The following is a 119171-nucleotide window of genomic DNA, read 5'->3' on the forward strand; positions in this document are numbered from 1 at the left end:
TACCATCCCAAAGATGTGCTTCTTCAAAGTCTCCAGCTTTGGCCCTGAAGCGGAATTCTGGGAGATGGAAATAAACTTTTTGCAAACTTTGAGGTCCTATATTTCCTGACCAGAATTTGATAGCTCTTCAAAACTTATACCCTGGAGCTTTTTTGTGAGCAGTATCAGAAAATAATTACCAAAAAAATATTCTTCAATAGTTGGCCCATAATGGCAGCCTAAAATTGACAAAAATTTTCTTCCGGAAGTAAAAAATTCAAATTTTGAAGGGCCAGGGCTTAAATTCAGACTATCTAGATATAGCAAAGCTCATTTTATGTACATCTTTGTAAAATAAACTACAATTTATGAGGAAATCAGTAAGTAGAAATTATTATTTGAAAGATTACGTGGATTTTTAATTGGTTCCGGACCAAAATTTGAAAAAATTTGGTCCTGTTTGAGCCCCCAGAAAACTATGATGGAATTTTTTGTGATGGTTGAAATTCTCAAGGCTTTTCCAATACAACACGGAGAGAAATTTGGTGCACAAGCCATCTTCTATCGTTTGTTAAGACTTATCTACTACACAGCTACTTATATTTTTCAAAAGAATGCTAATAGCATATCATATTTAGACAAATATTCTTGAAATAACTTTAATAGCACTGCAATTTACATTTAAACTTAAATCAGTTTTTCTAAACAATAGTTTGGAAAACATCACAATCGTTTTAATGAACACTAACATAAACATTATGAGTGTGATGCTGAACCAAAAAACCACTGTAACTTTAAATAGAAACTAATAATAATAGTAGCTTCATTTAAACCGTTTTTTTCAAGTGTTCATGCTTTTTCACTACCTGGATCATCTGAGCTTAGATCTTTATGTGAGTGCAAATCTATTACTGCTAAAAATGCTGCCAAAGTAAAGAGGATTTGGATTTGCACATGGGAAAGGCAAAATTTCGATTCGATCTTTCTTCAGTCTCAGTGTGTCATTAGACCAGGCGAGGAAGGGGGGGTATCGTCACCCATCAAGGGAACTTGCAAGACCAACTCTATTTGGTCAATTTTGATACGCTGATTACGAAAATAGATGTTATACGGAGAAATTCGGTACCAGGAAGCCTCTACTTCACGTTCAAACCTCGTTTTCGTCCAAATTTGAACCTTGAACGAAAGTTTGTAAATGAATCGATTTTTATCAATTTCGATGTGCTGATTTCAAAAAGTTATTTCATAAATATAAATTCAGTACCAGGAAGCCTCTGGCCCTTCAAAATTTGAATTTTTTACTTCTGGAAGAAAATTTTTGGCAATTTTAGGCTGCCATTATGGGCCAACTATTGAAGAATATTTTTTTGGTAATTATTTTCTGATACTGCTCACAAAAAAGCTCCAGGGTATTAATTTTGAAGAGGCTATCAAAATCTTGTCAGGAAATATAGGACCTCAAAGTTTGCAAAAAGTTTGTTTCCATCTACCAGAATTCCGCTTCAGGGCCAAAGCTGGAGACTTTGAAGAAGCACATCTTTGGGATGGTATGAGATGTCAAGCTGAAATTCAGGATGCTCCTATCTGACATATATAAACATTGACACGAATTTTCATGCAAGTGGTGCATGTGGGACGCCTAGTCCACTTGGCATGGAATGACCCAAGCTATTGTTTGGGTTTTGACGAAGAAACACGTTGTGGGGGTTTATTCTGTTTTAGCTAAAAAAGCGACCAAGGGAATTGCCAAGAAAGTTGAGGTGCAGGAAAAAAAGAAGAGTCGAAGGTCTACTTACTTTTTCTTTAACATTCCGCTCGTTTTTAAAATCTTGTTTCCAAGCTTTTATGAACTAAAGAAAACAGCGAATATTCAGATAAAGTACGCGGAATGTCGTCAGCACATTAATTTCGCGCACTTTCTGAAAATAAACAGACTCACCTGTCTATAAAAAAAGATTCTTTCAATAAGGAAAATTATAGAAGAACAAGTTACTAATGACACTTTCAAGGGTATTTGAAAAAGCAATAGAGCTTCAACTTTCCCCACTTCTTGATGAAAAATTTTCAATATTCCTATGCGCATATAGAAAACAGTTTGCTTCCCAGCACGCTCTCTTTAGACTTATTGAAGACTGGTAAACGGAACTAGAATGGAACAAAAATATCGGCGCTGTGCCAACCAAAGAATTTGCTTCCAGAAAAGTAAATGACAAGTTTTTAGATAAGAATGCTAAAAGCAAGATCAAGAAACTTAAAACCACCAATCTTGGTTTTGTGCATCAAAGCAACGCAGACCAACGGCTTTTCATAAATGAAAGCCTCAACCAGAGAAACAAGAACCTCCTTTGGCTTGCAAAAATTAAGAAACGAGAACTCGACTACAAATTTGTTTGGGCACACAAAGGAAATGTTTAAATGAGAAGGAGTGAATCTGCACCCATAAAAAAGATTAACTATATCAGCGATCTGAATTTTTCATTGTTTTTGCTGTATTTAGTTAGCTTACTTTACCTTTGCTAAACCACTTACAACCCCCTCCTTCCTCCTCAATGAATAAAGAAACCACTTGTCCCAAATGTAAAAATACCGTTTTTGAAAGCCTAAATTCAATATTTTGCAATGTACCTATGTTATGTTTTGGATACATTTACAATATTCAGAGCTAACTAAGAAATTAGTCCACGAACCCTCTGAAAAATATGTCTAGCCAATATAAAGTTAACTAAAGAAATTAATATTGAAAGTGTTAATTTCATTTCTAATTTCATGAATATTACAACCAGATTTAAAAAGTCGTGTTCGATTTGCAACAAAGTGACTCCAACGTCAATCTCTTCTGTTCCTTGTGCTCAATGTTGACACTTAATCCATAAAAAATGCGCAGAGCCAGGAATTTGCAACATCAACAATCGATAAACATTTATCAAACTGGCAGTGTTTCTCTTGTTGCTTAAACTCATTATCATTGCTTCCCTTTTTCAGCATTGACGATAATAACCTACATAATCTTTCTTTTAATTCTAGCTTCCCCTGTAAATGCAACTCAGCAGCTATTTCTTTGTCTGACTACAATCACCTTGAACAGCTTGAAAATTGTAAATTAACTTTCAAAAAACATGAAGTACTTTTTAAAAATGACTAAGAAACTAGTTTCGAGAATTTCTTTAACTTTCATTATTATGATCATCACCAATTTCATAAATTAATAAACTACTTTTTTCGTGAATGTAAGTAAGATGTCAAGCATTCTACATTCAAATATGTCATCTGTTTCTTAAAACTTAGAAAACCTCGAAATCTTACTTGATAATCTTGATTTAAAATTAGCATTAATTGCATTAAGTGCAACATGGCGCTCTAAAGGTAACGATAAACATATAAATCAAATCAAACTGGCGGGATTTCGTAATCTTTCTAGGCAAATAGGCAGTAATAAGAAAGGTGATTGTGGTGTTTTCATCGCTGACCTTTTTTTGTATTCTGCAAGAGTTGATATTAACAAATCTCGTAAAAATTCTGATTATGAGTTTGAAACCCATTGGATTGTTGAGATCCAAGCAAAATATAATAATAGGAGTGATATACAATCATCGTAGCAAAATCCGTCATCATTTTTTGATTATTTGCAGAAAACTTCATCTAAACTGAGTAGGGGGAAATGGGTTGATAATTATTTGTGGTGATTTTAATATAAACCTCCTTATAAATTGTCTGTTGCCGATTCTTTCCTTAACTTTCAAACCTTTAGTTTTGAAGCCCACTAGAATTGTTGACAACTTATCTCCTAGTCTTATCTCTAAACTCTTTGGACCCAACAACAATTAGTGGAAATTTGATAGATAAAGTATATGATCATTTACCTAATTTCGCATTTTTTGAAATTAATAATAAAACTAAATTAAACAAAAATTCAATGTTCAGAGACAACAGCAATTCTGATAAAGAAATTTTTATTAACAGCGCTAAATAAATAAATTTTTTTTCTAGTGAAATAACATCTTCTCTTGACCATAAATACAAAATTTTCCACAATAACTTTCTCAATTTATGAAATAATCATGCTCCGCTAAAAAGAACGTCTAAACGACTTGTAAGAAGTAACTGCGCAAACCGTGGATTAGGAATGGTATCTTCAAATCAATATCTTCTAAAAATTCTATCTTGGACAAAATTCATTAATATGAAAGACCCCTTTTGGTTTCAATGCTACAAAAAGTACAGAAATTTGCTTAATCGCATTATCAAGTTAAGTAAACAAAACCACTATACTTCATACTTTGATAGCTTTAAAGATACCTCTAATTAATAAATTAAATCCTGAGCAAAAGTAAAAGTAATTCTCAACAAAAGATCAATCTGGATGACATAAGGTAAACTTATATCTGGTGACAAACAAATAGCAAATGCTGTTAATACATTTTTCACAAATAAAGCCCTTCCCTGGCTAATAAACTAGGCACTCCTAAGGCTGACTATAGAGTTTTCTTAAATAAAGAAATTGTCCCCAAACAATATCCCCACTTTTCTTGCAAAACAATAGAGCTTTTTCTCAATATCTTTTGTTATATGGGTCAAATGTTCTCTTGCCCCTTTCCCTCCATTTTCCAACATGTGTCCGAGCCCATGTTCTCATAAATTTTAAAAAGAAGTCAAATTCATTCAAATCATTCATAAAAATATACGATGCCCCCAATGAAGAGAAAGATTACATAAAATATTTAGGTGTACTGATTGACAACAATGTTAATTGGAAACAACAGAAATTAAAGAAATAGAATATTAAAATCTCAAAAGGCATTGGCATTCTTGCAAAAATAAGACACTTTGTTCCATTAGCTGTCTTAAGAAACCTTTATAATGCTTTCATCATCATCATCAGTAACGGAAGGGTCAAGGCTGACCCGCCGTGGCACACGCAATGGTTGTCCGCCAAGTGTCCCTGTCTTGCGCCTTCCGAAGCAGCTCGGCCATGGTCATTCCCAGTAAATCTTCCACGTCGTTCTCCAGTTTCCTTCGTGGTCTTCCTCGTTTCCTCTTTCCGTCCACCATTCCCGAAAGAATGTCATTTCCCAAGCCTTTACTTCTCGCAACATGGCCAATAAAAGATAACTTCCTTTTGTTGATGCTGTTTATGAGGGTTGCTTGGCCGATCCTTTCCAGGACCCATTCGTTCGTTTTCCTTTCTCTCCAACTTATACGCATAATTCTTCTGTAACACCATATCTCGAAGGACGTCAGTCTGTTCCTGTCACATTTCTTGAGGACCCAACATTCACATCCATAAGTTGCTACAGGGAATACTAGCGTATGGAGGATTCGGATTTTTGATTGGAGTGTGATCGAGCGGTCTTTCCAAATGTTGCTGAGGCTTACTACTGCACTTCTTGCTATGGCCAACCTTCTTCTGATTTCTTTGCTGTCATTGCAATCGTTAGTAAAGTTTGCACCGAGATAAATAAAATTATCCACTGTTTCAATGACTTCGCCGTTAACAGCAAGATCTCGCATTTCCATGTTGTCTGGATCACCAGCCATCTTCATGACTTTCGTCTTCTGCGTGTTTAGCATCAGTCCTGCCTGCTCGCTTGCTACTTTGACTCTTGTGACGAGGTCTTCCAGCTCTTGCATGGATCCAGCAATAAGGACAATGTCATCAGCGTACCTAAGGTTACTGACGGTTCTTCCTCCCACTTTTATGGATCCCTTGAATCCGTCTAGAGCTTCTCGCATAATTTTCTCAGAGTAGACATTAAAAAGATGCGGCGACAGTATACAACCTTGGCGGACTCCTTGACCGATGTTGAAGAAATCTGTCATGCCATAAGTGGTTCTTACAACTGCTTTCTGGTTGTCATAAAGATCTTTTATGAGATGGATGATGTGCGTTGGAAAGCCCATCTCAAACAGTGCTTTCCAATGCTTTCATAGCCCCTCATATTAATTATGCAACTACGCGTTGGGGTAATGCTTCTAGATATCTGTCTAATACAATTAATAGTATTTGTAGGTGTCCGTAACTGTTTCATTTAGCTGTTACTTGTAATTTGTTTTTTTTTTTTTTTTTTTTTATGTTAATGGCCACAGGGTAGTCAATGTTATTTGCTACCTGTGGTCCCGTCCCTGAAGTGTTGTACACTTTGCAAATTAATTAGGAAATATAGTAGGATGTAGACGTAAGCATGTATTGTGAAAAAATGTTTATAATATAAACAACAATACAATCAACTCTAACTTAAGCAAGGCCGTTAAAATAATGTGCTTTGAAGATTTGAAATCTAAAACTACTCCTATATTTTCCCAACTTGAACTTTTAAAATTTGAAAATTGCTATAAACTGGAAACTGCTACATTTATGTACAATATACACCATGATCAAGATTCATCAATTCTAAATAAACTTTTTGAAAAAGCCAACAAAAGGCATAACTACAAAACCTGTCTTGCTATAAGAGCTAATTTTTCCTTCCAGCTGTTAGAGCAGACCTGCAAAAAAAATTTCTGGCCTTTAGTGGCGGGGTGGCTATGTTTTACCTGGGGTGGCCAAGTCGATTTTTGCGCCCTATCTATATACCGTGGTAATATAAAGCACGTGTTTCTAGAAAAGAAAACGATTTTTGCAACCTGAATTCAAAATTTCATGAATAAGTTGTGACTGAAAATCCTAAAATTTGACCTTCTCGATCGTGGTTTGGTAAATTATCCAGCAATTTCGAATTGGCTTATTTTCGAGGGTCGGCCTATATACTAATCAAAAGACATTCTATTCATTTACACTGATGTTTCTCAGAGTAAAATAACATAAAGAAAATTTTTGTTTGGGGTAAGGTAACCTTAGTCCATTATGCCGCTGCTTATGAGCGATTTAATCAGCCGGCTTCGAAGCTGTAGCTAGGAAATCTACACATAGTCTGTGTTGACCACAACAGCAAGCAAATGTCGATTCGGTCATAGCGACGCAACGTGCTTCGATTGTAGAATCGCTCGTTTTATTAAGATTGCGATGAAATACGCCGAAATACGTTATTGATACGTTATGAACAATTTTAATGTTCATAGCCAAATTACAAGCAAACAATTTTGGCGCCCCCTTATCTCCAATTGCACCCATCCCTGGCCCCCTGGCCCCCCTGGCCCCCCTGGCCTCCCTGGCCTCCCTGGCCTCCCTGGCCTCCCTGGCCTCCCTGGCCTCCCTGCCACCACGCCACTGCTGACCTTCAATGGTGTAAAGGTTTAGAATCAAGTTCCACTAGAATTCAATGCAGCAACATGCAGCAAAATTACTTTTAGCATACTTTTCCGTAATTACCTCTTGCAAAGCTATTCTGCTGAAGCAAAATATTTAGCTTTTAAAATTTGTTACAATCGACATACAATCAACCCTATCCTATTCTATTTTGTTAATTGCTGCCCACCCACTCCTCCTGTTCCCTTCCTTGCTCTTTTCTTCTCAACAGTATTGATTACAGAAGATTTTTACAATTAAATTCATATATACTATATCTGTTTTGCTATGGTTAATTAAAAAAGATTAATAAAACTGATCAAATTTACTTGAACTCTATATTGTATCAAATTTTGATCAAATCTATATTGTAAGTAGTAGTTCTTTTTAAATGAAATTGGATTGATTGATTAGTGGGGTTTCCGCACATTTCTCCACATTATTTATTACGAACGGCCGGTTTCAGAAAAGGAACTTTATTGAGTAGGGCCCTCCTTGTCCCTCCTTTCAAAGGCAACAGGGGTGGTTCACTCCCTGCGTCCCTCTTCTACGGTGTCCTGGCAACAGATCTGGGGAGTTTGCCACCCTTGCTCAATAGGCCTAGCTACGGACTTGATCTCGATTCTATCACGAGCTTCAGAGGAGAAGTTGTACCAACATTTATTTTATAAACTGGCTGTAGCATGGTTTGTATGAAGCATTATTTCCTGCTGTTTGTCATCAAATACCAACCCTAGAGCTCAATATTTCCAATATTTTAAAATACAAACTTAATCTTAAAAATACCCTTAGTAGCAAATAGTACCTTTGTGGGTGTCATGGTTGGGCTAGGATGTGGCAAACTAGCCTGTGTTGTTTTATATTTACATTGAGGAAATTCACATTGCATGGTCCGTTCAGCTCCCACCCTTCTCCGCTTGCAGGCCAGGCGAGGAAGGGGTAGTATAGTCACACATTAAGGGAGTTGGCAAGACCGAATCTATCTGGTCAACTTCGATACGCTGATTACGAAAATCGATGTTATACGGGGAAATTCAGTGCTAGGAAACCTCTATTTCATGTTATAACCTTTTTCTGTCAAAATTTCGATGTGGAACAAAAGTTTGCAAATTAATTGACTCTCATCAATTTCGATATGCTGATTTCGAAACTTGATCTAATTCGTCGGAATTCTAAATGCATTGGTTTTTTCATGTTTAAATATCGTTTTGTGAGCCCCCCCCCCCCCCCCCCGGGAATTGAAATCCGCCACTGGGCTGAAAATTCAGCGCAGAACAGCTGAAGGAAGGTATATGTATATTCTAAGTCTCAAAAATGTGAAATTTATCTATTGTTAAAGAATTATTTTGAATCAAATAAATCCCTTGTAAAAAATTTGGTCTAAACAGTAGACCATTATATTATATCTGCTTTATTTAAATGTTTTATTTTGTTATTATACATACTACATATGTTGTATTACGTTATCAAAGTGACAGGGAATTTATCTACCTTTTAACTTTTTTTGATTTTTTGATTTTAAAATTTGAGCCCCCCCCCTGGGAAAAATAAAAGTCGGCGCCTATGGTGAATTCCAGTAAAAAATCTAAAGTTTAACTTATACCTTCTGCGTGCTGATACCAGAAATTCATGTCATCAGTTGATGATCCGTTTTTCTCAAGATGTTTATCTGCTGGTCAAAATTGCTTTTCGCAAGACCTTTCACACTTAATCAATATTCTTTGAGTGCTGTCGAGAGAACAGGTTTTCCCGTTGGAAAATTGTGGGCACATTTTGTGCCTGACTCCGGGAAGAGAAGTACAAGAAATGACGACATTTGGCGAGCGGCTGATCATATTCTTTCAGTTATCATCCATGCAGTCTTTTCAGGCTAAACTTTACTTTTAGGCTAATTTGGAATACACATCCTCGGTTCTCCGCGAACCCTAATTTAACAGTAACTTAACTTAACAATCTGTAATCGCGTAACTTAACAAAGACGCGATTACATGTGTGGAGCAATATTACAAGGAAATACTGATAAACAACTATGACAAACATGAGAAAATAAAATGAATGAAATAGATGAAAGTCTTATCACGAAATTTGCGGGGCGAGACAAATAGCAGCATTATAAGAAGTCTATCCCCAGCAACTACAAATGTCTCTACCCCACAACACCCTACTGGCTATTGACTAATCTTGCTATGTGAACAAGAAGATTTGCAAAACACGGTTGTATTAGACTAAAGTCAACAACTTTTCCTTTACTTTAAAACATTTTCCAGAAACTTTTCAAGTGGCATTATTGGCCTTTGTGACAGTGGAGAAACCGTAAAGAAACATCTCGAAGACCTTGATATCGTCAGGGGGCAGTTGAGCTTCCGTTTCAAGCATTCCAAAGTTGCTCATAAATTTGTTGCGCTTTAATACAACTTTCCAGAATAACTTTTTACCTTTTTTGACGAGTGCGGACACAATCGTTCCTGGATAATTGATGAAGCCCAACAACTGCTTGTGCTTTAATTAAAGACAATGGTGAGGATGTCACATTTACTATTTTTTGCTCTTTCCGTCACTTTCAAGCAAACTCTTACCCCCACAAAGTCATGCAAAAAATTGTCTCGTTTGATAGTGTTACGTGGATCAAATCTTCATGCCTTAAAAGCTCTATTAAGCCCCGCTCCGCCCCAACTCTATTAAACCCGTTCCAATATCCAATAAGGAACTCTTTTTAGGGGATCACGTAATCCATTTGCCTCGTTTTCACGAGACCGCGTGTTTTTGTAAAATTGATGGCCTAAGCCTAAAAGATATTTTGGCACCCCGTGCGTAAGATTTAGTACAAGGATGACAGAAATGGAGGAATTATCGTTGCATGCTGAGGGAATATTGTATTTGCTGGAGTTGGAAAAATTGAAAGTACTTGCAGACAAATTAAAAGTGCCGAACAAAGATGTTGTTGGTAAGAGTCGGTTAAAGCTTGTTAAATTATTGTCTCTAGTTTATATGAGGCAGGAAAACTGTGAAAAATCAACCAAACAAGAATTTGAAGCCCTTTTCAATGAATTAAAAGAATTTGGTCAGTTGTCATCCCCTCCCTTGGAAGGGAATGAGAAAGTAGAAGAAACATATCCACAGCCCCGGGCAGGCTTTCGTCGGAAAGGCGTGCCATCGCACGCGCACGCCCTGGCGCTTTTTTTCATTTTTTCATTTCAAAAATATTTACACACGAATTCCCTATCAGCTACAATACAAATAAAATAAACTACTTCAATTACAATTACTTCTTTAATATATATAAAATAAAGATATTGCTGTTCTACCTAGGGATCGTGTTTTGTTTAGGGAATTTATTAACTTTGCAGGAATCCATTCAAGTTTCTTTTAAACATGAAAATTGTGGGGCTCATTCTGATGTTTCTTGGAATCTCATTCCATGTTTTGGCCCCAGAGTGAAAGAAACTTCCCTTTGAAAATTCCAAATTTTCTTTGGGATTTCAATATCAAGCTGATTCCTTTTCGAATTCTTGGATATCTCTGATCTACACTGAGAGGACAAAAGTATGGAAACGATAGTCAATAATGGCGGCTCACTGTGGCCAAGGGCCTAAGGCAATAAATCTTCGAAACAAAATTACTAGGTGAAGGGGCTTGGGGACGATAGTTAATGGCGCGAAAATGCATTCGTCATCTTACAGAGTTTCAGTCGAAAACAAAATTGAACGATTAGTTTGCTGTTTAAAGGAGGAAATTCAGTAAAGCATTGAAGCACTGCTTCAAATTTGTTCTCTACAAAATTTCTGAAGCATTTGTAAATAGTGACAATGAAATGAAGCTTTTTTGAAAAAGGATATAACGCTTAAGTGAAAAATATCGGTAAAGAAACTTCAAGCTTAGCTCTGATGACAAAATTATTACTTAGAAGACTGTTTTAGCAGAAATCTAGGGTTTGAAAGTTTCACTATTGACACCAGGTGAGTCGCTGTTCATTTGACTAAAAAGACTGTGGTTTTTGAATCTTTAATGTTCATCATCTACACAAGTAACAATTCAAAAACATTTAGTAAAACGTTTTTTCTTCATTGTGCTTTTGTAAATCGTGAATAGAATAATTTAAATCAAAGCTGTTTATGTTTTTAGACAATAAATTATTTTGATCGCTAAACGTCACCTTTGAACCGTGCTCGTCTTGTTTCATTATCAATAATCTGCAGGCTAACATCTCACCAAAAAGAATCTTCCAAGTAGTAATTTTATTGTCAGTTTAAACATAAACGTATCCAGATTTCAGTATGAACAAAGTATGTTGCGCTTCCTCAAAATTGGCAACATTTTATCTTAATTGTTTATCAATGCTTCGATAATTTTTTTCAGAATTTTTCTGAATGTTGGTTCAACGTTTCCCCGTATTTTGTTCTCAAAACAGTTGAATAATCCTTCAAATTTGTTTTTATTCCAAAGCCATTGAAATGACGCATTGTTTTCCAGCCGAAGTCACTATCAACGAAGACCCCTTCACCTAGTAATTTTGTTTCGAAGATTTATCGCCTTTGGCCCTTGGCCACTGTGAGCCGCCAATATTGACTATCGTTTCCATACTTTTGTCCTCTCAGTGTAGTAAAAAATTTACCTTTAAGGCTATCAGCGCAAAGACCATTTATCATTTTGTACGTCATTATTGTCATATTTAATTAGATTCGAAACTTAAAGCCATTTACAAATCCACTCGTCCTCAAATTTAGCACTTTCAATTAATGTTTGAGCCTTGTCTTGAAGACGCTGAAGATGTTCAAGCTTTGTGTTGGACAGACTCTCCCATAATTCATCACCGTATCTTAGATGGCTCTCGAAAAGTGCCCCTGGATATCTCCATTGTTTTTCTCCCCCTGGATATGGTTAATTCATCTTTCATGACTAATGACCATATATTCAGTTTTATTGGTGTTCAGACTAAGCTTATTTTGCCGCATCCACTCTGCAATGTTCTTACCCTCAGTTTTTAAGTCATTGCACAGTTCCTCAATGTCTTTTGCAGAGCATGTTATGCTAGTGTCGTCTGCATACATATTTGCTGAGCTTTTCTCTAAGCATCGCTCAAAATCATTTACGTATAGGATGAAAAGGAGAGGCCCAAGGCACGAACCCTGGGGAATACCGCACTGAACCTTCTTTTGTTGCGAACTGGAACCATTGATTTGGCAGTATTGTATCCTATCAGTAAGGTATGATGTAAACCACTGATGAGGGGCTCCTCCTATTCCATACTTTGATAACTTAGAGAGCAGAAGTTTGTGATCCACAGTGTCAAATGCCTTCTTTAGATAAAGGAAGATGCTAATATTTATTTTTCTTTTATCGGCATTACCGCGCACGCCTTCTGCTTTCGAGGAGTGCAAAATATCACACGCCTTCTTTTACTCTGAGAGCGAAATTCTATATCAATGATTGGTTTTGTTGGTTTCGAGATGGATTTAAATGTAAATCTTTCCTTGGTACTATTACTTCATGCCATTTCAAAAAGGCTTAACACCTTGTCAGGCACTCGCGATCGCGTCAGTACTCGCGCAAACCCAACCACGCGAGTGTTTGATCGCTCGTGCAAAATGGTAAATTGTATCTTTTGTGAACCAAGCAAGTGACATAGACAATACTAAGCCGGTATATCAAAACACAGGAAATAGAAGTAAGCTGACTTAACCACATCTCAACGAAAAAATGCATTTGAAAATCAATTCCACAGCGAATGTTTAGGAATACTTTGACATTTAACTGAAAATGACAGAAAATGACACTTAGGACATTTTCTGGCCAGTAAAGGCTTTTTAAAAAAGTATGGAACAACATTTTGCGATCATCCGTCAAGAACGTCGTTATGACATAAAGTTTATAAAAAAAGCACACTTGTAATGAGGATTTAGTCTTGAAGTGCATTACAGACCATCGTTACAGTTCTTTTCATTTGATGTTATCTTAAACAAAAGGGTACCTTATAACAGGAACATTTTTTTCACAATCATAGCGATCGCTCGCGCAAGAGAAATCACGCGAGCGAAGGGCCACTCGCGTGGGCTATTTTTCACGAAAATGCCTGATTGCGAATTAAAAAGAAAATTTTGAAATAGTTATAGGACTAATCTACAGTAGAATCCCGATAATATAAAACCCGGCTATAACTAATTTTCCGGTTTAATAAAATATGTCTGGCTTCTTTGATCCTGCCGAAATCCTTACACATTCCCTCGGTAAAACAAATCCCGTATATAACGAACTCTCATTATTACGAACCGAATTTTATGCCCCTTCATCATGATTTTCCTCGATAAAGTAAGGGAAAATTTCTTGGGATCCGTGGCCAAACTGCCGGGACTTTGTTTTGACACTTGTTTCGACATCAGAACATATAAAGCATCCAAATAAAATTGGGGGTCTTTCTTGCAAATGCCAGGAACACCTCCGCAGAGACACAAATAGATGGCTGCGGCTCAAAACGCGTCAAATGCTCGTTTTGAAGCTATTTTAATAAATAGAAGGGCAAGTCATATCAATTATGCTGTAAATGATAACACGGACTCAATTTTGTTAATAAAGAATAAAAAATTCGGCGAAAAATGGCATTAGAATAGCATGAAACTTTGTTGTAAGAGGCAGTTTCATTTTTGATTTGATTTGATTTAATTCAAATTCTACTACATTTCGAAAAGCTAGTTTGTTATAAACAAATCAACTAAAGAACGCAACAACAACAAAAACGTTCTTTAAAAGACAATATTTAAAAGACAAAATGAAGCAGAATTCTTAAGGAGGAGCCTTCAAAATAGGTTAACTAACGAGTTGAAGGCCCCCCTTTTGTTTCAGCGATCTATATGTTCATCTTTATGTTCATCAGAATTAAATTAAATTACTTTATGGACTAAACAAGAAATTTTTCAAAACTCACTGACTTTCAAATAGTTTCTAGAAGATAATTTTTCAAATATTTTTTGAATAAGAATTTAGAAGAGGTAGTTCTTATTTCTACAGGTAGATTGTTCCATAATTTTGCCCCCATATATCGAGTTGATTTCAAGCCGTACTGTAAAGTTTTTGCCATAGTGAGGAAGAGATCACCACGTGTTGATTGCCTTGTGCCATGACAGTGAATAGATGTATTAGGGAAAAAGAAGTTATGGAAATATATTGGGGTTAGCTTATTGATTGATTCATAAACAAAAGATAATAGTTTCAGTTTATGACATATGAGATTCTAAGTAATTTTAAGTTTTTAAGAATAAGAAGAGAATGAGCAAGGAATTCTTGATATGATATAGCTCTAACAGCTCTTTTTTGTAATTTGAATAGTGGCTCAATATGTGAATCAAACGTTTAAAAACGTTCATATGCTTAAAAAGACAGTATATGGACCCCGACTCAAAATTTCCCCAGAACTGTATTGACAGTATTATTGTATCTCAGACTCACTTTGGTAGAATAGCATGAAGCTTTGTAATAAGGGGCAGTTTGATACGCTTAAAAAAATTGGATAAGGATCCCGACTGAAAATTGCCCCCTTTTTTATTTTTAGAGTGCAAGATATGAATAGGAACTATATCGTAAATTCTCTAATTAGCCTCCTGGGGGCTTATTTATTTACTTATTCGAGGGGGGACCAATTCGAGGATTTACGGTATCACATCTTTGTCAGCGCATCAAACTGCCTTTGTATTGAGAATTTTCTTTCTCCGTTTATGGCCAATGGTAGAATTAAGGGTCTGTATCAGAGAACCCCAGTATAAAAATAGAACTTGGGGGCAAGATATGATTTGGTTCTATATCCAATTTTTTTCTGCATCTCAAAATGCCTTTGTATTGAGGATTCCAAGTTTCCATGACCTGGCGCTCTCCGTTTATGACCAGGGGTCTGGACCAAAGTACTCCAGTCTAAAAATAGAATTTAGGGGCATCATATGATTTGGGTTTATTTTACATCTTTTTTGGCTTGTTAAACTGCCTTAAAATTGTAAATTTCAACTTTCTATGAACTGTCATTCTCTGCTTATGGCCAATTGTACAATTAGGGGTCTTGACCAGAGTACCCCAGTCTAAAAATAGAATTTAAGGGCAAATTATGAATTCGGTCTATATCACATCTTTTTTGTCTTGTTAAGCTGTCTTTTTATTGTGAATGTCAACTTTCTATGACCTAGCGTTCTCCGTTTATGACCAAAGGTACAAGGGGTCTTGTCCGGAGTACCCTAGTCTAAAAATAGATCTTATGGGCAAGATATGATTTGGGTCTATGTCACAACTTTTTCAGCGTATCAAACTTGGAGTTTTCTGAAATTTTGGTGCTTGCATCACAATTTGCACAATTCTTCTGCCTTTCTCCCTCACTAAAACCTATTCTGTACAACCGCAGTTTCCTGATTGCTGTCGACCCGACTCGTCACTGTGACGTCACAAATTGGCCTTGGTTTTCGCAAGTACTACCTAATTTCAAACTCTGTTTCAACTCACTTTTGCTGGTCATATTATGACAATTTTGGTGCCGAACGCATCGGAAAAGATGAGAAAATACAACTCTTAAAAAAAAGCAGGACATAAAGTTTCGCTGCATAGACACTTTAAGGAGTTGGCTGAGAACTCGGCAACATCTGATAGGGGGCTTCGTGATGGACAAGACCCAACAGTTTTTCATTGCCATATTACTCCAAAGGTAGAATTTTAAAGTTAGTTGTTAGCAGGTGTCATGTGCAGTGATTATTAAATGGGATTCAGATTTAGGTTCTTTGGGACACAGGCTCGCAGGTTTCTTCAATGTCCTCTGAACTGATTAACAATTGTTTTTCAGACAGATCTATCAGGGACATATCAGAATTTTTAGGAGATGGTGAATGTTTGAAACTTGTAACAGCAAGTGGGGATATCGTTCCGTATAAAGGCTGTATAGAACTCAATTTTCAGCTAACCAACAACAGGGGAACAATCAGACAATTCAAGTACCTTTTCTTGTAACAGCAGAAACAAAAGAGAGGCCAATAATTGGATATAATGTGATTGAGGAGATTATTTGTGGTAGCAGTGAAGACTCTGATAAAAAGAAGGCAGTTTTTAGTAGTATTCAGAGACATGTCTAAAAACAAAGAAACTGTGTTAATTCACCTTGTGTATAACATTCAAACACAAAATGAGGTTTGTGATGTCAAAACAACTAAGAAAGACTTTGTTATTCAGAAGAATACAATAGTTGATGTTCCTTGCAGAGCAAATACAAGCTACCTTGAGAAACACCCTAATGATTTTTTGCCAAGTTTACCTTTTACGTTACCATCAGGACTGTGTGTGACAAAGTCAGTTTTGACACTGAAGAAAGGAACTGCACATATATTGAAGCCCCGAGTGGTAAAGCTCCGAGAAGCTCCAAGACAAATCGTGACATTGTGCTGCCAGGGAGAACACCAATGGAAAAGTTAGAGATGATCAGATCATTTACACCTACATTGATTCGTCATATAACTGATAGTGAAACCATGGAAAAGCAAAAAGAAAAATTAAAAAACTGCGTAATGGAGACAGTCCTAGAGAAAGATGCAGAGAGTATCTTGTCAAAGATTTATTTTAGTGGTCTGACATATGATGAAACAGAAATTGTAAAGAAAATGCTTTGTGAAGAAATTCAATCATTCTCAGCAGGTGATGACAATATTGGATGTGCTCCAGGCTTACAACTTGACATCGCACTGAAAGACACACAGCCAGTTCAGAAGAGCTATGCTTCCATACCACGTCCACTGTATGGAGAAGTAAAACAGTACATTGAAGACATGCTGAACAGAAATTTTATCAAGCCCTCAAAATCACCATATTCTTCACCTTGTGTTTATGTTCCCAAGAAAGATGGGACACTGCGTTTATGCATCGATTACAGAGCGTTGAACCAAAACAATTAAAATAGAATATCGAACAGCATTGCAAGAGTTGATCAAACACTTGATTGGTCCACCAATTATGGCCTACCCTGACCCAAGCTTGCCATATATCTTACATATTGATGCATGTCAGAAAGGACTTGGGGCAATCTATATCAACGCCAAGAAGGGAAACCCAGAGTTATTGCATACGGATCCATGAGAGAAACTACCACATGCATTCAAGGAAGCTTGAGTTTCTCGCCATGAAATGGGCCATTGTTGATCATTTTAGGGACTACTTATATTATTCTCCACCATTCCAAGTTTTAATTGCCTACGCCGTAGACTCTCTCTTCCTTCAAAACGAAGATAGGGTCTACGAATTAATGAGGCAAAGCTTGCTACAGGCCGTTATTGGTTTATGCGCAAATATTTTTAATAATTGATCATTTCCAGACCCCATTGGGGCTTTCTTTGTCAAGCTCAATGAGGTGTTAAATGAACCATAGTCAATTAAAAGGTCTCCTTTCTATTGATTATGAAAGAACTAATGGCGGAAAATGCAGATGTTGATCGATGTATCTTGCGTTTTCAAACGCAACTTGCAAAGATAGCCAATGCCAAAGATACCTCTGCGAATATCGTTTCATCAAACTCTGCCACACCTGAACGTATCGTCATATTGATTTATTTTGCATGTCCTTGATTATGCAAGTATTAATGCTCTCGCATAAATTAAGTTCCAGAATTTGAGGACCCCCTGTAGCAAGCTTTGCCTCATTGATTCGTAGAACCTATCTTCGTTTGGAAGGGGGGTCTACGACCTAGGCTAAGTTTTAACTGATATCAACCTACTCATATACGTGCTGACCACAGCAAAGTTCAATGCAACTGCTCTTCAATGGGTTGGAGAATTAGCAGATTTCAAGTTCTCAATTCAGTACAGGTCAGAAAACCTAATGATGATGCCGATGCTCTCTCGAGACTTTCTTATGATTATGATATGGAGAAGTATATGTCAACATGCACAAACAAAAGTACACTTGATATGGTCGATGCTGCAATTGATGTTGTGCAACAGAGATCTAATGAGGACATTGCTTGGGTATATGAGCTTATATATTTTGCTATCGCTATAAGTGCCTACAATAAAGAAATTAATAAAAATAATAATAATGGAAACGTTTCATTTTCAATTCAACTTAAACTACAACTACAAATCTCACTATTACAAGGTAATTTGCAATTGGCTAGCCTGGTTTTACAAGAAAAAACTATAACAATCGTAAGGTAAAAGGAAAAACTGAGAAAAATAAAATAAAATAAAACAACTAAAGTTAAAAAGGATGTAATTCCGGATTTGTCCATGGCTTATTTTCGCAACAAAATATGTAGTACGTAGTACGGATGGCAATGTTGGAAAGTTTAGAAATGAGATACTGTTTTTGTTTCTGATCGATGGAGAGAGAGTCACACATTTTGAAGAATGAATGTGATTATGATAATAATAATAATAATAATAATAATAATAATAATAATAATAATAATAATAATAATAATAATAATAATAATAATAATAATAATAATTCGTCCTGGGTATGACGTAAAACTGCACCCGGTTGTGGAGTTTCAACGTGGGAGAATGAGGTTACCCTTTGCCGCAACTACCTCCAGGTCACCCTTGGGCAAGGTGTACTACCTGTTAGCTCTCCCCGAGACCATGAAATGCCGGGTTGACATCCGGCGGGGGCTAGTCTGTCTCATGGGTAGGAGGGACTCTTTAGCCTTGGTCGGCAACCCCCCTAGTGATGGTGTCACAAAAAAAATACCAGTTGGGAACTTGCTACAAAGAACGACCTCTTTTATGAGTGAGATGAATCAAAACAGTGATTTAGATAACAGCGTAAAGGAGACTGGAACTGATGGTGAAGGTCTCTCGCTCGGCAGGTGTCCCATGGAGGAGCAGCGTGGGCCCGGTCGTCATCCTACTACTGCCAGAACTGGATGGTCGAAAAGTATGAATGTAGCAGTAATGGAGTGCTATTTTTTGAGTAAGCCTGTAAACGATGACGGAAAACCAGTGAGAGGCTATAGACGCAGAATGCATAACATTTGGAGAGAGAGACATAGCTTCAATCTGACTGAACAGAGATTATGTGACCAAGCTCGCATGATTAGAAAGAACGGTTGGCTGACTCATGTGGAATTGGAAGAAATAAAAAGAAGAGTTACAACAGAAGAGGAAGGGGTGATAGATGATAGTAGCGTTGGAGAGGAGACTGTAATTAATGAGATACCAGTGACTGAGCCTGAAATAGAACCTGTGGTAACTTTCCTGGAGAGAAGTGAGAGAAGCGAAGCGAATACAAAAATGATAGAAGAAATTATTGAAATCATGAAAGAAGGGAACATAAGTCAATCACGAAGTCTGAAAAAGGCAGACAGAAAATCTGTGAATGAGGCTGTTAAGGAGGTAAACGACGCCTTGATAAGCATCAGAACGGAAAACATAACTGACACAAACAAACTGATCAGTGCTGTTGCATTGTATGTTGCGAGGAAACTAGGCATAGGGAAACCAAAGATAGAAAATAAAACAAGAGAACCATGGTGGAAAAGAAGAATAAGCGAATCTATTAATGAACTTAGAAAGCACATTAACATACTTGAGCGCGAAAAGAGAGGTGAAGTATCGAAGAAAGGGAAATACCATGAACTGTCAAAAAAGTATAACATCACGAGAAAAGGAATCTCTACTGTAATTGAAGAGTTGAAACAGAGAATGCAAGCCAAGGCTTTCAAACTAAGAAGGTACGAGCAAAGGACGCGACAATACCAAATTAATCGAATGTTTCAATATGACCAAAAGAAGGTATATCAACAACTACAGGGTAAAGACAAAAAAGAGAATACAACACCAGATGCAGATGAAAGTAGAAAATTTTGGTCGAACATATGGGACAACGAAACACAGCACAATAAAAAGGCTAAGTGGTTAGAGGAGTTGAAAAACAACAAACCTAATCTATCACAAAATGACATTGAAATAACAACTAGAATGGTAAATCAGCAAGCCAAGAAGATACCTAACTGGAAAGCTCCTGGCCCTGATTGAGTCCAGGGGTTTTGGATAAAGAAACTTACATCTCTACACGAAAGAATTGCTGCCCAACTCAATGATTTGATAAATGATGAAATAGAAATACCCTCGTGGATGACCACCGGCAGAACTGTGCTATGTCAAAAGGATCCAAAAAATGGCAATGCAGTGGATAACTATAGACCCATATCCTGCTTGCCATTAATGTGGAAGCTGTTGACAGGAATCATCTCTGGAAATGTCTACACGTTCTTGGATGAGAATGAGATGTTACCTGAAGAACAAAAAGGCTGTAAAAGAAATAGCAGGGGTACAAAGGATCAGCTTCTGGTGGATAAGACGATTCTTGCTGATTGTAAAAGGAGGCATAAAAACTTAGCCATGGCGTGGGTTGACTATAAGAAAGCCTACGACATGGTTCCCCACAGCTGGATAATAGAATGTCTAAGGCTCTATAGAGTATCAGACAATGTTGTTAACTTTATAGAAAGATCGATGACCAACTGGAAAGTACAACTGACATCGTGTGGGGAAACTCTAGGGCTTGTAAATATTCGCAGAGGAATATTCCAAGGAGACAGCCTATCACCACTTTTGTTCGTCATTTGCATGATACCCCTTACCGAAGTCCTCAGAAAAGTCAAAATGGGATATACATTGGATGGTGTTAAGATCAATCACCTGTTGTTCATGGACGACTTGAAGTTGTTCGCGAAAAACGAGAATGAAATTGACAGTCTAACATCTACTGTCAACCTTATTAGTCAAGATATAGGAATGGAATTTGGGATAAAAAAGTGTGGTGTTGTGACCTTAAGAAGGGGAAAATTAACAGGAAGTGCAGGGATTGAACTTGTCAATGGGGAAAAGATCAAGGAGGTTGGTGAAGAAGGATACAAGTACCTGGGAATAACAGAGTTGGATAGAATAAAAGAAGAGGAGATGAAGAAAATATTTCAAAGAGAATATTTCAGAAGGGTTAGACTTGTCATGCAGTCAAAACTCAATGGAAGGAATAAGATTAAAGCAACAAATACCTGGGCAATCTCCCTGATGCGCTATGGAGCAGGAATAATTAAATGGAGAAAAGACGAGCTAGAAAGTATGGACAGAAGAACCAGGAAATTAATGACAATGAGTAAAGAACTTCATCCTAGAAGCGATGTAGCAAGAATTTATGTTAGCAGGAAAAGGGTGGTAGGGGGCTGATAAGTTGTGAGTATTGTATTGAAAATGAGACAAACAACCTAGCTTGGTATGTGAAGCATGCTAGAGGCAATATTATGTCAAAAGTGAGAGACCTTGGGGCAATGAATACTGAGGAGGCAGTAGCACCGAATGAACATAAGAATGAGACAAAAAGGCGCTTGGAGAAACGATGGAAAGATAAGCCGATGTATGGGCAATTTACTAAGAATACTGACGGAATTGATTGGGAAAAAAGCTGGACATGGTTAAGGAACGGAGATCTGAAAGGGTGCACTGAAGCATTAGTGTGTAGTGCACAGGAGCAGGCGCTGCGCACTAATTATACCAAGCACTACATTGATAAAACAAGTGATACGCCTTTATGTAGAATGTGCGGTGACAAGGGAGAAACAGTAAGTCATCTGGTGAGCGAATGTGCTAAACTGGCACAGACAGAATATAAAAGACGACACGACAATGTGGCAAGGTATATTCATTGGTTGTTAGCGGAAAAGTGCGGATTTGAAAGAGCCACAAAATGGTATGAACAGAAACCTGAAGGAGTTTTAGAGAATCACAAGTTTAAGCTACTGTGGGATTTTATGATTCAATGTGATAGGGTTGTTGAAGCTAGAAGGCCAGACATTGTTGTCGTTGACAAGGAAAAAAAGGATGTGAAGATAATCGATATTGCCATTCCTGGTGATAATAGGGTAAAAGGTAAAGAACAAGAAAAAATTGAGAAATATCAACCATTAAAGGAGCAAATCGGAAATCTGTGGAATATGAAGAAGGTGACAGTCATCCCTGTTGTGATTGGGGCATTAGGGTGCATATCATATTGTTTTGAAGAGCACATGGAAAAGATCGGAATTGATGTAAAGTTACAGGTGATACAAAAGACAGCACTGCTAGGAACAGCCAGGATTTTGAGACAGACATTGTCTATGTAAACTTGAGATGACAGAATGGGACCTTTGTCAGCTTGTTGCTGATTGCTCCCTCCTATATTATCCGGACCAATTAACACCTAGGTGTCTGTGAATAACTTAATTAGCCATAATAATAATAATAATAATAATAATAATAATAAATCCATCAGCCGCTCTCCTTCCTGATGTGAGTTCCGCTGCAAAGAAATTGGACAAAGTCAGTGTGCAGAAAGAACAAGACAAGAATGCAAGTATCCAGAAGATTGTAAACACGATGAAAATGGGAAAGAGACCAACATCAAATCCACTGAAGGAGCTTGGCTGTAACACCAGATTGCTTGATTATGAATGGAACAGATTAAATCTTGTTAATGATGGCATCTTAACAAGAATTTCAGGACAGAACACACAGATCGTTCTACCAAGAGCACTGCAAACTTTAGTGTATGATAGGTGCGGAAAGGGTGGCACAGTTGATAAGAGAACGCTTTTATTGGCCACAGATGCAACGTGATAAAACTGATTTCATAACGAGGAACTGTCACTGTTTGAAGCAAAAACCACCAACGTTGTTTGAGGCAAAGAGAGCCCCTACAGCCTATTATGACATCAGCCCCATTAGAGATTGTCTCAGTTGATTACATGCACTTGGAAAAGAGAAGTGGTGGTTATGAATTCATCCTGGTAGTGGTGGACCATTTCACCCAATATGCCCAGGCATATGCTACAATGGACAATTCAGCGAAAACTACAGCACGGTATCTCTACAATGACTTCATCTTACGGTTTGGGTTACCAGAAAAAATCCACCATGACCAGGGTGGGGAGTTTGAAAATGAATTATTTCACCACCTAGAAAGAGCAGCTGATAGTACCTATTCAAGAACCACTCCATATCACCCGGAAGGAAACGGTAGGGCAGAACAATTTAATAGGAGACTGCTATCGATGCTAAGAACACTACCAGAAACATACAAGACCCACTGGCGTAATCACCTCCCGAAAGTTGTACACGAATGTAACAGCTGTAAACATGATGCTACTGGATATTCTCAATTTTTCTCTCTATTCGGCAGACCACCACGTTTCCCTATCGACCTTGCATTCATAAACAAGCATAGTTCACAGAAAGATTATCCATCTTATGTCAAACAATGGAGATCTGCAATGCAAGAGGCGTACAGAACCGCCCTTCACACATGCTGAGAAAACTGCAAGTCAAAGTAAAGAACAGTACGATAAGAAAGCCAGAGGAATTGCTCTCTATCCAGGAGAAATTCTTAATTTGTTTTACGTGTACCCTGTTTCATTTGACATTTGAAAATTCTGATTTTCAGTTCTGAATACAAAACACAGAAAGACAACATACGTCATAACTATTAATGGCTTTGAAAAAAGCAAACATTTAGTAAACTAAAGCTTTTCGTCTGACACTCTTCAGAGTTTAAAACGTCAGAACATAGATCTATGTTCTGACGTTTTAAACTCTGAAGAGTGTCAGACGAAAAGCTTTAGTTTACTAAATGTTTGCTTTTTTCAAAGCCATTTACAAGTTTTGTACCACCAAAAGATTGTCATAACTATTGTAAAATCATGCTAATTTGAGATAAAATACTATAGGCAAGAAACTTCTACCAGCTTTTGTTTTAAAGACCGAATCTTTCAAAACCTCTTCACATTTATTTTTTTCAAAAAATGCAAAATCTTAAAACCTTCTAACGTCTGTCATTATCACTGAAGAAATGCCACACTAGATGCAAAAAGGCATTTTTTAACCTTCTAACTGATGAGGAATGTGTCCCACTAACTTGATATGCCGCTGCTGAAGATAATAACGTTTGTATTATTGCGTTTTTTAACACATTTTTATTCGAAAGTTTTGCCTCACCAGTCAAAAATCCTTATCTAGGCTACTACAAATCTTTGGGAAGAGAACGAAGGTAAAGAGAGGAATCTTCCGTGATATCTTTTAATCGTGATAGAATGGGAGATAACACACCCTTTATGAATTTTCTTTCAAAAAGTTGTTTAAAAACGTGAACGGGTGCTTCTGGAAAACTATAATCAAAATATAATGAATCAACCCTCTAGAATGAAGGTTATTTTGTACAAATAGTCGTCAATCAGAAAGAACTACATAGCCAAACGTTTATTTGGTGGTAATACTCTTACTTCTAAACAAATAAAACTTTTAAGGATGATATTATTTAGTTTCAGAAATGTGTTGACAATGGAAAAAGTTTGTTCCATCACACTCTTGTTCTTACAAGGAAACGAGTTGACAGGTGAGATTTCAAATTATTCACATTGTTTTTGTAATGTAAGCTTGACATATTAATAAATAATACTAGAAAATAAGCACATGAAGAATAATAAATAGAAATTGTTGTTCAAAACAAAGATTTAGGTAAATGTCATAATTTCTTAATTATTTTCTTCTTCAGGACATTTATGTTGGTGCATTTAAAGAGTCGATCACACTCATAACAAAATTGTGATACCGTTAAACAGCAGTATATAAATCACCTCTGAAAAAGGTTCTGAGGCACTGGCCTCCGAAACAATTTCGGAGGTGCTGCCATCCATTTTACGCAACAAACACCGAAGAAGTCAAAATTTGAAGAGATATTAAAACGTATGTTGAAGCAATAATTTTGTATTACATAGGCCGAGGTATACTACCCCCGACTCAGCCTGCACGGGCAATAACATTCATATATCAAATCTAGGATAATATATTTGCATTTAATAACCATTTGATAACCTATACCGCCGCATTTGATAACCTATACCGCTGCTTTCAAATGTGAATTCCGAAAATCAAACACTGAGATTTTGACTATAGCTCGAGCTACAGTTGCTATAGTCTGGATCCGCTCCTGTTCATATATCAAATCTAGGGCACCAAGGCTGGGCTTTTAGGTTTTCCTATTCTGCTCTTAACCTTTCGCACCATTAATTCAAAGCTTTGTGTCCATAGCACACTTCCTATGTTCTTTCAAAGCACTTTACAGAAATTGCAGCAATAAATTTATCTTAAAACAACAGCGGATTCCTCAAAGAATTAGGAAGCTGATGAAATTCAAATTTTTTTTGATAAACCTTCAGTTTCAAGGTAGTGATTAACGTCCATGTTTACCTGATGATGCTATTATATCTGCGCGAATTAAATCGTACACTTTTTCTTTTGAGTAGAAGATTTATTGAACGTCTAACACTTTCAACAGTGTATACCTTAAATTGATAATAACATTCATTCTCAATATTACAAGCTTTCACAATTTCATTGTAAGCAAATCCACCAAATTTTTGTCAGCCATAAAAACCATGAATATAAAAAGCAACAATGTCAAAACTACTGTAAGAAAAATAGCAATCTGTAATAGTAAAAAGTGTGTACAGTGCTATAAATGTGACATGCACGAACTATTCTAATGATTCTGCTTGCTTGTTTCTGTGAAAGTGTTTCTGCACTAAGCATGGAGGAACTCCGGTACTTCATTACAAATATGGAAAATGGAGGGAGCCACCAAAGATATTTCTGGCAAGACATGTCAAATAGGCCTAAGTGGTGGCCAAAAATTATTGCTTTCATCTCACCCAATAAACGGCCTATACACGGTGAATCTACACAATGTATGTTTCCAAACGCACGTTCTTCAGAGTAATATACCTAGGCAGCTTAGTTTCTTGTTTTCTCGCTACAATGCTTACCCGATGCATTTGATGGAAAATATAAAAAAAACAAGTAGCACTAAATATTTTTGATCGACCTGAAAATAGATGGTGAAAAACATTAAATTGCAGCAGTGGCTTTTGTTTCGTAACTTTTTGTCTATATATTCCAAACTAAATCTTTCCTCGTGGGAAATTCCCTGTAGTTACAACCGGCAATGGAGACTGTCCTTTAAAGCCTGGTTCACACCAGTGAGAATATCGTTTTCTCACTGGGTGAGATAAAATGTTCCAGTGAAACTATTTCAAACCGGAAATCGTTCTAGTTAGAACACAGAGTTCACATTGGGCTATCTCATTCAGTGAGAAAAATGACTGGACAAATTAATCAAGAGGACAAACGGATTAATGTCGCATTTATTTGCTTTTCCCATCGCTGCTATCTCACTGATGCAGGATTGAATCCTCTTGGAAATTTAAAGGAAGGGTAGTGACGTAACATTGTTTGAAAACATTTGATATTGCTACTGTGCTACGCTTGGAAAACATTCAAGCAGCTATTCAATATGTCAAGCACTTTTTGAAGACGTATGTAGAAGTTAGTGTTAGATGCTATGATACTTGATCTATGTAAAACGTTTTTGACTTATTTCGTAGAATGACAAAATAAGTTTTATTAAAATTGTTGCACTTTAGAAACATTGACACAAGTTTGACTGTATTAAGAAACTCATTCCAAGAAAAGTATACGACAAACCAATTGTTTTATACTTGAGTCAATGAATGAACAGTATAAAAAGTAATGCCTCTTTCCAGCAGATCTCGCTAAACGTTGCTTTGTACTTGAGCTTAAACATGATTTACAAGGAGCCCAAGTAATCATTTTTATGCTCAATTTTCAGGATTACGAGATGCAGGGAAACAGACTGGCTAGTAAGAGTGATGTGACCATAGCAGATGTAAAACGCCTTAAATTGATCAACATAATTTTTGATCTGCAACGAGTAGCAGGTACGTAATTCTGATTTATCATCTAACAAATTTATCGCAAGGCTCTTGAAAGGTAATTTGCAACAGAACTACAGAGCGTTAAAAAAATTAATCCAGTCAAATATATATTTTCTAAAAATTAAGGAAAAATTCAGCTTTCAACTGTTAAATAATTGACTGGCTTATTCTTTCCTGGCCCTGTTTTTCCTGTTTTTTAACCCTAAGTAGAGAGCGCAGTGATTCATATGGTTTTATGCGCTTCAGACAAGAATTTTCTTCCTCGCTTATCTGGCCTTTTTTTTTAAGTTCAGGGTACATTGCCATTTCATAGCTGATACTGCGTCATGTAATGGAAAGAGACGATTAGGGAATTTTACTTAGGATTCACTTTTCTGTCAAGTTCAGCTTGCAAGCCTTAATGTGATGATTCAATTTTCATTTATACCATTTCTAGTGCATTCATAACGAATAAAAGTTGTACTGGTTATTGTTCGGTAGTGCTGCTCATCTGAAGATCGGGAATTCAAAATCTAGCGGTTGTCTTGCCAATCGAACGGATATAGCAATATAATTTCAATACTGATACAATAATATTTTCCATTAACAAACTCAAAACCATTTTTTTTTTAATTTTCCCACTAAATTTGCAAGCCCTCTAGACAGGGAATTTTGCATAACCATCTAGCAACATGCCTATTCGAAGTTTAAAACAAAGAATCAAGACCACTAATCGAGTCTTAGAATTATTCTGGCAAATGACCGGAAGTCGCGTTTTCGGAAGCATAAAAAATGCACGGTCAGCTAAATTTCAACTTTGGAAATCTGACGACACCATCAGAACTATTTGCAAGGCCGAGCAAAAGATATGAAAAGAGCAATGTGATCTGACCTTTAAGCAAAATGCTATGGCTGTTGAAGCTTTCCGTCAAACATCTTGCTTTTTCAAGTTTTGTTATAGTACAGACGCAAAGCAAAAAATTTGTGCATTTTACGATAACAAAATGAAGTTCAATAAAAGTACACAATCAAATATGCTGAATAACATGATATCCATATCAAGCTTAAAAAATGCCCCAAAAAACTTTGAACTGGGATACTGGTATCAAGCACTATTTTATGTGTAGTACTGCAACGTTTTAACTTACTTTCTGGTGGTATTTGATGTGCTGAATAAAACGAGACACAAAAACTGCTTTAAAAATTCCACAGAATTCCGCAATTTTTAGACTTCAAACCTAATCCTTTATTGGGTGTTGCGCTATAAAATAATGTATACACATGCTTAGCGTCAGACTAGAACGAATATTATTCAAATGTTATTAAGATTGGGTGAAGTCCAGCTTTTCTGCACTTACATCATTAGAATCGGCTGGCTCTCGTTTTCCGTCCTTTTTCCGAAGGTATAGACGAAGTGCCTTACCAATTTTTAAAATGTTATTTGTTGTGAGGTGGCCTCCTGCTAAAGGTATAAAGTTTGTCATTTTGCCGAAGTAAAGGAAACTCTAGATATATACAGAACTATATCTAGGTATATTACTCTGAAGAACGTGCGTTTGGAAACATACATTGTTTAGATTTACCGTGTATGGGCTGGTTATTTCCCGAGATGAAGGGAACATCTTCTGGCCCCCAATTAGGCCTATTTGACGTGTCATCTTCAATCAAATCTTACTTATCTATAAGATAAACCTATCAGAAAAACAACCGTAAGAAGATACAATTTACCAGCGAGATATTTCTAAACCAACATGGAGAATTTCAAACCTGCTGTCAATTCTTCTCATTATTTGCGGAAGGTCTTCAATTTTGAATTCTTGTATAAATTCCCGAATGCAGGCAAGAATTTCTTTTTGCTTGCCTTGCAAGGCTACTTCCTCGTAAAACGACGCCCACCAACGACACTGGCTTAACGACGACAGTATGCTCTTGCGTTCAGCTGCCTTACGTATCCATGATGTATTTATATATATAAATCTAAGATAAACGTATCGGAAAAGCAACCATAGGAAGATGTAGTCTACAAGCCAGATCTTTTGGAATCAGCATGCAAAAACTCAGACCTGGTGTCCATTTTTCTCATTATAATTTGATTTATTCTTGATCTTGCATGTGGGTCTGGAAGAATTTTATAGAAGATCGAAAATATTTAATTTTTAACGGTGTACCTCATCTTCAACATCAATTCGCTCTGCATTATCCCATGTCTTAGGTGAATTGAAATTTGAATAAAATAAAGATTTATTAATGAAGAAAATCCATAATATATACACATGCTTAGCATCAAACTAGAAGGAATATTATTGAAATGTTATTAAGATTGTGTGAAGTCCAGCTTTTCTGCACTTACATCATTAGAATCGGCTGGCTCTCGTTTTCCGTCCTTTTTCCGAAGGTAAAGACGAAGCGCCTTACCAATTTTTAAAATGTTATTTGTTGTGAGGTGGGCTCCGTTAAGGGTATAAAGCTCCTCATTTTGCCGAAGTAAAGAAACTCTAGATATAAACAGAACTATGCCTAGGTATATTACTCTGAAGAACGTGCGTCTTGAAACATACATTGTGTAGATTCACTGTGTATAGGCCGTTTATTGGGTGAGATGAAAGCACCATTTTCTGGCCACCAATTAGGTCTATTTGACATGTCTTCCCAGAAATGTCTTTGGTGGCTCCCTCCATTTACCATATTTGTAATCACATATTTAGGTCCTCTATGCTTAGTGCAGAAACACCGTCACCTGAAACAAGCAAACAGAATCATTAGAATAGTTCGTGCATGTTACAATTATAGCACTGTACACAATTTTTACTATTACAGATTGCTATTTTTCTTACAGTAGTTTTGACATTGTTGCTTTTTATATTCATGGTTTTTATGGCTGACAAAAATTTGGTGGATTTGCTTTCAATGAAATTGTGAAAGCTTGTAATATTGAGAATTGACAATTTAAGAAGGCTACGATATATAAACATGCTTAGCATCAGGCTAGAATGAATATCATTTACTTTTCAGTTACATGCAATATAGTTTCAATATTTTTTGTTTATGCATATTGTTTCTATAAGGCTAGTAAGACAGAAAGAAAGTATTTCCTTTTTTAACGGGGTACCTCATCTTTAAAATTATTTCGATCCGCATTATCCCATGTCTTAGGTGAAGTAAGATTCTAAATAAAAAAAAGATTTATTTCAGAAGAACATCCATAATATATACACATGCTTAGCATCAGACTAGAAAGAATATCGTTTCCTTTTTGTGTTACATATATTTTAATTTGAATATATTTTGTTTATGCATATTGTTTCTATAAGGATTGTAAGACAGAAGGAAAATATATACTTTCTTTTACGGTTTACCTCATCCTCAACATAAATCTCCTCCTCGTTACCTGAGGTCTTAGGCGAATTAATATCCTGAAAGGAATAAAAAATTTGATAAAAAGAAAGTCCATAATATAAAAACATGCTCAGCATAACGCTACAAAGAACATTGAAATACTATCAAGATTGTGTAAAGTTAAGCTGTTCTGTACGATTGGCTGATTAGAATCGTTAATGATCATTAGATCATTAGAATCGATTGGCTCTCGTTTTCCAATCAACACGTCATTTTTCTGAACGTATAGGCGAAGTTCCTTGCCAATTTTTAAAATTTCATTAGTTGTGAGATGATCTCCTGTTAGAGGTATAAAGTTCGCCATTTTGCCGAAGTAAAGAAACTCTAGATATATACAGAACTATGTCTAGGTATATTACTCTGAAGGACGTGCGTCTGGAAACATACATTGTGTAGATTCACTGTGTATAGGCCGTTTATTGGGTGAGATGAAAGCACCATTTTCTGGCCACCACTTAGGCCTATTTGACATGTCTTGCCAGAAATATCTTTGGTGGCTCCCTCCATTTTCCATATTTGTAATGAAGTACCGGAGTTCCTCCATGCTTAGTGCAGAAACACTTTCACAGAAACAAGCAAGCAGAATCATTAGAATAGTTCGTGCATGTCACATTTATAGCACTGTACACACTTTTTACTATTACAGATTGCTATTTTTCTTACAGTAGTTTTGACATTGTTGCTTTTTATATTCATGGTTTTTATGGCTGACAAAAATTTGGTGGATTTGCTTACAATGAAATTGTGAAAGCTTGTAATATTGAGAATGAATGTTATTATCAATTTAAGGTATACACTGTTGAAAGTGTTAGACGTTCAATAAATCTTCTACTCAAAAGAAAAAGTGTACGATTTAATTCGCGCAGATATAATAGCATCATCAGGTAAACATGGACGTTAATCACTACCTTGAAACTGAAGGTTTATCAAAAAAAATTTGAATTTCATCAGCTTCCTAATTCTTTGAGGAATCCGCTGTTGTTTTAAGATAAATTTATTGCTGCAATTTCTGTAAAGTGCTTTGAAAGAACATAGGAAGTGTGCTATGGACACAAAGCTTTGAATTAATGGTGCGAAAGGTTAAGAGCAGAATAGGAAAACCTAAAAGCCCAGCCTTGGTGCCCTAGATTTGATATATGAACAGGAGCGGATCCAGACTATAGCAACTGTAGCTCGAGCTATAGTCAAAATCTCAGTGTTTGATTTTCGGAATTCACATTTGAAAGCAGCGGTATAGGTTATCAAATGCGGCGGTATAGGTTATCAAATGGTTATTAAATGCAAATATATTATCCTAGATTTGATATATGAATGTTATTGCCCGTGCAGGCTGAGTCGGGGGTAGTATACCTCGGCCTATGTAATACAAAATTACTGCTTCAACATACGTCTTAATATCTCTTCAAATTTTGACTTCTTGCGGTGTTTCTTGCGCTACATTGATGGCAGCATCTCCGAAATTGTTTCGGAGGCCAGTGCCTCACAAATAATTTTTTTGATCAGAGTGATCGACTCTCTAAATGCACCAACTGGAATTGGAAAACCTAAAACCCCAGCCTTGGTGCCCTAGATTTGATATATGAATGTCATTGCCCGTGCAGGCTGAGTCGGGGGTATTATACCTCGGCCTATGTAATACAAAATTACTGCTTCAACATACGTCTTAATATCTCTTCAAATTTTGACTTCTTGCGGTGTTTCTTGCGCTACATTGATGGCAGCATCTCCGAAATTGTTTCGGAGGCCAGTGCCTCACACACAATTTTTTGATCAGAGTGATCGACTCTCTAAATGCACCAACTGGAATTGGAAAACCTAAAAGCCCAGCCTTGGTGCCCTAGATTTGATATATGAATGTCATTGCCCGTGCAGGCTGAGTCGGGGGTAGTATACCTCGGCCTATGTAATACAAAATTACTGCTTCAACATACGTCTTAATATCTCTTCAAATTTTGACTTCTTGCGGTGTTTCTTGCGCTGCATTGATGGCAGCATCTCCGATATTGTTTCGGAGGCCAGTGCCTCACACACAATTTGTTTGATCAGAGTGATCGACTCTCTAAATGCACCAACTGGAATTGGAAAACCTAAAAGCCCAGCCTTGGTGCCCTAGATTTGATATATGAATGTTATTGCCCGTGCAGGCTGAGTCGGGGGTAGTATACCTCGGCCTATGTAATACAAAATTACTGCTTCAACATACGTCTTAATATCTCTTCAAATTTTGACTTCTTGCGGTGTTTCTTGCGCTGCATCGATGGCAGCATCTCCGAAATTGTTTCGGAGGCCAGTGCCTCACACACAATTTTTTTGATCAGAGTGATCGACTCTCTAAATGCACCAACTGGAATTGGAAAACCTAAAAGCCCAGCCTTGGTGCCCTAGATTTGATATATGAATGTCATTGCTCGTGCAGGCTGAGTCGGGGGTAGTATACCTCGGCCTATGTAATACAAAATTACTGCTTCAACATACGTCTTAATATCTCTTCAAATTTTGACTTCTTGCGGTGTTTCTTGCGTTGCATTGATGGCAGCATCTCCGAAATTGTTTCGGAGGCCAGTGCCTCACAAATAATTTTTTTGATCAGAGTGATCGACTCTCTAAATGCACCAACTGGAATTGGAAAACCTAAAAGCCCAGCCTTGGTGCCCTAGATTTGATATATGAATGTCATTGCCCGTGCAGGCTGAGTCGGGGGTAGTATACCTCGGCCTATGTAATACAAAATTACTGCTTCAACATACGTCTTAATATCTCTTCAAATTTTGACTTCTTGCGGTGTTTCTTGCGCTGCATTGATGGCAGCATCTCCGATATTGTTTCGGAGGCCATTGCCTCACACACAATTTTTTTGATTAGAGTGATCGACTCTCTAAATGCACCAACTAGCATCGGATGTCCTGAAGAATAACACAGTTTAGAAATTTTTATTTTAAAAGATGACAGGTAACTAAATCTTTGTTATCAAAGACTATTTCAATTTCTTTTCCTTCAACTGCTTCTTCTCTGCTAAATATGTGAAGCTTACAAAAATAATGCGATGCGGATAGTTTGAAATCTCACCTGAAAATTTTAACTTGTTTCCTTGTAAGTACATAAACAGTACTGGTGGAACAAATTTTTTTCCATTGTTAACCCATTTCTGAAACAAGATATTCATTAATTCTAACATCATCCTTAAAATAGTCTTATTTGTTGAAAATATGAGTATTACCACCAAATAAACATTTGGCTATGTAATTCTTTCTGATTGACGGCTATTTGTACAAATAATCTTCATTCTAGAAGGCTGGTTCATTATATTTTGATTATAGTTTTCCAGAAGTATCCGTTCACGTTTTTAAACATTTTTAAAAGCAAATTCATACAGGGCGTGTTATCTACGATATCATAGCTATAAAACGATACAGAAAGATTCCCTTTTTCACCTTCGTTCACTTGATAAAAGATATGTTGCAGCCCGGAACATCCGTAAATGATGTCAGTCTGGTATGGCAAACTTTCAATGAGCCCACATCCGAATATTTTAATAAAGCAACAACTACAAGGATTGAGGGGCCCACCAGTGTGCGGACAAAAACAATAGTTTTAATTTTCAGGGGCGGCACATCAAGTAAGTGGGACACATTCCCCATCAGTTTGAAAGTTAAAAGAAGTAACAGATAGCGTCTCACCCCTAAATGAGCATGGTCAAATGATTTTTTGCTCCATAGCAAAACCTCAAATGAATCCTCGATACCATCTATTTGGGCTTCATCTTCTTCAAAAACCACCAAATTGCACGGTTGAAGGACAATTTGTAACTTTGAGATTTGTCCTCGTACGTCTTGCCATCGTTTTTTACTGCTTCTATACCAGGATGCAATATACCAGGGATCATAGCAACGAAACATACAGTATGTTGTCGAAGATGCGTGAAAAGACGAGGCTCCCATTTTCTGCTCTTAAATTTGTTTGATTAATGTCTTTGACTTGGAGAACTAAATGCAAAACGATCGTGATCCAAATTAGATTACTTTTTTCTCGCATAAGCGGAGTATTATTTATTTCTTGAAACTTCTAATTGATATGTTGATGCTCAGCAATAGGCTTATATGTCCTTCTCGTTGAAGCTCACCTTGGTTTCATCTAGCTTTTTAAATTACGCCAGGAAACGAAGTTTCAGTCATATACCTTGCATAGGTTTGGGTACAAGTACTGTAGTCTGAAAATTGCTTTTGTGGAATTTCTAAAGTTGTTTTTTCATCTCATTTTATTCAGCACGTCAAATAACGCCAGGAAAAAGTTTCAGTTTTATAACTTGCAAAGTCAAAATGTTTTAGTGCTATACCTAGAAGAGGACTGGGTACCAGTACCTGAGTCTAAAATTAGCGTTGGGGGAGGGGGGCGTTGGGGGAGGGGGGGATTTTGAAGCTTGATATTGTAATCATCTTATTCAGCATATCGGATTGTGTATTATGCGTCTGCAACTGCATTATCATGAAACTTCAGAAAGCAAGTTGTTTGACAAAACGCAGAGCTTGAACAGCCATAACTTTTTGCTTAAAGGTCAGATCACATTGCTCTTCGTATATATTTTGCTCAGTTTTATAAGCTTTTCCTGATGGTATCGTCAGATTCGAAAAAAAAGAAAATTTGGTGAAACGCGACTAACACTTATTTGCAAGAATTTTCGCAAAGCTTAAAATAATCAGTGGCCTTCAATTTTATGATTTAAACTTAACAACTTCGGTTAGCAGGTTGCTAGATGGTCATGCAAAATTCCCTTTCTGTGTCTAAAAAAGACGTAGTCTCAGGGTCTTAATATTAGCCAAGAAATTTTTGTAATTCTGTAATAGGTTACTGGTAATATAATATCCATAATGAGCATTTTTTGCTAGCAATTTTTGTTCCCCATTTTTCGATATTTTTTAGAAATATCACAACTCCACACAGATTTGCAATTATCACAGAAGCAGATTTCCAATAGTTTACTCCCTCGTTTATGAGAATACTATAACTTCCCCGCAGCTAGAAGCAACGTTGTTTTGCGGGGACGGATTTAAGTGGAAAGGATTGGGGGGGGGGGTGGTATTGGATAATGATTGGATACATACCCTTCAGGAGGCTGGAAACTCATGGAAACGCCCATGTTTACAGTTAGTCTTTATAAATGAAAGTTATATTTACAGACTTGATCTCTCAAGCGCTGAGTTCGTTCCTTTTGTTTTCTGTACGATATAGAGATGTGTTAACGAAAATGGTTGCCATTGACTACTCATAAACACCCCACACGCTAATGGTTACTGCTGACTACCCAAAAAATCCCACACTCCCCCGGTAAATCCGTCCCTGTTGCACTGTGTTGCGATTTACTCTTCTTCAATTAGTTTTGTTATTGTTTTTAATGTTCCTCTTGATGTTTTTGTTTTAAACTGTTATTAGCATTTAGCTTACTACTTGTATGATTTTAAAACAACGAAATTCGTATTAGCAAAGAAACTTGGCTGTTGATTTAGATTACAAAATTACAAGCATTGTTGTATATTTAAATAGTCGTGCAGATTACAAGCATTCTCATCAATGAAATATTCTTGGGGCTGAAACACAAAAGAGTGAGCTTTACAAACTTTTAGTGAAACATCACTGCCATGTGTTTGTATGTAAACCAGTTAAACATAGTTTGTTGGTAAACGCCCAATGGCATAAAAATGTCTACTTAACTGATCCAGAAGAATAGTGGGTAATTCTATCAATAATTTCTAGATCAGTTTGAAGTTGCTAAAATCAATTTTCAAAATTAAAAGCAAAGAAAGTTCTTTCGAAGCTTCTTCAACGAAGTGAAATACCTTGTTGAAAGCGTGTGAACATGATTGTGAAAGGAACGGCCGGAAAATTCCCTTTTTAAATATACTTGCTTCTCTGCACTTTTTATAAGCAGCTTGATTCAGAAAATATATCAATAAAGATATATTTAACAAGATAAGACACTAAGAAAATGAACAAGAAGGATTTTTAGTCAAGATAAACTGCTAGGATCTGTTTGAGTAAACTTTCCAAAGTTGCGTTAGAGTAAGCTTTCCAAAACATTTACTAACCTATCTTTGCAAAAAAGTGGGGGAGGGCTATAGGTCTTGCTAGCTCCATGGCCGCGCGGTGTCTGCCTTCCTTCCAATGTTAGCAATCCTTCCATCGATTTCTGTTATAGTTTACTACAGAATCTTCAGGGGTGTAGAGCTAGGGGGCTCAGAGGGGCTGAGCCCCCCTTGTTAATGCCTAAAATTGGCAAATTCCTACTTTTGCTGTTTTTTTTGCAACATTTTGTGCAAGAGCGTCGCGTGACTTTCTGCATTAAAACTGTCTGCTACCTCGGATGTCGCTTATAATTACAGTTGTTTTATTGCGATTGCGGTCCATCCAATGACCAAATTAACTGATCAACACTAATTGATATTTTTTTAAACAGTCATACCACTATTGTTCATATATTACTTCCTCCATGAGAAAGGAATCAGCTATTCTTCTAATGCATGAAACCTATAGAAGAATATTATTTTTTTCATTGGCTATTATTAGGCCCGCTCTTCCAAGGGTCTGCTTATATGGAGAAAATCATCCCATATTCTAGCCTGTGACCCGAGAGGTGAGATCCCGCCCTCCTATAGGTGAGATCCCATTTATCAGGCCCGCTCTTCTAAGATATCTCAGGGTGAGCCTCTGGGGGAAGGCCATACCCCTTTCTTAAAGTAATGAAAGATTGTGATTTTTATATGCCCTCGTCAATGGAGGACAACGGTACACAAACATAAGTGAGCGAGTAGAAAACAATATTGTTTCATGTGGCTAGAGCACGCGGTGGGCCTGTGTATTTGTGGTTAAGCTGAAATTCTTGGATTGATCCAATGATTCCAAATTAAATCAAATGCTGTATTGACTTTCAGAATGATACTTAATTTGGTTTGATAGCAAGGTGCTCGAGCCTTACCAAAATACATGAAATGACACCGCATTGTATACTCAAAGGACTTTTGTGTACGGCAATCTGGGACTAACAAGCAAAACACTTCCGTAAACATCACTACTCAATGAAACCGCATCACAAAATACAAATTATTTACCTAAATTTCTTTCTTTTTTAAACGTATCTCACGCCCACGTTACCATCTGAGTCACATTTTGGTAACTTTCAAACTTCTCATGATTAGGAGATTGCAGGCCTTTTCCAACTGCAAAAACACCCATTATTCTCTAGACGAAAAACTAATATATCTGTTAAAGGCAGATGACCCAGCCACATTTTCTAAGAATATTGCATATATTTTGCTGTAGATCTTTCTTTCATAATGCTTTGAGAAAAACGTACCTTCTGACCTCACCATGTTCTCTACTAAGAGGCGAAAAGAAGAGACGAAAATTTTGAAGAGGCACAATATCACCAATTTCTTTGGCTCTGGTTCTGTGGGAAAGAGGGGCCAAAATAGACACTTGAGATACATCAAAGCAATAAACCCGAGGGGCAATTCACTATTGCAAATAGCGTACGAGATTTTCCCTGAAACAAAAGGATTTTGGGAATTTCCAGATAAAACAATAGGATTTCCACCAAAGGTGTACGAGATTTTTTGGAGTGATTTGCCCCTCGAATAAACCATCCAAATTCTACTTTCATGTAAGTTGTTAATGACGAATTATTTTTTTTCAATATAATCAAAAGCAGAGATTCCTAAGTGCAATGCAGAAGGTATTTTGTTCTGATGTTTTGGTAGAGAAGCTTGTTGTTTGTCATCTGCGTGCCATGATCATCACGTTGTTTTTGATTGCTCCAACCAAAACGACAATGATTGTAAAAGAGCGGCTAAACCTCAGATGGGAAATGAATGTCCAATTTGTGTTGGTGTTTTCGACCACTGCACTTGTGTCTTGTGTCACTGCTAATTGTTATTCCGCTTTAACGCTATTTCCGATTGCAAATCAGATAACATTTATAAAGGCGGAATAAACAATGTCCGGTTCAATCACTTATCATAGCTATTTGCTCTTCAGCCAGTCAAGCATTGAAATCTCCTAACTGAGAATACCGGACCAGTTTTTATGTCATTGAGATAAGAGTATGCACATATAACAGTTACACCCGTAGAAAGATTTGTTCTGTACGCAAACAAAACGAAATGGATGAAATGTTTCCATTAGCTCAGTTACGCGATTCATGCATTGATTACACATTTGTCACACAAAAAATTCGCTTCTTCAAATATCATTTGTTTAAAAGTTATGTGTAATAAAAGCTTTCTTAACCTCAAAATTTGGCTACATTTCCAACGCAGAAGTTGACCCTCCTATAGAGTGGGAAAGGCAAATAGCCGGATGATCTAAAGTAAACGTATTCTCAGACTTTTTGAATTTTTAACATATAACCTGAAAGACACTTCGAAATATATCTAAATATACAAATTAAGTTCTGCTACATATTTCCTGAGATGTGACGAGTAAAAGATCCAAGTTTTGCTAATGGTTTACTGGTCTGGTGCACAGGTTTTAGAACGAGAGCAAAAAATAACGTCTCATGGGCATTGCAGCATTGTATCTCAGGTGATTCACTATTTCAGTGTGTTTCACTGCCAAATTTCAAAAATATTTAAAACTGATTTTTTGACGTTCCACTCTATTCAGAATAGAAGGACCATATTTTAATTTAACTTTCTTCAACATTAGGAAAAATATTGACTGAGAAGAATGGCAGGAATATGCGTTCCCTTAGTTACAAGCATTGCTTCTCTAATCTATTTCGAGTATACGAATAATTTACCTACACATTAACCTTTGCAATGATTCCTAGCTGCAAGGTCGTTAGTCGTTTCTACCATTGGTCATTCAAATAATTATTTCAACGAGGCTTTTTATTTCAACAAAGAACCATTCGTCTACACCTCTCTGTCCTAGTATAATTAAAAAAATTTATACATTCCTCTGAAGACCTTCGTAGAATTCTGCGAAGGACCAGCTATAGAAAAGTCTTGGACCACTGCGTCATGTGCCCCATGGTCCGTCTTTTAGTGCAGGCTGCTCTATGCAAACGCACCTTACCCTTTTCCATTATGTCTTCATTATTCATACCCAACAATACTTCCAAGCTTTGTTCAACAAAAAACTGCATGACGGCTCGGACACTTTATTTTTTCTTTCTTCAGAACACAGTTGCGGCTCTTTCAATTCGATATAGGCCGTCTTGCCGACCTTTCTTTATAACTGCATGACACATCGTTGCATTTCAATTAAACGTTTCGCTTCTTTAATCCCATTGCACATTAGCGTTTAATCGCCAATTAGGTTTATGGCAAATTTATGAAGCAGTCAGCTAATCGATATCAGAGAGAAGAAAGTTGCAAGCATTAAGGATGTATCAAATCAAAGTGATGTTGCTGACCGCCTTTTTCCTAAGATGCTCCTTTGGTTTCAAAGAAGGTATGAAGAAATATGTTATATCTAAAGGCTTTTTCGATTGGTTTTAGTATGTCTAAAGTTGTGAACTAAAACATTCAATCAAATGATGGGCGTTTGTTTGATGGTGTTGGATACACAAAGAATCTCGGGTCGTTGTAGTACTTTTGTTACTGAGATCATAACATAACTTTAATGTTTATGGTTAACAGACACTCACAAAATATATTTGCCAGAAATATAATGTTTTGATCGCGTTTTTGGCTGATTTGCTTCAATATTGGTATCCTGAGTACCAATTTGTTAGTTTCTTGTACGCGTGGTAGCAAAATTGCCAGTATGAATTTGATGAATAATCAGATGAATTTGCCTTCGAATTTGTCTGTCATTCCTTGGTATGTTATGTAATTTTTTTGGAGAAAAACCTTTAAATATAAGGTGCTGTTTTGTTTTGCAAATAGGCTGCAAATAGGTGCTGTCTCGTAGGGTCTTCTCTCGAATTTCAACATATTTGGGTAGTTTTTACTACTCGTTTTTTCTTGCAAATTCATTATTATCGCTTCTTTGTGGCAGAGCCAAGATATTTTTGAAGGGGTGCGACTGTTCTTGAAGAGTTGTGATCGCACCTCCCTCTCTTCCAATTTTCAGCCTTGGTTGGTCCACATAGGGTAGAACGGTGGTAAATGGCCCCTTTTCACAAAATAAGGGGAACTATATCCCCAAACGTAAACTATACTTATGTTATTGATGCCAAAACTCTGAATAGGATTTGATTGATAATGATGAGTTTCATTTGCAGGATTCATCATTAGGCACTACAGTGGTCTCTGTCTTGCTATCAACAACAAAACACATAGCTTGCATCTGGACCGCGCCTGCAACGACAGATTCCGGTGGAGTACATTCAAGACCATTTTACACATTGCTAGTTCGCGTTGTTTGATGCCTGAGAATGATAAGGACGATGCCAAAATCATTGCCACGAAAGACTGCAATAATCCATCGACAGCATTCATGTTATCCGGGAACCATTCCCTTCAGCACATCGGAACCAAGAAATGTCTGCACCCTTATTGGGGCTGCCCCGTCCCATCTCAAGGGGAAACTGTTGTACTACATGCTGCATGCAATCAAGAACGGTTGATGTTCGAATTCATCGAAGGTCAGTCAAAAACATTTCAGTTTTTATTTGAAGCCAATCCTGCTGTACTTTAGATAAACTTGTAAAAAAACGAAATTCATGAAAAATTTTAAAATTTTATCTGCAGAGCTGAAGCTATCAAAAGAATTAAAAAGGCAATGAAAAGATTTCGACTTTGGCCACCTTTCGGTATTAAAAAGGGAAATCTTCACCAATCTCTCTCTATAACAGGAGACCCTTGTAATAAGCAAATGTAGTTGCATCTGTAATTAGCAGAGCAATTTTGAGATTCGCCAGCTGCAAAAAGCAGACGACCAATTGTCTAGATTATTTGAGACAAGATAAAGTTGCTTTCCTTGCTGTTTGCAGTTTTTTAAGCTGTTTTTCGTAGTAGAGAATCGTTGTGTTGGGAATAGAAGCAGCATTCTCTAATTATTAGAGAACTAGAGGAAGCGTAATCTTTTGAATGTTTTGATAAGAACGTTACTGTTGGAAAACGTATACTGCAATCAGCGCTCTTTGAGCCTATAGATGCTCAATTAGGAATAAATGTCATCGAGAAATATTAGCAGCAAAAGAGCTTATAATGCAAACATTGATTTTTATTTGAAGTCTTAAAACCCTGGGTACCAGAACCTAGGAAATTGGAAATAAAAATGCACATAAATAAAACGGCCTTCATCTCAATTTCAGAGCATTTGCGTGTTCTTTTAAAGCAGTAACACAAAAATTAAAGCAGTAACACATGATTCCAAATGATTTTTTGCTAATCAATTTACCCAGAAAATATGTCCTCAGAGGTTTTTTAGCGTCATTTTTCGATGAATTATCTATTTTAGGAAATGACGAGGAGCAATAATTTCTCTCTCTTTTCTCGTTAAAATTTTCCTTCCCAGCCAGTAGGTTCTGGTACCCAAGTTATTGTCTTTACTGTGGCACGATACATCTAATAGACCATGCAAATGATCTCAAGCTCCTATCATCTTCAAATCTTCCTTGCAGAGGTGTCAGTTTGTAGGCCCCTGTACCCCTACTGTACCAGCAGTCCAGTATCGTTGAGCAAAGCCTCAAATTGTTTGACAAAGCAGATTACGAAAGGCCTAGGTAAGTTTTTACAGTTGGTCTCAAGCTTTCAGCCATGCGTTCTCTTTTCATAATAGTTCATATTACTTCATTGTTGTTCAGGAATAGGTTAGGAAAGCTCCCACCAGTTCTTTTATCTTGACCATTTGACTTCATTTGTGACTGTTATAACAGGGACCGTGAAAGCTGGGTGACTGGGAGCTTTAATTATTCCTAAATTGTACTTGTAATTTAAAAAAAACAAAAAGTATGTTTAAGCATTTAACAGGTTTAGCCTCCAAAATGTTCTAGCCCCATCCAAAACTTTTTAGCCCCCCCCCCCCCTATCAATATCCAATAATTTCTGCGGTCTCAGTCTTATAAGAGACATATTTTGACAAAACAGCTGCTGCTCATCTAAATAAACATCTTGGTAAATTTCTATCACAGTTCTAAAATTGACTGGTGGTTTTATATCTTTGGGGTGGTTATAGCGAAGAGCCCTTGATAATTTTCCCTGTTTCAGAAGATCCTTAGTTATGATCTTACACTAAAGTACTTGTAACTTCATTTATCTTTGCAAAGCTGATACCTTTTACTCTAGGAGATGACATTACCTTTACTTGATAAGAAGACAAACTGCACAGTTTAGGCGTTGCTTTCGTAAGCTCACTCCTTTCCACTAAGCGTGCCACAACTACAGACACTGCGTGTTAGACTGTTAGACTTTTTAAACTCTATTGCTACTGTATCGGCTATAGGAAACCTTTTTTATAGGTACTATTTTTCAACTTTTGATGATATATACAAAGATTATCATATTTCCACACCAATAAAGGATTCACATTGAAATCTTTTCATTCTCGATAGATTGGCACTGGGTGTACATAATTTCCATAACAGGAGCAACAATCCTCCTCGGCCAGTGGATTTTCATCATTTGCATGTGCTACAAAATGGAAAAGAAGGCTAAAACACCAAGGGAGAAAACCATTCACTTTGGAATAAATGCAAAAAAGAGGGAGTCTCTGCCTGGAAATGAGGCTGAAGATGTTCACATGATCAGCATAACTTCGACCGAACAGAAGCCTTCCTATGAAACCCAAGCTTCTGCACAGTCATCAACATCAAGTTTTGAAGAGGTAATACCATTTAATTTTTTTGGCCATAATGTTTAACAGTCAGACAGTTGCAATCATTGCAGAAAACTAGTTTTTCGCTGAAAGAAAAGTCGATAAAGTTGCAAGATTTCGCTCGTGACGTTAGACGTATGAATCATTTCAAAAGTATGGGCGGCACCTGTAGACATTGGGGCAATACACCATTCAACTTACGCCCTCGTTCTGGAAATTACTCTAAACTTTACTGCACGTCTTTTTTATCTCGAATTTGGTTTTATCGCCATAATTTTAAGCCGAATACAATTTTTCATGAGAATTAATCGCTTAATTTGAGTTAATACCTGCGCAGATCCCTCTTTTCCAGAATCGGGTGGTCCCGCATGTATATCCTTAGTAGGCTGTGGATATCAAGTTACCTAGCTAATTGCTAATCACCTTGTGGTGTTTTCTAGGTGGTCTTGCCCTAGCATATTAAGTACAGTGATGCAGCTCGAGTCACGCCATATTTTGCAGCACGACTCACGCGTTGTTGTATGCGTTTTCCCCTCCCATCTCTGTCCCCTGGTACTCGTTTCTCCTTCTGCCTATACCCCCTTACATACTTCCTCCTGCCTTCTCCTGTCTCACTTCTTCTCACACAGTCAATCGATTGACTGCAAAAATCACGGTCAAAATTTTTGTCTTTTGAGGCCATAAAATCTATATCGTGAGCAATAACGTAATGTAACCTTCAGGTAGACTCAGGGGCGGATGCAGAAAGAAATCTGACATTCGCAAAGTTTCGACCACGCCTATATGACCACGCCCAAAAAAAATCAGTCACATTTTACTATAGTCTCAGAATCGAAGTTTTCCACTTAAAGATGTATTTTTCCTTATATTAAGTTTTAGGATTAGGAAACAGAAAATGTTGAGGCTCAAAGGTTGAGAAATTTAAGGATAAATATTAAGAATAACAGCCAGGTCTGGATTTCATTGAAAATTTGGCATTTTACTTATTGAGTGAACAAGAAAAGAGATCTCTGGAAAAATTTTGAGAAACACTCATCAAGTTTTTGTTGTGTTGGCATGTTTTGTTTCCTACATGGCTTTTGTGATGGAAAAACAGCAGCAAAGATTTGAAATGTCCTCTTAATAATGATTTAATGGCAAGTCTAGGCACAGAACCAAAAATTGTCAAGAACAAAGAGGATGAGCTAAAATAAGGGTATATTAGATGTGTGTATCACCCCTTCTCAGGGAGAAAAACTCATGAAAAACATTTTATGTCACTCACTTAAAAACAGCCATTTAAAGAAAGGAATCTTAGTTCTATTTATACAATGATATTATTTAACAATCAAATACTGTGTTTAGTGTAGAAATTTTCAATGCAATATCCACCCAAATGTTTGACTTCAACACCAAGTACCTTAGGGGCTCAGAGCTTTTCTGTTATTTATTTTGTGCATTCACCTTTCTATCTAAACTACTGTGTGATGTGCCTTAAACATGGCCAAAAATACCAGTTAGGTCAATACACATCATACAATTTTAGTATTTTCAGGTGTTGGTAAAACAGCAAATGTAACAGAATTTAAAACAATTCATTGTCTTTCCATAACAAGAACATCATAAATATATATTATATACAAATTTTAAATGTACATCAAACAAAGTCAGTAATGGCAAAGAAATAAGGCAAACATGGTAACTTTTACTATATGGATTTATATGAGATATTTACTTGGCAGAACCAACTTGCTGTGAATTTCTTATTAATAATGTAGTAATTCCCCCATTAGGATCATTCCATTGATTGCACTTATTTACTACCCATATTTACATTTATTTACACACACAATTACATAGAAAAGAAAACTGTCAGTCACTTGCAAATTCATAAACAAAAATTAATGAATCTTAAGGGTATTTCAGAACCAAAAGTTTCAAATGGTATACTCTTATAGTGTGGAAACCACAAATAATTTTACTAGTTTTAGAGGTTAAACTCGTGAAAAGGGTTACCATATTTATGGCATGACCAGACAAATAAAATCAAAATACTATTACAATTTCTCATTTACAAATATGGCAGTCTAGATTTTTTCAAAACTGACAGCATAAAATTAACAAGAAAAGAATACGCCGTAGAAAATGCAATATCTTATTCAAAAACAAATCCCCAGCACAGTCAAACTATTTACAGGTTTGTGATAATAACAACATCTATCAATAAAAAATATCTAGAACTCTAAAATTCAGCATATTCAAATTCATCAAGATATTTATAGAACAGCATCATTCGTCAGAATGCTACTCATCATGATGAGTTGCTTTTTTATCATTTTCTGCCCACTTACAAGCTAATTGTTTAAAACATATATGGGCACACACAACCACCCCCCATCGGAGTTTGAGGCTGTGACCAGGTGGTAGTGACTACTCCTTATCTCCTTTTTTCTCATTCTTCTATTTTGGATTTTATACTTTTATTCACATATTGGTTTTTTAGTTTTTACCTTCTATACCTATAAAAACATTATCAAGATGTACCTGACTTGAACCCTAAAAGTTCTGATTGAAAGCCTGCATAAAAATGGCTATTTACCTTAAAATGCAACACGTATTTTTCAAAATATTATTTGAGTCTGAATCTCTGTCTAAATAACGTCCTCCATCATGAAAATGAAAACATAGGCAAAATTTTGGTTCAACAATTTTAGGTCCAACTGAACTGTCCTCGCATATTGCCATCTATCAAATTCCATCCATCAACCAAAATCTTCGACAAACTTTGAACATCTTCATAAGAAATTCGCTGATTCAAATTAAAAATCATCTTATATTTGACTCCTTTCACTTCCTCTGAAGTACAATTGCTCCTCTTCTGCAAGCAAATATCTCCACAGCTTTCCAACAACAATCATGGCGGTTGATGTGGAAGCGAGGTTTCAATCTGCTCTCTTTCCAAGGTTCTCTCCCTCAACTGGCTACCGAACATAGTTCGCATCTACCTTCGCCACATTCGCAAAAAAATTTCCCATATACATTTCCTATTGGTTTTCAGATGGCTAAATAACATAGCTTGACTGACATTCGCACAAATTTTTGGCATACATTTTTCAGTACTACTTCATTTGCGCACGCATGCCTAATATATTATAATTCCATTCGACATTCGCATCAAACCTTATTGGTGCTCTGTGAATTTATGCGTAAAAGGGGGAGCCCTCTTTCGAATATATCATCTCTAAATCACGAAAACGAGGGAATAAAACCTAAAAAGTAAACAACGAGGTGACATCATAGCAACTAGGGCAGGAAACAAAACTTTTATTTCTTGTATTCTGTGGACCTTTTTTTTATTATCTGGCCATTTCTAGTACAATATTCACAATGCTAAAATGTATTAACAGACAATTACAAAAAGACATGTGGAAATCTGACATTCGCCAGTGCGAATGTTGCGAATGTCTGGATCCGCCCCTGGGTAGACTGGAATTCTTCCTCTTAATTCGAAGCTGGGCTCAAAAATTTTGTACAAAATATTTGAAGAATGAAGCTGTAAGTTGAAAAGGTGTATTAATTCCCGCAAACTTTTCTTCCCATGACTTTTTCTCTCTTTTAGAGTAGATAGAATAAATGAATGTATAATGGCAGCAGTTTGCTAAAATTGTATTTTTCCATCTTAGAAGTCATTTGCATCGTGTAGTGATGACAACCCGACAAGAGATGAACGCACCTACATAAACATAGATTACAACCAAAACAGCAAAGGCGGCAATGGAATACTGGGGAGAAGAAAGAACAACAAGGAACGAAATTCGAAACGATTATCAAAGTTATCGATTGATGTTTCGAAAATGCGCCATATGTTCAAGATACGAAAAAACTACACGCTGAATGACCTCGAAATGCTTAAAAGAATTTCCATAGAAAGACACCATTATGAAGAGCCTATAAGTCCATTATCAACCAGCTCGGCTCCTGGCAGTCAAAGATCAAGGCCTAAAGGTGAAAGCTCTGATTACATTGAACCAGATGCAAAGTGCACCCGAGGGAGAAGTGCGAGTGTACCCGCAAAGTTTACAAGCCAGGATACTTCTTACTTAAAGCCAGTCGTTAGCGAAAGAGACAGAAAGAAGAGTTCTGAAAGTAGTTGTATATCATATGTCAATATCAAACCAGCATCGCCTTTAAGAAAAGAAAGAAACTTATATGACATGCCAGAAATGGCATTGATCGAGGATGATGCCGAAGACTGCCCTTTCCAGGTAGAGGCACATACTTACGTCAAAATTTTAGACTCGTAATTCAAATCAAATGCTTTAACTTTATGTCAAAGCAATATATTTGCCTTTATTGTGAATAATAGCTCGATCGTTGTATCTTCGTTAACTGTTGCTTTTTACGTTTTTATAGTTCCAATAGAGCATTCTTTTGAATTGAAAATGTATTTTAAAACTCTTTAAGAATTTTTCAAAACTGTAAAATAACTATCCTTGTGCTTAATTGCTGTTAATGCTTAAAGTAAATAATTTGAGCAAGGGGCTGTCATTTGTTCCGCACTCGGAAATTTTTGGATGCAATGCATCTTTTTAGGGGCGTGGCTCATTTCACGCGATTCTAGAGAGTGCTGTCAATTTTCGTCTTAGTTTTGTACGTCCTTTAATTTCACATTTGAGAACATATTACATTGGTCTTTAGGCATGCAGCTAAGGTAACATAAAGATATATGATGCTCCGTGTATCTGAGAACGGGAAAGTACAGGGACAGTGGGGCATAATAAGTGTTAGGAGAAGGCTGAAAGTTTTTTAGGGCTTAAAATGCACGAAAGGAACAGCAAGATGATTACTTGTACGATTTTCGGGACACTTTTGGGATTACCGGGGGCGAAGGGCTTTGGGGATTAACCTTTCCCACAGTCCCTGAGCAAGAATTTGTTTGTCTTCAAGTAGACACCTGGAAAACAGTCACAATTACCGCCTTAGCTTAATCATTTCGATTTAGTATTGCAGAACCTGAAAGTGGAGCGAAATCAAAATGGAATTCATGCTTGCAATAAGATCCCGATATTGTATGTCAATTTTTTGTAGATAAGTTCATAGATTGGTTTTTTGTTTTTATTCGATTCATTTGACACACATTTAGTAATTTGCTTATCACTTTATTAAATCAAGTAGATCAATAACCCAATGTGACAGAAAAAATAATTATTTTCTTGCTTTTACTTCTAACGAATTTATCATTTCAAATCCCATTTAGAAATATATATCTTCTGAAACAATATCAAAGCATTTAACAGTGATTGGTTTGCAGATTTTTGGGTACTTTATTCAGATGAAATTCTGAAACCTACGTTTTCTTTTGGGATTATACAACATCCAGATTACATTGAATTTGATATTATAATTGATGCTGATATTGATCTTGATATTGATCGTGATACTGATATTGATGCTGGCATTGATATTGATACTGATATTGATGCTGATTTTGATGCTGATGATGATGCTGATATTGATGGTGCTATTGATATTGATACTGATATTGATGCTGATATTGATGCTGATATTGATGCTGACATTGATATTGATACTGATATTGATGCTGATATTGATGCTGATATTGATATTGATACTGATATTGATGCTGATATTGATGCTGACATTGATATTGATACTGATATTGATGCTGATATTGATATTGATACTGATATTGATGCTGATATTGATGCTGATATTGATGGTAATATTGATATTGATACTAATATTGATGCTGACATTGATACTGGTATTGATATTGAGAATGATATTGACGCTGATCTTGATATTGATACTGAAATCGATGCTGATGTTGATATTGATACTGATACTGATATTGATGATAAATTGCTGTACTTCATTTGACACAAGGCTATGCGATGAATCTCAAAGGCAGTAAATGATGTTGCGATTTCCAACAAACATTTTGTATTACATTTTGATCTGCATCAGTGATGTCACACAATCATCCAGAATTCTATCGTTTCCAAAAAAATTTATGTACACACTGGAAAAGGGGGCTACAGTTCCCCGAAAAAAAAACAAATTTGTCTAAGAAGTTTTAAACTTGACTACTTTATCTGAATTTATAGGGAAAATTTTGTCTTTTGCAGCACCCAAAACGACTTAACTCACACTGTGCCCCTGCTTGCTTATATCACCGAGTCCACAGCATTGCTTGCTTTCTTGAGTCGGCTATTGATAACAGCTTCTTTGGTTTTCTCTGCTAAAAAAACATAAACACCAGCATTTAGACTAGAAAATTTATATAAGAATGACGATTAAACTTTTCAAGAGGCATATGCCTTGGTTTGAGGAGAGCAAATGAAAGCAATCCTATAATCTTGTCCAAGGTGATGTATTTTTGTTAACACAAATTTAGATTTCTATACATTTTTTAGATGCATTCGTTACCATTGTGTCGAGCGTCTTCCTTTAACAGTTGTGATGCAATAGCGCCAGGTAGAAAGGGGTTAAACGTTAAACGTATCGGCCAACAAAGGAAATAAAAGCTATCGATGGAAAGAGAAGAATGAACACCGGATTAAATAGAGAAAACAGGAGAAGAAGAAATAATGTTTCTTTTCTTCTTGTTGTCTATTTCATTTTCTTTCTTTTCTCGTTTGTCTCTCTCCCCTTCTTTTTTCTCTCTTTTCTCTATTTCTTATAGTGATTCCAATCAAATTGTTGAATGCTTTAACGGAGCAAAATGCTACAATTCTATGAAGTGTCGGTATGATAGGAAAGCCGACCCAGGCTGAATATATTGGGGTCTTAAGATTCCTAATTGGGGTCTTAAGATAATATATTGCTAATATATGGGGTCTTAAGATTCCCTTGTCCCCTACAGCAACATTCAAGCTTTAAGAAAAGCTGCTACATTTGCCAATTTCAATGATGGAGGTTCATATACAGAAATTGTCATAGAACATGGGGGCATTGACCGTTAACTTTTTGTAAACAGTATAAGCCAAATGGAGGTATTTTTGGGGGAATTGAAGGTAATCTCTCATTCAGTTAACGAGTGAATGACTCCTTAAGTTTGATGTTTCCAAAATCACTGCTGTGAAAAACTGGCTGCATATCAGTTCGTTAAAGTCCCCCGTGGAAGTACCCCTAATGTCGCATTTTTCGATGGACCCTTGCAATGCAATTCAATCAAGTGCAGCCTCTCACATGTGTGCGCAAATTAACTGGGGAAGTTTGGGTGACTTTCGTGCATGGTGGTGTTGGATTGCAAAACATCCAAATAGATGCATCCATTTTCTGATGTCTTCTGAATAATGTCGGCAATTTTCCTGCCTGAAGATGTTTCTCAACTTCTTAAAGGCAAAACTGTCGTGTACATTGGCGACTCAGGTAAATTTTTAGGACGTAAAAACCACGTATCTCGACTCTACTAGACACCTTGTCTTCAACTGGCCTAATTTGGGATCGTTTACACCTTGTGAAGTCTGGCAGGCGACCTGACCTTCATTCGCGCTTTTCATCATAAACGTACCAAGCATAAATATAAAGATGAAATCTTCCTTCCTTACTGTCTGAAAATCATCCCTGCTGAATTTCTTTTGAATATATCTCCCCCTCCCTCTTTGTTTTGGTTGTGGGAGGGCCTGAGCAACTTGGGCTGTTCTTACCTTTAGCCTGTAGTTTGAAGGGCATTGCAAAGTAAAAAGCAATCAATATTCTCTTGTTTGATGTTGTATACATGAAGCTTAGGCCAATTCGTTGTGCCTTAAATTTTGAAACAATTAATTTTTTTCTCATATCTGTTCTTTTTTGTAATCCATAATGTAAGTTGTTGGCAACTTTTTGGTTTAGTAAGGTTTTTTTAAATAGTTGTAAAAGTAAAAAAACTTACTTATAAGGAAACAGCATCCATGTTTTCAAGAGATTTGCAGATAACCAGTATCATAAAAACAGGTGACAAATGCCTTTGTGTTTGAAGCCCATTTATAAGCTAACAATATTTTAGCCACCACACAACTCACTGTGCAAATGTAAAAATCATTTTCCTATATTTTATAAATAAGTATTTCATCTTCCTAGATAGCACATTTTTGGGGATCAAAATTTACCTTAAAATATTTGGGATCCATTCTGGTTGATTTAATTTGAGTAGTAACGCTTTGTAATGCTTGCCTATGAATTTTTTGCCAAGCATTTTAGGATCAGAATACTTAAAAAAAAATACTGTACTGCTCAGAAAGTATCAAATAATATGGTTATTTTTATTTTCAACCCCTTCTAAATACCTGCCTCCTTCTGAATCTTTGCATTACATCTCATCCAGGCATAATCTTGTTTTCAGAATAAAATACATTTGAAGTGGTTGAGAAGAATTCATAAATTACCCAAACTAGGGCCAACCCACATGGCTAGCAAACACATACTGCTCTGTATATTCCTGCTTCCTGTTTCATAGCTTGCTGTTCAGGTTCATGACCTGTGCACCTGAGTATGATTCAGTCAATCAATAAGATTTTGTCTTGAAAATAGAAAATTTTGTAAAATATTTCCTTTGTAACTCATAAAATTGTCCAGGCCCAGTTCACAACAGTATTTCAATTTTAAAGATTGTGTTCCAAAATTTTTAGCAAGCCAGAGTCATTATACCCAAATGTTTTTCTTAATAACTCAGGGATGTTTATGTAATTATATGTGAAGGCTATTTAGTACAAAATCAAAGTGTGCTGATGTTAGTAGGAACAGACTCTCAGATACCTTGTTAGTTTAATTATATGTTGGTGATCTCATTGAGTATTTTGCTGTGTTATCGAATTTAGAGTTAAAAAAGTCACCATACTATAGCTCTTCAAATTGGACCCCCCTTCAAAAAAGTCCCCACCCTGGAAATGAAAATTAATATTTCAAGGAGAAAATTCATCCTTTAAAAATTTCTAGCATGCCAATCTCTTGTTAAAAGAATCCACCATGGGGTATTAAAAAAGATACAACAGAAATTTACACCATTTTATTACATCATAATGCATAACCAATTTCATCTTTACATTTCATTATTGGCATGTCTGTCAAAAAGATAAACTCTAAATTTGAATAAGGGGAGTGTAAGACGATGCACCAGATATTCATGCTACCTTGCCACAATTACATTTTTGGCAGCCGGCCCTGTTTGCCTTGACAAAAGGAATTGAATGAGCTATAACAGGCTCATTAAAGGCAGTCTGTCCCCTAATGTGCTTAATTTTATTTTTACAGGAGTGAAATTCACACCTCATTGATAATTAAACAATTTAACCCAATCAAAGACAACTTTGATTGTGCCCCCCTTGAAGTGAAGCTGTGGCTAGAAAAATTTGGTTCCCTGTTTGATTCCTGTGACAGATATGTCAACAGCGAAAGGAGAAGCTTCCATTATCATCATTCAATTCCAGAAAATAAATCTTCTTGCCATGCCTTCTTGCCCGATAGGTTTTTCCTTGCAGTTTCAAATGTCGTCCACTCCCACAGCTAGGCCAGCCGTAGCAAGCAGCGTAATCCATTAAGGCAGGAATACCTTTGATCATATTAGCCAAATATTTTTGCATTTTAATGCTACTTACTTAAGTTTGCTTTAACTGAAAGTCCTGAACATTCATTTCAAGGTAATTGGAGAGATGTTTAACTAGCATCCAGTCACAAAAGGCACATTGTCACAGACAATGAAGCAGTAGTAAATTGTTTTATTAACATGTAGCACATAGTACAAAAATATAAATACAAAAGAAAGATTTACCTGTATCTCTCCCTTACCTGTAACCCCAAATCTGCTTCTAGTAATTGGCTAAATTAGGAGTGGAGTGGCAAAAATAAAGGGCCCTGGAGCCTTTTATAAAAGAGGCCCATGCTAATCCACCCCCTTTCTCTGAAATCTCAACTTACAAAATTCCTGTTTCCCAAAAGTAAATAAAAGGAAATAAATTGTAAACAGCATTTTATTTGACACAACTAACTAAACTAACAGTCTTTTTACAGAGCATGTAATTCCAACATCCATTTGAATAATAAGAAGGGACCTTCCAACTCTACAGATCTGTATGTCAGGGTCACAGAATATAGTACTATATAGTTACCTAACTACACCATGGTTGCCACTGAAGGAAAGGAATATTTTCCAATTTTAGTGCTTCTAGTTTGCTGGAAACTCTTTATTTACTGAAGCAGTTCTCCAAATCGTACTGAAAATTCTTGTATTTTTGCAAACAGATTGCATAGCAGATAAAAAACTGGTACAATTTTGCCATGGTCTTGAAAATACAAAGTTTTTGTGCCACTTCTAAAACTGGCAGCGCAAAGTGTCAGTTTATTTATCTTCCTATCATGGAATTCCATTTTGCATGTGAAAGGGTCTGGAGCTCATCATGAATTTCAGTTAATGCTTCTTCAAAAAAACAATAGGGAAATTTGGCATAAGGTATAATTTTACCAACGGAGGGTCTTGTTTTTGAATTTAGCACCAACAAGAAATCTTGAAATCATTATTTTGGGGTGGGTGGCGGTTTCAACATTACGTTGTTTCCCAAAAGGATCAAATGGTGCAATGCATCTTGGTTCAATTAATTACTGCAACCGTTTGTAAAACATTACTGCAACCATGAAGGAATGAACAAATGAAGATGGTAATAAGGAGATGATGGAAATTGCTGAGGAAAACGATTAACCACATGTATAATTAATTGTTGTTTAGAAACCCGATTTTGCAGACCTCTTTGTACAAAGGTACACTGCCTGTCAGAAGACTTTGTATAGCTATTGCATCTTCCTCTTCCCCTATGAGCACCATATTTTATGAAATAATAAAGAAAGAAAGAAAGAAAGAAAGAAAGAAAGAAAGAAAGAAAGAAAGAAAGAAAGAAAGAAAGAAAGAAAGAAAGAAAGAGAGAGAGAAAGAAAGAAAGAAAGAAAGAAAGTAAGAAAGAAAGAAAGAAAGAAAGAAAGAAAGAAAGAAGAAAGGAAGAAAGAAAGAAAGAAAGAAAGAAAGAAAGAAAGAAAGAAAGAAAGAAAGAAAGAAAGAAAGAAAGAAAGAAAGAAAGAAAGAAAGAAAGAAAGAAAGAAAGAAAGAAAGAAAGAAAGAAAGAAAGAAAGAAAGAAAAAAAGAAAGAAAAGAACGAAAGAAAGAAAGAAAGAAAGCTTATTTTTTATTTAGTTGCTTACACTCTTTTATATACGTGGAGTATATGGTAGCCTAAACCTAGACATTAGAAATAGAGAGGGTTTCTAGTTTTTAAACTGATTTGGACCATGAGAAGTAGGAATCATACCAAGTAGGGGTTTTGTAGTTTTCTTTGTGAAACCCCATATGCATAAATCTTCATACACCATTTATCATAAGAATCATAACAAAACATATATTGTCACAATCAAACAATTTCATATTCATGGTTCTGATTGATCCATTTACTGTTCATTTACCATTGTCATCCAGTGCTGGGGAACCCGTGGGACTAATGGGGTCATTTGTCCACACATTTTTTTCCAGCAACAAATTTTGTGGCATCTTTTTTTAAAAAAAGTGCCCCTTTTGGTTCTAAGAAATACCTTTTGGTTCTCATTGTATAAATGCAAGCTTTCTCGTAAAAAACCCCTTTTTGCCTACAAATGTGCCTGTTTTTTGCTGTACTCCACCATTTCTCAGCACGTTTGTTATTATGACATTTGTTTCTTATTCTATAACATTTGTTTTATTCTTTTTAGTTCAACGATCTATGTACAAAGATCTTGTGTTATTGTTTCAAGATAAACGTTACCTGACAGATCAAGAACTTCGTGCAAAGGTATGCAAAACAATGTAGTTGCATTATTCGTATTCCTCTTTTAAATCAATGTCGTTATTGTATAAGTTTCTCGATAATATACAATATGGCTCGATAATATCCTTGGGTAAAAAGCTCCTCTTTTACTAATAAATTGCCAATATTAGAGGTGGAATATCAGCTTTTTGGGTAAAGGGGAAGGCACAGTGAATATTTCCAAGTTTGTTTTTTGAGCAGCCTATTATCTTCAGTTTCCTTTGTGAAAATATCCGATTTTGAGTTCAATTGCCGAATCTTTCCTCAATGCATTTGCCACAAACCTTGTCCTTGCTCCCGCATATTTTACACTGCTGGGATTTATTTATACTTCAGACCAAGGTATGAAAACCTACCCGACCATACGGCGGGGTGGTCGCAGGAAATCCTTTCTGACAAAAGTTGTGCAGGAAATTTTTTCAAAAATATATCCTTTTGCAAGAAGCACCTTTGTTTCTCTCATGTTCATCAAAAGTAGAAATATGAAGACAAAGGCAGTTTATCTAATGTGTGTGTCTTATGCAGGTTCAAACGGTTGTTCTACATGAAAACCCTTGAGAATGTTTTTAATAATTTTTGTTTGATAAAAGTCAACAGTTCTTCTCTGGCTTAAGAACCTTTGTTATAATTTACAGAATTCTTGAAGGTACTTACAAATCTTTACCATGTTGATGCAACCAAGGCCCCTACTGTATATTTCATATCATGGTTATTTAACTGTTTAAAACAAATTTGTTTCAGACGTTCATAAACATTACACACTGAATTTGTTTGTGATAGTAAAATAAATACCTAGCTAATGAAGAGAAAAATACTCACTGAGCCAGTCCAGTCCTGGATATATGATTCCATCAGGCAAGCGACAGGCTGTTTGAGAATAAAATAATATTGTTCACACATAGTTAAATTGAATTTTTTGTTTCTTTCACATAACAATGTTTGTCTGTTTGTCCCTCCTATGAACTGGTATTTGAAATGAAGCCGTACATAGATTAATGCAAAAAAATCGCATTCATTATAAGTTCATTGAAATAATCGCATTGATTCCTCTCTTTCCCGCTTATGAAGAAGGCCTAAGTCAAGCTGCCGAACAAATAACTGATGTAAGAATGCGAGGTGTTGTTTTTCAGGGAGAGCTATGTTTCCTTGGAGACGAGTTGATGGAAGGTGGGAAAAAGGGTGAGATGTCAAACTCGACCAAATACAGAGAGGTGCGCAAGTATCTGCATGACAGCCAAACGAAAGTTCTCTATTTTTTTATCACAGCTTGCTTTGGCGAGTACATTGAAATGCTCCTTAAAAAGTTGAGGAAACCAGATATTATTTTCATGAATTCATGTCTTTGGGATGTTCATAGGTACGGAACAAAAGGGTATGAAGGTTATGGGCCCAACTTGGTGAAACTTGTAAAACTTATTAAAGAGCTCCACCCTAGCATTCTCTTTGCTTGGACAACCACGCCTCCAGTTGACATTAGGTCCAAAGCCGGGTTTTTGGAGGATCGTAAAGACTTTGTAAAAATTAATGAAGTTTTGAGATGCAATGATATAGCTCGTGGTATTATGAGAAAGGAGGGCATACCAATTGCTGATTTCGCAGATGTGTTTCGTCATTTTACTCACCACAGAGCAAATGATGGTGTTCACTGGAATGAAAAGGCCCATCGTCGAATGACAAATATTCTGTTGGAGACTGTAGCTAGGCATTTAAAGAAGCCAATCCCACGCCCAATTAGTGATGATTTTGGCAGGATGGGAGACTTTGCTGACAGGCCACCTTTTCCACATAGCTTCTCACAGCCGGCATTTCATCACAACAACAGCTGGGGCTCATTTGATGAGGAACGTTGGCACTGGGACTCGTACTCATATGAATATTACCCTGATGATTTCAGCCTAGGATTAGATCGAAGTTATGGAGGAGGCAACTACAGCTATTTTGAAAGTGATGATGACATGTCACCAAGATTTATGCCGCCACCAGGAAGACGAATGCCATTGGATGGTCATGGCCCACCTCCGATGAGGCCCCCACCCCCTCCTCCAGGGTATCGATTCGGCACTAACGATCCAGTCCAAATGCGTGAGGGCCGAAGACGTAAGGTTAGAGATGAAGAAATTGAAACCATGAACAAAAGGCCAAGATTGGAAAAGACCAGAAAACTATCCACTGGCTCAGAGAGAGGGATGTCATCGCCTTTGGTCGAAAATAGACCTTTGATGAGAGACGATGAAGATGATAAAGACACAGTAGATGGGAAGAAACCTGGCATGTGTCAGTTAGACACAAATGAAAACGCTATAGCAAGTGTTAATGGTGAAAAGCTTCAGAGTAATCCATCTGAAAAAGGAGAAAATAAGGTTCTCGAAGAGCGAGCTTCTCTTAACATTGAAGACTCATCAGCAGAGAATTATGATCGGTTTGAAAGCGGGAATAGAGCTACTGCCACTAGCAGTAGTGTGGATGGTGACGTAATGGTCTCAGAGATGGAAGAAAAACCTGGTATTATGGAAGTATTGGAGGAAAGAGTATCAAATGATGGTACTCTTGAAGAGAACATGGCCTTTCGTGAAACAGAGAGCTCAAAGGAAGCATGCGACAAGGGCACAGACCTATCAAAATCTATTACTGGCGGAGACAGGACTTCAAGCGAGTCATTGCAAGGGAGTGCAAGCAGCAAACCTGAGCTTATTTCTCAAGATGATACGAACCAGATAAAGGAAGGGTCTGCTTTGTCGAAATTTTCAGCCACAACCTTAAAGGTCTTAGGATATATTGGAAAATCTACAAGACAAATTAGCAGGTCATTGTCACTACCACTGCAAAAGGCAGGAAAGAAAGAGGACAAAGGAAACATAAAAATCGAGTCAGCAACGAAGCCTGCTGAGAGTGATGGATCTCCAGCTGCTGAAAGTAGTGATCTTCAACTCAATAAATCGTCTGAAAATGTTGCTCTAGAGGAAAAACCTGCAACTGAAAGTTGCCCTGGAGTTGATGTTGAGGTTGCTTCAGATGCAAATGCTATTTCCTCACAACTCAGTCCGCAAGTTCTACACGGAGAAAAAGGTGACGGAGAAAAGAATGAAGTTGAGGAAAAAGATATCTGTTTTTATGATATAGAGGACGCTTTAGATGGTTTTGATATAGACATTTGTGATGGAAATATCAATATCTCAGACGAGGAGAAATTGTTGCTATCTGATGACGATGATATATTAATGACTGACAAAAAACCTGGAAACAATGATGTTAATGATGTTGAAGCTGCGAAGAGTAACTCATTGGCTGTTAAAACAGCCCTTGATAAGGAAGCCATGGAATTAGAAAGATATGTCGCTGAAGAAAAACCAACCAAGGTTTGCCAACAGGATTCTCACTATGTTCTGACAGTGAAAAGTGGCCTAAGCTCTCAACAAAATGATGTTCTTATGGAAGGAGAAGGCAAAAATGATGAAATGGACACTGGAAAAGTAGCTGTGGACCAAAAGAAAAAAGCTAGTAAAGCAGCAGGGTCTATTCCGAATGAAGCTTCAATCAAAAATGAGACAAGAGATACAACTTTGGTTGGTGTGTCTACAGTCTCTGTTGGAACTACAGAATCTGGATTTGCAGAATCTGTTAATAAAAGCTTATCTACAACGAGCCAGCGGCTACCTTCACTGGCAGACCCAGTGTCTACAACAAATGTTTGTGGAAAACAGAGCTTAAGTCCCACAGCTAAGTCGACAGCAACATCGACACCAATTGCCAACAAAACAACATCTAGCATACCTAAAAAATCTCCACCCTGTTCGTCTAGAAAGCCCAGTATTGTAAGTTCACCGGGGGTAAAAGCTACTACCTCTAGGGTAAATACCTCTCCGGTTGTTACACCCACTAAAACTTCTCCATCGTTAACGGAGTCTAAGTCTCCAACATTATCAGAGACTAAGGGTAAGCCAAAACTTCCCTGTTTCCCGAATCCTCCTTCACTAGACATGAAGTCGCCATTTTTCAAGCCTAAGGCGTCGTTCACAACAAAACCTACTACTGTCGTCACCGTTACGACTTCATCACCAGTAGCAAAATCCGTAGCAAACCCAACGATTGTAAGTAGCTCTAAGGTGATCTCTCCAAATGTAAAAGCACATCTAGGGCCCGACGCGGATGAAAAATCGCCTGTCAAACTTGATGGCACGGAGACTAGGAAGAAGGGTTCTGTTAAGAAAAGAAAAATCAAGAAAGATGGGAAGAAGGTTGCAAAGAAAAGTAAAACTGTGAAGCCTGGTGAATCTAAACAAAAAGGCGAGAAAGAGTCTAAAAAAGCCAAAGACAAGTCTGGAAAAAAGAAGGTTAAAAAGAAGAAAAAAGCAGAACCGACTACAGAAAAGGCTGTAATAGAAAAAACCAATGTCCCACAGACTATTGAAACTATTGCAGGAACTGATAGACCCAAAAATAAGCCACAACATACGGACCAATTGAATAGAAACAGGAAATTCCCCAATCAAACGAATACTCAAACCCGCCCTCCCATGCCCGCAGTGTATTTTAATCAAACACAGCAGTATCAACAGCCAGTCATAGGATCTCAATACTTATCAAACTATGTAATGCCTAATGCGCAAACGCAGATTGTCCCGCAGAATGTCGCTATGCAGCCCTTCCAGTATGGACAGCAGATGTACGCTCCGCAAGTGAATCAGCTCGCGTATACGCCGCAGTACACACAATCTGCTGTCAGCCCTCTTTACCCCGCTCAAAGACCCGCTACCGGGTTCCAGCCTACTTATTATGTTGATCAGACAATGGCCAGTCAAACGAACAATGTAAACAACGAGCTATCGTTAACAAACTTAGGCCAGTCGAAAGAATACGCACATCTTGCTTGGTTGTAGATGATGTAAATATTTGAAAATGAAAATATGTACATAAATTTATTGTCAGTAAAGATACTAGCTGTGTCCTTATCACGTGCGTCTATCGTTCGATATTTGTTTTATTTTCATTAGAATTGGCGGCGGAAATGTCTAAAGTACCTGGCTAAACATGATTTTCTTTGTTTACAGACTTTCATATGATTGGTCATGCTAAAAATGTTTGTTTTTGTAGGGACACAGGCTAGATCTTCGCTGTAATTCCTGTTGGTTATTAGTATTTCGAATTGTTTCATTAGAGTTTGTAGATTTTGTATAAGTAGCATTCCAATAGTGCATTTCAACTGACCTTTAAGAAATCTTATTAATTACATTATTGGAAAGTGAAACACGTTTTGCTATGACGTTTTTCCGTTGCGAATAAGAGAAGCAGAAATGGCGTTAACCTGCCTTCACGTGATATATGCATGACTGTCAGTTAGAAAATCCTGACCCTGTTTTATTGTCTACCGCCATCTTAACGATCCAAATACCAAAAAGATTTCTAGTTAGTAACGGCTTAAAGGACCAAATAGTCTTTAGAATTCAAGCGAGGTTTACACTCTGCTACTTAAAAGTACAAAAAGAGACAGGGAAAGATGTAGAAAGCTCCTCTTGTTAGGAAAATAGCAAAACCAGTATATGTGGACAGTATAGAAAACGTATAAATCAGAATTGATACACCCCAAACATATTTCTAAGCTTTTCTTCATAATTTTCCAGTTTATCACACAGTAGTCATGTGAAAACCTACTTTCTTTCAGTTCAGAAGTTATTTTTCTTCACTGAAGATAATCATCGCATCCAAGTCTATGGTTAATTATATTTGTCCCCCCCCCCCTATTTAGTATTGTGTAATAGACTCTTTCGCCAGACGTATCACCATTCATTTGCATCACCCACTACTAGATACATACTGATACAATTCGACCTCCATTTACTCATTCGAGCAAAGCTTTCAGGTCCATTGAAAACTCCTAACAGTAACCACTATAATATGAACTTCTATAATTCCAACTTCGAACATTTTGACGACCCCCCAATCAGTTCTAATTACACAGACTTGACTTTATGTTTTGTTTATGTATGTTTTTTGTTATAACGAGATTCGCTTCCTTGAATGCGTTATTTGGCCAATCAGTGTTCCATAATATTTTCGATTTAGTTACCAAAAATAGTAAATAAGTCATAGAATTTAGAGTCAAGTCCATATCTGAAAATGTGTTTTGTTACTTTGTTTAGTTGCCAATAGGCCTACCGTTTCTTGAAACTGCTGTTGAATGTTTGCTTCGCTAACCATGGAGAATTTTTCGAATAAACCTTAGATGTAGACATACTGCTACAAAAAAGCTTTGAATTTTTTTTTTGTTCTGTTGAGTTGAGATTGACTTTTATCAACTATTGGAGATATTATCGAATGATAATTCTAAAACATTATCTGAGAGTATTTTTGTGTGCTGATCTCTGGAAGAGGCGGAAAGGCGTTAGCTGCAGCCATTTTTCGACTTTGAGCTTTATCCAAACTTACCCTTCTATTTCTATTCTGAATAAACGCAGCTGTCCTAATGGAATTATTTCTAATTTTCTGAATAAAGAGCATTTTTCCTTTCCTTTTCCTTTGACTTGGGGAGGGGGGGGGGTAACAGCGGGCTTTGTTAAAGTGTACAGTGTATAGAAAAGAAAAAATTGTTTTTTATATATATACTGCAATAAAAGTTTTACAAAGACATATTACAAAAAACTTTACCTACAGGAAATTAGTCTACGACACTATTAGGACGATTTCTCTGAGAGCAACGTACTATGTCTACCCCGGAGCAATTAAACGTGAGAAAAAAGAACGGTTTCGTGAAACTTATGCATACATCTAACTACATCAGATGTACTAAAAATATATAAAATATGAGGAAGTGGCATGTGGCAAGATTAGGGGTAATCTTAAACATGTCGACCAGTTTTGCGGATTAACTGCAACTTTAATTGTAATATATTTCTATTAAGTTCATTAGGTAAGTCTTTACCACCGTACAGTAATAGCTCAATTGAAATATTGCTTGAAGGGTTGGTACATCCATATGGTCGCAGTAGTGCAAATATTCCAACGAGAAGATCACTTCGTTCCTCGTCAAAAAAGGGGAAGCGCAAGAAATGTGCTCAGTATCCTCAACGCCATCATTTGCGGGGTATATTGGGTTAATGATATCCCTAAAATTGTGTTTGAATTGGTGAAAGCTCAATCTGCTGTGGCCAACCCTAAGTTGTGGAATATAAGATATTCCTAGTGGGTCGTAGATGCCAAAAAAGGATTTTACAGAAGGACGTTTTAAGAATAGCAGCTTTAAAGCAGTATCATGTGGTGCATGTCTAATTTCTGGATCAAGCTAATTCCATTCTGATAGGCAATGTGGATAGAAAGTAGACTGAAATTGTTCAGTCCTTGCGCCCATTTACGTCCCGCCTGCAAAAAGAGTATAGCGACTGATGAACTGATGGGATTGGTTCGCTAATATAAAAGGTGCAGAAACATTTAGAAATCTATGCAATAAGGTGAGGCATTGACTCCACCTCCGAAGATCTAGCGATTCCCAGCTTACCTCCGCGTCTAACTTCCCACTCTCCATTCTCCTGACACCGCAAGTGCAGCAGAATATTGAACAGACTCATTTTGCCATTAAATTTCGTAACGAAATATTCCGACTAAATTAGCATATTTTTGCAGGTTTATTGGTAAATCACATCCCCATGTTCGCACATAAAGTGTAACGGAGTGTCCGACTTGGCGAGAATAACACAAAAAAACCTCTTGAATTCTCCTCAACATTACCTTCAATTTCTCAAACGCCTTTTCTTCTACTCAACTTTACTCTGAATCCTTTAACTATCATCCGGTACGTCTTAATCTTCTTTTTCTCTTACAACCTCGTTTACAATATTAGATCACAATACAACATCTTCACATAAAGTTTGTACAATTCGTTCAAGGTATGCCTGGGCAGGTAGCTGGAGAGATTTTTCAGCTTACCTGTGTCATTTCTTGTTTTTGAATTGGCTGCTTGGATATGAGCAAAAAAAAGGCAATTTGGTGTCGATGATAATTCCTAAATATTTATGTTCATCTACTTTCATCACCGTTGAGTTATTAAAAAATGTCTGGATGATTAATTTTAGTATTTTTCCTGGAGAAGATCAATTCAACCGCTTGCTTGTGATGATCAGGATTAAATGACATTCTCCAATCATGCCCCTTATCAATCCCAGATCATGGTTCACAACATTTGCAGATGTATTTGTGTCTTCTACCGATGAATAACGATGTATCATCAGCAAATAGCTTTAAATTGCATTTTAAACCAGTTGTTAGATCATTTGTATAGACTAGATAAAGTAAAGAACCTAAAATAGACCCCTGGGGCACGCCGGTAGAAATATATCCCCAGTTAGGACACTGTACGCTGTTTTTCATCTTTAAAAAAATTTCGAAGAAGATCGAGAAGTTTACCTGAAACCAGTGCTGAGAAGAGGTCAGATGGGTCAGATGACCCGGGTCAGATGGGTCACTGACCCGGGGGCCCATGGAAATAAGGACCCATGGAAATAAGGACCCATGGAAATAGGGGCCCATAAATAATAACTCGATTAAAAAACTTGTAAGTAATAAATCTACCTCTCCATTATCACGACCTGTCATTAATAATGATAATGATAAAGTTTATAAATGAATGAAGAAAAGGAAAAACAGTGTTATCTCGCTGAAACAGAGCCTGTAGCTTTAGATAATTTTGTAGTTCTCTAGGAAAACTTTTTCAACAAAACTGGAAAGCACCATGTGCCTATTCTTGGATTACACTTACAGACAGAGATTAATTTTGATAATTTATTTTGATCTTCGATATTTTTGGGACAGTTGTATTTCATCTACAAGGCTCTCGAGGTTTTGCTACTCAGCATTGATTTTTGTTTGTCTAAGCTGCAATACTTTTATTCTAATGCCAACCTGCTTCAAAAAATTAAATCCTTTTGTAATCAATATTATTGCTTTGAACGACTTTAAGTATTTTGAAAAGGTATCAATGTCTGTTTTTGACTCTGGAGAGATATCAAGCTTTTTGCACTCGACCTATTGCTTTTAAGAACAGAAGGTGAAGGTGAGTTAACGTCACACAAAAATAAAACTGGGGCACGCACATCTGTTTGCTTGCTTGGATCTGATTTGCTTGAATTTATTAAGTGGAATAGAATTAAAATATAAAGAATTGCCAAAAACTTTTTGGTGCCGAAAAACTTGAGTTGCTTAAATATGCCATGTTTCCGGTAGTTAGTGTAATCATAAACAATTCCATATCTTATGGTTAAGATGCTTTTTTTTAATTATGGCATCTATGTAAATTATATCAAAAAAGCCAACAGAAGTAAAAACCGCCTGCGTCATTTCGCCACGCTAACAATTTACACAAGAATTGTCTTCAAACTTTGTTGGAGGAGCATTCCCCGTACACCCAGGAAAAGTCTGCCTTCGGCTTGTCTTGTTATTAATCTTTCGTCCTGACCCGGGGCCCATATATCCTCTCCATGGCCCTGCCTGAAACACCACATCGTTTGAGATTATCAATTAGACCATAATGCCATACCCGGTCAAGTGCTTTTGAAATATAAAGATATACAAAACAAACATTGAGAGGAATTGTTTGGTACCAAGAGTGCTAGATTGTCCCCATTAGTATCTGAATACAGTTTTGTTTGCTAGGAACACTCTTTTTTTAAGAACCAATAACCTTTAGCAATGCTTGATTTCTTTATTTGGATAACCAAAGGCTCAGTCGTTCCTATCATTTTTCTAGTTTCAATTTTTTTTTCTATTCTATGAATCGTTTCTAGACCGCTAGATAACAGTTTTTTATAATGTTTTTAGTAGCACAGTTGACTGGCTCGGCTGGTAAAGTCTGTTCTGTTTTTTAAAAATGAGGGAAAATTTTCAAAAATATTATTATTTCTCCAAAAACGTCATCTGAGGCTGGGTATGTTTTTAGGTTATTTTTATATCTGGCAGATCATTCTTAAAACAGCGTTTTCTAAAAAAGAGTGTAATTTGTTGGCGTTTTTGAATTTATCATAGGTATACAAGCAAAAACTCTAAATCTCATTTTCTTCAAATGTCAAGTAACAATTTATTAAAGAAACAGAGAACTAGAAAAGCCAGGCTGCTATTTATAAAGTTGTTCTTGAATATTTCTGTGTTCTTTGGTCAATTTTGCTTCCATTTGGTAAAAATCAGTTTTTGGTAGTCAGTGGTAACAAAACAAGGCAAAGATTTTGCATTTTTTATATTAGATGCTTTACCTTAAAGTTAAAAACCGAATTTTGAAAATGGGTGTTTCCACTATTTTCCATTGACTAGAAGGGTGTGACACCAAAATTCAACTCTTTTTTGGGCTCAATGCCATTTTATCCACTCAACAAAACTACAAAAAGTAATCCTTCTGCAAAAATAATTAAGTATTAGATTTCAATGGTTTTTCTTTAAACTGCAGCTGATTTTGACCCAATGTATTAGAAGCAAGTTGTATCAGAATTTGCAAATTCCTCACATCATAATTTGATTCTTTGATTTCCTGTCCAGGGCTGCCGGCGCATACAGTATTATAATATTCTTAAAACCTACAACCACTGCCAAAAAATTCCCTGTTTGTTTTTCCGAATACTACTTTTTCTGCCTCCCCCCCCCCTCTCTTTCCCCACAGAACAATATTGACAGTTCAGACAATTTACATTTTTTATTTGTTTATCATAAGGAAAAGATGTGGAAAGTGACCTTCAACAACATTGAAGATGCAATATTTTTCTGGCAGAAAGGAGCTCCAGTTATAAATCTGCATTGTTCAAAGCTTTGTTTTTGGTCTATCCCTACATACACCAGGTTTCAACATACCTGTTTAGAAAATAATCAATCTGCCAGTGAATAAAAGTTTGTTCTTTCAAAATTATCAGATCCAACATATAAGTTAATGGTATGGCTGGACCAAGTACATTTTAGCATCCCTTACCAGATTAAGGCAGTGGCATCAGTAGCTTTTTTGCACAAGGGAGGACTGAGGTTGTGTGAAGTCTGAAATTTTGCTAAAGAAGCCCCTTCCCCTGCATGGCAAAACCCCATGTTTTGGCAGCAGAATTTTTTGTCCACTAAGATGAACCAATGATGAGACATTAAACAATATTTTCTAAAAGAAATTTCTCTTGATTACAAAAAAACTTCATGAACATCTAACTTTATCAATGGTAGGTGGTTTATTTTATTAGTAAAGCTGGCTATTCTCCAGTAACATGGTAACGGTATAGAACAGTAGCATACACAAGTACAACTAACAAAATAATTATATCGTCCACAAATCCAAGCACTCCAGTTATGGCTTCAGGGATAAGATCTAATGGTGAAATGATGTAGATTACGGTAAGAGACATGTAAAGCAGAATCCTTATTCGGAACATTGTCATCAAACCATCAACAGAAAACAATTCCCACATGAGATGCCTAAAAAGCACTGGGAAATCTTGGATGTACTGAAATAAGGTTCTAGGTTCCCCAGAGAATCGAAGATTGTAAGCACGTATCCGTGAAAGGCTTTGTTGTGCGCTCTCAGACAAGGGTTCTTCGTGTAGATTCGTTGTCAACAAGAGGGACACCTCTTGTCTGCAAATCGGACAGTTCATACCACGTAACCACGAACCAGCCTCCCAATAGGCTACAATACAGGCCGCGCAGAATAAATGACCGCAGTTAGTCTCTGTAGGTATTGCGATTTGGTCTAAGCATATTGGACATTGCTCAAATCTCACATCGTTTGGTATCTGACGTCTTTGTTGCTGGGTTTCACTATCGCCGTTGTTGACATGGTGCTGGCTCCTCTCTGAGGCAGCTCTGTGCTCCCTAGCTTCCAGTACTGTTGCTCTTTGCTCTGGATGAACCATATGGTCCGTATTACCGGCTCTTGTCCAGAAGTATGTCGCCATCGTGGGTAAAAGAATCAATGCAATTAGAAATAATAAGGCTTCATTACTAAAACCTTCCAAGAACTGCGCCTCCATCTTGGAAGAATCTTCGGCCTCGATTTGAATTCAATTTCCTCACCCCCAAAACCCCAGTGATAAACTTCTTATTACACGAGAATAACGCGGTACACCAAATAACATGGAAAATAACTTGGAGAAAATTAATGCGATCACAAATTAACGCGAACAGAGAGACTGGATTCCAAAATGTGTGGTAAATTCAAATATTCAAATGGTTTTTAAATAACGTGAACTGTTAATGTCAGCAAAAAAATTTTAAGTAAAATAACTTCAAATTCAGTAGGGGAAAAACAGGAAAATTACATAAAAACTTCAAGTCAAGGTGGATTAGAGGTATCAGTCACGTGGGATGAGCCTGAAAACTTGGTCGAGCATCCCCTGACGGGAGATTTGATGACGCGAAAAGTACTCGCGTCGTAAAATCTAGAAGGTTTAAAATGCTGACGAAGATATGAAATTCAGGCGGAAACAGTTGATTATGAGAACATTCAAATGTTATAAAAAATATTATTTATTTCTCTTGTACCTTGATTAAAACTAGGAAATGATGTTTTATATTTCATTTAACTTATGAATAGAGTTGGTAGATTCTTTTGGGACTTCAAGCCAAATCAATGTTGGAAAAAGCCAAATTCACTGATCTCTATAAAAGACTTTTATAGAGATCAGTGAATTTGGCTTTATAGAAAGTCTTTTATGGAGATCAGTGGCAAAATCACGCCAAAATGTAAACGTGGAAGCATCACAATAGACAATTTCCAGCTGTAAACGATGCTAGAGATACACGTTTTATTTTCAATCCATATGGTGCTTGACCCCCTTTAACCCTTACATATTTCTCTACCCACGACTTAAGTCTTCGACTCTGATGGAACACATTTTGATTGTGTTCATAGAATTATAAGACATGATGTTCATGTAAGGGCACACATTTTCAGTAAAATTAAAACAAAGCAACAGGGGAGCAAACAAAAAATTTTAAGCTTAGCCGTTTTTGCTATCGGAATATTTTCCCATCCCCCAACATTTTTTCATCGGATTTTGATGAAGTACAAAATCAGTCCATACGACACAATCTCCTCCAAGTTACCCCCCCCCCCCCCCTCATCGCATCGCGGCCATTAAACCCTGCTTCAACAGGCAGAAAGAATGAAGAACAAAGGGAAAACCAAGTAACAATATTGGATCAGATGGATTAATTCGCAGATGCTCAACAAAGTGTCTTGCTTTTTCTTAACTTTTCTGATAAATGCAGTCTTCCAGCAGGGGTAGAGCCCATACCACGAATTTCAAAGTGGAGGGGCCAAGTGCTTTTAATCGAACTTGAATTTAGTGCTTCAAAACAGGGCCTCATTGAAAGTATTTTTGCTTAACAAAAAGTGGGGGCATGGCCCCTCCAGCCCCCCTTTCCCCCGGTGGTGTGGGCCCTGAGGGTTGAGACTTGGACTTGAAAAGAAAGAAGAATTTGGTTTAAGTAATTTGATATTCTTCACACTTTTGGAACACGATTTTGGGGGTGTGTTTTGATATATGAATGAGTGCACATGTGATCAGTCTCGTTTTCATGCAGATAGAATTGACCTACACGTTTCATCATTTTGCGAGGAGTTATACTTCCTTTCTGTTTTGATTTGTTTGGGTCGCAAAGTCATGATGTTGTCAAGGTATGCAAAAGCAGCATTTCGTTTGCCAAAAATTTCTCGAAGTTTGAGTGCTTTAGCTGGACCTTCTGCAAAGTCGAAAGCTGTATTTGATCTAGAAGATAAATATGGTGCTCATAACTATGGGCCTATCCCAGTCGCTCTTGCCCGAGGCCAAGGAGTCTTTGTTTGGGATGTTGACGGCAAGCGATACTACGATTTTCTCAGTGCCTACTCAGCTGTTAACCAGGGGCATTGTCATCCAAAGATTGTTGGTGCTTTGAAAGAACAAGCCGACGTCCTGACACTTACTTCACGTGCATTTTACAACGACCAGTTGGGACAGTATGAAAAATACGTCACAGACATGTTCGGGTACGATAAAGTACTGCCAATGAACACTGGTGTTGAGGGTGGGGAAACAGCAGTTAAGCTTGCAAGAAAATGGGCCTATTTAGTTAAAGGTGTTCCTGACTGTCAAGCTAAAGTTGTCTTTGCGGAAAATAATTTCTGGGGAAGGACGTTAGCTGCCTGCTCAAGTTCTAGTGATCCGTCATGTTTTCAGGATTACGGCCCGTACATGCCAGGCTTTCAGTTGGTCCCCTACAACGATTTGGCTGCTGTAGAGGTATCAATCAGCTCAGTATATTTGTACCTATACACACTAACTTTGTACCTAATTGCTACTTCAAATTAATCGATATAATATAGGGTATGTTTTCATTTTGTTGTTGTTTTTAATTAGATAAGGTTTTTTATATTCTCATTATATTTATATTTATGATAAGATAAATGTAGGCTTATAAACACGTCTTGTGTTGTAGGAAGCTATCAAAGACCCAAACACTGCTGCATTCATGGTTGAACCAATTCAAGGAGAAGCTGGGGTATTTGTACCTGATGATGGTTACCTGCAAGGGGTTCGTGACCTTTGTACCAAGTATAATGTGAGTACCAAGTATATCATTTGGGAGATTGGGTTTGTTGTTTCTTTGGCAGCAAAATATACAGAGCCATGAAAGGCTCAGGGTTTAACAAAATCAAAATCAAGTTATATATCACCAAACAACTCGCTTTAGGTACCAAGTTATTTTCCTGAGCTGTTTTTTCTTGTAGTAATCCCATCTTGCATTTGTCAAACATGACAAGGACCACTTTTTGTTTGTCAACAGTGTAAGTACGGCAAGTTCCTTTCCTTGCTGTACTTTGTGGTTTCAGTTTCTGAACACAAAGTGAGCATTCAAAACTGCATCAGCTGCTCTTATGAGACCTTGTTTCGGTATGACCTCCTGCAAAAGTATTGTTAAGCTTTCTCATAGGCCAGAATACAAATTTTCTTCCAATTTGGATGAATTGATTGGTAGCTAGTATGTATAGGATGAGACACAGCATGTAGCTGTGAGAAGTAAATGTAAAAATGAAGGAAATCTTCAATAATAGAAGTCATGCAACCACAAGATAATTAAAGCCTTGAGAAGATTCTAGCTGTACAGTTAGGAAGTTGTCCTAGTTACAAATTTGATAAGGGTATTTAGTTGTTGATAATAGACATAAGCTTTTAAGTCATTACAATCTATTAATTCCCAAGAAAAGTTAGTGTGATGTTTCACATATCCTGCTGATGATATGAGATAATGAACTGTGAGTTCCCTGATGAATAGTATTGTGCTTCTAGCAGAGAGAGATAATACGACATAATTTCAGTCTTAGAGTCTCAAACAAGCTTCTAAGAGGCAAGCAGATAAATATTTTTTATTTAAGGTAACACAAGAGTTTGGCAAAATGATCTAAGGCTTTGTGCAACCACATTTCGAGTCAACTGTGATGGTGACTGCAGCATTGCTTACCTGTCAACTGTTGCCGATCATATGCTCAACGTAGAAACTAACAGTAGATTATTAAGCTAGGGGATGTTCATATTTTTATATGTTGTTTAAACTTCAGTCATCTGTAAAAGCAACAGTTATCTTTGAAAAATTTGTCTTTATAAGATGCATTCAGAGAGGCAGAAAATGCTTTTGGGGCCATAGCTGAAAACTGGAATCTGTTAGCAAATTTGGAATAAATTTTGATTCTGTTGGAATCTAGCATTGGCTGCATCATTTTCTACCTGGAATGTTTGAGGGCTTTAAGTTGGCCTTGAAGCACATAAGCTAGCAACAGCTCTGACTTTTGATTTATAAATATTTGCTCAGCAAGAGCCTCAATATAATTTTTTCTGCTTTGAAGGTACTGTTTATTGCTGATGAGGTTCAAACAGGAATTGCACGAACAGGAAAGTATGTAAAAACTTTTTAATATCCTTGTAGAATAGACACCTTACAGTTCAATGAAATTATCTTATTTTTATTTTGAATTAACAGGAGATCTACCACCTCTAGAAGGGCTTTTTACCCTTTGCCTTGTGTAACAGGCAGCTTATCTTTAAATGGACCATATAAGCATTATATAAAGTTGAAAAAGAATAAGGCAAATTTTTTATGTTTTCCATTGAATTTATAGTTTTAATCTTTATTTAATGACTTTTATTTGTTTAGGCTTCTTTGTTGTGATCATGAAAATGTTAGGCCTGACGTTGTCATTCTTGGCAAAGCCCTGTCAGGAGGTGTTTATCCAGTAAGTGCTGAAGATATTTTTCCTTTGCATAATTGGAAAACATTTTTAGTTATTAATATTCAGAGTTTTTTTTCAATATTGATAACAATGAATAGATATCAAGTCCCGTTATTAGCAATTTCTAGAATAGGTAAAAATGGATGAGATCCTACTTTCATTTGCTATGATCCAGACCTGTCAACTCTTCCGGTTTTGCTGGGAGACTCCAGGTTTTGCTTCATTTCACCCGGTCTCCCGGTTTTTTAAGATTTTTTCCCAGTTTTTCCTTGTCTTTCAGCAAAGGTTTTCTTAGAACAAAAATGACTTTCTTCGCAACAAGTTTTTTGTCAGTGTTTTCAAATTAACAAAAACGTTAAAAACCATTAGGAAGACGCTACCCATGATAATTGTTGTCATTAACTGTTATTCCAAAATGACTTCTTTTGACAGGTATGTTGTCTATAAATTCAACAAATTCCAGGCATCTTCCTGTTTTTTTGCCAAAATTCCGTTTTTCTCAACAAAAAATCTTAAATCTCCAGGTTTTGAAAATTTTAGGTTGACAGGTCTGATGATCCTACAAACTAAGCAGGAGTTTAGTTTGTAGCAAAGCAAATCGATCGCACGCGCACGCATCGGCACACGCATGGCACTGATAATGCGAGTGATTGATCGCACGCATGAGTTGTATATTTGACCGTCGTTTTTGACCTGAATAAAATTGTTTTCATCAACGAAACATTGGAAGTTTTGGTTTTTATAAGCTGAGCAACATCGGCTAATTCTTTAAATAGTGCCTATTTTTCTCTCTATTGTGGCTTATCGCTTTGCTTTGTTCAAATTCTCCCGGAAACATGGCGTTTGCCACGTAGTGTCCAAAACTTTTACCTTTCCTTTTTCGCCATTATCGGGGTAAATATCGATAAAATTGCTCAAAAAAGGGGCTTTTTTATCATAGATGCGAGAGGCAGGCGACGAATAGATCCGCAAAAAGAAGATCTTCCGACAATCAAGGTTAATATCAATCTAGTGATGTAGATAGGAAAATTCATAAAAGGGGCGAGAAATTTAGATTTTCCGACGAAAATTTTATAAGAGCTTTTATTTTTTTCAAAATTTTGTACATTACTTCACGTAAGTCACGTGTCATAAATCATACTACTCGAAGATTTTTCTTGTCTTTTTTCTGAAAAAAGGCATTTTTAAGGACGATGAATAGGTAATCTTACTAAAACTTGTTCTTGCACCAAAACCATGTTTTCTCAAAAACTATAAGTTCTATCAGCTAGAAACTTTTCACAAGTAATAGCCAACTACTCTTCAACAAAATGCCATATATTTCATGACGTCAGAATGCGCATGTATAATTTACGGACCAGAAACTCCGGACCAGTAAAAATACTTTAAGAAAGAATTTGAACTGTGGTGAGCTTTCTAAAGACAAATCACCTATGCAATAATGGAACATATAAAAAATACTCCAGGATGAGCAGAGGAAATTGTTGTTATAGCAACCGTTGCTATGGTAACCAAGAAAAAGGCTTTTTTGGCAATTCAAGTCCAAAGATTGTAACCATCAACTTTTCCTCTGCTCATCCTACAAAGCATCTTGAAAGGTACTTATAGACAAAATTTCAGCTTTCTGCCTAATAGGATAAGGAAATGAGGCTTTCTCAAAGTTCGAAAAGTAAAAAAGCGGAAAATCTAATTTAAAGTTTTACTTCATCGTTTTAAGAGCTAGAAATAGCATAACAGGTCAAATACATGATTCTAGTGAAAAGTTAGGTATTCTGACCTACTGAGTTCTTGATGCTTAGTAATCTATCCAAGATTTAGCCAGAAAATTATCCAAAAAGTAGTAACGTAAGTTTTCTTCAACGTAAACGCTTCCGTGGTGGTTCTGATGTAAACATTACATCGATGTTTTCTTCAGCAACAAATGTTATTTGAGGCTCTTTTGGTTCTTCTCTGTCTTTCTTGAGAATTACATCTGGCACTTTATGGGTACTGAACCCTCCAGACATATAATGCCTTCCAGCCTTTGTTCCCATCTTCTTAGCTTTTCTTAGAAGGCGCCGCCGGTTCAGGTATGAACTACGAGACTGATTTCCAGCATTCTTTATTCTGGTATCATTTAAGGCACGAAAGCCTCTTGCTGTATGCACACCAAAATGTTCTATCCCCATCTCCTCCAAAACACAACCAGCACCAGCAGCTCCCTGGTTCCACTGGATAACTGATGCTGCAGCTGCAGCATCAAGTTTACGCTTCCCACAGAAAACACGTTTTGGGCACTTTGACCACAAAACATTATTAAGAGACTCATTTTGATTCTGAGTTAACCCTTTTAAACAACGCTTTAGAAGGTCTTCTTTTGATAATCTTTCAAAAATTGGCTTCAGCTCTGACCGAAAAACAGCAGGAAGACATTTGTTTCGATTGTACGTTTTGGTTTTGTTTAGTTGGTCTTGTTGCCATTTGCACCATGACAGAGAGCCTTTAGGGCAAAATCTATGTTGGATTTCCAATGCTTCATTTTCCCCAACAATACTATGAAAATATATTGCCCATACTGCATCTTGTGTCATCTTCAAATTGCCTTTATTTGACCTTATTGCATACCCATAGTAGTTTTGCAATGAGTCTATTGCAACATCTGTCAATCTCCCTCGTCCACCAACACTCACACCATCTGGAAGTTTGCTTGCTTTCATTTTATTTTTGTACATTCTCAAGTTTGACCCCATTCTTTTTTGAATATGCCCAATGCAATCTTCCTTGGTGACTAAATAGTCACTGCCATATTTTTTAAAGCAAGCATCTGCTACCTCACCAAAAGACGAAGAATCACCATCTCCAACATATGTTACATATTTCAACTTATGTTTCTCTATAGACCGAAGGAACATTGTCACTGCTGCACTTTTCTCCATTGCCTCTGATGATTTGTTGTGGTTGATACAACATTTATCCTGATGCTTCGCAAACCAATCTTTATACCTTTGAGAATCTTTGTCCCAGTTTCCTTTTGATCTACATTCGAAACAAATTTTTGACTTCACTTCCAAATCTAGCACCTCCCCTGTCTCAACTGCCAAAACAAAGACAACACCAAGTAAAGATGAATGACCATATCGTTTTTGCCATGTCCCATCTACAGAGACACTGACTGGAAATACATCATCCTCAATGTCTAGGTCTTCATGTGAAGGAGACATCTTTTTCAAAGCTCTTTTCAAATTTTTGGCAGCTTTCTCTAAGGATTTTTCTACAACAGTACTGTAGCACTGCTCAATCTTGTTAATTGTGTCAGAGTAAGCATTTTTCGAAACTGGTGGTGGTAAATTCAATAAAGAGCACAGTTTTTTTAAACTTGTGTGTCCATTTCCTGTCTCTAGACCACCTTGAATAAGGCGAATATTTACCTCTGACCTTCTACCACCATCTTTAACATAATTGCTGGTATGAAAAATAGATGAATTCTGACAGTTTGTGCACAGTAACAAAAGTTCTTCATCAAGCCCTTTACGTGCCAAGTCATTTTGGAAAAGCTCCAATTTTCCTTTTGCTGACCTACATGATGCACATACTGCAGCTGTAGTTAAAATGTTCTGCAAATTTTCAATGGTTACCAGTTTGTTACCATATGCTTTAATATATTGGCTGCTGTTGTGGCCCTCCTTAGCACTACTTGTTGTTGGTGTGGATTTGTTAATTCCCAGCTGAAATCCTTTGGCTCTTGTTATTGTCTCCTCTCTTTCGACCTCCAATAAAGGGCAGTTATTATCAATCTTCTCAAAAGATCTATTTAACTTCTCTGTTGAAGAAGAACTTGCTGGGCCTAAATCTTCCGAATTTGACTCATGTTCCTGTTCTTGTTTCCGTTTACCACTGAACACTCTTTTCCGTTTTTTTCTGTAGATAGTATTCTTTTTTTTCCCAGGCATGACAAACTGAAGAATTTCAACTAGTTTCAAAAAACGCACAAATGTTATTTCAGCGAATAGTAGAAACGTAAAAAGTGAAGCGTGTCAGTGTCCTCTCGAGGCAGTCGGCAATCTTTTCGACAAGTACTTCATGTTATAGGTGCACAAACATAATTCAACTCAATTTATAAACTTATAAAACCCCAAAAACGACAAATTTAGCCCTGGAAAGTCGGTTGACACCCCAATCATTTCCTTAGCAACCACATTTCATGCGTTGCTAGGCAGGGTAGCTATAATAAAACATAGTTTTATAGGTGAAAAGATATTTTTTTTGCAAAATAGATATCGAGAACTTAAAACCTAATACTTGAACTACAATTTTATACCAGAAACCCAGATTTGAAGAAAACAAATTTCTTTAACATATTTTACCTATTCATCGTCCTTAAGTTCTATACCTTATTGAAAGAGATTGCCAATCTGATTCAGAACAACAAAAGAGATCGCCATATTCAGCTTTAAAATATTTTCTCTCAAAATGTAACATTTGGATTTAAATAGACAAACCATGTAAAATTCCGATCAGATCAGAAGTTTTCCGACAAAACAGCAGTTGAGCTGTACTGGGGGGGTTGCCCCGCCCCTTGACCCCCCTTTATCGACGCCACTGTATCAATCAATATTTCTCTATAGTTGCCCTGTAACGTAGAATGTTCTCGGAATGAACACAGCAGAAACACTCAAGCTCTATGCAAATTGCCCGTAAAGTGATGTATTCTGTTTTGAAATAAAATTGGTTAAAAGTAACAAAATTATGCTCATAAACAGTAAAACATTTTAAACGAATGAACGAATTTAAGCTAGTTTAAAGGGCGTGGTTTGAAGGTTTAAAGGAGCCTACTTCTCCGCTTTGGTCCCAGGGCCTCCGGTTCTCTAGGCAGCCCTGCGTGCAAGTCTGGAACCGTGACAAAACGGTCGTGGTTTGCCCTTTCGTTTACGCTGGCACTCTGGAACCGAGCTAATTTTTCTCTGCCATCCGGAATGGTTTTGACTTTGTTACGAAAGAGAACGAATTTTGTATCGTCGCCGTTCCATTTTTAAACAGGACTGTGTAAACGGGGTCCGAAATAGCCTGATTTTTAAGAGTGTGAATCGCGCGCATGAAAGAAATAATGCATGTGGTTTGTCACATGCCTGGTGATTTCCTTATGACGAGGACTGGGAGCCATTGATGTAGTGTTTTTTTTAATTTTGCAGTCTCAATGTTCAATCTATTCTGGCCCTATATTATTGGTTTTCATTTTCTTAAAAGGTTTCAGCCATACTTGCAGATGATGAAGTCATGTTAACAATCAAACCAGGAGAGGTTAGTAGTAGTTTGCTAAACAAAGGCATGCCAGTGACACTAAAACCTTGTAAAAATATATTTATACAACTTTTTGAATATATTTGCTTAAATTGCGCCACTTAGCTAGAACAACGTAACTTAGACACTCCGTTGGAGAAAGAGGAGAGACAAATGAAACAGGGAAGTGCCCCAATTCATCGTAACAACATGCTTTTTGTAAGCAAGTCTAACAATTCTAGACTCAAACTAGGGCCACCGAGAGGGATGCAAACTCATCTTAAAATATGATGCATAAAAACATGGTAATTACAAATAACATCTGTATTTGGGAAGTTTGACAATGGTTTACGAATGTGAATAAAAAGTTAATAAAGAAAATGTTATCCATTTTAAATCCATATTAAGCGCATTTTAGGTTTATTTCTTTGGTTAGAAAAGGTCCCAAGCATTGTACCTGCCCAGGTTCGAACAAACGAATCGTGGTTTTTTTATTCACGACGGAAATCTCATATTCCAGTTGTGGTTTTTTTTTCAAAAAGTTTAATTTCACAAGTCATTAAAACACATCTAAAATAATTTTTCTCACTTTAAAGAGTCGCAAACTTGTAACATGTCATAAAGTGTTTTGACGTATTTCTGAATATTTAATTCAAACCCCGCTGAATTGGCAAGACCTGTTACTCTTCTCGACTTTATCCTGCATAATTAAGTTATTTTCTGACTCTGATTATGTGGTTTGTTGGTTGTTAAGGTTATAATGGTTTTTTTGGACTCAAAAGTTTACTGCAGTTTCTTTACAAAAAACTAATGAATGTTAGGCAAATCTCATCACAGAACTTAAGATTTTCATTTGATTATCGAGGGGATCTATCTTAGTGCCCCTTTTCAGCTACTGTCTGTCTCCCATACATTTAAAATTTTCACTCACTTTTTAACGTGGCTTATAATGTATGCACTGAATGTTGGAATAAACAATATGTTTTAGTCTAGCCTAGCCTTTCGGTGTATTTAATCATTTATTAAACATTGCCAACCATATCATTACAGCATGGCTCAACATTTGGTGGAAATCCAATTGCTTGCAAAGTTGCAATGGCTGCACTTGACGTAAGTGACTTCAACGTACTTACAACGTTTTACAGCAATAGATTCGTATAATTCTAACTTCGAAAATGTACAATGGTTTAGCTTGATAACAAATGAAAGCCGCTCTTGAATAGAAGCTGCATGTTCAAATTAGATAAAAGACGCTGTTTTATATTTTGAAAAGAAGTTGGCACGGCTAAGCTTGTCTGACTATCTGTGTGTTGTCTATGTTCTGGTGATACACTCTATAGAAGTCTTTTTAGCTGTTGAGATTTACCCTCGTCGCATAAATATTTTCATGGCACTGTGCATCTCTCCATGGGAATTATCAGCAATTAATTGAATCGTCCTACGACACCATGCCAAAATGGAAAAAAATTGTCACATGCGTGACAATGTCATATGAAATGTTTGACAATCGTTAAAGAAATGATAAATTCTAGATCGATTCTGTCGTGTGACATGGTGACCATCCAAGGAAGCGTGCATTATTTCTGAGACACAAATATCATATGGCAGTGTTCGATATTTAGCCAACAACTTTTTGTTTCGTATGTTGTTCAACACAAACGATGAAACATTATTATATGTTACATGACATTGTTGACACACGAAAGAAAATGTTTTTACATTAGTTTTGTGAATTGAAATTGCCCTGGGCTTGCAGTAATTATTTGCGACATGCTCGAAGATCATTAAACATTTTGATAAATTTTTTCATATCACATGGTAAACAAACCTTGGAAACTCTCTGGGCTATACTCGAAAGCACGAATGTCATATGACAATATTCGATAGTCTGTTTCCGGGCTCTGTGATTTATGACTCTGGAACAAGCTTTTCTTCAGAACCGTATTACCATCTTTAGTCATGCAGTTATTTTAACACTTAAAACATATTTGCAAATTCCTTCCTCCAACGAAAAGTATCGCCGATTGTAGAACATTTTTTGCTATTTTAAACTTGGCTTTTGATGCAATACTTTGTTGATATATTGTTGCTCATTCAAGATCTGCTGCTTTTGTCTGCAGAGATTTTTCTTGCTTTCCTTAGGTGAATTATGATGAAAATAGTTGTTACTCCTTTAGTATATTTTTTGGTTGATAGAAAAAATCAATTTCCAAAATTTCCAAGAATCCCATTAGAAATTATAAAATGATTTTTCTTTTACAGGTGGTGAAAGAAGAGAAACTTGCTGAAAATGCAGAGCGCCTTGGCAACATCTTGCGTGCTGAGCTTGGCAAACTGCCGAAAGATGTTGTAACCGACGTAAGAGGGAAGGGTCTGCTAAATGCCATTGTGATCAAGGACACACCTGGTAAGCATGCAAAGAATTTTATAATAATATTAGATATTAGAGGCAGTGAATCTTGTGCTTCAGGCTGGAGCATGTTGCTATATCTAGTTTTTAGGAGAGGATGGTGGCAACCAACAATTTTTTCTTGAACTTTTTTAGATGCATTGATGCACCCATTACTTTAAAGGGAAATTTTTTATAAGAAAAGTAGTATTTGGACAGGCAAAAACATGTCGTTTCTCATACTGGATGAAAAACTACGAAGGAATGTGAAAAATTAAAGTTCTTTCATATTTATTTGATCACAAAGATCAAGTTTTGATACTCTGATCCTTTCCATGTATAAAAAGTTCAAACAACACTTTTCATCATTTGTTTCAAATTGTTCTTTGTTAATCATCTTCTGGCATCTTTATAACTCTATGCACTTGCTCCAAGTAATTCAAAGAAACGACACGAAGAAAGAATTAAGAAATTGCTAAGGAATTTTCCGTACTCAAGTTAGGCCGTCAGTTTTGGAATTTCCAGTGCTGAGCCTAAGCCGAAATTCTCTATGAAATTGACTGTATCGAAGATGTTATCCATTTAAATTTTACAGAGAGTCAAAGATTTTCAAGATTCAAGGAAATATGTAATTTCCATCGATCATCGTTTCATATAGCTCTTTTGGAATTTGTTTAAATCGCCTGTTTAGATTAGCTCAGAAGATCCCAACATGTCTACACCCAAATAGTTCGTTTACTCTCCACGATTCTTCAATTGAATGTGAGAAGTTGGTTGTGGCTGGTCGGCCAAAGAAATTGGCCAATCAAATGCTCCAATCTTCCCCTCGGGTTACTTTCAACCTGCGCCTGGATGTTTATTCCGGATTACTTTTTTCGGCGCGTTACCTTTCTGTTTTCTATCTTTTTCTGTTTCTGTAATGATGTGCCTCTGCTTTTGCCTTCGAATCCAGAGCTAGGAAATTCTAACTAAAGAAATTACTTTCGCTCAACTTTTTTTCAATATTTGGGATATTATTCAGCGAGTTTGACCGGTTTTTGTTTTTCTGTTCTGAAAGGGAGGAATATATGCGTTTCAATAATTGTAAACTGTCGTTCGGCTAATGGAGTTTTGGTTAAATAAGGTACAGATTATCAAGAAAGTGTAACAATAAGCCTTTGGTACTTAAAGTTGAAAATTGCACGGAAAAGCGGAAACGTGACACACTTAGGTACTTTTCGCCCGATATATGCTCTAAGAATTTTCGTATTAAAGGTACTTTGGTATGATATTTTTCCGATTTTTGGTGCTGTTTTTAAATTTTTCAGCTACTAAGAAAGCCTGTACATAAATCTTAATAGGCCTGTGTTTTTATGGATTGTGCTTACATCATCACCCATTTTACTTATCGCAGTTACGACGTGTAAAAGGTGTGCTAGTTCCAAACCTCCTTTCACATTGTTGATTACGCCGAAATCTTTTTCAGATTATGATGCTTGGAAAATATGCTTACAACTCCGCGATAATGGGTTGTTAGCCAAACCTACGCATGGAGATAAGATCAGATTTGCACCACCTCTTACCATCACAGAAGAGCAGCTTAGAGAGTGTATTGGCATCATATCTGAAACCATTATGTCCTTTAATTAGAGATGTCTTACAATGTTAATGACCTCTATTTATTAACGTTTTAGTGGATTTAGTTGCACTAGGCAAAAAAATTGGCCCTTTTTTGAGAATCATTAAAAGAAAATTTAAAATTTTGAGAATCCTTTAGCTGACCATACATTCAACAAGGCGTAAAATGAGGCATTGCTTAAATTCTTCATACAAATTAAACTATAAAATAAACATTGAAACGTACACTAGTAAGGAATCTATTTATTAATGCATTTGTAGCTTTAATAAATTTGTCTCTTCTAGTATCTTTTGAACGAAAGATGAAATAGGTTGTTGGCTATTGTTAGACGAAGAAATGTTAAGGATATTGTATCTGGTAAAACTTGAAAATTCATTAACATGTGTATTTATGGCAATTGCATTGTGTTTTGAAATTGGAAAATCGATATTACTGTAACCTGTACCATTGTCGCTCTTTTAAGTTAAAAGTTTTTCATGAGAAATGAGAAATGCTTTGTTGGAGGAAAATAATTTGTATTTTTTGCATCCTTTTAATAGAGTCTTTTCGACTTAAAATAAAGCTTATTGTTTTCAGATGCATCTTTGCATGCCGAATTATATTTGTAAAAACGGAATTTGGAAATTCATTTTATGCATTAGTAATTAACGATAGGTTCTTATACCTATTATCGCTTGTTTAAAATTGCAATATTTTCTAAAATATAATTGCACAAAACAATGTTTGGAAGGGGGGTCTGCGGCGTAGGCTAAAAACAATGGAGACACGGACTGTTTTCGATGGGGATACGAACAAAAGAAGAGAAAAAGACAATCTTAAATGAGAGTGAAAATGAGACTCCAAAAATAAGAATCGTCCTAACGCAATTTAATAACGTAAAATATTGTTTGCTACAATTCAAAGAGATCAGTCATAAGCTATTTTTTGTTAAATTAAATGTTTACAGGCAACAGGATTTTAAAGATAATTAATAGAGAGTGCGGGAAAATAACCGACCCGAGCGAGGCTCGAACTCACGACCCCTGACTTTGTACGTCAAGTGCTTTAAGGTAGTATGATCAGCCACATTTAACTTCAGCGCCTTCGGGTTAATCTGGTGCAAATAACGTTAATACTTTCTTTCTTGCTTTAACCTTTCTTAAAGCCTCTTACCCTATGTCGAATAAATCTGAAAACATTAGGCCATTCTTGGTATTTCACTTTGTCCCCTTTTCATTTGGTGGGTGGGCAAAGTGAAATTCCTGCTTTCACGCGTGACACTTGTCTCTTGGGACCCCAACACCTGAGTCGAAAAGCATTTTACTTTTCGCACTGATGTTGTTAAGATTCTTTCGTTCGCTTTCTGCGGATACTCAAGTTATTCTGGGATTATTTTGGAGAATTCTTGTTAAACTGTGTTGGAATATGCACAAAGATGTTTCTCTTGATAATCCTACAGAGTTCACCCGGAATTCCAAGGTAAGGCGAGTTTGTTCACAATTTCTTTTCACGATTCTGCTCTTTTGAATTTGTTTTGATTGCCAGTCACACGACTGGACGTGGGTTTAGAAAAATTTGCCAATGTTACACTATAAATACATTGTTAATAGTTCTACAGATTATTATTGGAGACAGCGTTAGGCTAGAGTTGAAAAGACGCCTCAGCCTTCTCCAAACGAAACTATGGCCTACTTGCCTTCCTCAAAATTTTATTGGAATAAAAGTTTCTTTGAAATGGAATTTAAACTATGTTTTGGCCCTTAAGCTTTGTCTTTCAAACAAAAAGAAAATTCAAAAACAACAGTAAATTTCTCCCACTTTATAATTTCTTTTCAAGTTGACCTTCCTCAAAACTAGTTGAACGTCAGCCATGGAACCGTAATATTTTCTGGACACTGCGTTTGACAGAGCATTACACCCGTCGAGACACTTAAGCTTGTATTTGCATTGTTTCTAGTATATTCTTTGAACTTAAATCGATAAATAGGGTACTGCAAAGGGTCAGTGGATAACTGGGGAATTGCTAGTTACAAGGGTTCCTAATGATGCCTTTTTCTTAAGATTTCAGTAGGACAAGACCCTATTCCCCCTGGAACCAACCACACCTTTTGTGATGCCAGAGAGCTTGCTGGAAACAATGGGATGTCAACTGTCTTTATCTCTAGGGTACTGTGCATCTTCCCCCATGAGCAAAGTATTAGTCTTGTGGGAGGAATCGTCAATTGTTCTTAAAAATCTTAGATATGAAACCTCAAAGTTTGCTCTCAAATCTTCTTTTAGTACCTTGAAATGCCGTATCTCGTGAATCCTTTTACTTTTTAAATAAGGGTCAGTTTTATAATAAGATTCACGTAGATCGCATTTCCAGTATCGAACTCAACGTCAAAAAGGTAAATTGAAATGTTGCAGATTTCACGAAGAGTTTTTCGTTGATATTTCCGTATTTTAAGACGAAAATTTTGGCTTTACCCTTACGTTACACAACATATTTCTTCCGAAAAAGCAATATTTGGTGTTCTAGTCATCTTTAAAGCTGTTCTGTAGTGCTTTTTCGGGTTGCATGGTTTAAATTTGAAAATTTAAAAAAACCTTTTGCATAACGTCATCATTAAATCATTCTGTATGTATTGGTGTGCTGATTAAGAATACCTACGTTCCATTTTTATCGGTACTTATAAGCGAATAAAACAAAACAGAATTATTTCTTTATACATATTTCTTAGCGTAGAGTTTTCGATCTATGTTCTGACGTTTTAAACTTTGAAGATTGTCAGACGAAAAGCTTTAGTTTACTAAACGTTTGCTTTTTTCAAAGCTATTTATAAATTATTGTTATCCTTAGCCTTGTGGACCATATAAGCATTATATAAAGTTGAAAAAGAAAAAGGCAAATTTTTTATGTTTTCCATTGAATTTATAGTTTTAATCTTTATTTAATGACTTTTTATTTGTTTAGGCTTCTTTGTTGTGATCATGAAAATGTTAGGCCCGACGTTGTCATTCTTGGTAAAGCCCTGTCTGGAGGTGTTTATCCAGTAAGTGCTGAAGATATTTTTCCTTTTCATGATTGGAAAACATTTTTAGTTATTAATATTCAGAGTTTATTTTCAATATTGATAACAATGCATAGATATCAAGTCCCGTTATTAGCAATTTCTAGAATAGATAAAAATGGATGAGATCCTACTTCCATTTGCTATGATTTAGACCTGTCAACTCTCCAGGTTTTGCCGGGAGACTCCAGGTTTTCCTTGCTTTCTCCCGGTTTTTTATGATTTTCTCCCTGTTTTTCCTTGTCTTTCAGCAAAGGTTTGCTTAGAACAAAAATGATTGAAATGACTTTCTTCGCAACAAAGTTTTTTGTCAGTGTTTTCAAATTAACAAAAACGTTAAAAACCATTAGGAAGACGCTACCCATGATAATTGTTGTCATTAACTGTTTGTCCAAAATGACTTCTTTTGAGAGGTATGTTGTCTATAAATTCAACAAATTCGAGGCATCTCCCTGTTTTTTGCCAAATCTCCGTTTTTCTCAACAAAAAATCTGATATCTCCAGGTTTTGAAAATTTTAGGTTGACAGGTCTGATGATCCTACAAACTAAGTAGGGGCCCAGTCTTCGACATTTAATGCGTGCGACCGCACGCGCACGCATCGGCGCACGCATGGCACCGATAATGCGAGTGATTGATCGCACGCATGAGTTGTATATTTGACCGTCGTTTTTGACCTGAATAAAATTGTTTTCATCAACGAAACATTTGAAATTCTGTTTTTCATAATCTGAGCAACATCGGCTAATTCTTTAAATAGTGCCTATTTTTCTCTCTATTGTGGCTTATCGCTTTGTTTGCTCCAATTCTCCCGGAAACATGGCGGTTGCCACGTAGTGTCCAAAACTTTTACCTTCCCTTTTTCGCCATTATCGGGGTAAATATCGATAAAATTGCTCAAAAAAGGGGCTTTTTTATCATAGACGCGAGAGGCAGGCGACGAACAGACCCGCAAAAAGAAGATCTTCCGACAATCGAGGTTAATATCAATCTAGTGATGTAGATAGGAAAATTTATAAAAGGGGCGAGAAATTTAGATTTTCCGACAAAAATTTTATAAGAGCTTTTATTTTTTCAAAATTTTGTACATTACTTCACGTAAGTCACGTGTCATTAATCATACTACTCGAAGATTTTTCTTGTCTTTTTTCTGAAAAAAGGCATTTTTAAGTTCTATACCTTATTGAAAGAGATTGCCAATCTGATTCAGAACAACAAAAGAGATCGCCATATTCAGCTTTAAAATATTTTCTCTCAAAATGTAACATTTGGATTTAAATAGACAAACCATGTAAATTTCCGATCGGATCAGAAGTTTTCCGACAAAACAGCAGTTGAGCTGTACTGTGGGGGGTTGCCTCGCCCCTTGACCCCCCTTTATCGACGCCACTGTATCAATCAATATTTCTCTATAGTTGCCCTGTAACGTAGAATGTTCTCGGAATGAACACAGCAGAAACACTCAAGCTCTATGCAAATTGCCCGTAAAGTGATGTATTCTGTTTTGAAATAAAATTGGTTAAAAGTAACAAAATTATGCTCATAAACAGTAAAACATTTTAAACGAATGAACGAATTTAAGCTAGTTTAAAGGGCGTGGTCCCAAAGATTTTCTGCTCGCTTCGCTCGCAGGGGCCTATTTCTCCGCTTTGGCCCCAGGGCCTCCAGTTCTCTAGGCAGCCCTGCGTGCAAGTCTGGAACCGTGACAAAACGGTCGTGGTTCGCCCTTTCGTTTACGCTGGCACTCTGGAACCGAGCTAATTTTTCTCTGCCATCCGGAATGGTTTTGACTTTGTTACGAAAGAGAACGAATTTTGTATCGTCGCCGTTCCGTCTTTAAACAGGACTGTGTAAACAGGGTCAGAAATAGCCTGAATTTTGAGAGTGTGAATCGCGCGCATGAAAGAAATAATGCATGTGGTTTGTCACATGCCTGGTGATTTCCTTATGACGAGGACTGGGAGCCATTGATGTAGTGTTTTTTTTAATTTTGCAGTCTCAATGTTCAATCTATTCTGGCCCTATATTATTGGTTTTCATTTTCTTAAAAGGTTTCAGCCATACTTGCAGATGATGAAGTCATGTTAACAATCAAACCAGGAGAGGTTAGTAGTAGTTTGCTTAACAAAGGCATGCCAGTGACACTAAAACCTTGTAAAAATTTTTTTTATACAACTTTTTGAATAAATTTGCTTAAAGTGCGCCACTTAGCTAGAACAACGTTACTTAGACACTCCGTTGGAGAAAGAGGAGAGACAAATGAAACAGGGAAGTGCCCTGATTTATGAAAATGTTATCCATTTTAAATCCATATTAAGCGCATTTTAGGTTTATTTCTTTGGTTAGAAAAGGTCCCAAGCATTGTACCTGCCCAGGTTCGAACAAACGAATCGTGGTTTTTTTTGTTCACGACGGAAATCTCATATTCCAGTTGTGGTTTTTTTTCAAAAAGTTTAATTTCACAAGTCATTAAAACACATCTAAAATAATTTTTCGCACTTTAAAGAGTCGCAAACTTGTAACATGTCATAAAGTGTTTTGACGTATTTCTGAACATTTAATTCAAACCCTGCTGAATTGGCAAGACCTGTTACTCTTCTCAACTTTATCCTGCATAATTAAGTTCTTCTCTGACTCTGATTATGTGGTTTGTTGGTTGTCAAGGTTATAATGGTTTCTTAGACTTAAAAGTTTACTGCAGTTTCTTTGCAAAAAACTAATGAATGTTAGGCAAATCTCATCACAGAACTTAAGATTTTCATTTGATTATCGAGGGGATCTATCTTAGTGCCCCTTTTCAGCTAGTGTCTGTCTCCCATACATTTAAAATTTTCACTCACTTTTTAACGTGGCTTTTAATGTATGCACTGAATGTTGGAATAAACAATATGTTTTAGTCTAGCCTAGCCTTTCGGTGTATTTAATCATTTATTAAACATTGCCAACCATATCATTACAGCATGGCTCAACATTTGGTGGAAATCCAATTGCTTGCAAAGTTGCAATGGCTGCACTTGACGTAAGTGACTTTAACGTACTTACAACGTTTTACAGCAATAGATTCGTATAATTCTAACTTCGAAAATGTACAATGGTTTAGCTTGATAACAAATGAAAGCCGCTCTTGAATAGAAGCTGCATGTTCAAATTAGATAAAAGACGCTGTTTTATATTTTGAAATGGCACGGCTAAGCTTGTCTGACTATCTGTGTGTTGTCTATGTTCTTGTGATACACTCTATAGAAGTCTTTTTAGCTGTTGAGATTTACCCTCGTCGCATAAATATTTTCATGGCACTGTGCATCTCTCCATGGGAATTATCAGCAATTAATTGAATCGTCCTACGACACCATGCCAAAATGGAAAAAAAATTGTCACATGCGTGACAATGTCATATGAAATGTTTGACAATCGTTAAAGAAATGATAAATTCTAGATTGATTCTGTCGTGTGACATGGTGACCATCCAAGGAAGCGTGCATTATTTCTGAGACAGAAATATCATATGGCAGTGTTCGATATTTAGCCAACAACTTTTTGTTTCGTATGTTGTTCAACACAAACGATGAAACATTATTATATGTTACATGACATTGTTGACACACGAAAGAAAATGTTTTTACATTAGTTTTGTGAATTGAAATTGCCATGGGCTTGCAGTAATTATTTGCGTCATGCTCGAAGATCATTAAACATTTTGATAAATTGTTTCATATCACATGGTAAACAAACCTTGGAAACTTTCTGGGCTATACTCGAAAGCACGAATGTCATATGACAATATTCGATAGTCTGTTTCCGGGCTCTGTGATTTATGACTCTGGAACAAGCTTTTCTTCAGAACCGTATTACCATCTTTAGTCATGCAGTTATTTCAACACTTAAAACATATTTGCAAATTCCTTCCTCCAACGAAAAGTATCGCCGATTGTAGAAAATTTTTTGCTATTTTAAACTTGGCTTTTGATGCAATACTTTGTTGATATATTGTTGCTCATTCAAGATCTGCTGCTTTTGTCTGCAGAGATTTTTCTTGCTTTCCTTAGGTGAATTATGATGAAAATAGTTGTTACTCCTTTAGTATATTTTTTGGTTGATATAAAAAATCAATTTCCAAAATTTCCAAGAATCCCATTAGAAATTATAAAATGATTTTTCTTTTACAGGTGGTGAAAGAAGAGAAACTTGCTGAAAATGCAGAGCGCCTTGGCAACATCTTGCGTGCTGAGCTTGGCAAACTGCCGAAAGATGTTGTAACCGACGTAAGAGGGAAGGGTCTGCTAAATGCCATTGTGATCAAGGACACACCTGGTAAGCATGCAAAGAATTTCATAATAATATTAGATATTAGAGGCAGTGAATCTTGTGCTTCAGGCTGGAGCATGTTGCTACATCTAGTTTTTAGGAGAGGATGGTGGCAACCAACAATTTTTTCTTGAACTTTTTTAGATGCATTGATGCACCCATTACTTTAAAGGGAAATTTTTTATAAGAAAAGTAGTATTTGGACAGGCAAAAACATTCGGAATTTCTCATACTGGATGGAAAACTACGAAGGAATGTGAAAAATTAAAGTTCTTTCATATTTATTTGATCACAAAGATCAAGTTTTGATACTCTGATCCTTTCCATGTATAAAAAGTTCAAACAACACTTTTCATCATTTGTTTCAAATTGTTCTTTGTTAATCATCTTCTGGCATCTTTATAACTCTATGCACTTGCTCCAAGTAATTCAAAGAAACGACATGAAGAAAGAATTAAGAAATTGCTAAGGAATTTTACGTACTCAAGTTAGGCCGTCAGTTTTGGAATTTCCAGTGCTGAGCCTAAGCCGAAATTCTCTATGAAACTGAGTGTATCGAAGATGTTATCCATTTAAATTTTACAGAGAGTCAAAGATTTTCAAGATTCAAGTAAATATGTAATTTCCATCGATCATCGTTTCATATAGCTCTTTTGGAATTTGTTTAAATCGCCTGTTTAGATTAGCTCAGAAGATCCCAACATGTCTACACCCAAATAGTTCGTTTACTCTCCACGATTCTTCAATTGAATGTGAGAAGTTGGTTGTGGCTGGTCGGCCAAAGAAATTGGCCAATCAAATGCTCCAATCTTCCCTTCGGGTTACTTTCAACCTGCGCCTGGATGTTTATTCCGGATTACTTTTTTCGGCGCGTTACCTTTCTGTTTTCTATCTTTTTCTGTTTCTGTAATGATGTGCCTCTGCTTTTGCCTTCGAATCCAGAGTTAGGAAATTCTAACTAAAGAAATTACTTTCGCTCATCTTTTTTTCCAATATTTGGGATATTATTCAGCGAGTTTGACCGGTTTTTGTTTTTCTGTTCTGAGAGGAAGGAATATATCCATTTCAATAATTGTAAACTGTCGTTCGGTTAATGGAATTTTGGTTAAATAAGGTACAGATTATCAAGAAAGTGTAACAATAAGCCTTTGGTACTTAAAGTTGAAAATTGCACGGAAAAGCGGAAACGTGACACACTTAGGTACTTTTCGCCCGATATATGCTCTAAGAATTTTCGTATTAAAGGTACTTTGGTATGATATTTTTCCGATTTTTGGTGCTGTTTTTAAATTTTTCAGCTACTAAGAGAGCCTGTACATAAATCTTAATAGGCCTGTGTTTTTATGGATTGTGCTTACATCATCACCTATTTTACTTATCGCAGTTACGACGTGTAAAAGGTGTGCTAGTTCCAAACCTCCTTTCACATTGTTGATTACGCCGAAATCTTTTTCAGATTATGATGCTTGGAAAATATGCTTACAACTCCGCGATAATGGGTTGTTAGCCAAACCTACGCATGGAGATAAGATCAGATTTGCACCACCTCTCACCATCACAGAAGAGCAGCTTAGAGAGTGTATTGGCATCATATCTGAAACCATTATGTCTTTTAATTAGAGATGTCTTACAATGTTAATGACCTCTATTTATTAACGTTTTAGTGGATTTAGTTGCACTAGGCAAAAAAGTTGACCCTTTTTTTGAGAATCATCAAAAGCAAATTTTTCGAAAGACTTGATTTTCTGAACCAAAAAATTAAATCTAGATGTGAAACTTAAAGTATTGTTTGGGGACTCACCAGTTTGGGGACTTTACTTTGGACTCAATGCCTTTTGTGGGACCTATCAGAAATCTTAAATTTATAGGAAGCTAATATTTTGTTCTGTATTTTGTTAGTAGATAACGTAAAGAAAGGTTTTCCCGTTAGAAGAAAATTGAAATTTTTGAGAATCCTTTAGCTGACCATACATTCAACAAGGCGTAAAATGAGGCATTGCTTAAATTCTTCATACAAATTAAACTATAAAAATGAACATTGAAACGTACACTAGTAAGGAATCTATTTATTAATGCATTTGTAGCTTTAATAAATTTGTCTCTTCTATTATCTTTTGAACGAAAGATGAAATAGGTTGTTGGCTATTGTTAGACGAAGAAATGTTAAGGATATTGTATCTGGTAAAACTTGAAAATTCATTAACATGTGTATTTATGGCAATTGCATTGTGTTTTGAAATTGGAAAATCGATATTACTGTAACCTGTACCATTGTCGCTCTTTTAAGTTAAAAGTTTTTCATGAGAAATGAGAAATGCTTTGTTGGAGGAAAATAATTTGTATTTTTTGCATCCTTTTAATAGAGTCTTTTCGACTTAAAATAAAGCTTATTGTTTTCAGATGCATCTTTGCATGCCAAATTAGATTTGTAAAAACGGAATTTGGAAATTCATTTTATGCATTAGTAATTAACGATAGGTTCTTATACCTATTATCGCTTGTTGAAAATTGCAATATTTTCTAAAATATAATTGCACAAAACAATGTTTGGAAGGGGGGTCTGCGGCGTAGGCTAAAAACAATGGAGACACGGACTGTTTTCGATAGGGATACGAACAAAAGAAGAGAAAAAGACAATCTTAAATGAGAGTGAAAATGAGACTCCCAAAATAAGAATCGTCCTAACGCAATTTAATAACGCAAAATATTGTTTGCTAAAATTCAAAGAGATCAGTCATAAACTATTTTTTCTTAAATTAAATGTGATTTAAGGTAGTATGATCAGCCACATTTAACTTCAGCGCCTTCGGGTTAATCTGGTGCAAATATCGTTAATACTTTCTTCCTTGCTTTAACCTTTCTTAAAGCCTCTTACCCTATGTCGAAAAAATCTGAAAACATTAGGCCAGTCTTGGTATTTCACTTTGTCCCCTTTTCATTTGGTGGGTGGGCAAAGTGAAATTCCTGCTTTCACGCGTGACACTTATCTCTTGGGACCCCAACACCTGAGTCGAAAAGCATTTTACTTTTCGCACTGATGTTGTTAAGATTCTTTCGTTCGCTTTCTGCGGATACTCAAGTTATTCTGGGATTATTTTGGAGAATTCTTGTTAAACTGTGTTGGAATATTCACAAAGATGTTTCTCTTGATAATCCTACAGAGTTCACCCGGAATTCCAAGGTAAGGCGAGTTTGTTCACAATTTCTTTTCACGATTCTGCTCTTTTGAATTTGCTTCAATTGCCAGCCACACGAAACTATGGCCTACTTGCCTTTCTCAAAATTATATTTGAATAAAAGTTTCTTAGAAATGGAATCTAAACCAAATGAACTATGTTTTGGCCTTTAAGCTTTGTCTGTCAAGAAAAAAGAAAATTCAAAAACAACAGTATATTTCTCCCATTTTATAATTTCTTTTCAAGTTGACCTTCCTCAAAACTAGTCGAACGTCAGCCATGGAACCGTAATATTTTCTGGACACTGCGTTTGAAAGTGAAATACACCCGTCGAGACGCTTGTATTTCCATTGTTTCTAGTATATTCTTTGAACTTAAATCGATAAATAGGGTACTGCAAAGGGTCAGTGGATAACGGGGGAACTGCTGGTTACAAGGGTTTCTAATGATGTCTTTTTCTTAAGATTTCAGTAGGACAAGACCCTATTCCCCCTGGAACCAACCACACCTTTTGTGATACCAGAGAGCTTGCTGGAAACAATGGGATGTCAACTGTCTTTATCTCTAGGGTACTGTGCATCTTCCCCCATGAGCAAAGTATTAGTCTTGTGGGAGGAATCGTCAATTGTTCTTAAAAATCTTAGATATGAAACCTCAAAGTTTGCTCTCAAATCTTCTTTTAGTACCTTCAAATGCCGTATCTCGTGAATCCTTTTACTTTTTAAATAAGGGTCAGTTTTATAATAAGATTCACGTAGATCGCATTTCCAGTATCGAACTCAACGTCAAAAAGGTAAATTGAAATGTTGCAGATTTCACGAAGAGTTTTTCGTTGATATTCCCGTAAATTTAAGGCGAAAAGTTTGGCTTTACCCTTACGTTACACAACATATTTCTTCCGAAAAAGCAATATTTGGTGTTCTAGTCATCTTTAAAGCTGTTCTATAGTGCTTTTTCGGTTGTATGGTCTAAATTTGAAAATTTAAAAAAAACATTCTGCATAACTTCATCACTAAATCATTCTGTTTGTATTGGTGGTGATTTAAGAATACCTACGTTCCATTTTTATCGGTACTTATAAGCGAATAAAACAAACAGAATTATTTCTTTCCAAGAGTTAAATTTCAATTCCAATAAAAATCAGCTTGGGTATAAACTTATCATGCCTTTACTCTGATATCTTCAAGACAACCCTCGGCATAAGGGTAAAATGAATAGACAAAGAAGATGCTATGCGACAGGGTTGAAGCAAAGGTCAATAGATATTCTAAATTTTGAAGGAACCTGCAAGCTTTTTATCCTATAACTCATTCCAAGAAATTATTTCATACCTTGAATGTTATTGAATTCTCATAAAAGTTCTCACTCAGATTTGGAGATATCGACGTTATTTTGAATTTGTAAAAACAATGACAGTCCTTTTTAGGCAGAAAACCAAACTCATCCTTCGTTTATCAACAATAATGTTAAGATCTGTTTCTAATGATTTCGTCTTGGCAACCTGTAAATGAGAAAAAGCAAATTGAAAATGAACACGAACGTAGATGTGTAAGTCAATGAAAGAATAACAGGAATAAAATTAAGCAAAAAACTGTTTTCCTTAAAATGACCAGGAACTTTTAAACTAAGGCAGGTAAAGCGTTATGCTCCCACTTTTAGTCCAGAGGGTCCTCATCTACAAAGGATTGCGTTGTTTTCAGGAGAGCCGCGGAGAGCCGCGGGGAGCCGCGTGGGGCCCGGGTGAGGCCCAGTGCTTGGACCTAAATGAAAACCTCAGATGCGTTTAAAATGGATTTAAAATGCATATGATTTTCTTTATTTGCTTTAAGTTTGTGTTCCCAAAGCATTGTTAAACTTTTCCAGTACAGATATTTTTCTTAAAATTACTATATCATTAAATTTGTTATTATGTTTGCTCACTGGCCATAAGGCATCTACTCCTTGCCCCCTCTCAGTATGCCAGGGTGTCAGGGCAGTAGTTTATATTGTTTTTCGGGGTGCCTCAAAAAATAGAAAATCCTTTATTTTCTATGAACACTCCCTTTTTGTTCCCATTTTTCTCATTAACCGTTCCCCAATAACTCTATCTTTTCAATTGCCCTGGTTGTTGTAAGCGCAAATGATCGTTACTTTCTGGAAACTAACCTTTGTATTTCACAATGACGCATCACAGCATGTTACAGCATCATGAATCGCCTCGACAATGTAATCACAATTAGCAGGGTTAATACAAGACATATTGTTCCGCCCGTTCTTCAAAAGGTATATGTGGAACTTGCGAATAAGATGGTCCACCTGTTTTGCTGTTCAAAGAAAGACATGTGGTGTCAAAGAAATTCCAAGTTAAGAAACTAGAGTACTCAACGTCGATATTTGTTTCATATGAAAAAGAGTGTATACAGCTTTAAGATACCTCCTTTTATCACATTTTATCTTACTTGAGGCATCACAGTTACTCTTCCTTTGATGAAGAATATTGAAAAGGTTAGTTTCATTCCTCCCTCTAAGATGGCCCAAAGACCAATCAATTAAGCTACTAAGCTTAAGAGTTACTTAGTCGCAAAATAGAAAATGTGTAATGTGTGAAAAAGCTAAACCAGCTAAGACAACGAGAAACATACGATTGAGCCCTGATAAAGTAAACATGCCATTCTGTGCTATGATGTGCTGCCAATCTCCAGGGGTACCAAGTGCTTTAAGCTTCTCATACAAGAGCTTGCGACTCTTCTTAATATGATCGGACATTCCTTTAAGTTGATCCTTCCTGTCAATGAAAAAAAAATAATTAAAATGAAATTGTGTATTATTTCATATTGGAAGTTTTAGCATACAGGTTAAATTTTGTATAAAGGATAGCGGATTACAAAATTCTTGGAAAATTGAATCTTTTGTTGCGATATGTTTGAGTTGGGGGTTTAGCATCACTATCAGAAATCAACACGGAAATTGGAAGAGATATTCCGAATATGGTACAAATAAACCACCATTGAAGAGCTTACTTGAAGTCTGAATGACAAAATGGCGGCTGTGTGTAACTTTGGGTATTATGTTAAACATCAGCTATTTATTCTAACAGTAAGACCAAACTTTCGTCAAACTCTAAGCCTCGTATTTCAATGGAAGGCTGTTTTCTAGTATGCAAGATTACAACGATGACTGGCTCTTTAAAAGTCTGCAGAGAGTAATGCCCGAATATTGTGCAGATTGAACAATGCTGTTACAAAACAAGATCAAAAGGTTAGACTGTATTTTGTTTTACTAAGAGTTTCAGGTTGAACTGGCCTTTTTATGACACACAATTCTTGATAATTACCTTATTGAGTTGACTTGGTCAGCTGCTTAAGGAATAAAGCCATCAGTAACTGCTCATCTATAGATTTTATGTTGATGATTATTCGTGAACCAAAGAATGTAAAACATGTTTTCTGTTAGCAAATTTAGTGAAAAGTAATTAAGGTATTCCATCAAATCTAGCACCAGTATACCTTTTTTGAGAATCAGTAACCCACTAATCACTATAGTGTCAATATGAGGAGTCACGAAGAAAAACATACCACTCAGCAGTTAGTGCAGGGTTGTTCAAAATGGTTGCAACAATTCTTGCACCGTGATTGGGCGGGTTGCCATACATTGGCTTGAGTATTGCCGTTATGTGCGCCTGAAAAGCGGCAGCCACGCAGCTCTCTTTGCACACAAGGAACAGGTTTCCAACACGCTCGTCTGCAAAACGGAAAGAACGAAAGTAGCTTGAAAACTTGAAATAGAGAAAAAGCTTACATGCTTTATTTGTCTGTCTTTTTTTTATACAGAAACGAAAATTGAGGATGGGAGAAGTTATAGGAACGCGAGTTTTTGTTGAGCGGCGTTACCTATCATAGTTGTGTTTCTGTGACGACCCTCCGTTGATGAGTAGAACTTCGATGTAGTCTTATTTAACGTGCAGAGAACACGGAGTCAGAGGAGCTTCAGTAAGACGCGTGTTGACTTTAACTGGGGTTATCGTAACTCTGACGTGAACTGAACTGAACTTACATAAAAATTAACATGCTTATATACAGAAATGAATTAACACTAATGCTGTAAGGAAAACAAAGGATAGGAAGGGCTAGACTAAGTGTGAATAGTTTATGAATTGAGATTAAGGTAGATGTGTAGGGGTAATGAGGGCCTGAACAAAAGAGAGGAAATGTTGACATAGTGATATGCTCGTAGAGTGTAGTGATGAGGTAGTGATGTGAAGAAATTACTGTAGGTAAAATAAACAAAGTAAAAATGGATAGCGATAGGTGAGGAAAAATTAGAATGAATGGAATCGCTACATAGCTCCCCCCCTAGAATGCAAGCGATAGCGAAGGATTCGATAAGTGTTAGTATGTGGTTAGCTGCGAATAATTAAGACGATAGAAATATACGTATAAAAATTACTTAAATGTTCGAATGTCCAATTTGTTCGTTGACTTGCTTTCGTGTACCATGTGAGGGTCTGCAAGCAGCGATGAAAATTGCCTTGAATTTGCGACGTAGTCCGATGTTGTGCAAGGTTTTGTGAATAGGTTTACCAGGAACCTGCGATGAGTGAATTGCCAAGGTTTTGTGAGTCGGGTGACCAAGAACCGGTAGAGTTGTTTTGCCAAGGTTTTGTGAGTCGGATGACCAGGAACCGGGATGCGAGGGCATTGCAGTGGGTCGAGTGCGTGGATGCCAAGGTTTTATGAGTAGGGTAACCAAGAACCTGCGAAGAGCATGAGACACTGCCGAGCACCGGAGAGTGCCGTGGAGCTGCCGAGGATGTGAGGCGAATAGAGACACTTGTGTCCGAGTGCTGTGTTGTCTAGCTGAGCTCGAGTGTGTGACAATCCAGTTGAGTGAGTGAATGTAGCTGACAAATTCGGTTGAGTTGAGTTGGGTTGAAAATAACGTCGAAGGATGTTGTTTTTAGCCATGTCGGGTCACGTCGTGGTCACCATTATAGGAACGCGAGTTTTTGTTGAGCGGCGTTACCTATCATAGTTGTGTTTCTGTGACGACCCTCCGTTGATGAGTAGAACTTCGATGTAGTCTTATTTAACGTGCAGAGAACACGGAGTCAGAGGAGCTTCAGTAAGACGCGTGTTGACTTTAACTGGGGTTATCGTAACTCTGATGTGAACTGAACTGAACTTACATAAAAATTAACATGCTTATATACAGAAATGAATTAACACTAATGCTGTAAGGAAAACAAAGGATAGGAAGGGCTAGACTAAGTGTGAATAGTTTATGAATTGAGATTAAGGTAGATGTGTAGGGGTAATGAGGGCCTGAACAAAAGAGAGGAAATGTTGACATAGTGATATGCTCGTAGAGTGTAGTGATGAGGTAGTGATGTGAAGAAATTACTGTAGGTAAAATAAACAAAGTAAAAATGGATAGCGATAGGTGAGGAAAAATTAGAATGAATGGAATCGCTACAAAGTGTTTGATTTTCCTAAATATTTGAGTCTCCAATTCAATCAGATAGGGTTGACAATAAATCATGGAAATCTTGTGCGCAAAAAATCGATATGATATTAAAAGTTTAGGAAACAATAATTTTTTCATAAGAAACAAACATCGAAGTTGAGCGCTCAAGTTTCTTAACGCTTTAAGAAATTCCCATACTCGTTGCTTCTTTTGAGTATGTTAAATATGACATCATGATTTTTTTATATTTGGTCCAGACTTTGATTTTTCACACTAATAAATTTCCCAACAAAACCTTGTTGCGGTGGGTTTTCGTCGATGCAAACAGTGAGACTCGTCAGTATTTTTTTCGGGACATTTCTCTCAAGAGATTCGCTTCTGTTCTAATGCTGTATCCGGATGAGGGAAGAGTATTTTCATTCTTTTTGCCTGAAAGTTTACACCAACCAGCCAATCACATTGATGAAATTTCATTAAGTTTAGGATTTTTTGGTTTCTTGTCAATTTCAATTGTTTCTTAATATTATGATTCGAGTACTGAAGTTTCTTAATTCTATTATTCGACAATTTCTCATAGAGAATTCCTTATAAAAAGATGAGGGTGATCATGGAGGAAGGCTGTAATCGCCTAAAACAGTCCATATTTCTAGAAAGTGGTGTTTGCAACACAGACTTGGTATTGTGTCTACCTCAATTCCCTTTTTTCCTATAACGTATTTCTTTCCACCCTGAGTATCATCGGTTACCTAAACTGTAGTTATGGACACCATCTCTGGGTGCACTCTGCTATATGCTCCTAGGTCAGTAAAGTTCGTAGAGTAGAATTTTGCTAAATAACAGACCATAATAAGCCACCTTTTTATCTATCATTCTTTCTTTCTTTAATTCTGGAAACTCCAGCCGAATGCCAAAAACTTTGCTACTTTAATGAATTCAGATTTATACTTGGGCTCTTACTGTAAAGGCCAAATGTTTTGGCAAAGGATTGTCCACAAAGGAACTCCAAGCCCCTTTCAGCAAAATGCCTTACTGCTGCAGCATCAGTATCTAAGTCTCCAGTAGCGAATCCTTGGTAGGCCATGTCAAAAATTGTGAAGTGATTCTTTTCCTGGTTACACAAAGTACGTGTTAAGATAAATGCTACACCTAAAAAGCAGGATGCATAGGCTGTTGCATTGTTGCAATTTTAAGAGGTAATGAAATGGGGCTATCACTTCTTCTTGGCCGTATACCTTGCTGTTAAACAAATTTTAGCTAATTCCTTTTGTAGTACCGTCACATAAACAAGGTTAAAAGCAAGGGTTCTTTTCTTTTCCAGCTGAAAAGGCCATTACTTGGCAATTCAATTCAATATTCAATTTTGTTCATAGAAATTCTAATACAAGGTTTCAGTAAGTACATGTGACCAAGGAGAAGCCAAGCTTTTAGTTGCAATTAACAAAACAGAGTAGCAATACATAAAGGATAGAAACACAGAATATTTTTCTTAACCTGGATGACATTTGCAATCTGTTGCCACTCATCTTTACTGGGATCAACTCCTGTGGGGTTATGTGCACAGGCATGCAGCACAATAACAGATCCGTTAGGGGCATTCTGAAAAAGCAATATGAATACCGATGCCAAAAAACTCAGCTAGATTTTTAATACTGCAGTAAAATCATTTGATAAAAACTTCAAGTACTAGAATAATCTAAGGTTATGTTTGGATATAGTGGACCAATTTTGTATGAAAAACATGACTTATGAATATAATTTACAATGAAATTATAATTCACGAGCAATGGTAGCATGTATCGTGTTCTTTCTTACAAGTTAATGAAAATAGCGGCCCAAAACGAATGAATTATCAATTTACCGAAACAACTATCTTCTATTGATTAATATCAACCTTTGGTTAGGGTTAGGGCATTTGTAAACATTTATTTCAATCTGTTTTCATATTCTGTTAAACTGCTTCTGTCTGGTAGAGTTTGTTTCAAAAAAATCACGAATTCGTTTATTCTTACCCTCAAGTCCTCAATCATCCCCTCGACATCCAAGCCATTATTTTTGGGGTTAAAGTACCTATAGGTTCTTATGTCTTCATACCCAGCTCCAGTTAAGATTTTTTCGTGGGTTCCTACAGTATGCAACACAAAAATGAAATGGCAATGTTTTTCAATCTGCTCTTTTAAATAATGTTTTTTACAACAAAGGGACTTCATTGGAATTGCTATTACATGTGATAAGATATAAGATACAAGCTTGTCGTTTACACTTTTCTTGTGCAAACTTTAGCAATAAATCAAGCCATTCATTTGAAAGGCTAAAGCAAGCCAAAGGCTAAACATCTTGGAAATATTCAACATGAGCATTGTTTTGCTTCCTCAACGATAATGCCGCGTTAATTTAACTGCTACATTTCCCGCCTTTTCGCATACAACGCGCAGAACGGTAATGCACAGGCAAATACAGCCGAGCTGGCCCGCTTGCCGAGACGACACTTTTCACATAAATACCAACGTAAATTCCGTCTCTGTAATGAGCCAGCCCGCTTACCGGGCCAGCCTGCTTCCATATAATAAAGCCCTTATGCATTTTTGTCAATTTTTAGACAAATTATGTGGTCCATGTTCAGATAAAAATGGGGGGATAATTACCCCTTATACCACACCTTGGCGCCATCACTAATTGACGTTGCTGTCATTTCTTGGTGCAAAGTAATAAGGTGCTCGATGCCAACTACTGTTCAAATCCACTGCTTTTTCAAATGCTTTCAAATATCACAGTTTAGCTTTATCAAAATTAACAAGTTTTGTGTAGGGTTTGTTACGGAAACATCGCGGATCTTGGATTTGCGACAGAAATTTCATTTTATGTTATGTAATAACTTTCGCCTCCACCGGGGCCTTCATCGCTTTCTTCTCCTTTAATTGCTACTGGAAACGCTCGTACGGGTGAAATACATTAGCAAAGTGACATCGTAAAAATCTATTTTTAGAATTTTAGAATTCTGACCCCATACCCGGAAAAAAGACTATGTAGTAACCCTAAAGTTGCAAAATAAGTTAAATGTGTTGCAAATCGATTGAGATTTTGTCACAAAGGCATGGGCTCTTTCCCCATCAAACCACTTTAAATTAGCCCTGGTTCTTAAACGTGTGAACCATGAAAAAGCAACAGTAACAGGACCGGCGAAACTGGAGGGGGGGGGGTTCACTTTTCTGCAGATATATCATTCCCCTAGTAACTGTGCTTAGTAATCCCTTAAATATGCCCTTAGCTTTAGCTTGGTTGCTATATCTTTACCATACATGTATAAAATATCAAGAAATTTATAAAATTGAATATGGGAATTAGATCGAAGTAATCGGTCATTGTCCAAGCTATGTAACGAGTAACAGCTTGGCTTAGCAAAAAGATTGAGCAACCTGATCCCGGATAACTTGGTGCCAGCACAAATTGACGGAGTTTCGTTTTTTCCATTGCCTAAACTTGGCACATAAGGTCGATTTGTCAACGAAAACTTTCCCGGAAACATTACAAACATGGAGAAATCAGCTGTTGAAGGAAAAGAAACAGCTGGAAAGGAATTTTTTATGATGATATGAGAAATAAAGAATGGGGAGATTTTTACTTCAAAAGTATTATATAAAACACTTCGGAGTTTGATCGTTTAATTATCTATTCCTACTAAGAAAGAGAAAATATAGCCGCAATTATAAATTCTGTTACACTCGTTTTGACCAGCCCAGTTTGATAGCTTTTCAAATCTAGAGTCTTTTTTTGTCAAAAGCATTTTATTTCCAAAAAATTTAAGATCAGATGCTACAAAATAATATCTTTTTCGCGCCTTCAAGGGTAGTCGTTACTCTTTTGCACCAGGGAGGCAATCACAATTTTAACTGTACCAAATTGCTTAATCTTTTATTATTAGTTGATAGTTCTTCTGTCAATATTTCAGTGTTAATGTATTTTATCAAACCGTGTTTAGTTTATTTTTCTCCCCATCTAATAGAATTAAAACCTAAAAAAAAGTTAATTATGAGCTATATTATAAAGGTTATTCTAAAACTTTGCAGTACCTTTCCTATTTCAAATTACCATTACCGAGAGGCAATTCACTCTTGCAAATAGCGTACGAGATTTTTCCCTAAAACAAAAGGATTTCCAGGGATTTTCATATAAAACAATAGGATTTTCGCAAAAGGTGTACGAGATTTTCTTGGAGTGATTTACCTCTCGAACATTACAATCGTGCTACAATAAGCGCACCCTGGGTACTAGACTCACTATACATAAAATAATATCTATAAAGACTCTATTTTATTTTATATACAGTGAGTCTGGTACCCAGGGTACAATATTTGAATTTTTCACTATTTGCTTTTATTTAATTTCATTTATAATGACGCTAATTTGATGAGGGTTCGTAAAAGCCTCTGTTAAAAATGAGGCCACCAACAGCGTTTTTGTTGGAGTAGTATGAATACCTACCGTATTCAAAGCGTATTCATCTGAAAACGGATAAGTGTGAATGGACAGCGTTTTCATCAAGCGAAACGAATACAGAGCAGTGTGAATGTAGCGTGACTTTGAATATTTAGAGGTACTCTGTGGTGTTATGGAATATGGAAGGTTTTGTAATTTGTACTGTTCTTTCAGATTATCAGAATTCTAAAAAAATCAGATTTTATCAGATTTTTTGATGACGTCACTTTGCCATTCTATTCCCAAAATCCAGTCGTGATATTAATTTTCATAAGTACTGGACTGGTGTCTTCGGTTGCAAAATGCTCTTTTTCAAAAAAACAGATTCTAAATTCTAAATTTCTAAATTTCTTTGCCTCTCGTTCCTATCTACGCCAATGCCAGATTGGTTTTGAATGAGTCACACTTACTCCATGTTGGGTTCGATACATAAGCTGTCTTTGATGGATGAAATTTCTTCAAGAACTTGGCTGCAAGGCAAATTGCACCAGTTCCAGACAAGGACTGGACAGCACTGACCTGCATCAAGGTACATAGAAAAAAAAATTTAAAAATTCTTAAACCAGCCTAAATACTGAATTCTTAATTATTGATAACTTGTAGTGTAAAAATGACTATTGCTAACCTGCTTCTCACAGCATTAAACAAACTCCTTGTAAGAATTGATCTTGTACTTTAAGTTATAAATAAAGCAATATTTCTTAACCTATATTTTAAATTGAAGGATCAGTTTTAAGAAATAAAGCTTAAAGACCAAATGCAGAGCAGAGCAAATATTCTTGAGAGTCAAACTGTATGCCTATATACATTTTCTCTAAATAAACTCACTCTGTTCTGTGTTATGACTGTGCTCTCGTTCCCTAAAGCCAACCTTATTGCAGCATTGCAAAGATCCTTTAAACCAGTGAATGGCAGCAAATCATGATCCAGTGTTTTGTCTTCAGCCATTGCCTTCTCAACACTGGCTACAACAGGTAGCAAATATGGCTTTCCATTTTCATCACGGTATACTGAGGGAAATAAAAACACAGCTCATTATGCACCAGGCCCAGATTTAGCTCAGGCTGACACACTAATGTGGAAAGCGCCTCTTTTGTGGGATCCGCTGGCAAAACCTAGGAAGCCCATTTTCATAGGGAAAATTTCCTTCAATTTTCATCAAAATTTTCCACATACAAAACAAAATATATTTCATGTCTCTTTTTAGCTGCATGCCCCGTTTTAACCCATTGCCCCAAATGCCGCAACCGTTACTGTTCCTATTTAAATGAAATGAGATTGTCAAATTAATAAGAGAATGTAAGAGTCGTACATCATTGTAATACAGGCCTTGCGGTATCTAGGTAGCCTGAGCCCCAGACTCCTTCTAGTTTGGGGTCTGGAACTCAGGCTATATCTAGGGTGCTGGGCTCGATGCCTTCCAGTGTCCAAGGCAACTTTCAAATGTTAAATATTTTATTATCTTAACCGCATCAATTACTGTTATACGAACACTATTCATATACTCTTTTTTAAATAGTTGCAGAAAGAAAATGAATTTTTATTGCAAAAAATTAAATAAACAGAGCTTTGGGGAATGACCTGACGTATCACTTACCAATGTATAAATTTTTGGCATCCTCGTACCTCATAGAACATTTCGGCTGTGGACACCCACCTGAGTTGCTGTTGAAAGTATTTCTTAATTTTAAAAATTTTATATTTTGGCTCGCAGCTTGCATCTTTTATGTATCTGCTCGCAGCCCCTACCTTGTCAGGTCAAGCCGCTCGCAGCTACGTGCAGGCGAACTCGTACATGCTTTTCAATATGGCAACTGGTAACCCAAAAAACAGAATAATGACATTGGATATTCAATGCGTTCAAAATCGACGAGAAAACGCGAAAATATTTTGTGCAGACCCTCGAGTTGCTGACAATATCGTGTTTTAGATGTTAGGATTTTTGAACGTTGGAAGATAACGCCATTTAGGTGCTAGCAGCCTGCACAAAATATTTACCGAGTATGTTAATTGTTCGCTTTTATGGTGCTACTATCCCTTTCCTTTTTTAATTTCTGCAGCCCCTAAACCTGTTTTTAACCTATCATTCATGTCGATACTTACTTTGATGGTTCTCAATTTCCTTTCGGCTTGTTGTTAGCTAGTCTTGGGTCCTTTAGGGTGGTTTAATGGTTGGTTTTGGATCATTTTGGATGGCTTTAGGTGGTTTTGCTGGCTGGTTAGGCTGGTTTTGGGTCGCTTCTGGTCGTTTTGGGTGGTTTTGGGTCGTTCAAGGTTTTACTAAGAACGGGAAATTGTAACCGCGTTTCAATGATAGTCTATATATAAGGACCACTGGGCAAAGATAGATTCAAGATAATGGTGGGCCTATTTTTGTGAAGAACAAGCATTACTTTACATTGCACATGACCTTTGGCCTTGCAGAGATCAAGAGACATGAATTATTTTCAGGGCGGACACCAGCAGTTATATAAAAGGGGGGCCAACATCATAATATTTCCGATGACATATCTATCCTATATCTACTGCAATTGTAGATTGAATACTACGCATGCGTATCTATTTGTCAAAATTCCCATTTGCTATCTTTTAGATGAAGATAGATTTCCTCAATGTGTAGTTGCCTTTTTGCTGAAGTGAAAGCGTTTTTCAGTAAAATTCACAGAGTGCAAACTTACAGAAGGTTAAACAACGTTATCAACACGATAGGAAGGAAAAACAGGCTCCAAGGAACACTAATGCCAAAAAAGTTAGGTCTTTCTAACCAACAATGTTCCTCTCTTTTTCACGGCTGCAAATTTGTCCATCACCTCATCATGATCGATTTCAGTGTTTCTGCATCGTTTGTCATCGGATTTGACAAACGATCATTTTCCATGGAAATTTAGTATGCCTAAGGAGGTGTCAACAATAATTTTTTGTCAAGTTAACAGAATCAGGCCAATAATCTCTGAATCACTCTCTTCCATCTTTAAGAAAAATGTTGTTTTTTTGGGAAGATGACTTGTTGAAAATCTTTGTTTTGATTTTGATTCGGATTACAATTTTAGGTGATAACAATTATTTTTTGATAATTTGCAGGTCAGCATGCATTCTGACTTTTTGGATGAGGATGTGCCATTTTGAAAAAATGAAAACATACCGTAATAAATATAAGTTTTCCAAAAACCCTACCGCAAAATTTAGATACAGTATGAAATATATCCTGCAAAAATCCAAAAACTCAATCGAGTAAATTAAAGCGTATCACCTTTCTTTTAAAATTGATACCCAAAATTTAAGTTCATGTCAGCAATCAAGCTAAAAATTTGTGAGAATATTTGTTTTTACCGAAATTGATACCCAAAAATTTAATTCATGCTTGAAGAAAGGTACCCCAAAGAATGGCACACCCCTTACAAGGGTATGTGGAAGTTACCCTCTCCCCCCACCCCAGGTATTGAATACGAAATTTGGTTATTTCAATTTTGGTCCAAAAGGCCACATGCACAGTTTTAAGGGATTCCTACGTTTAGGCATTAACCTGGGATATAGTGCTAGGGGGTTAAGAGATCTAAAAATGCATTGTTTTTTGCAACGTTTTCCGCAAGAGCCCCCTCCCTGTTATTTTGATAGCACTACACCTCTGGCATTAACCGGCACGAGAATTGTTTGTCAATGTGACCCCTTAAAATCCTACAGAAAAATTGAATGGCAAGATGTAATAAAACTATGCTAGAACAGGGTCCACGCCACAGTGAGGGCCAAGGGGGCCAATGGTCTCCCATTTTTTGCTAGATAAAAGATTAAGCACAGTTTTAGTCAAAATTATTTAGCCAACATTTGCAAGGCAACAAGCATCAGCAAAGTGTTTGACACAATTGATGCAAAAGGGGGTAAGAGGAAACTCTCTTTACATTGCTGGCCCCTCCAGTTTAAGATCAGCCTTGCGCTGAACCATACTTTGCGTTCAGCGAGAAATTTCAATTATGAACCACAATGAGTAGACCCTGGAACTCATTTGCTTTGTCAATGCCTCACCTCCTATCTCGAGAATTGCTTTCTTCGGGTGTGTATCCTCCTGAAAACTTTGCTGAAGGGCATAGAAAGCGTCAACAGGAGCTATGTTAAGGCCGTGGAAAACTGATTTTTCAAACGAGCACATCCTTTCCTGATACACAAAATGCCCGGGAAGGGTCCGGCCGGTCCGTCCAATCTTCTAGAAGCGCGAACATTCGCATCATCACAGAATCATGCTGCGTTCTTCCTGGCCAACTTCTGCCTAGCGGAAGTTAGCTAGTAAATCAACGGCGTCGTGGCCGGGAGGGGGGGCGGGGCAGGAGGGGCCGTGGCCTCCTCTGCATTCAAAATTTGACGGTTTTTCAGAAAAACATTGTTTTGTCGGAAAATTCTCAGACTTGAGCTGCGGATAATTTTCAAACTTTTAGCAACATAAATTACTTGTACTAGAGTACTTTTCGAAAATTTGAGGGGCAATTTACTTGTGTAAAGAGAAAATACCATATTTTCACAAATCAAAACGATTTCTCAGGATTTACAGATTTCTACATCTACCATAGAGTGATTTGCTGCTCGTATATTGTCAGATAAAATCCGAATCTTCAAAGGCCAAATTTGGTTATAGAAATTGGTCAATATTGGTCATAAATTATACCTTTATCTGATATTGAAGACCAGGACAGTGCCAATTTTGTGCCTATCACCCCATTTTTGAAAATTTTGTCCCAGATTTGAAAATTTATACAGTTATGTTGCGTAAGGTAAAACAGGGAAGAAGTGGATCAGAACCATTGCTTTCCTCCAGTAAATTTTCAATTTAAGAATAAAATTTAATCATCAAAATTTGTATCAAAGAATGCAATTTCCGACAAATTTGAAGCAATAGACTATAAAAAATTTTCCCCTTCGGCGGCCAACATGCTACCGCCTCAGGTAGTTACTTCACTCTACGCTTGCCCTAAGCTACAGGTGTCAGGGGCGTTCACAGTAGATATGAGAGAAACAGAGACAAGATAAGAAAGTTCATTTTGAATATCTTTCCAGCCAAGGCAAAAGTTATGAGTCTTTTTGTCCCGACCCTTACACTTGCATGAAAGGCTTCTATTTTATTAAAATAAATCAAAGAAATATGTCGGAAAATTTTTCTTTCTTGCCCCCTCTAGAATTCATTCGCCACGACGCCCCTGTAAGTAAATGCACCTTCAATAGCGCTAAAGCTAGAAGGTAACTGACAGATTTGTCACACTCAAATTAGGGGGGGGGGTTGCTTTGCATTTCTCCTCTAACATTATTATTAATTTTCTCACCCCACAAATAATATTTTCTCTCCCCAATTAAAGTCCTCTCCAACGTCATCAAAACGCAAGCATTAATTTTCAATGATTATTATTATATCAAGGGCTCCGATAAAGGTTGGTAAGTGGGGGGGGGGGCAAGGGAGATTTCAACAATCATAAAGAAAGATTTTTAAAAAAGCTCTATTGTTTAACTAAAAAATGGGGTCGGCCCCCGGCCCCCCTTCGTCAGAGGCCCGGTATATGCCTATATACAGCTACAGCGACATAGTGAGTCTGGTACCCAGGGTAATATACAGCAAACACGCAGCTTTCATTATCGTAAGATTCCAAAGGCACACGGACAAGCCGAAAGTTTGTAATTGAAGATCTTTTTTGTGTAAAGAGCGGGCGTACTGTGCTAATCGGTCCCCTATGCAAATGTGTCCCCTCTGCGCTTCAGTGACTGGACGAGACCAAGGTAAATAATAGTTCTATTCTATCATTTAGTGAGCGCCTTTTCATGTTTCATGGCAATGTGTTTGTAGGTCTGACAACATGTACATTAGGAACATTTCGTCAGATAGATTTTCGGCGGATAAACTTCGTCGAAAAAAATTTCGTCGATAATTCTTAACATATAGGCAAAATACCAGAGGTACATACTTCGTGGAGACTTGGGGGCTTGAGCACCAGTTCGGAAACTGTCCCAACCCCCCAGGCAGCTTTTTCGAACAGAGCATCATGCAAGAAAACCAAATTAAAGCGGTGTATGCAAAGGTGGGGTCAAAAGAGATGCCTTCAAGCGTTAAATTTCTATTCCAAAAAATTTAGCTTGGGTTTAAACTCCACAACTTTTGCATTATCGAATCACGCAATGATTTCGTCACAAAATAATTTTATTTCCAATTTTAATCTTCTAATACAAGACGCACGAGTTTAAGAACAAAAGAACAACCAATGAATACAAGAGTACCATGAAAAGGAAAATAACAAAATAATAAATCAATGATATAGGAATCGGTGTAATTTTGAACATGTCAAAAACAATGAAATTCATTTCAAACTTTTCCGCGGGTTAAGTTAAGCCAGTTCGTTTAAAATAAATATTTTTTATTCGATTAATCGATCTTTCGTAGCAATTGGTAAATTGCGACAACCAATATCAATTGATTTTAAAAGCATTTCGACCTAATATTATTTCGACAAGACTTTGAATGGAGCGCTTACTCAATATTGTACTATATTGCTACTCTGCATTGATAGTATTTGTGTCAAATATTATACTACTATCATGACGACTTTCTTATGTCAAATATTATACTATTATCGTGATGACTTTGTTATGTCGCCGTACGTGTTATAGCTGCGTTTCCCAAAGTCAGAATCTAGCAAATATTTCATAATTGCAAGGTTCCGACAAAACATGTAAATGGTCAAAGTGCCTACGCAATGAAAAGGAGGCCCTGGCTTTACTTCTTTGCTAGCAAAAGAAAGAAAATAAATAAACATAGTTTGTTGGTAGTTGATAGTTGGAGATGCCATCAGTGGGATATTGGTAATGTAAGGTATTCTGCTTAACAAAGTATTTGAAAAAGGAGCAAAGAAATGAACAGCTGGAGGGAGTTCTCCTTGTTACATGTAATAACAATTTTTGAGAGCTATAACTAAACAAAGAAATGGAATATTTGGCAATTTTTACTTCACACATATTCTGATATCATAGAAAAAGGAGAAGACACCATAGGAAAGCGTTCACGTAGAGGGCCATTCTTAAACGTGAAGAAATTAACAACGCCAAAATTCAAATGTAGTATTTCGTTGATCGTGCAAACATTTTGACCTTAAACACATTCAACCAATTTTATTAGATTCTCATAAAAATTCCTCATTATTTTTTGATATTTTGTATGCTCTAGTCTAAATTCTTAATCAATTTTGATTTTGAAAATATCCACGCATCTTCTAATTTGTAAAAACCACACAAGCCTTTGTCAGGTAGAAAATCACACATATCACTTGTTTATGTAGCAAAAATGTTAAAAACTGTCTTCAAAGATTTCGTCATGGCAACCTGGAAACGAGGGAAAGAAAATTAGAAATGAATGCGAACATTGCTTTAAAAGCCAAAAAAGATACTAGGCCAAAAATATTTAAATATTAAAAGTTTCAGAAAAGAAATCAGACTCTTATAGACTTAGTAAGGAATAGCGCTGTGCCTATCGGTACACTCTTTTTTTTATAAGAACAATTTTATAAGAACACGAGCCTCAAAATGGGTCAAAATTTAAGAACAAATTAAGAACAAGCTGAGGCTGAGCTACTGTAAAATGAAATTTCGAACAACGTTTTATCTCAAAAAACGAGGATTTTCAGCCATGTTTGGGTGCTTTTTCGGTTAATATTAAAACATGGCGGCAAATTAAGTTTGTCTCTACGCACTTTGTTGGCAAAAGAGGCCTGAACACCTCCCCTGAACGAAAAGCTAGAAATCGCACTGCTTATACCCTATAAATTTAAGAACAAATAAAGGACAATCCAGCCTCAGATTTTCGGAAAAGTTAAGAACAATCAGCCTGAACTCAAATTTACTGGTTTTTATAAAAAAAAGAGTGTAGTTCAGATGTGCTCATCTCTAAAGGGTGGCGTTGGTGTAAGGGCTGTAGCTGCTATTGTTCTTGAGGCGGGCCTTAAAAAACCCCAGCCTAAATATAAAAAATCCTTTGTTTCCGATGAGCAGTCCCTTTTGCTGTTTTTGTCTTTAGTGCCCCCCCCCCCACCTGTCTCAATGGTTGGTGTACATTTAAAGGGTCGCTCCTTTCTAAGAACTAACCTTTGTATTTCACAATGACGCATCACAGCAAGTTACAGCATCATGAATCGCCTCGACAATGTAGTCACAATTAGCTGGGTTAATACCACACATGTTGATCCGCCCGTTCTTCAAAAGGTAGATGTGGAACTTGCGAATAAGATGGTCCACCTGTTTTGCTGTTCAAAGAAAGACGTACAGGGTCATATAAGTAGAACAATCGAGATATTATCTCAGAATAAGAAATGGTTACGTTTGGTATGGATTCATATTGCTCGGAACTATTCTCATTTCCACTGATTTTTTCAATAAAAAGCTTGCAATAAGAAACGAGTACTGGACAATCAGAAAAATACTTCGCTACGCGAAGGAATAGAGTTACGATACAACTAAATTTGGCAAAGAACCCAGAACTCTGAAACTTAAAAAAATTCAATCAAGGTGATTTTCTTGTTGGCATAAGATTTTAGACAGACAGAAAATTACCACCTCTCCTCTGTAAGCAGTATAAAGTACAGCATTAGAAAGGAAGCGAATCTCTCGACAGAAATGTCACAACAGAAACATTGCCTGCAGCTGCAAAAACCCTCCAAAAAATTGCTTGCATGAAAAATTTAATAATCCTCGAATTGCCCCCCCCCCTCGAATAAGCCCCCACCCTAGAACTACAAATTGTCAATAAGCCCCTCTCGAATAAGCCCCTACTGCTACCGTATATTCTCGAATTAGACCCCTCAATTTGACGTTTTTTGCCATCTGAGGTTGCCTATGGCGTTTTATTGAATTACCACGACAAATTCGTACTTTTGGTACTAATTAATTGAATGCTCCTACTAAAATAAAAAAATAAAATAATAAAAAAATTTCTACTAAAATAAACAAGGTATTTTAATAATGTCTTCTTATTGTCTATAATAATTTTATAAGCCCTGCCTTGTATAAGCCCCCCCCCCCCTCCAATAAGCCCCCACCCAAAAATATCAAAAATAAATAAGCCCCTAGGGGGCTAATTCGAGGATTTACGGTAGGGCGCAAAGGACAGAATTAATGATATCATTATTAGCAGACCCTTTAAGAAAATTGAGTCTTAAAAATTGAATTTTGTTTGTTATGAAATAGAATGTGTGTACATAGCATGATACTTTTCTTAAGCTCGCTTGAGGCAATTTTTGACACCATAGAAGGAATATTGAAAATGATGAGTTGGTTAGTTTAAATTATTTCACTTAATTCGCCTAAAAGAGCAGTTAGGCCTTCTTCACTTTTCAAACTTTGTTAAAGATAACTGAGTGATTGGAAGTGGATGGGAAAAATCAAACTGAGACAATCAGAAACTTACGGTTGAGGCCAGTAAAAGTAAACATGCCATTCTGTGTTATGATGTGCTGCCAATCTCCAGGGGTACCAAGTGCTTTAAGTTTCTCATACAAGAGCTTACGACTCCTCTGAATACGATCGGACATTCCTTTTAGTTGATCCCTCCTTTCAATGAAAAAACATAAATGAAATCAATAGCAAATATGCTAGACGAAATGATGTATTACTTAATAATGGAAGCTTCTTATAGAGCCTAAACATTTTGACAAAGAGGTAACAGCTTAGAAAATTCTTCTGCCAAACACTCATAGACAGTTTTTTCCAATAGCTTAAGTAAACTTCATAATACTCTTTAAATGTTGACAGTCATGACTAGCCTTCTCACCAATATAAACCCTTACAAAGTTTCGAAAAGATTCACCCAAATGAACTCTAGAAAATTGCATCTTTAATTGTGATATGCTTGAGCGGGAGGTTTTTATCCAGGAGTAGATTAGTTTTGCGAATTTGACGAGATATCATGAATAAAGTGCAAATAAACCACCATTGACGAGCTTACTTAAATATGAATGACAAAATGGCAGCTGTGCGTTTTGGCAAGAGGGAGAATAATTATGGATAAGTAAACTTTAAATAAAAAACTATTTAACAGAAATGCAATCATCTGTCGTACATTGATCTAAGCCTCTAGTTCAATAGAGGATTGTTTTTCAGTGTGCAAGAGGACATTAATCACTGCTGCTTGAAAGTAAGCCGCGTAATGTGAAATCAAAATATTGTGCAGATTTTGAAATGCTATTACAAAACAGGGTTGAGTTGTGAGACTGTGATACCTGTCAACATCTTCAAATTGAAACAGCTTTTTCACAACACAGAATTCTTCAGAATAACAGTAAAGATAACTTGATCAGCTGCTTTTGGGGAATGCAGCCACAGTTTTTTATGACTATCTGTGATTAAGAAATGTAAAACATGCATTTTGTTTGCAAAAAATCAAATTTTTAATAAAAAAGAATAAGTTATATCAAGCTGTGCTTCCCTGACATAAATTAAGCTGTGCTTCCCTGACAACATGATCACAAGGTTCTTTAGCCAGATAATGACTGCATTTATCACTAACCCACTAATCACTGTTTTTTAATTAAAGAATCACAAGGAAGGACATACCACTCAGCAGTTAATGCAGGATTATTTAAAATGGTTGCAACAATTCTTGCACCATGATTAGGTGGATTGGAGTACATTGGTCTGATTATTGCTGCCATCTGAGATTGGAAAGCAGCAGCCACACTGCTCTCTTTGCACACAAGAAACAGGTTTCCAATTCGCTCATCTGCAAAACAATATTATTACAAGAAGCCTTAAAACTTGAAAAGAGGAAAGAGCTCACATACTACTTTTGTTTGGCTAGAAACAAAAAATTAGAAAGACTCCAGTTAAATCAGTTAGGCTTGACAATAAATCATAAAAATTCATTATTGTTTATAAAGAATTTAGGATCATCATGAATGAAGAAGGAAAATATTTCTGAAAACTGCTGCTAACGACACAGACTTGGTATAGCCTACCCTACTTCCCTTTGTTCCTTTAACATATTTCTTTCCAACCCTGAGTATTATTGAATACCTGATCTGTAGTTATTGTGTAATCATTTGTCTTACTTTTAATTTTATGTGTAAATGGCTTTGAAAAAAGCAAACATTTTACAACATACTTAAAGCTTTTTCGTCTGACACTCCTCAGAGCATAAAACGTCAGAATAGGTTCCGAAAAAACACGTTTGAAAAATATATACCCAGTTGTGGATCGAAATAGGCCAATCAGAAAAACGCAAGCACAAGACCGGTATAGTTGACCAATCAGTGCCGCGAGCCTAAAGAAAAATTACCAATGGAGTCCAAGAGAGAACACGAACTCCTTTTGTCTACACAATGGCGGCTTTTTCGTTTTTATGTAGATTGACTCCAAAACTGCTAGATGGAAGGACGACCGGGCTCTGCCAATTATCCGAAACATGTCGTCATTATAGAGTTTTGCACAATCTGGGTTGTCTAAAAGATGTTGACCAATGGCAGAATCACTTGTTTTAACAGTGTTTCTAGACCTACAAGATCGAGGAGGCTGTTCTCTTTGAGGGGCAGTTTTGTTTCGTATGTTGGAAGGAACATGCTGTTTTATCCTATCCCCCAATCTTTGGGTTGTGCGCCCTACGTAGCCAGAATCACACTGGCACGTAAATTCATAAATGACGGAACTTTTTTGTTTGGAAGGGACGCAATCCTTTTGAATGGATGGAAGGGCTCTCCTAGTGCTGTAAACAATCCGAGGATTGACAGCAAAGAAACAATTGGTTATGGCTTGCCTAATCTGACTCTCGAATCGCAAGGAAGTGTTACCAATCCATGGTAGTTTCAAATAAACTGGGCACTTTTGCGGACCAAACTTTTGAACAGCCGAAAAACTTGCGATCTTCTCCTTAGTATAAGATAAAATGACGTCTTCAGGATAGCCGTTGTCCAAGAAGATCGTTTTGAGTTTTTCCAGTTCAGCGTGCAGTTTAGATTTCGAGCAGATCATAAGTGCCCTATGTACTAATGTTTTGACAAGGTTGACTTTGCGTTGTTTTGGGCAAAATGAATTCCAGCGTATGTACTGACCGGTAAAAGTAGGCTTGCGATATACACTGGTAAGAAATCCAGTGTTAGACTTTTCAACCAAAACATCTAAAAATGGTAAGGAATCATTTTCTTCCTTTTTCAAACGTAAACTGGAGGGCTGGGTGTAGGCTATTTAGGTGTTTTAGAAAAATATCACACTCAGCCTCTGTTTTGAAAATGGTATATGTGTTACTGAAAAATGTTGGCTACAGAAATTTATGATAGGATAAGACCCACGGGCTCTCAACGACCACAAATGTATGGCCTCCCTAAAATACACAAGCCGAACGTCCCACTTAGACCTATCTTGTCTATGATTGGCTCAGCACAACACGAACTGGCTAAGTGGCTTTCTGAAGTTTTGGACCCTGTTCTTCAAAAATATTCAAAACATTGCATCAAGGATTCTTTTACGTTCGCTGAGTTCATGCAAAACTTGAACATCGAAAACGAAACATCTTTCATGTGTTCTTTTGACATTAGTAGTCTTTTCACAAATGTTCCTTTGAGTGAGACCATCAAAATATGCGCCGACGCTTTGTACCGGAGCGAGCTTAATAGCCCACCATTCCCAGAGGAAGTATTCATTGAACTGATGGAAACTGCAACACGTTCAGTCGAATTCAGTTTTAACAATGAAATGTACCAACAAAAGGATGGTGTCGCTATGGGTAGCCCTCTGGGACCTGCCTTGGCCAATATCTTTGTTGGCTTTCATGAAGAGCGTTTGTTCGACTACGACCAAAAGCCAGGTGTCTATTTTCGGTATGTGGATGACACATATACCATTTTCAAAACAGAGGCTGAGTGTGATATTTTTCTAAAACACCTAAATAGCCTACACCCAGCCCTCCAGTTTACGTTTGAAAAGGAAGAAAATGATTCCTTACCATTTTTAGATGTTTTGGTTGAAAAGTCTAACACTGGATTTCTTACCAGTGTATATCGCAAGCCTACTTTTACCGGTCAGTACATACGCTGGAATTCATTTTGCCCAAAACAACGCAAAGTCAACCTTGTCAAAACATTAGTACATAGGGCACTTATGATCTGCTCGAAATCTAAACTGCACGCTGAACTGGAAAAACTCAAAACGATCTTCTTGGACAACGGCTATCCTGAAGACGTCATTTTATCTTATACTAAGGAGAAGATCGCAAGTTTTTCGGCTGTTCAAAAGTTTGGTCCGCAAAAGTGCCCAGTTTATTTGAAACTACCATGGATTGGTAACACTTCCTTGCGATTCGAGAGTCAGATTAGGCAAGCCATAACCAATTGTTTCTTTGCTGTCAATCCTCGGATTGTTTACAGCACTAGGAGAGCCCTTCCATCCATTCAAAAGGATTGCGTCCCTACCAAACAAAAAAGTTCCGTCATTTATGAATTTACGTGCCAGTGTGATTCTGGCTATGTAGGGCGCACAACCCAAAGATTGGGGGATAGGATAAAACAGCATGTTCCTTCCAACATACGAAACAAAACTGCCCCTCAAAGAGAACAGCCTCCTCGATCTTGTAGGTCTAGAAACACTGTTAAAACAAGTGATTCTGCCATTGGTCAACATCTTTTAGACAACCCAGATTGTGCAAAACTCTATAATGACGACATGTTTCGGATAATTGGCAGAGCCCGGTCGTCCTTCCATCTAGCAGTTTTGGAGTCAATCTACATAGAAACGAAAAAGCCGCCATTGTGTAGACAAAAGGAGTTCGTGTTCTCTCTTGGACTCCATTGGTAATTTTTCTTTAGGCTCGCGGCACTGATTGGTCAACTATACCGGTCTTGTGCTTGCGTTTTTCTGATTGGCCTATTTCGATCCAGAACTGGGTATATATTTTTCAAACGTGTTTTTTCGGAACCTATTCTGACGTTTTATGCTCTGAGGAGTGTCAGACGAAAAAGCTTTAAGTATGTTGTAAAATGTTTGCTTTTTTCAAAGCCATTTTCAAATTCTGTACCGCAAAAAAATTGTTCAAATTTTATGTGTGCTGAATCACATGTTCAGTAATGATGTAACTTGTTTTGTTGTACCCTTTTGATGTGATTTGTAACTTTGGGAGCAATTTTGTTGCAAATAAATACGTAGCTTTGATTGTTGTTTGTATATTCGCCAACTATGGAACATCTGGTTAAATGCCAATAATGTTGAAACTTTAATGAATTTAGATTTAATAGTTGGGCTCTTACTGTAAAGGCCAAATATTTTGGCAAAGGATTGTCCACAAAGGAACTCCAAGCCCCTTTCGGCAAAATACCTTACTGCTCTAGCATCAGTATCAGGATCTCCAGTAGCAAATCCTTGGTAGGCCATGTCGAAAATTGTGAAGTGATTCTTTTCCTGGTTACACAAAGGAAATCTTATGAAAAAATGATACAGCTAAATGCAGGGATGTATGAAATATATGCAATGCTGCAATTTTGAGAGGTAATCAATTAGAAATATAATTTTTTCTTGGCTATATATATTATAGCTTATTAAGTGCTGGATAAAGAATGCTAATTTGATCTTAGCATCATCATTAAAACAAGGTAAAAGGCAAAGCTCCTTTTCTTTCACATCTAGAAAGACCAAAACTAGCTAATTCATTGGGCATATTAAACTCAATATTCAACTTTTTCAAAGAAGTATCTACACCTAGATTAATACAAGGTTTCAGTAAATATATGTAATCTATGTGACCAAGGAGAAGCAAAGCTTTTAATTGAAATTAACAAAACAGAATAGCAATACATAAAGGTCTGAAACAAAGAAACATTTTCTTTTAACCTGGATGACATTTGCAATCTGTTGCCACTCATCTTTACTGGGATCAACTCCGGTGGGGTTATGTGCACAAGCATGCAGCACAATAACAGAGCCATTGGGGGCATTCTGAAAGCCAAAAAATACTGATGTCATAAAGGCAGCTTAATGTTTAATACTGCAGTAAAATCATTTGATGTTTTCTTCCAGTGAGTTTTATAACAGAAGGTAATGCTTTGATTTAGGTTAACCAAACAAGCAACACTATAATACATATGAACAATAATTATAATGGACAATAAAATCATATTTAATGAACAATGGAGCATGCCACATGCTATTTATACGATTCAGTAAAAATAGCAGCCCAACAGAAGCAGTAAAAAATTCACAAAAAAAACTTTTAGCTGTGAAAAAGCATTTAAATCTGTTTTCTTATTCTTTTTAATTTGTTCTGTCTTGTAGATTTTGTGTTAGAAAAATTTATAAAATCCATTTATTCTTACCCTCAAGTCCTCTATCATTCCCTCGATATCCAAGCCATTATTTTTGGGGTTAAAGTACCTATAGGATCTTATGTCTTCATACCCAACTTGAGCAAAGATTTTGTTGTGGTTGCCTACAATATACAACACAAAAGTGAAGTAGCAAAATGTTTTGAATCTGGCTTTTTAAAAAACATTGGAATTGACAAAGAGGACTAAATCCTGGTCCCAACCAACAAACAATTACCACACTATAATTTCATTGTGAGAGTAGAGGTAAGAAATTAAGCTTTTAAAAAAAGCTGTCAATTTTTATCAAAAGATCTGAACTTATCAAACAAATATAGGAACCAATTGAAATTTGGTAAAATGAAGGCAAAAACAGGCACCTCAATGAGTTGCAAAAAGGTACTGTAGCTCTGTTTTCTGAAAAGGGAAAGGTTCATCCTATGCCCCTAGCTTCTTAGTCAATGTTTCAGTATTCATTTACTGTCAAAGTACCAAATGGCTTTCAATTAGTCATACTCACCCCATGTTGGGCTGGATACATAAGCTGTCTTTGATGGATAAAATTTCTTCAAGAACATGGCTGCAAGAGAAATTGCACCAGTTCCAGACAAGGACTGGACAGCACTGACCTGCATCAAGGTACATAGAAAATGAAAATTAAAAAATTCTTAAACCAGCCTACATACTGAATTCCTAAATATTGATAACATGTAGCTTAAAAATGACTATTGCTAACCTACTTCTCACAGCATTAAAAAACTCCTAAGAAGAGGTCTTGTACCATAAGTTATAAATATAGCGATGTTTCTTCTTTTAAAGTGAAGGATAACTTTTAGAAAAAATGCTTAAGAAACCAAATGTAGAGCAAATATTCTTGAGAGTCAAACTGTATGCCTATATACATTTTCTCTAAATAAACTCACTCTGTTCTGTGTTATGGCAGTGCTTTCGTTCCCTAATGCCAATCTTGTTGCAGCATCACAAGCATCCTTTAAGCCAGTGATTGGCAGGTAATCATGAGTCAGTGTTTTGTCTTCAGCCATTGCCTTCTCAACACTGGTTACAACAGGTAGCAAATACGGCTTTCCATTTTCATCACGGTATACTAAGAGAAACAAGAACACAGTATAAAGTCACGTCCTGTCTCAAATGCACAGCCAAATTTTTTGACACATATTGGGTTCACAGAAAACACTCTCTACATACTCGCCATGCAGTTTTATGCTTTGGTTGAAAATTTATGTTTTGGTTTTGATTAGGATTTAGGGCAATAATAAGGTTCTGGAGAAAAATTTTGGGCAATAAAAAGTGCTATAGATTCTAGTCAAAATTTCCCAGAAAAATGGCTTGCCAATATAACTGACCAGTGTGTGCAGACCATGGCAATGGTGCACATGTCATGCAGACATGGTAGCTCTGGCGGTGCACCTAAAACTATATTTATTAAGTTTTATACTAGTAAAGTTGCTAGTGCTGGGGCAACTGGAATTTTAAGGCTTACTTTGAGCACTGGCACCCGAAGTGCAGGCTGTTGGCACATCCAAACTCCATGAAAACTGGAGAACTATTGCATCAATTTTCAAATAAACAATGGCTCACCTTAAAACTGTTACTAAAACAAGCACACAGCATTAAAACCGAAAATCCTAATTTTTGCTAGTGTCCTTGGCCAAATAATTTATTGTTTAATACACTGTTCAAACAACTTGAAAATTTTCACACTAGTGCTTAACTTCACAATTTTTAATACATCAATCTGATAATGTAGAATACGAAAATTAGTTATTTCAACTTTTGTCCCAATGCCTAACGCACAATTTCATGGACTTCCTGCGGACCCCCCCTTCCAACGAGATAGAAAAGTTTGTAATTTGCACGGCGTAGTCGCAATAACTAAGTTCGATATGCGCAGCTATGTCTTAAGTTTACAGCTAAATATATATGTTGATGAATATACATACATCGACCTAGTGTATGTTTAAATTGCACGGCAACGAGGAACATTGGCAACATTGGCAACATTGAATCACGAATTACCGTTAGAAGTATCATGTAGCTAGCTCACCTCCTATACCAAGATTTGCTTTTTTCGGGTTTGAATCCTCCAGAAAATTTCGCTGAAGAGCAAAGATAGCATCAAGTGGAGCAATGGCAAGATCATGGAAAACTGATGTTTCAGATGAGCCCATCCTTTCCAAGTTTTAGGTACACAAAATGGGACACGTCGCAACAAAGTATTTATGCAGTGAAGAGTACGGGACCTGTTCGTTGAGCCTCGTAATCAACTCCATCGAAAGAGCTGCTCTTTTGACTTTTCACGGGTTCAAAACATCAAAATTCCAGCTCAGTTTTTACCAATTCGTAAAATTCATGAAATAAAGCTAACATTTGTAACAGAATTGCACTAAAAAAAGTTAATGCTTCAGAACAAAAACCCTAATTAAAGTTTCATTTTAATTTGAAAATAAGCTGTTAATGTGAACGCAGCCTCAGGCACAACAAAATCAGAACATTAGCTGTTAATGTGAACGCAGCCTCAGGCAAGGCAGAAAACCTCAGGCACAACGAAAGTCAATTGAGCCAGGGGACGGCGGTACTGGGTGATGTCCACTCCACTTTTCTAAGATAGACTTTCTAATTCTTCTGAAACTGGATTAAAAACATTAGGGGGATGTTGGTTTTCTCCTCTGAGATCAGAGGTGGCGCCAGAAATCTTCCGACAGAGGGGCTGGAGCTTCCGACAGGGGGGCTAAAACGACTAAAATAAGCAGTTTTCGTACGTTATTTTGTCAAATTTGCTCCGACAATAAACTAATATTTCCTCTGATGGGGGGGGGGGGCTAGATGCTTCCGACGGAGGGGCTGTAGCCCCCCTAGCCCTCCCCTGGCGCCACCACTGTCTGAGATTGGAACTTTTTCCATTTTGAGGGTCAGTTACGGTTCTTTTCAGATCTTAGCTGACATAGATGGTCAGTTACGGTTCTTTTAAGATCTTAGTTCCGCAAATAGTGAGAAACTAAAATGAAGATGATCTATAAAACACAGCTTGATCGTGCAAAACAGT

General features: G+C 36.7%; 10 protein-coding genes across 11 annotated transcripts; 5 read left to right on the forward strand and 5 right to left on the reverse strand.

The window, feature by feature from the left end:
* The first annotated feature begins 18790 nt into the window (after positions 1-18790).
* Positions 18791-20185, forward strand: LOC148958544 (uncharacterized). The gene has a single exon (XM_089112474.1). The coding sequence runs from the start codon at positions 18791-18793 to the stop codon at positions 20183-20185; it is 1395 nt and encodes a 464-aa protein (XP_088968600.1).
* An 11476-nt stretch (positions 20186-31661) lies between these two features.
* On the forward strand, positions 31662-48472 carry LOC135696062 (uncharacterized). Of its 2 annotated transcripts, none has more exons than XM_065215333.2 (5): positions 31662-39792; positions 40568-40930; positions 41912-42013; positions 42842-43113; positions 46770-48472. In XM_065215333.2, the coding sequence occupies exons 1-5, from the start codon at positions 39726-39728 to the stop codon at positions 47385-47387; spliced, it is 1422 nt and encodes a 473-aa protein (XP_065071405.2). In that variant the 5' UTR covers positions 31662-39725; the 3' UTR covers positions 47388-48472. The 2 variants fall into 2 exon arrangements, with proteins under 2 accessions (XP_065071405.2, XP_065071404.2); XM_065215332.2 differs by having other exon boundaries at positions 46767-48469.
* Positions 48473-50287: 1815 nt separating this feature from the next.
* LOC135696061 (uncharacterized) lies at positions 50288-61240 on the forward strand. The gene is made up of 3 exons (XM_065215331.2): positions 50288-50478; positions 54814-54893; positions 56039-61240. The coding sequence occupies exons 1-3, from the start codon at positions 50403-50405 to the stop codon at positions 59783-59785; spliced, it is 3903 nt and encodes a 1300-aa protein (XP_065071403.2). The 5' UTR covers positions 50288-50402; the 3' UTR covers positions 59786-61240.
* Positions 61241-65620: 4380 nt separating this feature from the next.
* LOC135696040 (E3 ubiquitin-protein ligase RNF170) lies at positions 65621-66917 on the reverse strand. Its single transcript, XM_065215304.2, has one exon. It carries the CDS (start codon positions 66881-66883, stop codon positions 66107-66109), a length of 777 nt encoding a protein of 258 aa, XP_065071376.1. The 5' UTR covers positions 66884-66917; the 3' UTR covers positions 65621-66106.
* A 1516-nt stretch (positions 66918-68433) lies between these two features.
* Positions 68434-80896, forward strand: LOC135696037 (ornithine aminotransferase, mitochondrial). The gene is made up of 8 exons (XM_065215300.2): positions 68434-69136; positions 69333-69455; positions 70738-70787; positions 71046-71124; positions 76345-76398; positions 77428-77487; positions 78640-78784; positions 80232-80896. The coding sequence occupies exons 1-8, from the start codon at positions 68519-68521 to the stop codon at positions 80393-80395; spliced, it is 1293 nt and encodes a 430-aa protein (XP_065071372.2). The 5' UTR covers positions 68434-68518; the 3' UTR covers positions 80396-80896.
* LOC148958545 (uncharacterized) lies at positions 72807-75477 on the reverse strand. The gene has a single exon (XM_089112315.1). The coding sequence runs from the start codon at positions 75048-75050 to the stop codon at positions 72978-72980; it is 2073 nt and encodes a 690-aa protein (XP_088968441.1). The 5' UTR covers positions 75051-75477; the 3' UTR covers positions 72807-72977.
* Positions 80897-81783: 887 nt separating the features above from the next.
* LOC148958546 (ornithine aminotransferase, mitochondrial-like) lies at positions 81784-90056 on the forward strand. The gene is made up of 6 exons (XM_089112317.1): positions 81784-81842; positions 83320-83398; positions 85467-85520; positions 86375-86434; positions 87582-87726; positions 89177-90056. Exons 1-6 carry the CDS (start codon positions 81799-81801, stop codon positions 89338-89340), a joined length of 546 nt encoding a protein of 181 aa, XP_088968443.1. The 5' UTR covers positions 81784-81798; the 3' UTR covers positions 89341-90056.
* A 1764-nt stretch (positions 90057-91820) lies between these two features.
* Positions 91821-98612, reverse strand: LOC135696039 (aspartate aminotransferase, cytoplasmic-like). Its single transcript, XM_089112316.1, has 7 exons — positions 98348-98612; positions 97830-97934; positions 97296-97446; positions 94451-94616; positions 93518-93660; positions 93042-93199; positions 91821-92397 (listed from the first exon to the last, which is right to left on the reverse strand). The coding sequence occupies exons 1-6, from the start codon at positions 98543-98545 to the stop codon at positions 93051-93053; spliced, it is 912 nt and encodes a 303-aa protein (XP_088968442.1). The 5' UTR covers positions 98546-98612; the 3' UTR covers positions 91821-92397; positions 93042-93050.
* A 2568-nt stretch (positions 98613-101180) lies between these two features.
* On the reverse strand, positions 101181-104955 carry LOC148958547 (uncharacterized). The gene is made up of 3 exons (XM_089112475.1): positions 104832-104955; positions 101640-101821; positions 101181-101330 (listed from the first exon to the last, which is right to left on the reverse strand). Exons 1-3 carry the CDS (start codon positions 104953-104955, stop codon positions 101181-101183), a joined length of 456 nt encoding a protein of 151 aa, XP_088968601.1.
* A 1933-nt stretch (positions 104956-106888) lies between these two features.
* On the reverse strand, positions 106889-118369 carry LOC135696038 (aspartate aminotransferase, cytoplasmic). Its single transcript, XM_065215301.2, has 10 exons — positions 118173-118369; positions 117031-117212; positions 116628-116736; positions 116120-116232; positions 115638-115742; positions 115058-115208; positions 111381-111546; positions 110236-110378; positions 108918-109075; positions 106889-108158 (listed from the first exon to the last, which is right to left on the reverse strand). The coding sequence occupies exons 1-9, from the start codon at positions 118294-118296 to the stop codon at positions 108927-108929; spliced, it is 1242 nt and encodes a 413-aa protein (XP_065071373.1). The 5' UTR covers positions 118297-118369; the 3' UTR covers positions 106889-108158; positions 108918-108926.
* Between the last annotated feature and the right edge of the window lie 802 nt (positions 118370-119171).

The sequence above is a fragment of the Rhopilema esculentum genome, chromosome 14, assembly GCF_057945365.1.
Source record: "Rhopilema esculentum isolate cy_ngs chromosome 14, ASM5794536v1, whole genome shotgun sequence".
Classification (NCBI taxonomy): Eukaryota; Metazoa; Cnidaria; class Scyphozoa; order Rhizostomeae; family Rhizostomatidae; genus Rhopilema; species Rhopilema esculentum.

Excerpts from the sequence above, each read along its gene's own strand:
- LOC148958544 (XM_089112474.1), top strand. The coding sequence starts at position 18,791 with ATGAAATGCCGGGTTGACATCCGGCGGGGGCTAGTCTGTCTCATGGGT.
- LOC135696062 (XM_065215332.2), top strand. The coding sequence starts at position 39,726 with ATGTATCAAATCAAAGTGATGTTGCTGACCGCCTTTTTCCTAAGATGC. Across the intron at positions 42,014-42,841 it reads GCAGATTACGAAAGGCCTAG|ATTGGCACTGGGTGTACATA; the intron begins GTAAGTTTTTAC and ends CATTCTCGATAG. Across the intron at positions 43,114-46,766 it reads CAACATCAAGTTTTGAAGAG|AAGTCATTTGCATCGTGTAG; the intron begins GTAATACCATTT and ends TTTCCATCTTAG.
- LOC135696061 (XM_065215331.2), top strand. The coding sequence starts at position 50,403 with ATGTCGGCAATTTTCCTGCCTGAAGATGTTTCTCAACTTCTTAAAGGC. Across the intron at positions 50,479-54,813 it reads CGTGTACATTGGCGACTCAG|TTCAACGATCTATGTACAAA; the intron begins GTAAATTTTTAG and ends TATTCTTTTTAG. Across the intron at positions 54,894-56,038 it reads ATCAAGAACTTCGTGCAAAG|GGAGAGCTATGTTTCCTTGG; the intron begins GTATGCAAAACA and ends GTTGTTTTTCAG.
- LOC135696040 (XM_065215304.2), bottom strand. The coding sequence starts at position 66,883 with ATGGAGGCGCAGTTCTTGGAAGGTTTTAGTAATGAAGCCTTATTATTT.
- LOC135696037 (XM_065215300.2), top strand. The coding sequence starts at position 68,519 with ATGATGTTGTCAAGGTATGCAAAAGCAGCATTTCGTTTGCCAAAAATT. Across the intron at positions 70,788-71,045 it reads GGAATTGCACGAACAGGAAA|GCTTCTTTGTTGTGATCATG; the intron begins GTATGTAAAAAC and ends TTATTTGTTTAG. Across the intron at positions 77,488-78,639 it reads TTGCAATGGCTGCACTTGAC|GTGGTGAAAGAAGAGAAACT; the intron begins GTAAGTGACTTC and ends TTTCTTTTACAG.
- LOC148958545 (XM_089112315.1), bottom strand. The coding sequence starts at position 75,050 with ATGCCTGGGAAAAAAAAGAATACTATCTACAGAAAAAAACGGAAAAGA.
- LOC148958546 (XM_089112317.1), top strand. The coding sequence starts at position 81,799 with ATGTTTCTCTTGATAATCCTACAGAGTTCACCCGGAATTCCAAG. Across the intron at positions 81,843-83,319 it reads AGTTCACCCGGAATTCCAAG|GCTTCTTTGTTGTGATCATG; the intron begins GTAAGGCGAGTT and ends TTATTTGTTTAG. Across the intron at positions 83,399-85,466 it reads TGTCTGGAGGTGTTTATCCA|GTTTCAGCCATACTTGCAGA; the intron begins GTAAGTGCTGAA and ends TTTTCTTAAAAG.
- LOC135696039 (XM_089112316.1), bottom strand. The coding sequence starts at position 98,545 with ATGAAGTCCCTTTGTTGTAAAAAACATTATTTAAAAGAGCAGATTGAA. Across the intron at positions 97,447-97,829 it reads AGATTGCAAATGTCATCCAG|GAAAAGAATCACTTCACAAT; the intron begins GTTAAGAAAAAT and ends TTGTGTAACCAG. Across the intron at positions 93,200-93,517 it reads TACTTTATCAGGGCTCAATC|CAAAACAGGTGGACCATCTT; the intron begins GTATGTTTCTCG and ends TTCTTTGAACAG.
- LOC148958547 (XM_089112475.1), bottom strand. The coding sequence starts at position 104,955 with ATGTGCTCGTTTGAAAAATCAGTTTTCCACGGCCTTAACATAGCTCCT. Across the intron at positions 101,822-104,831 it reads AGCAATTCTCGAGATAGGAG|TATACCGTGATGAAAATGGA; the intron begins GTGAGGCATTGA and ends TATTTCCCTCAG. Across the intron at positions 101,331-101,639 it reads CAGTCATAACACAGAACAGA|GTCAGTGCTGTCCAGTCCTT; the intron begins GTGAGTTTATTT and ends ACCTTGATGCAG.
- LOC135696038 (XM_065215301.2), bottom strand. The coding sequence starts at position 118,296 with ATGGGCTCATCTGAAACATCAGTTTTCCATGATCTTGCCATTGCTCCA. Across the intron at positions 116,233-116,627 it reads TGTATCCAGCCCAACATGGG|GCAACCACAACAAAATCTTT; the intron begins GTGAGTATGACT and ends TGTATATTGTAG. Across the intron at positions 111,547-115,057 it reads CAAAATATTTGGCCTTTACA|ATGAGCGAATTGGAAACCTG; the intron begins GTAAGAGCCCAA and ends ATTGTTTTGCAG.